The sequence below is a fragment of the Mustela lutreola genome, chromosome 9 (assembly GCF_030435805.1).
Source record: "Mustela lutreola isolate mMusLut2 chromosome 9, mMusLut2.pri, whole genome shotgun sequence".
In the NCBI taxonomy this organism is placed as follows: Eukaryota; Metazoa; Chordata; class Mammalia; order Carnivora; family Mustelidae; genus Mustela; species Mustela lutreola.
The window spans coordinates 26,455,083-26,595,565 of NC_081298.1; the positions used below are offsets into that span (position 1 = coordinate 26,455,083).

General features: G+C 49.8%; 5 protein-coding genes across 16 annotated transcripts; 1 reads left to right on the forward strand and 4 right to left on the reverse strand.

Moving 5' to 3' along the window:
- Positions 1–367: 367 nt before the first annotated feature.
- Positions 368–1,601, reverse strand: ID1 (inhibitor of DNA binding 1). The gene is made up of 2 exons (XM_059133761.1): positions 1,061–1,601; positions 368–837 (listed from the first exon to the last, which is right to left on the reverse strand). The coding sequence occupies exons 1-2, from the start codon at positions 1,481–1,483 to the stop codon at positions 796–798; spliced, it is 465 nt and encodes a 154-aa protein (XP_058989744.1). The 5' UTR covers positions 1,484–1,601; the 3' UTR covers positions 368–795.
- A 19,961-nt stretch (positions 1,602–21,562) lies between these two features.
- Positions 21,563–70,814, reverse strand: HM13 (histocompatibility minor 13). Of its 11 annotated transcripts, none has more exons than XM_059133628.1 (15): positions 70,510–70,813; positions 60,667–60,765; positions 60,186–60,314; positions 55,706–55,788; positions 49,662–49,750; positions 47,876–48,015; positions 47,653–47,778; positions 46,149–46,206; positions 42,930–43,013; positions 39,909–39,945; positions 37,970–38,072; positions 32,844–32,929; positions 30,985–31,131; positions 30,198–30,374; positions 29,624–30,079 (listed from the first exon to the last, which is right to left on the reverse strand). In XM_059133628.1, exons 1-15 carry the CDS (start codon positions 70,690–70,692, stop codon positions 29,977–29,979), a joined length of 1,644 nt encoding a protein of 547 aa, XP_058989611.1. In that variant the 5' UTR covers positions 70,693–70,813; the 3' UTR covers positions 29,624–29,976. The 11 variants fall into 11 exon arrangements, 9 of the variants coding, with proteins under 9 accessions (XP_058989619.1, XP_058989611.1, XP_058989612.1 ...); XM_059133629.1 differs by having other exon boundaries at positions 47,876–47,961; positions 70,510–70,812; XR_009344614.1 differs by lacking the exon at positions 30,198–30,374 and having other exon boundaries at positions 30,929–31,131; positions 70,510–70,812.
- Positions 70,815–96,048: 25,234 nt separating this feature from the next.
- REM1 (RRAD and GEM like GTPase 1) lies at positions 96,049–105,001 on the reverse strand. Of its 2 annotated transcripts, XM_059133639.1 has the most exons (6): positions 104,885–105,000; positions 104,207–104,342; positions 103,463–103,841; positions 102,288–102,370; positions 97,927–98,128; positions 96,049–96,650 (listed from the first exon to the last, which is right to left on the reverse strand). In XM_059133639.1, exons 3-6 carry the CDS (start codon positions 103,800–103,802, stop codon positions 96,379–96,381), a joined length of 897 nt encoding a protein of 298 aa, XP_058989622.1. In that variant the 5' UTR covers positions 103,803–103,841; positions 104,207–104,342; positions 104,885–105,000; the 3' UTR covers positions 96,049–96,378. The 2 variants fall into 2 exon arrangements, with proteins under 2 accessions (XP_058989622.1, XP_058989621.1); XM_059133638.1 differs by lacking the exon at positions 104,207–104,342 and having other exon boundaries at positions 104,885–105,001.
- A 1,004-nt stretch (positions 105,002–106,005) lies between these two features.
- Positions 106,006–110,079, forward strand: DEFB124 (defensin beta 124). The gene is made up of 2 exons (XM_059133918.1): positions 106,006–106,479; positions 109,873–110,079. The coding sequence occupies exons 1-2, from the start codon at positions 106,422–106,424 to the stop codon at positions 110,016–110,018; spliced, it is 204 nt and encodes a 67-aa protein (XP_058989901.1). The 5' UTR covers positions 106,006–106,421; the 3' UTR covers positions 110,019–110,079.
- An 8,324-nt stretch (positions 110,080–118,403) lies between these two features.
- On the reverse strand, positions 118,404–126,207 carry DEFB123 (defensin beta 123). Its single transcript, XM_059133511.1, has 2 exons — positions 125,950–126,207; positions 118,404–118,652 (listed from the first exon to the last, which is right to left on the reverse strand). The coding sequence occupies exons 1-2, from the start codon at positions 126,005–126,007 to the stop codon at positions 118,507–118,509; spliced, it is 204 nt and encodes a 67-aa protein (XP_058989494.1). The 5' UTR covers positions 126,008–126,207; the 3' UTR covers positions 118,404–118,506.
- Positions 126,208–140,483: the final 14,276 nt, after the last annotated feature.

Here is a 140,483-nt window from a genome sequence, read left to right on the forward strand (position 1 = left end):
AGGTGGCCCAGTGACCAGGTTCTCGGACTTCAATGGCCTGTGGAATACTCAACCGACAGGGGTACTTGGCAAGTTGATTTTTTTTTTTTAACAACCTCCCCAGGTGACCCAGATGGCCCAAGACCACTTGGAGAACCCTAGAGGTCTAGAGGATTTAATTTTATGACACCAGGGAGCAGGAAAATGGCTAGTGGTGGGAAAAGAATGGACTTTAAAGACACCGGAAAACACTCAGTTCAGGTTGGTAAAAGCGACAGTCCAGATGTGGCCTTCTAGTTCCCTCCCTCCCCCCAGCACCAGCTGTGAAAAGGGTCAGGGGTCACCGGCATCCCAAGGCCCTCCCCTCAGTCCAAGAAATCACTGCAACTTTACCGCAGTCTAAAGTATTTGTTTAATAACAACAACAACAACAACAAAAAAAAACCACCCCACAGAACTATTGTAAAACAATATTCTTGGTGATCATTGTAATATACAATACAAAGCAATTAATTTCCTCAGAAATCTGAGAAGCACCAAACGTGACCATTTTTTAAAATGTCTGCTTTTCAAAAAATAGAAACACACTGGGGGTCCCCCAAGTCTCTGGTGGCTGGTAGGTGCAGAGGGAGGGTCAGCCTGCCTGCTCTCCTCAGTCCCCTGGCCCTGGGCTGGATCCAGCAAGCGCCCCACAGTCGCTGATCTCAATCTTGTGCCTCCCCAGCTCTGGCAAAGGCGCTCTGCAGGATCAAAAGAGCATGGATTCTTCTCGCCCCCCTGGAGGGCTGGGGTCCGCCAATCCAGGAGAGAGGCGCTTCAGCGACATAAGATGCGATCGTCCGCCGGGACACATGCCGCCTGTGAAAAAGAGGGAGAAGTGAGACAGTCGGAGGGGACAAGGCTGCAAGCCCTTCCCCAGCGGGCACTTTAAGTGAGCGTGTTTTCTGATCTCCGTGGCATAGCCAGGTGCCCGAAAGGATGGGGCCGACGTGGAGCCAAATACCCACCCCTCGCCTCTCTCTGGGCCTCAGTTTACCCTCCATAGAAAGAAAACGCTCGCGTTCTCCAGTTCGGATCTCACCTCGGCCGCCAGGGCGCTGATCTCGCCGTTGAGGGTACTGAGCGGAGCCCGGGCAGGGAGACCCCGGCCTCCGGGGGTCCCGACTTGGGATTCTGAGTTCAGCTCCAACTCCAGGTCCCAGATGTAGTCGATGACGTGCTGGAGGATCTCCACCCGGCTCACCTTGCGGTTCTGGGGCAGGGTGGGCACCAGCTCCTTGAGGCGCGAGTAGCAGCCATTCATGTCGTAGAGCAGGACGTTCACCTGCTGCTCGTCGAGCAGGGCCGGCAGGCGCGCCCCAGCGCCCCCAGCGCAGCGCGAGATGGCCACGCTCTGCTCGGACAGACAGCGCATCACCTCGCCCGCGCCGCCCGCCGTCTTGCCGGCCTTCAGCGCGCAACTGGGGCCCGCGGCGGCCGCGGCACTGCCACTGGCGACCTTCATGATTCTGGCGTCGGAGTAAGAGGAGGGAGGCGAAGCGCACGGAGGAGGCGGACGCCACGCGAAAGCTAAGAGCGAGAAGTTGGGAAAAGACGGTTGTAGAAGGCGAGGGCTGAAGCCGGGAGCCGTCTTTATAGAGGCGCCGCGGCTCGCCCGCCCCACTTGCCCCCACCGCCAGAGGCGGGCTCAGAGGTTCAAAAGCAACCAATGGGCGGTCTAGAGGCGAGGCCTCCGGTGCCTCTGGGTCCCGCCTCCTGCTCCACTCGTGCACCCTCACGGCCTTGGAAAGGGAACCCAAGTCTCAGGAACAGAGAGTGTGAAGGCTCGGGGCGGGGTGGCTAGTGGAGGCGAGAGCTACTTTGGTCTTCTCGTAAAGGAAGCATTGCCGACAATAAAAAGACTTCAAGAATCACTTTTCTGAGGTTCATCTTCTCAACTCTCCAGCTCCATTTTACAGATGAGAGAAACTGAGGCCCGGATGGGGAAGCGGCTAGCTCTGGGTTATCTAGAGAGCCCAAGACTACAGTCCGGGCTTCTGGGAGCCTGACCTCCCGGCTCTTTGGACCGAAACTTAAAGCGGGCCCTCCTTTACACTCTGCCCCCCAGAGCTGGTCTCTCTTACCCAATTCCCAGAGAAAGTTGCTGGTTAATATTCCTAGAACCAGGAAGGCTTTACCCAGGCCCCTCGGGGTGGGAGCAACTAATTCGAAAAAGTCTTCCTCTGGGATTGGGGGCCCATCCTCTGGGACATGAACTGGATAGAAGGCGACCAGAGGGGGGCTGCAAGGCCTGATTCTATCCTAAATTTGCATCCCCTGCAAAAATGCCCGAAATCTGCATCAACTAGTGATTTTAGAATTTTTCTCCCTTTTTTGGCTGTTTCCTGTCCCTCTCTCCCCCCCTCCTCCTTCCAAAGACCTCCGATCAGGGTCTCCCTCCCACGGCGCGGCAGCTGCGGAGCTCGAGTGCTCCCCCCACCTCCCGGGCGGGTCTGTGTCAGCGTCTGAACAAGCGGCTCAGACCGTTAGACGCCAGGCCCGTGACGTCACCCATTCATAAAACCGGGACGGGCTGTCAGGCTGGCGCCGCGCGGGCGGTCGCCATGGAGACGGCAAACCCAGCTAGAGCGCTCCCCCACTGCGCCGCGCTCGGCCAGTCACCTGCGGACCTCTGGCGGGAAGCTGGGAATGCGCTCCTCGCGGGCGCGGTCGCTGGGCAAGGGTCACCTTACCTCCCCGGCTCCACACCTGGGACTCGCCCCCCAGGCTCACACCTCAGACCTCTGGGAAGTTTCTTCACCTCCTCCTCCGCACCCCTAGCTTCCCCCTCCCGCCGGGGGAGATTTGATCCCAACTCTGCAGCTGAGTGAAAAGTTAGTTGTCTCCGGCCCTTTCTGATTCCTAATAGAGTATTTGCCCGGTATTTGGATAATGACAGAAACGGCTTATTGAACTCTTAGTTCGTGCAAGGCCCTGTGTACTTCAGTGTGTGCAGCCTTTGCTTTTATCAACTTCTGTAATCCTGGCCACAACTCTAGAGGGGTCTCTTTGGTTTCTTTATGCAAAGGAGGAAACTGAGGCTCAAAAAGCCTCCCAAGAACAATCGCTGTTGTAATGGCTGCATTATTATAACTGCGGCACTGTGGTGTAATGCGATTTCTTCCTGCCAGGGTAGGCAGTCTGGCTCCGGAGTCCTAGACTGTCCAGAAACGGGGGACATCGAAGTTTAGAATATCCACCCAAGGGCACACAGCTTTAGCAGGACTAAAATACTGTACCCACCAAGGAGAGAGTCGGTATTATGTTTATGGCCCCTCCTCCTCCTCCCCACCCCCCAGCAATTAATTCACTGGGTATAGCAGGTTTCCTTTTCCCACAGAAGTCTGGGGGAGGGGCCAGTGAACCTGGCTTCTGCCTCCACATGGGGGACCCAGGAAAACTGATCAGTGAGACCAGCTTCAAAGGAGAGAGACATTACTAATTAATTAATCAGATTCCTCATCCCCTTTACCACACCCCCCAAACTCTCCAAACTGCTTAAGCCTTGTTTAGCAATCTTCTGATGACTGAAGGGAACATTTTGCTGTGCAAAACAATTGCTAAAGACTTGGAAAGACAATGACCAGCCAGAGGAAATTAGAGTATTAATTCATTACCCAGTGTTTATTAATTGACCCAGCAATTCTACTTGCAGGCATCAATTCCAGAGAAACCTACACACACAGACACAAAGATGTCTGCCCAAGGATGTTCACTGAGGTGCTGTTTTCAAGAGGGGAGGTTGAAGTAACCTAAATGTCCATTAACAGGGGTATTACATCAATGCTGTGGAAGGTCTGTGCAGCAGGTGGGAAGTGGGGCTGAGAGATATCTAGATTCCACTGTTGGAGGTGAGACCAAGTATTAGACTGGGGGTCAAGGTAGAACCTCTTACATGTGAAAAAACAAACATACTGCTCCCAAGTGCAAGCATATCTGGAAATGAATTTTTTAATTTAAAAAAATTTTTTGAGAAATTAATTTTTTAAAAACAGGCAATCAAGCTGTGGGAAAAATTTCAAACACAGTACTATGTAATGTCTCCTATATGAAGTTCTAGAACAGGCACAACTAATCTTTGGTGAAAGAAATCAGAATGGTGGTTGCTTCTGGGGGTGGAGGGTGGGAGTTGCCACAGAAGGGGTGTGAGGGAACTTTCTAGAATGATGAAAATGTTCTATATGATGATGAGGCTAGTGGTACACAGTGCATGAATTACTCAAAACACACTGGATTGTATACGTTTGTGCATTTCATAGAATTTAAATTTCAGGGGCACCTGGGTGGCTCAGTGGGTTAAAGCCTCTGCCTTGGGCTCAGGTCATGATCTCAGGGTGCTGGGATGGAGTCCCACATCTGGCTCTCTGCTCGGTGGGGAGCCAGCTTCCCCCTCTCTCTCTGCCTGCCTCTCTGCCTACCTGTGATCTCTGTCTGTCAAATAAATAATTAAAAAAACAAAAAGAATTTAAATTTCACCTCAACAGGGGCCCCCCTGGCTGGCTTAGTCAGTGGAGCATGAGACTCTTAATCTAAGGATTGTGAGTTCAAACACCAAGTTGGGGGTAGAGATTACTTTTAAAAAATTAAAATAGGGGCACCTGAGTGGCTCAGTGGTTTAGGCCTTTGCCTTCGGCTCAGGTCATTATCTCAGGGTCCTTGGATGGAGGCTCTCTGCTCCATGGGGAGCCTCCCACGCACCACCTGCTGCCCATCTCTCTTCCTGCCTCTCTGCTTACTTGTGATCTCTGTCTGGCAAATAAATAAATAAAAACATAAATAAATAAATAAATTTTATTCGACGGAAAAAAAAAAGATGAACAAACATAAAACTTGATGTCCCTCAGTGAAGACTGAGGGAAGGAGAACAATATAAAGACCTTCACTCTTATTCACATAGACATTTCATTCTTATATTTTTTTCCTGAGACAGTGTTATTGAAGTGTAATTGATGCACATTAACTGCATATATTTAAGGTGTACATTTTGATAACTTTTGACATGCATATATACCCATGAACCATCACCACAATTGAGAATATTAACATATACTTCCTCAGCTTTATTTATTTTTTTTTTAAAGATTTTATTTATTTATTTGACAGAGAGAAATCACAAGTAGATGGAGAGGCAGGCAGAGAGAGAGAGAGGGAAGCAGGCTCCCCGCTGAGCAGAGAGCCCGATGCGGGACTTGATCCCAGGACCCTGAGATCATGACCTGAGCCGAAGGCAGCGGCTTAACCCACTGAGCCACCCAGGCGCCCCTACTTCCTCAGCTTTAAAAGCTTTCCTCTGGGGGCGGCTGGGTGGCTCAGTGGGTTAAAGCCTCTGCTTTTGGCTCAGATCACGATCCCAGCGTCCTGGGATGGAGCCCCACATCACATCTGGCCCTCTGCTTAGCAGGGAGCCCGCTTCCTCCTCTCTCTCTGCCTCTCTGCCTACTTGTGATCTCTGTCAAATAAATAAAATCTTTAAAAAAATAAAAAATAAAAGCTTTCCTCTGTCTCTCCTAATGCCTCCCTGCCTCCTGCTTCCACCCAGTGTCCACACAACCATTCATCTTTCTCTATAGATTAGTTTGCATTTTCTAGAATTGTATATGATTGGAATAGAGTATTTACTATATATATATATTTTTTCTTTCCTATCAAAAAATAGCTTTTCAGCCTAGTTTCTTTCTTTCTTTTTTTTTTACTTTTTTTTTTTTTTTTAATTTGACAGAGAGACATCACAAGTAGGCAGAGAGGCAGGCAGAGGGGTAGGGGGAAGCAGGCTCCCCTCAGAGCGGAGAACCTGATGTGGGGCTTGATCCCAGGACACTGAACTGAAGGCAGAGGCTTAGCTCGCCGTGATTGTATAGTGGTTAGTACTCTGTGTTGTGAAGGCAGAGGCTTAACCCACTGAGCCACCCAGGCGCCCCTCAGCCTAGTTTCTTTAACTCCACATAATTATTTTGAGATCCATCTGTGTCCATTCCTTGTTATTGCTGAGTAGTAGTGGTATATGGATATGCCAGGGTTTGCTATCCACTCACTTGTCCAGGACGTTTGGGTTGTTTGTGGTTTGAGGATAGGACAAATAAAACTGCTATCATCATTTGTGAACAAGTGTTTCTGTGAATCTATGCTTCTCTTTCTCTTCCGCAAATACTTAGTAGTGAAATGACTGGGTCACAAACTATTTATGTAACTTTTTTTTTTTTTTAAGATTTATTTATTTATTTATTTGACAGAGAGAAATCACAAGTAGTCGGAGAGGCAGGCAGAGAGAGAGAGAGAGGGAAGCAGGCTCCCTGCTGAGCAGAGAGCCCGATGCGGGACTCGATCCCAGGACCCTGAGATCATGACCTGAGCCGAAGGCAGCGGCTTAACCCACTGAGCCACCCAGGCACCCTTTATGTAACTTTATAAGAAAACGCTAACTTGTTTTCCCAAGTGGGTATTCCATGTACATTTCACTCTCCCTTTTTTTTTTTTTTTTTTTTTTTTTTTTTAAGATTTTACTTATTTATTTGTCCGGGTGAAAGAGAGAGCACAAGCAGGAGGGGGGAGAAGCAAGCTCCCCACTGAGCAGGGAGCCCGATGTGGGACTCGATCCCAGGACCGTGGAATCATGCCCTGAGCCAACGTCAGATGCCAGCTGACTGAGCCACCCAGGCGTCTCTCCATGTCCACTCCAATCAGCAACACTGAGGGTCCAGTTCCTCCACAGCCTCTCGAAGTGTTGGTATGATCAGTCTTTTTCGGCCATTCTGATAGAAGGGTTAAGGTATCACACTGCGGCTTTAATCTGCATTTCCCTAAAGACTAAAGATGTTGATCATCTTTTCGTGTGTTTATATGTCACCCATACATCATCATCTTAGGTGAAGGGTCATTCACTTGTTCCTTAAAAAAAAATTAGGTAATTGTAGACTCACATGTCGTCACAAGAAATAACACAGAGAGATCCCTTATAGCCTTCACCCAGTTTCCCTGAGGTAGCATCTGGCAATACAATACCCCAGCTGCATTTCTCCAGCTTTACGCGCACTTGCTTGTGTGCGTGTGTTTAGTTCTATGCGATGTTATCCCACATGCAGATCCGCACGACCACTGCCATAATGAAGACCCAGAATGGTTCCATCACAGAGGTCCCCCGTGCTACCTGTCAATCTTTTGGCCATTTCTTTTCATTTGTTTGTCTTCTTCTTATTGAGTCATAAGAGTTCTTTATATATTTCGGACACAAATCCCCAGACATATGATTTGCAACTATTTCCTGTGTCTGTTCTTTGCATCCTCTTTACAGTATCTTTTGAAGAACAGAAGTTTTAAATTTTGTTGAAATCCAGTGTATCAATTTTTTTTTAATTTTATAGATCACACTTTTCTTATCATATCTAAGAAATCTCTGCCTCATTCAAGATCACAAAGATTTTCTCCTCCTATATTTTCTAGATGTTTCATAGTGTTAGGTTTTACATTTCAGTCTGTGATCCATTACACATGGTTACTTCCTGAATATATATATGTGTGTGTGTATTTAAATTTTATTTATTTGAGAGAGAGAGAGAGAGCAAGCAGGAACAGTGGAAAGGGGCAGAGAGAGGGATAAGCAGACTCCCCGCTGAGCAGGGAGCCTAATGTGGAGCTCGATCCCAGGACCCAGGGATCATGACCTGAGCCTAAGGCAGAAAGTTAACCAACTGAGCCACCAAGGTGCCCCTCTTGAATATATTTTTATACAAAGATGTATTCATGTACTACTTTGTGTCATAAAAAGTCAGCTCCAAATGTTTAGTGTACCTCCCTCTGGCCTGACTCCTAGTCAGGTTGAGATTGAATGTCAATGACACTCTGCAGACAAACAGAAGAGAAAGTCAAGGGACAGTTAGGACCCCCAATAGTTAAGTGTACTTAACAGTCACAAACACCCACCTCCTGCAGGTCCTGTGCTGGCCTCGGGGCCATAGAAAGGAATTATTCTCACATTGAGACTATATTGAGAAATTTCCCACTAGGTGCCTTAGAAACACAAAGAAAGGAAGACATCTATCTTGGAGGAAATCAGAATGGCTTCCTAGAGGAGGTGACTTATCCTCTGGGCATTCTATGTAGGAAAGGCACAAGAAGAAATGGCCTGAATGAAGACAGGTGGGGCCACTGGTGTCTGGACAAACTTTGAGAATTTGAAGAGAAATAGCTGACTGTGGAAAATTGGAAAGGGCTAGAGTTCATGGTCCGACAGCTCAGGCTTCAAATCCTTATTATACTGTATCTGAAGGAACACCCTTCACCTCTCTGAGCCCCTGCTTCCCCACTGGCAAAATGACAGAAGTTCCCACTTCCCTAGGTTACTGTGGGGAGTCATTGAGATTAGGCTGGTAAAGTGCCTGCCACGGTCTTGGTACATAGTAGATGCTCACTAAACAGTGGATGGGCATAGCAACTGGCCAATTCCAGGCCAGACCGCTGGGACCCATTGGGTTACTTCCAGGAGTTTTTAGGGAACTCTGTGGGTTTTGAGGGAGCTCTGTGAGATGGGCTTCCAGATCCTCTGAAATGTTCTCTTCTCTGTGCTTGCTTCAGGCTTCCCAACTGAAATAGTTAGACCCTCCTATACTCAAACCCGTCCCAGGCACACGGGGGAAAGTTGGCTTCATTCCTTTCCAGAAAATGTTTGGTACTCCCAGACATCGGTTATCATCTCTTACATTTTTAAGGCCTGACAAGGAGTTTGAATAAAGACTGTCTGTTTATCTGGTTGCCAAATGGGCATTTTGCGTGCCCTCTCCCTCAGGGTGTGCCCTGAGCGGAGGGGGGGGGGGTGGATGTGGGTGGGGGGGCAGTCCTCTCCTGGTCCTACATACCAGGTCAGCTGAGGAAAACAGACTCCTCTTTCAGTGGCCAGGAAATTTGAAGGACTCATTAAAAGAACCCTCGTGGTCCCAGCCCAGGGTTCGTGCCTGGGGTCTCTTTGGAAGCCCTTCACACATCCTTGGCACCGTCTGATTTCCCCAGCTCCTCCCTGGGGCTGGCAGTGGCTGTATTACTATCACGTGCCATTTCACAGATGAGAATACTGGGGCCAGAGAGGAAGAGGGACCACGGCCCCTTTATACCTTCAAATCCTGGCTCCTCTACCAGGAGCCAGCTGTACCTGTTTCCTCATCTGTGAAGTGGAGATAATGCTTAGCCCTTTTGGTACCGTGGCTGGGGGAGTGAATAAGCTATGCCAAGAGGTGACATTATTTCTCTGTCTCCACATCTCCCTTTCTGCCTTCAAGTACCCTCCTGTGGCCTCCAGGGCTCAGGGACTCCCATTTTTTAAGTGCTCATACTGCATCAGGCATGGTTACAAGTTTTAACCAAAGACAGTGAGCTCAGGAGGGGCAGGGACCACACAGTCCTCTTCCCCGCTGTAATCCGGGGCTCAGTGCAGTGTCTGGCACCCAGGAGACACCCAGGGAATATTTATCCAACGAAGAAAAACAACCCATGACCTAAGGAGTAATGTTATGTTCCCTTTCCCACCGAGGCCACTGAGGCCCAGAGAAGTTGAGTGATTTGCTGCAGATCACACAGCTGGGATGTGGCATTGAATCTAGGGGGTCTGGCTCCCCGGGGCAGTGGCTGTGTGGGGCTAAGGGACTTGCGTGCATGCGCGTCTCCACTGCAGAGTGCATCCTTTTTGATGCGGGTTCATGTCCGGCCTGTTCACCACTGCCCCTCCCGAGTCTTGGCCTTGTAGGCTCCAGGGCGGGCCTGCCTGGGCCACGTGACCCGCTCTGTCCCTGGCCCGGCAGCTGTTCCCCAGATGTGCCCACAGCATGGTCTTCCAGCCGCCAGGCCGGCGCCTCTGGGCTGGGACTGCTGGAGCTGCGGGGGAGAGACCTTTGGCTCTGACTATCCCCGCCCCCTCCCTTGTAACAGGAGACGACAAGGCCCCCTTCTCCCCCCAAAACACAAACACACTCTACCCCCAGAACCCTGTCTCTGCCAACACTGCCTCTCTGCCCATCACACTGAGAATAAAATCCAAACCCCTCCCAGCCTGCCGCCCCTGCCCACAGCTACAGACCTCACCACTTGCCCTGCCCTTTCTCTCCCAGGCCACGGGTCTCCTTTCCTACAGGACCAGGAGCAGATCCTACCTTAGGGCGCCTCTGCCCTTGCTGTTGCCTCTCCCTAGAACACTCATCCCTATTGTCATAAGACTTCTTCAAGTCTCAGGTTAAATGCCACCTCCTCAGAGGCCTTCCTAGAACCTGCCTTGGGTATTCACTTTCATGCACATTTTCCTGGTCTTAATTATTCATAGAATTTATCTCCACCTGAAATGATGGATGTTTTCTTGGGCATTGTTCATCTTCCTCCACCCCACGCTCTCCCTGGGCTGTGAGCTCTAGGAAGGCAGGAACTGTGGCTCCTTTGGTCACTGCTATGTCCCTGGAGCGAAGCACAGGACCTAGCCCAGAGAGGGTAAGGGACTTGCTCAAAATCACACAGCACAGGAGGTGCCCAGCTGGCTCAGTTGGTAGAGCATGCAATTCTTGATCTCAGGGTTGTGAATTTGAGACCCGCATTGGGCAGAGAGACCACTTAAAAAACAAAAAAAGAAAAACAGTTGTTGTGAAATTGCATTAATTATCAGTGATGTCAAAGTCACACAGCATGGTACCTAGAAGAGAGTAATATTTAGAGTAATATCTGTTGAATCAATGAATTAGTACCGTATGGCCCTCGGTCTCCTCATGTACAAAATGGGGACAACATTTCAACTTAACCTACGGTTATGACACTGCGTCAGTCCCCGGCACATGGTAAGTACTCAGAAATGGGAACTGGAACACAGATGTGTGTTTTTCCAGGGGTTTCATTTCTTTGTCCCCCAAACCCCACGGGGCCCTGGATGGGCACATGAGGGTGTGGAAGCTTCAAGTTCTCTGTCCTTAACAGCTGTGAACCCTCTCCCAAACCCCTTTCTCATGCTGGACCTCAGTTTCCCCATCTGCAGCTAACCCTCCTTCCCAGGGGTTCTTTGCTGGACTCCCGGGTCATTTCAGGGAGGACAGGGGTCCAGGCTCAGGTCCACCTTTTGCCTCTCATCCTGTTTTCCAAAGAGGCCCCAGCACAATGGCCAGGGAGGCTGGAGCCCGCCAGTCTGGGCCCCTCCCTGGGTCCCCTGCAGATGGAGGGGGGTGGGGACTTCCTGTGGCCTGACAAAGGACCACTGCTGTCCTGGGGTCTCAGGGGCTAAGAGGAAGGGCAGTCAGGGCCCAGGGATCTCCCATCTCAGGTCACTCAGCACAGTCCTGACCTGCGGGGCTGCACAAACACAAGCTGCCCACACCCACAGAGCGACACAGAGGGGCACTTCTACGCAGCCTACAGAGCGCATGTGCGCAAACCGCCAAGTCCACGGACAGCCACACCTCCCTACACACACCCACCACAGCAGCCCTTTGACGCACACGACGCAGCTACGCACCGTGCGTACAAGCAGCACGCTGACGTCACAGCGCACTATCCAAGGCTATACCACCAAGACACCCATGAATGTACAGGGACCAAGGAGGCAACACATCACAACGCCCTAAGATCACACCTGACAGAGCCAGGCTAAGGCAGCACACCACCATGACACCCTCCACGTACACGGCACACAGATGCACATACCCTGCTTGGTTTCGCCAAACACAACACACGCTCGCACCAAGGTGCTGACAAGCCGTGCCCACGTCCTTGCAGAAGACAGCCCAAGGCAAATCGACAGAGCAGCGTCTGCAGCACACAGCAGACCCACGCCCACCTTCCCCAGTTCAAGTTCCCATACTGCCTTCTCCCACCTTAGGCTTCTTAGGTATAGACATTGCCTCCCCCAACACACACACACACACACACACACACACACACACACACACAAATTCAGAATCCTGCAGAAACCCCGAGGACACACACCACACACCACTTGACCATATGCATCCAGACCCCAGGAACTCAGGCCAGACAATGCAGACCTGAGCCTTGTCCAGGCCAGAGGTGTGGGACCTGCAAGCCACAGGCTAACGCCACGCCACTAGCCAGACTACCACGCCACCAGCCAAAAGTGCCCCAAGTTGGGGCCCTGCCCCTGCCACGAGGCTCATGCAGGGCTAGAAGTGGAATCGGGGAGACTGGGTAGGAGGACTGGGAGCGGTTTCAGTGGCTTCCCACCATGACCTCCCTGGGAGAGAGGATGGACAGGAGGCCCCAGAGGGCCCCTCCCAGAAGTAACATCTCTCCTACCTCTCCTGCCTGGTGCCCGGCCAAGCCTGCCCCTGACTCACCTGCCTTCCACGCATCAGGCTCCTCCTCCTGCCAGAGGGCCCGGAACCTGGAACCTGGGGAGGGTGTGCCTCTCAGGACCAGCCCTGTTCCCTGCTGGCCCAGAAGAGCCTGGAGCAGTCCCCACCCTCTCAGCTCACCCCAACCCTAAGTACCCTGTCACTAGGGGGTGGCACCTCCAGCTGCGCCCTTGCCTCAGGTCGCAGGAGTGCCTATACTCCTCAAATACTATGACTCATGATGATAGCTCAAGTCTTTAAAAAGGCTTATTACTTTTTGCTGATGAAAAAGCAGAACTTTCTGGTTGAAAGGAAGTGACGTTTCAGAAACACGTAAGGAAGAAAGGGACCCTTTCCTAGAAGACTGCAGTGTGGGGTCTCTCAGAGAGCCAAAGAGCCCAGGGTGACATTCTGCCACCGCTGCTGAGCTGTGAGACCACAAGTCACTTCTTGTCCTCCTGTCTCAGGGTCCCCATCTGTGACCATGAGGGTGGTATGGGTTCCCGTATCTATGAGGCTTAAATAAGTTAAGTCATGTCAAGAGCTCAGAACAGTCCTTGGCAAAGTCCACGTTCAATAGATTCTGGTCGGGGCACCTGGGTGGCTCAGTGGGTTGGGCCTCTGCCTTCGGCTCAGGTCGTGATCTCAGGGTCCTGGGATCGAGCCCCGCATCGGGCTCTCTGCTCGGCGGGGAGCCTGCTTCCCTCTCTCTCTCTCTCTGCCTGCCTCTCTGTCTACTTGTGATCTCTCTGTCAAATAAATGAATAAAATCTTTAAAAAAAAAAAAAAAATAGATTCTGGTCATGATTATTGCCCTACCCACCCCCCTTTTTAAAGTAGGCTCCTGGCCCAACATGGGGCTTGAACTCATGACCCTGAGATTAAGCGTCACAGGCTCCACCAACTCTGGTTGTTATTAGTGCGGTGACTCTTCCACCTCTCCTCCAGGTAACCCCTGTTAAGCAACTAGGTATATGCTCCACCACAGAATTACAAAACTTAAGGACCATTAAGTGCCAACCATTCATTCCATAAACCATTAGCGCGCACTACTCTGTGCTAGGCATAACAGTGAAAGAACAAGATGTGGGTTCATGCTTTTCAGGGAGCTGTGTTCATTTGGGAGTGACCGAGTGGAAGTGAACAGTGCTGGCCAGGTGGTTCATTCCTGGAAGCTGTGTCCACACGCTGAGGACCCGGTTGCCACCGAAATATGAGCTGTTGCCGCCCCAAGGGGGTGCTTTGTAGGACTTAGAGAAGCTCTTTATTTTGAGATGATGAAGCCTTCCTGAGGACACGTTCTGTAACCCCTTCACCCCTTTGTGCTCCACAAAACAGGCAGCCTGCCTAGTGGCCCTGCAAACCTGGGCCTGCCTGGGGAGTTCCCAGTCTGGCGGGGGAGCAGGTCTCTTGCCAATGCTCAGTGCCCTGATGGGGTTGCACAAGGGGCTGGGAAAACATGGCCCAGGAGGGACCTCAGATCGCCAAGAGAGGTCAGGGAGGGCCTTCTTGGAGGAGGAGGCGATAGCCCTGTCCGGCTGAGAAGAAAAAAGGGGAGAAAGGGCTAGGCAGATGCCCCTGAATCCTAGCATTTGCACATCTGGGATGCACAAGGGACCCAGCTGCCACATCAAACTGCAAAAGCCTGGAAGTCTGATAATATGCAATGTGGTAAGGATGTGGGAAAACTACCCTCATCCCCTACGGGTGAGTGTGTAAACTGGTATGATCACTTCCGAGCTCAATTTGGCAATATTGAGTAAAAGTGAACATTGGAGTACCCTCTGACCCAGCAGTTCACTCCCACGGACATTCCCCTTGAAGTCCTGCACACAAGACACCAAAGACATGGGCATGACCATGGCTGCTGTGCCCAAAGCAGCAGCAAATGGAAAACTCTCTACGTGTACCCCCCACAGAATGGCCAAAGAAAACAGGGGTGCCTCCACCGACAGACAGCAGTTCATGGGAATGAATGATCACCATGTGTATTCTGCTGGATACACGCAAAATCTGATGTTGCTTATGGAACCTGCAGAATGATTCTTTAAAAAGCATAAACACAAGGGCACTTGGGTGGCTCAGTCAGTTAAGCGGTTAAGCAGCTTCCTTCCGCTCGGGTCATGATCCAATCCTAGGGTCCTGGGATGGAGCCCTGGAGAGCCCCCACCCCCACCCAAGGCTCTCTGCTCAGTGAGAAGCCTGCTTCTACCTCTCCCTACCGCTCTGCCTGCTTGTGCTATCTATCTCTCTGTCGAATAAATAAAATCTTAAAATTAAAAAAAAAAAAAAAAGCATAAACAGAAATACACACAAGCAATGCTACCACATTTATGTGTAGTAGAAGTATGAGGAAACGTGTCCTGTCATGGTGCCAGTTGGGGAGGAGGTGGCAAAAAGTCTCGGAGAAAGGGTCAGGGGCCCTGGTTACAAGGTCAGCGCCATCTCCAGAGTTTTATTTTTTTTAACGAAGATGACAGGGGACCAAATACAGCGAATGCCCACAATCGCTAGCTCTGGGCGGTGGGAACCAGGGGTTAGGAACACAAATCGCTGTTATCGGTAATTTTTACATTTCACAAAACATATTAGACGAGCAACGAGAGACAGGGGCATCTCCCGGCAGCGGGGCCCCGCAGATGCGGACCTGGGGGCTGGAGGCGGAGGGGTGCGCAAGAGCACCGGGACCGGCGGGTGCGGACTGCAGAGGTGGTGGGGGCGGGAGGCAGGCAGGTCTGCCGGTGGGCCGGGCGGGAAGAGCAGGAGGCGGTGGGGGGGGGGGGGCGGAGAGAGCCGGCGGCCGCCCTTTGGACTGGCAGCCTGGGGCGGGGACGGCGGGCCCAGCCGGGCAGGAGAGGCTTTGTTCGGGGCGCGCACCCGCCTGAAAGGCATTCTTGGGCTCGGCGCCCCGCCCCTTGGGGACGCCTGGCGGCTGGATCTGCCGCGCGGGGCAGATGGGACGCCCGGCTTCCCGCGCTCGACCCGTGGGAACCGAGCCTAGCGGGCGGGGGCGGGGGCTTCGGGAACCGCCCCGGGGGGAGGGGGCGCGTGCAGATGGGGCGGGGGCCGTGGGCGCCGGCAGATGGGTGCGAGGCCGGCCTGGGGCCCGGCGACAAAGGCTCGGGGCAGATGTTCGGGGCCAGATGTTCGCGGGATGGGGGGAGCCTGGGAAAACCCAGCTTGCTCTCCCGCCGCCCTCCCCCTGCGGCGGCCGAGGGCGTGCGGCGAGCAAGGTGCGGCTGGGGTGTCCACCGCCGAGGAACGACCGGGAAGGGGGAGACGAGGCGGGGTCTGAGGGCTTCTCTGGGGCAAGTTGTGTACCTCTCGGCCCGCCCCCACCCGTCCCACTTTCGGGCTGTAAAGTACGGGAGAGGAATCTGGGCGGAGCTCCCTGTCCCCTGCCCTCCCCCCGCCAGCCTCCGGTATTCGTGCGGCAGCCGGCAGGTGGATAGGTGGGCCTGTCAGTGCGCACCCCCGGAGGTACACCGCCGCCGCCGCCGCCGCCGCCGCCGCCGTCATCATAGCACCAATACTGGCGGACATTTACTAAGCATTTATCGAGCTTTAAGTAATTTCCTTATTTAAGTTGTCACAGCCTCCTCTCCCCCCGCCCCACCCCACTCTGCGCAGAAGTTGCGCTAAGTACCGCTTCCAGTTGAGGAAGGAAGAGCCTGGCGGGTCTGAAGTACATAAGGGACTCGGGGAAGGTCGGGGAAGGTGACGACAATTTAGTGGCAGGGCTAGGGTTGGGGTTCAGGATTCTCATAGCGTGTGGGTTCCTGAATACCGCACCTGTTTTCTCTTCCTGTGGGCTAAGTGCTTTAGGAACCTTCTTTTACTTCATCGACCAGTATCTGTGGAGCGCCTGTCTCGCACCGGGCTCTTGGCACGAACACAGCAGGCAGGAGTCCCTGTCCTGGGGAGTTTGTGTTTGGGAGAGGGAGGCACACAATGGACAGGGTCAGTGCAATATATATTATCCTAAAGGGTGATAAATATTATGTAGAAAAAATAAGTCAAGAAAGGAGGGGCTAGGGAAGCTGGGATTTGGCAGGGAATGGGGGGGGGGGTGTCAGCAAAGTCCTCTCTGAGAAGGTGATATTTCAGTGAAGAACTTGTTTTCTCACATCCTTCTGCTATCAAGGGAAAAACATTCCATGCAGAAGTCACAACCAGTGCAAAGGTCCTGAGGCTAAGACTAGGTGTTGAGCCTGGTGTGCTCAACAAGCCAGTGTGACTTTAGCCTGCGGAGCAAGGAGGAGGGTGCTAGGAAGTGAAGTCAGGGAGATATGGGGGAGGGGGGGTTGGGCATAGCTGCTGTCATGTAGACCACAGTGAGGACCCCTGTTTACTCTCGGTGAGGCAGGAGCCATGGGAAGGTTTTTTTGTTTTTTTTTGTTTTTTGTTTTAAGATTTTATTTATTTATTTGACAGAGAGAGAGATCACAAATAGGCAGAGAGACAGACAGAGAGAGAGATGAGGAGAAGCAGGCTCCCTGCTGAGCAGAGAGCCCCATGCGGGACTCGATCCCAGGCCCCTGGGATCATGACCCTAGCTGAAGGCAGAGGCTTAACTCACTGAGCCACCCAGGCGCCCCTTTTTGTTTTGTTTTAAAGATTTTATTTATTTATTTGACAGAGAGAGAGACACAGTGAGAGAGGGAACAGAAGCAGGGGGAGTGGGAGAGGGAGAAGCAGGCTTCCCAACAAGCAGAGATCCAGATGTGGGGTTCCATCCTAGGATTCTGGATCATGACCTGAGCCGAAGGCAGATACCCAATGACTGAACCACCCAGGCACCCCATATGGAAAGGTTCTGAGCAGAGAGGACTGAACTGACTCTGCAGAATCTCAACAACTCTGTTGCTACCTCTGCCAGTTTACTGCCCCCCTGTGTGAGGCGTGGCCCTGCCCACCCAGGCATTATGTTTCTCCATTTGAATAATGACAGCCCTTGGTTTATTTTTTTATTTTTTTTTTAAATATTTTATTTATTTATTTGACAGACAGAGATCACAAGTAGGCAGAGAGGCAGGCAGAGAGAGAAGTGGAAGCAGGCTCCCCGCTGAGCAGAGAGCCCGATGCGGGGCTCGATCCCAGGACCCTGGGATCATGACCCAAGCCGAAAGCAGAGGATTTAACCCACTGAGCCACCCAGGCGCCCCGACAGCCCTTGGTTTAGATTAGAGTTTGCTTCTGGGTAGGTTTCAAAGGTAGGTGAGTTTGGTGCTTTTTTTTTTCTTTTTTTATTTTTTTTGGTGGTGGTGGTGGAGGGAAGGATCCACAGCTTCTAACACATTACCAAAGGGGTCTGGGAGGGATGTATAAAGTGTTCACAGCAGATTTGTTCATAAGAGCAACCAATTGGAAACGATTTAAGTGTTCATCAAAAGGAGAATGGTTAAATAAACTATGAAATACCATGTGGCCCCAGGAAATCATGAGACAGCACTTTCACTTTCAGGAATTTATACTAAGGACACACTCTGATGTGGGAAATGATGTACCTACAGGAAGAACAGACAATTGGAAAAAACCCATATGCTCATCACTAGGGGACTACTTGAATGAAGAATGTTCTCTTCATATAATGGACTGCAAGCTGCTGTAAAAGAGAAGAAACCGCCTGCTATCCGCATTTGCTAAGATCTCCAAGGTACATTGTTAAGTGGAAATAAACCCCACACGAAGTGAGTTGTACGGTATGCGTAGACTGTCACCACTTACATTTTATTTATTTATTTATTAAAATATTTTATTTATTTGGCAGAGAGAGAGAGAGAGAAAGATTACAAGTAGGCAGAGAGGCAGGCAGAGAGAGAGGGGGAAGCAGGCTCCCCGCTGAGCAGAGAGCCCAATGCAGGGCTGGATCCCAGGACCCTGGAATCATGACCTGAGCCAAGCCACTGAGCCACCCAGGCGCCCCACTACTTACATTTTAAAAAGAAAAAAAATTTTTTTTTTAATTCAAAGAAGGGCACCTGGGTGGCTCAGTCGGTTGAGCGGTTAAATGTCTGCCTTCTGTTCAAGTCATGATCCTGGGGTTCTGGGGTTGAGTGAGCCATATATCAGGCTCCCTGCTCAGGGGGGAGTCGGCTTGTCTCTCTCCCTCTGCCTCTTGCCTTGCTTGTGTGGTCTCTCTCTCAAACAAATGAATAAAATCTTTAAAAAAAAATAAATAATGAATTAATTAAAAGACAAAAAAGAAAAGAGAAGAAACAAGATCATACACCTGTTTCGAGTTTGCTTATATCTCACTTTGAGACTGATCACCGTCTTTGCCTCTGAAGAGGATAAGTGAGATGTCCACACTCTCAAAATATTATGCTGTAGGAGCGCCTGGGTGGCTCAGTGGGTTAAAGCCTCTGCCTTTGGCTCAGGTCATGGTCCCAGGGTCCTGGGATCGAGCCCCGCATCGGGCTCTCTGCTCAGCAGGGAGCCTGCTTCCTCCTCTCTCTCTGCCTGCCTCTCTGCCTACTTGTGATCTCTGTCTGTCAAATAAATAAATAAAATCTTAAAAAAAAAATTATGCTGTGAGCATGTATTATGTATTCAAAAATGAAATGAAAATGTAAAGGGGAGAGGTCTAGACCAAAACAAGATGAAGGGGGAGGGCTGTATCCCAGGAGGGACTGTGTGGTTTGGAGACCCCGGTGGACGCTGAGTCTGAGAACTGCACCTGAGAATCGGAACCATCTGGAAGTGGGACCCAGAAGGGGGTGGCCCTTGGAGGTAGTGAATGCCAGCCCTCCCCTGCCCCCCGCCTGGCAAGGGGCTCAGAGACAAGGGTCTCTCTAGAATTTCCTTTCCTTTTTTTTTTCTTTTTTTCCCCTTTAACAGCTTTATTGAGTTACAATTCACATATTATACAATGCACCCATTTGAAGTGTACAACTCAGTGGTTCTCAGTCCATCCTGGACCTGTACAACCTGTAGGACATTTTCATCAAAATGTTCTAAAGGAAGAGAAGTCCTGCTCGTTTTAGCAGTCATGCTCCATTTGCCCAACCTCTCAGCCCCTGGCCACTAACTTAGTATCTACTTTCTGCCTCTAGATTTGCCTATTCTGGATACTTCATATGAGCAGGGGCCTCAGACTGAAGGCGGACCTTCCCTTTTCATTGTATGTACTTTTGTATGATCTGCTTTTTCATAACAAGCTATTTTTTTTTTTTTGTATAAAATCTGATTAAAATGATAACAATCATTGTAGAGAGTTTGGAAATATAGATCAGCTCTAAACAAAATTAAAATCATTCTTAATCCTATCCCTGCCCCCATGAATGCAGAGGAAACCTCTGAATATTCAAATGTGTGTCAGGGGTGCTGGATTTGGGCAAGCTGCAGGAAGGCAATTTCTGCACCAGAGAGCAGCAGGGATGGTGGGGGCAGAATCTAGTGATTTCCATGGCTCTGTTTATTTATTATTTATTTATTTGAATAGATAATGCCTTTATTTATTCGTTTATTTACTTATTTAGATCAGCTCTTCCCCCAGTGTGGGCTTGAACTCAGGATCCTGAGACCAAAAGTGGCATGCTTGAGGGACTGAGCCAGCCAGGCGCCCCCAAGACTCCATTTAAAGAGGCAGTGAGGGGGCGCCTGGGTGGCTCAGTGGGTTAAAGCCTCTGCCTTCCGCTCAGGTCATGATCCCAGGGTCTAGGCATGGAGCCCCGCATCAGAGTAAGCAGTGCGGAGACAGTTTGAAACCAGGCAGGGCCCAGGGCCTGGCACGCACGAGATGCTCAGCAGAGTTTAAGAGATGAGGAAGCCGACTCCACTACCCAGAGAATAAAGACGGGTGCTTTGATTCTCAGTTACCTCCCCTGCTCAGTCCTCCGTTATTAGGCCCCTACTGTATGCCAGGCTGTCTGGCCAAGTCCTGGGGAGATAGAGATGAGTAACAGGTAGGCCTTCTTCCCTTCCTAGCTCCTTTAAGAACTTTCTGTAACCTTTTCCAGGGTCATTATCTCACTCAGTAATTGTGATGGTGATAATGATGGTGGTACAGATCTAATATGGTTAAGACTTCAGGCTCTGGGGTGAGGCAGAACTGGATTCCAGTCGTGACTCTGTTGCTCCGAGGGACGGTGGTGCATGGGGCACTCTGTCCATCTTCCCCGGGCCTCTGCGTCCTCTCCTGCAAATGGGATCCTAGAGGCCACACTCCAAAGGGCTGTGGTGGGGACACACTGTGACAAGGAGCTCCCTCATCATGATGACTGACAGTTTGTCATCTGGCAGGCTCATTGCTGCCCACAGCCCATGCTTCCCGGAGCCTGACGCTTAGCGCCATTCCCCAGGACATCATTCCAGCCACACCGGGACCCAAGTACTATCGCCTCCATTTTGCAGATGAGGAAACTGAGAGCTTAGACTGCTGTAGGGGGGAGCAGTTGAAGACATGGGTGCCCTCTCCATCTGACTCCCAGGACCGGGGGGGCAAATGGGGCTGGGGGCTGGGAGGAAGGGGCTCTTCTCCACCCTCTCCCTCCCTTCCCTGGGAAAGTCCAACAGGTGGCAGGCTAAGGCACTGGGGGCCATTGTGCAGGGGGCCTGGGAGGGTCGGAAGGCCCAGTGTGTGTCTGGGGGAAGATGGATGCCTTCATTACCATGTGAATCCTGGGAAACCACGCTGAGGCTGGGTGGTGGGTGGGCGTGGGCCCCAGGGCGGGGGGCTTGGCGTTCTCAGGCCTGGACCACACAGCAGCTGGGAAGGGGGGGGTCCCCGTGGAATCCTAAGGGGCCCATTAAAAAAACCTAGATAATGGGATTTCCCCTCTTGTTTAATTTCTTATTTTAGGACATCTCCATCCTGTGGGTCTTGAGAGAGACACCGACTGAAAACAAAAAGATTTTTTTCAAGGACACCCCCCCCCCCCCCACTTTTCCCCCTCTCAGTTGATAGTGTGCACATTTGGGCCTGAACAGTTTAAGTCAATTTAAGTCAGAGCCTTGCTCTGCTTGGGATCAGCCGCTCTGTGGGGGCATTTTCCTGGCTGTTCCTTGAATGGCTCTTTCATTCTTGTAAAATCTGTCCTAGGTAAACCCAGGGGGATTAGCCAAGAGTCGGTGAGCAAATTGGGAAAAGCAGGTTTTAAGCTTAGAGACAAAGATATCATCAATTTGACAGGAGCAGAAAGGCCGGAGCCAGTGTTTGGAGGGGAGGCAGGTGGTGGGGAGAGTAGGAGTGATCAGAACGACAACGATGTCCAGTGCCGTTTCCGTGTCTCACAGATGAGAGAACCGAGGCTTCAGAGTGACCTGTGCAGAGGGGAGCAGGGACCAGAGAATGAGACCTGGAACACGGATTTACACACAGGAGGGCAGGAGGAAGGTTGTAGAAGCTCCTCAGGGCTGAGCCTTTCCAAAAACCTTTTCACAAGCCCAGAGGCTCTCCCAAGTCACACACGATCCTGCTCTCTCTCTCTCTCTCACACGCACACACACCAGTGCAGGCATTTGCTAACAAATGTTCTCACAGACACACACTCTTTTTTTCTTTTCTTTTCTTTAAAGATTTTATGTATTTATTTGAGGAAGAGCGAATGAGAGACACCGCAAGCAGGGGGAGCGGCAGACAGAGGGAGATGCAGACTCCCAGGGCAGGGCTCCGTCCCATGACCCTGGGATCATGACCTGAGAGGAAGGTAGACCCCTAACTGACTGAGCTACCCACGTGCCCAGGCACACACTTAAAATACACAATACACGTCCACGCAACCAGGCAGGGAAACGTCCACAACACCATCCACAGAAGACCTCAGCACCCTCACGCTTCTGCACACTTGTGCAGACCTGGACACACAGGGATTCTCCCAAGAATATATTCATTCTCCCTCCACGTGCGCGCGCGCGCGCACACACACACACACACACTCACACACACACTTCCAGAGAAGCCCGGAGGATCCCTCCTGCAGAAAGGACTGGTGGGGGAGAGGCTGGACTCCGGCCCCAACTGCCCCAACTCCACACTTTGGCAGCTGGCTTCCCAGCCTTAGCTCTGGGGGTTTCTCTACTTCCCGCCCCCCATGTATGATGCGAGTGTTCCGTGCACCTCCACCTCTCCCCCATTCCAGGGCCCTCACTGGACCCTGGGGGAGCCGGAGAAACGGTGGGCACCCAACTCTTAGCAGCAAGGGTGGGCACCTTGCCTGCGAGGGACAGGAACGTGGAGGCCTTGTCTGCAGAGCCAAGGGGCTCGTTCTTCTCTGGGTCCTGCCCCACCCCCAACCCCCACCCGCCGGGCAGGGCTGTTCCCCGGAGGGTGCAGGGCCTGGCTCCTCAAGTCTCCCAACTCCGGGGCGGGCGGGGCACAGAGGGGAGTGAGGAAGGGCTCACCGCGGAGCCCAGCGGGCCTCATCCGCCTCGCGGGGGTCTGTCTTCACATGCAGATAGCCTGTTTGTCTCACCTGGTCCACCTTTAAATAACAAAAAAGGTTGGAAGCAGTCAGGGTATTAGATGAGAGTCCCACTGACCAAAATGGGAAGGGGAAAGTCGTTAACAGTGGAAACAAACTAGATGTCAAAATAGATGCCCAGTAGATACAATTTGCCTTACAAAAAAGACATAATAAGCATCAGAAAAAAAGAAAACCAACAACACTGAAATCTATGTTGAAGTGTCAACAGCGATGATCTCTGGGTGGCAGGAATATACTGCTTTATTTTCCCTTTTAAAAAATATATATATATTGTAATTTTCTCCAAGGCATGGATATAAGCTTCTGGATAATAAAAGGTTTTTGTAAATGATTATTTAATGACAGAAAAAAACAATTATAAGGGGTGGTGGCCACATGTGAGCCCAGAGCTTGGGCACGCCATTGGATCGCTGTCTGTGCAGGTCCCTTTTATCCCTTCGGTCCTGTCTGTATAATGAAGACTTGCCACGTGGAGGGTGAGGTGAGGTTTAAGAATCTAACTCATGTAAAATGGTTGGCACACAGTAAGTGCTCAATAAAGATAGCTCCTTTTTTTTTTTTTTTTTTTAGAATTTTATTGATTTATTTGAGAGAGCAAGAGCACGAGAGGGAGCAGGTGGGCAGAGGGAGAAGGAGAAGTAGACTCCCCGCTGAGCAGGGAGCCTGACATAGGGGTCAATCCCAGGACCGCAGGAACGGGACCTGAGTGGAAGCAGAAACACTTAACTAACTGAGCCACCAGGCACCCCAAGTAGCTGCTCCTTTTCTTCTAGTGCAGGTTTCTCTTTACATTGCCCAGTAGGGATCGGACACCTCCTGGGTGCCTGCAGGGAAGGGTGTGCTCCAGGCCCCTAGGCTAACTGCATGCGCAGGCTCACACACTCCCCCAAAGTGTGGAGCATCAGCTACATGCCAAGCACATGCAAACAGGAGCCAGGCCTTTGGCCCAGAGCCTCTTGGTAGGAGGTGCTGACACCATCTCTGCTCTCCACCCTGCTCAGCACTCTGGTCCTGAGCCCCTTCAACTCAAAGATGCTGGAAATCTAGGCTTTTTTTTTTTTTTTTTTTTTTTTAAGATTTTATTTATTTGACACACAGAGAGAGATCACAAGCAGGCAGAGAGAGGAGGAAGCAGGCTCCCCACTGAGCAAAGAGCCCAATGTGGGGGCTAGATTCCAGGACCCTGAGATCATGACCTGAGCTGAAGGCAGAGGCTTTAACCCACTGAGCCACGCAGGCACCCCTAGGCTTTTTTTTTAAGATTCTATTTATTTATCATTTGAGAGAGAGAGAGGGAGAGAGAGAAGGAGAGAGATTGGGAGAATGAGTGGGAGGAGGGGCAGAGGGAGAAGCTGACTCCCAGTGGAGCAGGGAGCCTGGGACTCCATCCCAGGACCCTGGGATCATGACCTGAGCTGAAGACAGACGCTTAACCAACTGAGCCACCCAGGCGCCTGGAAACCTAGGATTTTCCTAGCATTTCATTGAGGCCCAGGATTGCTTCACGGGTCTTAGGACATTTTTAAGGTTGAGAGTGGTGTGGGTTGAATACCCTTCAGGGGAAAGGACATTGATAAGGGGAGTTGGGACACCTGGGTTTGTGGCTCTGCCTTGCTGTGGAGGGACATGTGGATGGATGTGGGTCCATCGTTGGCTGGCTTTGAGTTCCCAGTCTCTCTTTTCCATTCATGTCCATGGCCCTTGTCCTTTTATCACTCAGAGCATCATCATCTGGGGCCTGCAGCCCCACTCCTGGCTTCCTGACCTCCATTTCTAAAGCTCAGAAAGGACTATGTCACTCTGCTTAGAATCCTTCCTTGGCTCCCCACTGCCTCCCCACTGCTTAGCCTGGCTACGCTCCTTGGCCTGGCCTATTGGACTTGCTCACCTTTTCCTCTTTCTCTCGCTTTTTCTCACTCTGCTGGCCTTTCCCCTCTACTCAGCCTGGGATCACTCCTGGAAGCAGTGATCCCTCCTCTCTGTATTTAATTTGGAGTCCAACAAACTGCCATTCAAATTGCATCTTTGCCATTTCCTAGTCCGTTGTGATCCTGTGCAGCTTCAGACCCTCTCTGATTTTTAGATGCTTCCTTTGTCACATGGAAGTAATAGTTAATATTTCATTCTGCTAGGGCTGGATTTCTTTTTATTCTCAGTTATATCTGTATTGTTTCAATTGTATTTGTTTTTGAAAACTATGTTCACCTGGCTCAAAATTTAAAAAAAATACAAAATATACAGGGGCGCCTGTGTGGCTCAGTCCGTTAAGTTTCTGCCTTCAGCTCAGGTCATGATCCCAGGATCCTGGGATCCATGGAACCTTTCATTAAGCTCCCTGCTTACTGGGGAGCCAGCTTCTGTCTCTCCCACTCCCCCTGCTTATGTTCTCTCTGACAAATAAGTAAATAAAATCTTAAAAGAAAATAGAAAATATACAAAAGACTACATATACAAGGGAAATTTCCTCCCAAATTGCCCTCACATTTACCTGAATAGTATCTCTTTTTACACATCTGGTGGATACTTCCATAGATACCATCTATTGAGGACCTGGACCTGCTATGTGAGCTTCCCATGATTATCTCACTTAATCCTCATAGCCACGTACCAGGCATATGGGGAAACAGGCTCAGAGACAAGAAGATACTAGCTTGCATCTATATGACTGGTGAGCGGTAGACCCAAGATAACGTGTGTTCGTTTATGAAGTGCCTGCTATCAGTTAGGTCCCTGGGATTGTTCAATACTTGGGACTTTCAACGAATACTGAGTGCCCTCATGTTTTGGTCACTGGGCCAGGCCCTAGGTTACAACAGTAGGGAGGACAGCTCAGCTCTCCCAGAGCTGGTATTCCAGTGGAAAAGGCTCCTCCTGGTCACCCCATTTCCCGGGTAAGGAAACCAAGGAACAGAAGAGCAAGAAACTGCTTACAGTCACAGGGCGGTAAGAGAAGAGGTGGGAGGGGCTACGGGATGCTTCCATAAGTTAGGCATGTGAATTTTTTTTTTTAAGATTTTATTTATTTGACAGACGGAAATCACAAGTAGGCAGAGAGGCAGGCAGAGAGAGTGAAGGAAGCAGGCTCCCTGCTGAGCAGAGAGCCCCATGCGGGGCTGGATCTTACTACCCTGGGATCACGACCTGAGCTGAAGGCAGAGGCTTTAACCCACTGAGCCACCCTGGCGCCCCGGCATGTAATTCTTGATATGGGCTCAGGTCATGCTCTCAGGGTCCTGGGATGGAGCTCCATATGGGCTTCCTGCCCACCGGGGAGTCTGCTAGTCTCCTTCTCCCTCTTCCCCTCCCCCTGCTCACTCTCTCTAAAACAAGTAATTGTCTTTAAAAAAAAAAAGAAGAAGAAGAAGAAGAAGAAGAAAAGAGCTAGGATAAACAGACCCGTCTCACTGGTGGGGAAACTGGGGGACACAGAAGGGGAGGACCTTGGCCAAGGGAACCCAGCTAGCGGTGGCGGATCCGGGAGTCCGGGCTCTCACGGTTAGACGGCCCCTCCCCTCAGGGGGCGGTCCCAGGGCGGACCCCGCCCCCGGCGCTCGCGGCCGCATCCCTGGCAGGCCCAGCGGCCGTTTCCTGCCCGCGTCGCTGGGCGGGCGGCCGGCCCATCTGGCGGCCCCCGCGGGGCGGCGCGGGGAGGCGGCCCAGACTCGCTGGAGCCAGGCGCCGGCCCGCGCCCCCCGCCCGCCGGGGGAGCCCAGGTGTGGCCGCGGCGGGGGTGGGGGTGGTGCCTTCCTTCCCGCTCGGCCCTTCCTGACGCACCCGGGCAGGATGCAGCCTCCGCCTCCCAAGACCCGGCCTGGAGTCGCTGAGGGAATCCCAGCGGTGGGAAAGCCTGACGGGTCTGAGCAGCCCCCGGGATCCACTCGTTGTGAGACTTTTGGGGAGGGTGGTGGTGGGGGGAAGTGCTCAGTCTTCCCATTTGTGCAAGGACGCATGAGTTCTGACCTCCTGGATCTCGCAAGCTTTCGCCTTGCCTCTCGGGTACCCCAGACAAGACTGGGGAAACCGGAAGCACCACTCCCGTCCCAAGTGTTGACTTGACATTTTTCACTTGTTCAGCCACTTTTCTTTTCTTTTTAAAAAATTTAAAGGTTATTTATTTGGCAGAGAGAGAGAGAGCTCTCAAGTAGGCAGAGAAGCAGGCAGAGAGGGAGGGGGAAGCAGGCTCCCTGCCGAGCAAAGAGCCTGATGCGGGGCTCGATCCTAGGACCCTGAGATCATCACCGGAGTTGAAGGCAGAGGCTTAATCCACTGAGCCACCCAGGCGTCCCTGTTCAGCCATTTCAAGTCTGTTTCAGCGCTTGACATTGTGTTCCCTGCTGTGCCCAGCTTCTTGACCAGTGCCCAACTCATTCCTGGTGTTTAGGCCTGAAAGGGTATTTCGAGGCTTTACCCCCAGAAGTTGGAGTCGCGCTGGGAGGCTCCCATTTCACAGCTGAGGAAACGGGACAGAGTGGGCAGGCCCCTCCAGTCAGCGTGGCAAGCCAGCCCTGCTCCGCCAAGACGCTGACCCTCTTCTCCAACGCTGCTCCCAAGAAAGGGAACCCGGAATCCAGCAGCCTGATTTATGTCAAACAGCACCTGTGGTGAACATCATGGTCTTCGAAGCCAGGCATCCTGGGTTCAAATCCCCCCTGGGTACTTAATTCTCTCTGCTGCAGTTTATCTGTAAAAATGATGGTACTACCTTATGGGGTTGTTGTAACGACTAAATATTTCAAAAATATGTAACATATTGCTAGAAACATGTTAAGTACAAATAAAATTGTATTAGGGCTCTCAGCAGGGCTGGTCTTCTCCCTTGGAGTCCCTTTCCACCTCCTGTGGCCAGAGGGGAACACCTAACAAATCAGGGACAGGACTTGGGGATTTTGGAGCAGTTTCCCAAGAATCCACTCCCACCCGGGGTGAGGCTGGCACTAGGCCCATCCAGAACCCTACCCAGCCACCCACCCCCACCTCTCCAGCGTGCAGGCTCAATCCATGCCCGGCCTGGTGCCATTTTTCCATGGGACTCTGGCGGTGGCGGTTCACATCTGGAGTCTAGACTCGGAGGCTCTGCGGGCCGGGCCTACCGCCCGGGCTGGGCCACCGCTGCCCGCTGTTTGCTCAGCTGAAGCTGGTTAATTGGAATTAGAGTGGCCTCTGTGGTGCCGGCTGGCCGGGCGGGCCCTGGATGGCCGCTGCCGAGGTCTGTGGAACATCTGGCCAGGCCGGGCCGGTCATTAGGTGGCAGGCGCCCGGCGCCACTGCCACCTCAGCCTCCGCCGGGGGCCGGCGGTGACTCAATAAGGCCTTTGTAGGCCCTGGGCCGCAGAGCCAACCATGCTGTGTGCCTGGGCTGCCTGCCCCATCTGTTGCCCTCAGAGGGGCCTTGTTCCAGGACCACACGGCCTCCCCTCCAGAGGTGGCAGGGGTCGGCCGGGATCCGAGAAGCCCCTGAAAGGGACCCCTGGCTGGGAGAAACCTTTGGGATCTCCTAGCCTTCCTTTCTGTCTCTATAGGCCCAGAGAAGTGGGGCAGCTATCTCAAAGGTGTCCAGAACACTAGCCAGGGACTCGGGCCCAGGGTCCTAGAGGGGAGCTGCACAGTCCTTAGGAATTCGGGAATTCAACATGGACTGCTTGAGGTCAAGTGCAAATCTGTGGTAATCCACCTCAATGGTCTCATCTGCACAGTGGGGCTCATACTAGTGCCTGGAGCCCAAGACTGAAAGGAGGTGAAATCTTCGAGTGAGGTGCTTGGGAACAATTTAATACACGGATACTTCCCATTCTCTGCTCATACCTGTCTTTTGGCCACCCCCGAACTGTCTGGAAACCAGTTATTTTCAGCCTTTGAACCTGAAGCTTGGGCATGAGCGAGCCCTGTGTTGGGAGCTGGAGGTCCGAGTCCTGGGCTGGTGGTCACCCCCTTCCACCTGTTTTCTCCACCCAGTGACCCCACAGCAGGCAGGTGGATAAGGGCTGGGCCCACCCCTTGCCTGGTCCACTGGGGATTCTTGCAGGCCATGGCTCCTTGCTGTCTTCAGCAAACTTTCACTGGGCCCCATTCCTTCCCATTCCAGCCTCTCAGGGGCCCTGGCCCTGTGCTGTGACTGGCCTCAGTGTGCGGAGCGGGTGGCTTCTAGCATCAGCATCCTTCTGGCCTTGCATAGTCATTTTGGGAAGAATGCTGGGAATGAGCAGAATAGGAATGATGGGGCCGTGATCTCCAGGGCGATCTAGAGTCCATGTGCTCTCCAGCTGAAGCCATAAAGACCTGGCTCCTGCCAGCCTGGGAATAAAATCTAAATTCTTCCCTGGGATCCATGAGGCCCTGCCCATTTCTCTAGCTTTGCAGATACTGGTCCTCTTGCTGAATCAGGTCAGCTTTTTGGTACCCTCCCTTGTTGTCTCACCAGGGTAGGTGGGTGATACATGGAGCACCTAACAGCCTCACTGCACCCAAGTGTTGTGAAGAATGTGAAGAAAACTAAACGAGGGGGTGGGGGTGGTTATGAAGGAGGGCTCGTGGGCCCCCTCTGGTGGCAGGAGGCATCCCTGGCGTGCTGAGCTAGCTAGGCACTAGGCGGGCATCCATGAAGATGGAAGGACCTGGAGGTCAGGGTCTCTCCCTGAGGTTGTGAGTTCCTAGTTCCCAGGAAGGGGCTTCCAGGCAAGTTTCTGAGTGGCAGGGTGAGCGCTAGTAAAGGCAAGATGCTGGATGCAGAGAATCCCTCCAGGGGCACAGTGGCCTATCTGAGCAATGGGATGACATTTTTTTTTAAGTGGGCTCCACACTGGGCATGGAGCTCAAGCCCCAACCATAGGGCTTGAACTCACAACCCCGAGATCAAGAGTTGGACACTTAACCGACTGAGCTACCCAGGGGATCCTGGGATGAATTTTTAATGTAAGGCAAAGTCAGTCCACAATACAAAAATCTAAAAATCAGACCCACTTTTCCCGCCTGGCATCTGGGAGGGTGGGGGAGTTGGGGCTTCTTTTGCCTGCAGGGGATGAGAAGGGGCAGAGGAAGGCCAGAGAAGGGGGATGAGGGAACCAGGCCATGGGAGTCCCCGCAGGAGGGATCCTGTTGCCCCCGCCCCTCTGCTGGAGCTGCCCAGCCTCCCGCACCCTCGGCCTCCGGCGTCCTCTGCCCGTGCAGGCCTGTACTGGCCTGCCTCCGCCTGCCTGGCCTGGCCCTCAGAGCGTCAGGCCCCAGCTGTATCATTTCTCCTTCTTCTCCAGCCCCTTCGATGCTGAGGCCTCTGTTCCCTCTTTGGATCCCTCTGTCACTGCTGCTGCATCCTTAGGATTTGACTCCTCATAACTGACCAAAAAAACAAAACAATAAGAACAACACCTTTAGAGGAGGGGGAGTGCAGAACTTCCAGGCCCCACCTCGCCACCATCCCAGGAAAATCCCTGGGCACACAAGGAACACCAGCCTGGCATTCACGGCCCAGCATCTTCCAGGCTTGGCCCCGGCCCCACCGTATGCCCTTCTCAGACAGGTTGCTCTCCTTTTTCTGTGCCTGGTGGTGCCAAGAGGTAGTGGAGGGCAGCGGCAGATGGAGGAGAGGTTGGGCTTGGGTGGATTAACTTTAAGCTTCTTGGACCTTCCACTGGAGAGAGTAGGGAAAAAAATGGGGCAGCCAGGATGAGGCCATGGGAGGGGGAGCTGCTTCCCAGGGTGCGTGGCAGGTGTCAAACAACTCAGCCCCAGGACGCAGGCAGGCAGGGGGCTGCTCTTCTGGGAAGTGGCAAGGTGCCACTCTCGAAGGTTGCCACCCTGGCTCAGGTCTTGCTATGGGCCCCATTTATTGAGCAACTGAGTTCACGCCAAGGACAGTACCTGTATCTCTTCCCCAGGTCAACCCCAGGAGGCAGGAATGTGCCCACTTAGATGAACAGAGAGAGGTTCTGGAAGAGGAAAGTGACCTGCCCAGGGTTTCTTATAGAGGCCAACAATAAGAGCATCTATTCCTGAATGATGAGGGCCGTTGCTCTCTGCTCTCTCACATGAAGCCCACACCACTGGCGAGGACAATGAGGTTCTAGAGCCCAGCTCCGGCCCTGAGGCTGGGTATGGTGACTGCCTGGTGACAGTGGAGGACTTGCTGCCTACCCCTAGCAATGCTCCCGGCCCCATCCACTGGAGCTGGGGTGTCTGCCCTACCTTGGGCCCCGGGGCAGTGGGGGGAAGCGGGCAGGTGGGCACCTGCCGGGCATTACATGGCGCTGGGATTCTGCGGGCGCCGGCGGCGAGGGCCAGCTAGCTTCTGCTGCATGGAGTCGGCCAGGCTGGCGGGGGAGCCCGAGACTGTGGGGAAGTGGGTGAGCCTCGGGGTGTGAGGCAGGATTTCCGCCGAGGACTCGTAGCTGTGTGAGAGACAGAGAGACAGAAAAAAAGAGATGGAGAGGAAAAGACTAGGGGAGGAAGGGAAGGGGACAGAGACTTCTCTTGGAAGGAGCAGGGAGCAGAGCTGTCTTATTTTTATCTTCCTCTGCATTTTCAGACTCAGTGCGAAAGCAGCTGGACTTACTAGGTGTATAGAAAAAAGATGCACCCATACAAAGGGACACCATGCAGCTGTGCAAAAGAGCAAGGATGTTCGAGATGTGCAGGTGCTGCTGCAGAAACACCTCTGAGACCTGCTGTTTGTGTGAAAAATCCAGATGCAGAACACTCCAAAGGTGCTTCCATCCATGCAGGAACGCGCATGCGTGCTGTGGTGTCTGTGAGACAGCGCTCTGGGGTGGCTGCGGCGCGAGGGGGTTTTCCCTCTCCTGGCCATGACATTTTGAGCCATGTGAGTGTGTGAACTAAGTGAATTAAAGAAAAAGAGCATCTCTCAAGGGTGAAGTAAAACAAAAGATAAGGTGGAGAATTAGGAAGAGAGCTGGAGAAAGAGAGAGACAACCCGCTCTTTCACCTTAACCCGAGAACCTCCTGGGGGCAGGGGCAGAGGGGCAGAGTGCCCATGTGGCAGAACAGTTACGGAAAGCAAGCACTGAGCAGGTGCCCTCGCTCTGGGAGTTTAGAGCTTGACCCTATGTGGACACAACAGGACTGGGACTGATGGGGGGATGGTGACCGCAAGGCAGGGATGTGGCTGAGAATGGACGAGCCAGAGGGTGAGGGTAGGTGCTGAGCTCAGGGATCAGATCCCATCCGTCCCCACATCTGCCTCCAAGGTCACCCCCCAGCCTGGCCTCAGAGTCCACAGGGCTTTGCCAGCCAGGAGATATGGGCAGGCAGCTTGGGAGCCTGGGGCTTCTAGGCAAGACAGGGAGGGCAGAGGCAGGTACGGAGGAGGGGTGAGTCACAGGTTCCCTTGCAGGCAGCCAGGTGCACAGATGGCCCTGGCAGGCACTCGAGGGACAACTTGGAGGCCAGGCAGGTGGAGCTGGGCGGAAGGCCCCCGAGTGGGCAGCTTCAATTGCAGTTGGCAGCTATTTCTGGGTCCCTGGCAGGCGGGGTCAGTGGTGCTGGGGAGCAGACACCTGTTGGAGTCACGCAGGCCGTGGGCTATGGGTGGGGCTGTGCACAGGGTGTGGCAGAAGTGCATATGGCCACGGGGAAGGGGTATGAGTGCAAGTGAGACACTCGCTGAGACAGAGCTATGGGTGAGAGCCACTGAGGCGGCTCAACAGGGACTGACACCTGATTTCCAATCTGGGGCACCTCCTACCACACTAGGATCCTCCCTATTACTCACATGGGAAAGCTGAGGCTGGGAAAGGGAAAGACTTGCCTGAAGTCACATGGTGCCACAGGCAGGCTGGGAACCTGGGGCTTCTGACAGTGGGGCAGCCTGGGGCGGGAGGGAACTACACCAGCCAGTCCCTTCTGAAGACCCAGCAGGCATCTGGATGTGGGGGCTGCCCTCCCCTGGCTCCCAGCCCCGCAGAAAGGTTCCCACTGGTGCCACAGGCCAGGCACCCACGTGCTGGCAGAAAGGACAAGGGGTGGGGCCGGTGGCAGGAACAATGTTCCCCTGGAGACGTGTACAAGCAGCCCCAGCAGGCTCCACGAATTGCTTGCGAGTGCACCTGTGCCATGCAGGTGTCTGCCCCCCGCCCTGCCTTACCTGAACATCTCCGTCACTTCCCCCTTCGCCAGTGCCACCAGGACAGGAAAGCCAATGCAGGCGGGGACCAGGTACAAGAGGGCAGGCTGTGAGAGAACAGAGCTGGTGACCAACTGCTGGGTGGCACACCTGCTCAGGGCCATGACCATCATTCCAACCTTCTCCGGGGAATGACTGCTCAGGTTCCTAGAGCTAGTCAGTGGGTGCCTGGGCCTACACCTGGAGCTCCTGACCGCCTGAGCAGAGCTGCTCGTTCCTGGGAGGGAATGCAAGGAACCCAGGAAAGTCAAGCATGCAGGGCTTTAAAGGTACCCAGGCGTCTGGCTGGCAGTATCTTAATGTCCTGGGATATCAGGTTCAGTCAAGCAACCTCCTGAGTCCACCCTACTCCCAGGGATTCTGCTTCCCTCATCTGGGGGTGGAAGTTTGCTCCAGGAGATGCTGTCAGAGGCCGTTACAGTAAGACAAGCTAGGCAGTCCGGCTCTAGAGCCTGTGCGGAGAGTCCTGGTGAAGCTGGGTTTAGAGGACAGGACGGAGAGCCTGTGGTGTACACTAGCCTGAGCTCAGCCTCCTGAGGAACATTTCAGTCCATCTCCACATCCCCTATGACCACCCTCCTTGTTCATACGAGGAAGGCTGATGCTTTGGGAGGATAGGGGACAGTACAGACCTCAGATATCTAAATGGTCAACGGGGGACTGGACCTCAGGCATATTGGATTCTAAAGCTATTCCTTTCCCTGTAGCCCCTGAAAGCTGAACACTACTTTTCAACCCTCTGTGACCTCTAGTGCTCCCAGTGGCCTAAAGTCGCCCGTGAGATGTGACCCTGCTTCCTTCTCCAATATTACTTGATTGGCTCTACTCTGGTGAAAATGACCTTTTTTTTAAAAAAAAAAAAAAAAAGATTATTTATTTATTTATTTGACACAGAGAGATAGCACAAATAGGCAGAGCGGCAGGCAGAGGGATAAGGAGAAGCAGGCTCTCCACCAATCAGGAAGCCTGATATGGGGCTTGATCCCAGAACCCTGGGATCATGGCCTGAGCTGAAGGCAGATGCTTAACCGACTGAGCCACCCAGGCACCCCACAATGACCATGTTTTGGTCCTTCTTGTCACCTCTAGCCACAGGACCTCTGCACATGCAGTTTCTGCTGCTTGTGACGCTCTTCCCACTTCTGCCTAGACTCTTCCTCCTTCAGGCTTCTGCTTCCCTCCTACTTTCGTGGGGAAGCCCTCCCTGGCAGGGAGCCAGGCCCTCTTGTTGCCTACCCTCCAGGCCCCTTGCCATTCCCTGCAGCATTCTCTGGCAGTCCAGAGCGGGACATCGCTCTGCCATTACAGACCTCAGTCTCTCTGCTGCTAGGCTGTCACCTTCATGAGGGCAGAGTCCCCGACTGTCTTGGTCACTGCTCTATTCCTGGCGTTCAGAAGAGGGCCTGGTAAGTACTAAGCAAATGGCTTCCTCATGGGTGCTCACGAAGTTAAGAGGGTGTTCTGGAGATGACTGGGGTAAGGGTGAGGAGACCCCACTCTTAAGGCAAGTGAGGTCAGAGAACAGGGCTCTAGAGCCCACCAAGCCTGACCTTCAGACCATTTCTTGGCACCTGCTATGTGTGGCCTGTGAGCCACACTACTTCATACGTACTACCCTTGGAGCTAAAAACATAATCTGAGGCTTAGATAGGGATAAGGACTTGTCCAAGGTCACATGAGGTATGTAAAAGTGGCAGAGCTTCTCCCACTGTATCGGGGATTTGCTATGAGTTAGGCTTTGCATAGGTCAGGTTTTAGGCCTTTTGGATGGCAACAGAATGACAATGACAAAAGTCTACACCAAAGTATGTGAGAGGCAGCCAAAGGAGTACTCAGATGGAGATTTATAACATAACTCTAAGTGCATTTATTAGAAAATAAGACTTGAAATAATTTTAGATTTCAAGTTAAGAAGCCAAAAAAAGAGGGGCACATGGGTGGCTCAGTCAGTTAAGCTTCAACCTTTGGTTCACACTCTGGATCCAAGGGTCCTGGGATCAAGCCCTGCATCAGGCTCCCTGCTCAGAGGGGAGCCTGCTTCTCCCTCTGTGTGTGGTCTCTCATCTCCCTCTCTCAAATAAACAAAATCTTAAAAAAAAAAAGGGAAAGAAAAAAAAAAAAAGCCAGGAAAAGAATAAGACACCAAAAAGCAGAAAGAAAATAATGATGGTAAAAGCCCAAATGGGGCGCCTGGGTGGCTCAGTTGGTTAAGTGACTGCCTTCGGCTCAGGTCATGATCCCAGGATCCTGGGATCAAGCCCCACACCAGGATCCTTGCTCAGCAGGGAGACTGCTTCTCCCTCTGCCACTCCCCCTACTTATGTTCCCTCTACCACTGTCTCTGTCAAATAAATAAATAAAATCTTAAAAAGAAAAAAAAAGCCCAAATGGATGGAACAGAACATAAAGCAAATATAAACTTATCAGAATTTAATTTCTCAAAAGGCCTCCTCACACCCACTTTGCAGACAATGAGACAGAGAATCAGAAGAGGGAACTCCTCACACAGTTGGCCAGGATGTGGCTTTAAGTACCTCTCCGTCTCTAAGTCTTCATCAAGGCCAGGCCAGGCAAAGTAGAGGGCTTCCATGGGAGGCGGGGTAGGGGAGAGGTGGTATAAGTTTAGCTTCCCCGAGGCCCTGAGAGCCAGGAGCCACTGAAGGGCTGCTGTGGGAGGTGGTGAGGTTGCTATTCTCAAGGCACCAGGGGCCTGCTCCAAGGTCAGTGCTGAGCAGAGGCTGGGATGTACAGCTCCAGACAGCAACTGGGTGGTAGGGCTCTTGACATTCCACCCGGTGTCGGCTCTGCCGTGTGACCCCGACTAAACTGCTTCCCTCTCTGTACAATGAAGACACCCGATCATCTTGAAGGGCCTTTCTAGGTGGCTGCCAGACCCCTGGCTTGGAGTGGGATTTAAAAAAAAAAGATTTATTTGAGAGAGAGAGAGAGAGAGTGCACGCATGTGAGCACAAGCACATGGAGGGGCAGAAGGAGAGGAAGTCTTAAGCAGACTCTACATTGAACATGCAACCTGATGCCAAGGCTCGATCTCAGCACCCTAAGATCATGACCTGAGACGAAACCAAGAGTAGGACACTTAACTGACTGTGCCTCCTAGGCACCCCTGGAGTAGGTTTTTGATAGAGGCAACAAGGGCTGAAGACATGGGCAGTGGTGACTCCCACCTAGGGAATTGCTGGCACTGGGGCTGCATGTGTCTTAGAAAGGAAGAGGGTCCTCAATAAACAGGTCCCCTTGTGTCCTGGATCTTCTTTCCAAGATTTCCAGGGAGATGCCGAGGTGGATGATGGGACAATGGCTAGGCTGCTGCTGGGGCGTAGCACAGGCCTGGGGCCAGGGTTAGGAGTCCAGGGCTCCAGCTGGGGGCCTAGCTCGACTTGCTGTGTGACCCAGGAAGTCTCGTCTTCTCTCTGGGCTACAGCATGCCCACACAGAGGACCTCTCCAGCCAGGGTGGGAGTGCCCAATGGGGGCCGGAGGCGGGGGCGGGGGGCGGGGCGGGCCGGCTCAGAGTCTAACCAGGTAGAAGGCAAGGCTGCCACCTGGTGGCCACCGGGGGAATGGCGCTCAGATTGGAACAGATGGGGCTGGGAGCGGAGACTTCCCAGAGGCCTCTAAGCTAGTCCCCCCAAGCCACGACCAATAACTCGGTGACCTCCTCGTTGAGTGTCACTCTTGGCTGACACAGCTCTCCAGGCTATTTGGAGTAGAAATGAATGAGAGGTGGTTTCTCACTGAGTCTTGGTTTCTCCACCTATAGGCTAGGGGGGACCCTGGACCTTGGACCTTCTGTAGAATGAGAGAATACTATCTACTTTGTAAGTATCACGGATACTATAGAGAGTAAGTGAGTTAATGAGCAAAAGAGTTTAGCATAGTGCCTGCCACACAGTAACTGCTCAACGAACAGCTACCGTGATGAATTCAAAGGTGGTTTCTCAGTGGCTGGTGGCCTTGGGAAGGGGGGAGACCAGAGGGAGTGGAGGATGGAGGGGACAGTGCCAACAATGACAGCGAATACGACCTGGGCCAGGCAAAATTCTGAGCACTCTCCTTATACTAACTCATTCCTAAAAAAGCCCCAGGCTGGCTACTATTACTATCCTGATTTTTAAAAAAATTAATCACCGAGGGAAATCAAGTATAACTTCAGCAAGCTGCCCAGAGCCCTGCAGGGAACAGATGGAGGAATGTGGACTTCCTCCCACCTGTGTCCCTTCAGCCCTCATTCCACCCAGCCTCTCCCACCGCCAGGGGTCCAGAGCCTGGGTTTGGATGCCACGTGACACAGGTTTGGATCCAGGCTCTACCACGTGCTGGCCGTGTAGCACATAACCTTCATCCACTCATGAGGGCCCCCATGAAGAACTCGGCAGAGCCTGGCACATGGGACGTGCTCTGATTTCCAGTAGACGGTAATCTTGTCTGCTGGCTGTCCCCTCTCAGTCTTACCCTCTTCGGGCCACAATGACCACTCTCAGCCTTCATCCTGCTCTGATTCACTCTAGGGCAGCTCACTACCCAACGTGCTGGGAGGAGGGTGCAGAGGCTGGCCTGCCTGGGGAACCAGAGGAGAGGGCCCCTGACACCTCATCACTCATCTGGTAAGGTAGGCACTGGGCCAGAACACCCAACATCCACCCCAATACTGTTACGTCTGCCCCACTACAGAGGTGCAGAAGCCAGAGCCCCTCTTTCCTAGACTCCTTGCGGTGGGGGCCACAGGACACTGATCTGGCCCGTGAGATGAGAGCAGCAATCTGCCAGGAGGGTTCTGGAAGGTTCTGTCTTCCTGATGAAGGCAACAAGCATAGCTGGTATTTGTGCTCCTCCCCCTTGCCACTCACGTGCCTGTGCTACCTGGAGCAGCTACTGGCATCCTGCAATGGCCGCAGGTGAAAGGCCACGGGTCACAGACATGCCCCCGCTGACACTGCTGGGGAGCACCTACCCCTGGACTGCTTGTGCATGTCACAACAAACAAGCCCTACATACGGAAGTCCCTGCTAGCCACAGTGGGAGCACTCACCACGCATCCCCCCCAGCACGCAGTACAGCTCCACTCACCTGGGCATGCTTGAAGATGTGCATGATGAAGATGGTGAGGCCCAGGCCAAAGATGTAGGCTGCAAAGCTGGTGTAGAAGTAGGTGTGAGTGTTCTTCTTTAAGCTTCAGGAAGGTGTGGAGAGAAAGAGGAGGAGGGTTAGTTGCAGGCATGGGAGGAGCGCCATCTCTTCGGAAGGGGGAGCTGGGGAAGACCCTGGAGGTGTGCGATGGCTGAAAGGCTGGCACTGGGCATGCATCCCGGGACTGTCCCAGCTATAGGTCTTTGGACAAGTCACTTTCCTTCCTTAGGCCTCCATTTATTCATCTGCAAAATGGGAAAACCATGATCCATCTGCTCAGTGACTGTGAATATCAAGGGCCATAACCTAAAACAGTGGCTTTAAGACCTTAGCTACCATACAAATCACCTAGAGAGCTTATTAAAAACCCCCCAAAACAAAAAATCCCAGGTCCAATTCCCCGGGGAGTCTGACTGATTAAGTCTGGGGCAAAGTCCAGGAATCTGCATTTTGAGAAGCCACCCTGGTGAAGCTACAAGTCACACTTTGGGCGACACTGATGCAGAAGCTGCACCGCTGACTTCCTCCTTTCCAGAGCAGTGGCCATAACAGATCAGGGAACCTGTCGCACATGCTAAGTAGCTGCTGACCATGTGGATAAAGTACCAGGGGCTTCCGGGAGGCGAGCCATCTGAGAGGACTGAATCGCACTGCCGTTACCGGACTCCCCTTCACGACCTCATCTCTGTGACCTCTGCGTGTCCCTGGCACCCAGCACAATCCCCTCGGCACCCCCCGACCCCGACCCCAGCTACTGCTGAGCCCGGAGTTGCGGGCACACTGGGGGTTCTGCTGTCATGGAGCCTGGGTGAAGCCGACCACTGTGGGCATGCGGCACAGATTCCAGAACGAGCTCGGAAAGGCTGGCAATCCTGCCCATCCAGGCTAGGAATGAGGTTCTGCTTCTGAGGGTGCTGGCAGCCAAACATGACTTTGTGTCGCTAGTCAGTGGCCCAGGGACGCTTGTGGGTTCTCTTTGCGTCACCTCTGCACAGCCAGAAGTACAGCTGGCTGGCACAGACGTGCCTCTATTTACTGACTGGCCAGGTCCCTCCCAAAGGCCATGGATGTAAGCAGAGGCAAGTTTCACAGACAAACCCGATTTCAGAGACACTGGTACAGTTTCTTGTTACCACTGTCAACACTATTACTGCTTTTGCAATTATGAGGCACAAGGAGATTAATAATAAAGTTCACAAACCACCTTGAAATTCGGTGCACATACTGAGAACCTTCCACTGGGAAGACCGCGCCACCTACTGGTGGCACGCCCAACTGCATTAACAGTGGAACCTTTCCTGTTGGAAATGGTGACTGGAGTTGGCCCCTTCCCGCTCCTTGCTCAGTTTCCACAATGGACTCCAAAAATCTGAGTGAGGGGAGCACGCAGGGAGCAGCCGGAGAAGCTGGGACACAGTGACCTGAGCCTGGGCTGATAATGCATGATGACGACTGGACTGCAGCTGAGTCTCCCTGTGGCCCTGTGCTCAGCGCTCCCTCCAGGTTTTCCTGGTAATGCCAAGGTCTGAGCTCTTGTTTACCACAAAAGTTAAGAATGAGAAACCTTAGCCCAGAAAGGTCAGATCACTTGCCAAGGTCACGCAGTGAGAAAGCACTATGAGTACCACTAGGACCTTCTGGGTTTAAATCCATTGGGAGTATGATCCTTTTTTTCTTTTTGGCCACACGGTCTTTGAACACTCAGTACTTCAAAGTGCAGATAAATCAGAATCGCATCGGCCACTGCGGCGGCGGAAGGTCTGATCAGAGGTCACCTCTTCTAGGCTTCTGAAAGCCACCAAGGATCCTCTGGGGTACCCTGCCTAGGGAAGACCCCCCACTCATGGAGCTTGAGAGCTAGAGTTTCAAAGTAGCTTACCTGATGTCAAACCGTAGCAGCAAGGCAATGAAGATCCCTGCGGGCAGAGAGCCAGGGTTAGTGGCAGGGAAGCCAGTACCTTGGGAAGGCCTGGGGGATGGAGTCTCCTGCCTGGGATGGGGAGGAGGGGGAGGAGTGGGGTAGTGAACGAACACTCAACCTGGTGTTCCCAGTCATGGAGCAGTCACTGGGGCCAACACTGCCGACCGCCAGCAGAAATCCTGTCTCTCTACCATCAGGCCTCCTCAGAATAAGAAGGTCCCAGGAGTTAGCTTTGGTCTAGGACTACACTGACATCACATAGCACCCTACTGTGTCACACTGGGCCCATCTACCCAAATGTTTATGGAGACCTTCTAAGTACCAGGCCCTGTAGACAACAGGAAGCAAAATCAATGTACCCACAGAACTCAACCAACGTGACAGGAGGTGGACATGGCGATCAAACAGGAACAAAATTCACTCGGAGATCCTAACTGTGAAAGAGTGCTTTCTATGTCATGGGTAGGTATATCTGGGGATATGCCAGGCGAGGGGTCATGGGTGGAAGAGGAAGAAGGGCTTCTTTAAGGAAGTGAGGCTTGCCAGGGAGAGGGAACAGCACATGCAAAGGTCCTGAGGGAAGAGGGGTTAGGGTGTGGCATGGGCCAAGGAGCCAGGAAGGCTGCGGCCCGGAGCAGGAGATGCAGGGGATGGACCAGCCAAGTGGGGCTGTGGGGCACAAGGAGGAACTGGGTCTCTTCCCTGAGTGAGGGAACACATGGAAGAATTCCGAGTAGGGGAACAACCTAAACAGATTCTGGGAACAGACCTCGTGGCAACTTTTAGTTGGAGGGTAGAGGAGGGGAGGCTCTGCGGGAGGGCGGGGGAGAATGACTCACTCTGCCCACCCACTGCACCCCTACTGGCACTTCCAACCCCAGCCCAGACACCCCAAAAGCCCAAGACTCTACAAGACACAGCCAGCCGGGCCAGCCTCTGTATGCTACTCACATACGACGACCATCTGTGTCTGTCTCCCTGCTGGTCTCAGGGCTCAGACAGGGCAAGGGCTGAGCTGATCAGAAGCACTGACTAGCAGCATAGGACTTACTTTATTTTATTATTTATTTATTTTGAAAGATTCTATCCTTAAGCAAGCTCTACCCGATGTGGAGCTCGAACCTACAACCATGAGATCAGGAGTTACACGCTCCACCGAGCCAGCCAGGTGCCTCAGCAGATGACTGATGTTTAATCGGGAAGTGAGGGAGTCTCCCCAGAGACCTGGGGACTGTGTGTGAGGAGGAAGTGGGTAGCTGGAGAGGGGACAAATGCCACCTTTCTGGAAACAAAGCTGGGGACTCAGCATCCCCCCGGCGGACGAATTCTACAACTGTTCTCCAACTCAGAGCCTTTACCGCCTGTCAGGCACCTGGTCCTCACAGCAGTGCTCTACGGCAGCCAATGCTTTGAGGGATGTCACTGGGGCGCTGCGAGGGTGCAGTTGACTTTCAGCTACTGAAATCACCAGAAGACTTAGATATGTAGGTACACGCAGGGGTGTCCTGTGCACACCCCAAGTCCAGAACCATGACCACCCAGGATATTGGGGAAGCTGTGGGGTGCCTGGCGCAGCCCACGCCCTGCACAGCGAGCTGGCTGCTTTCCAGGACTCAACTTCTTCTGCCCGATGGAGCTGCCCCCCCCCCCCCCCCCCCGCCCCGGCCTCACAGCCCTGTGAGTTATGGAGAGTCTGGGGTTCAAGACCATCCCCCTCACATGCCCAAGAACTCGAGCAAGTCTTTTTGAGTCTCGATTAGCTCATCTGTAAAATTGAAATACCTTTACCTCACTGGGCCTCGAGGAGCAGCAAATCAACAATGTAGGAGAAGCAGCTCGCCCGGGGGCAGGTGCCCAGCAGATGCCCGAGAGCCACAGTGGCTGGGGCGATCACCTGCCTACTGCTGCCATTGCTGTTACAGGCCATTTCTGACAGGGGAGGCTTTTTCTGCAGATGGGTGACCTGGGGTGGGGGCTTGCTAGTGCATGAAGCTATGAAAGTCCCTTTACTTTCAGGCCTCAGTTTCCTTGCTGTAAAGAGATCACCTCTCCTTCACGGCCACACAACACCAAAGTGTCGCAAGGGAAGTGGCTGTGCCACCATCCCAGAATATTAGAACTGCCATCGTTTCTTAGAGTGAAACACAGGCTGGCTTTTCATTTGCTCTGTACTTTCTTCTTTTAAGCAAGCACCAGGGGTGCTTCTCGTCCTTGGACTCTGAGCCTCTGGACTACAGGAACAAGTGTGCCCTTCGGATACCTGCCACCAGGCCCAGATCTGCAGAGACACACATCAGCCATGGCAGTGGCTCGCAGAGCAGCAGCTGGGCTTTGCCCCAAGGCTTTGGGATGGTAGCTGAGGCTGCCCCAGGGTCAGGCCATGCTGCGGGGCCCCAGGGCTGTGTGCCCGGAGCCCAGGTGCACAGATGAGCACCCACATGTGGACGGCTCTGTGATCTGCTCCCATAAACAAGCCCTTTGCCAAGAGGACAGGAGTGCCCGCTCATGGTGCCCCGCGTCCGTGCATGCAGGCACGCTGTCCCTGGGACCGGGGGAGGAGGACCCTGGGGACGGTGGCAGTCCCAGTGGATAGGTCCTACTGGGAAACACTGGCAAGGAGCAGGCACGCGCGTGAAGGCTCATGAGATGTGCTTCTCACACAGACTTCAGTCTGTCACAGACACTTCTTTTAGCTGTTCTGCAGTAAGGACTATTCATTCAGTCAGACCAGAAGCTCTGTGAGGACGGTCTTGCTCACTGCTGTCCTCCCGCACCCCCGCCACCCACGGCCCCGTCCCAGCTGCCCGGCTCAGCACCTGGCATGTGACTGGTGCTCGACCCTGGGCTGACACGGGCTGGGTGTCTGCAATCTCCGTCCCTTCCCCACTCCCAGTGGTGATGCTGCATCGCAGTACTCCTCTCCCCCCACCCCAGGTCCCTCCAGCACTCGCACCGGGGCCCCCACCCCGGCCCGCTCACCCGGAATGACGATATCTCCGAGTCCCAGCATGGCAAAGTTGTCCGCTTCGAGGCCCTTCTCCAGCAGGTCCTGGGGAAACACCACTGTGGGGGGAGGCAGGGATGCGAGGAACGGGTGAGAGGCGAATTCCAACTGTCTATCCCCCACCTCTGTTGCATGAAACGCACACACCTGCATTTAAAGATGGGCGAGCGTGGAGGCAAGAGGACGGGGACAGGCTGAAGGGCAAAGTCTCCACCTGGAACCACAGTAGGTTAGAGGGGGAGGAATCTAGGGTCACCTAGATCAAATGCTGCCTGCCTTCATGGAGCTAGAACTCACACAACACACCATTCCAGTGCTCTTTGGTAGCTATGGAAGCCTCTGGGGATGTGGGATTGACCCTAAAGCCACACAGATGAAAGGGACCAAAGAGCCCACACAGTGCTGACATCTACTTGGCTTTTCATCTCGCTCTGGCGAGGGTGGGGACAGGTGGTGGCCTTGCTCTGCGGCAAAGGGAAGCCTGGGCTGGAGGCCCTTCCTGGATGTGCCAAACTCCTACAGACTCCCTACGTAGAGCCCCTCACTCAGAGATCAAGCTGGCCCACTTGTTTAGACAGTCAGTCACGGATGGACAGAGACGCCTCCTCTGTGCCCGGTTAATGGCAAGAGGTGGCAGAACTGGATCTCATCCATAGTGCCTTGCTGTTTTTTTCTTTTTAATCTTTATTTGAGAAAGAGAGCTAGAGAGCACAAGGGAGAGCAGGGAGGTGGAGGGAGAGGGCAAGGCAGGCTCCCTGAGATCGTGGCCTGAGCCGACGGAGCCATCCAGGTGCCCCTCCATAGCTCCTGTGAGCAGAAGAGCACTTAGGTGCAGGCTCCGAGGTGAGACTGCATGGGTCTGAATCTTGGCTCTGCTCTGTGACTTTGCACAGGTTACTTAGCTGCTCTGTGCCTCAGTTTTCTTACCTGTGAATAGGTACAAGAGACCTGACCCCACAGAATTGTGAAAATCGAGATGATTTGCACACATTGTTTAACTGTCACCCCGTATCTTCTTTATCAACCCAGTTCTGACTTGGGGTGCAGCAGCCTTCCCAGGGGATGGATCCAGTGGCACAAGACTGGGGCAATCTGGACAACCCCGGCCCCTGAATTCCCAATTTCCCTTCCAGCTAGGGGTGGCCACATGACCCAGCTCCGGCCAAGGATACGTAAGCAGAGGTACGCCAGGGTTTCTAGGTGAGCCTGTGCCTCCCTAACGAACACACAGATGCCCTTCCCCATCTACTTCTTTCCGCCCTGAGTGCTCAGTCACTGTGACTTACAGATCCCCGCATTCGATCTTTCCAGTCCTGGTACCATTCAATTCTAAGAGGCGGATGTGAAAACCAGGGCCCAGAGAGGTGAATGAAGATCTTCCCAAAGGCCACCCAACCAGCTAGTGTCATATCTGAGATTCCAATCCAGGCAGCCCAGCTTAAGCACTCTGCTATCCTGCTTGAGCACCACGCCTAGCAGTTGAGGGCAATGGGCCTTCTCCCCACGCTAGAACCCAAGTTTGACAGTGTCACTGCCCTCTTCAGAGCCTTCCAATGGCTCATTCACTGCCCCCTGGGCAGTCCAGGCTTCCTGGAATGATACTCTTGGCTTCCCAAATGCGGCCACTTTTCTGCTGCTCTCCTAAACTCAGCCACGTTCCCTCCCCAATCTCTCTCTGCTCCCAGGGCCCTCCATGCATTTCCCTGCCTCTGCCCTTCGCTGAAGCCCTGTTCTCTCTTTCAAAGGCCTGCCCTGCCCCTGCCTCCTTGGTGAACACGTGTTCTTTATCCTTCATGAAAGCTTTCCTGGCACCTGGGCTGGCTTCATCTATCATGGCACGTGGGGACCGGGGCCGCCCTGGCTGGCTCAGCACCTGTTCTCCTGCCACAGAACAGCCTTGCTTTTACACCCCCGGTTCTGGGGGGCTGCCAACTCAAAAACTCTGCTCCCAGACACTGAGGAGGGCCATGACCCAGGCCCGTCCACTGTGATCCTCCGTCTCCCCAGCAGGAGGGCCTGGCTCAAGGGCCCATTGGTTTATTCAAACCAAAGCTGGCTGAAACTTGTTTCACTCCAGTCACTGAGCTGGGACCATCGCACCAGGGAGCAGTGTGCATCCAGGAGTGTCTGTCCCGGATGTCCTTGGTGAACAGCTCACGGAAGCCCATCTGCAGCAGCAGCAAGACTTTGAGGACAATAGCTCTTTCTCGATCCTCTGAGGCCAGCTTCACTCTGGCTGCCCAGTGCCCACGGTGCTCACTTCCCAAGACCAAAGCCTTGCCAACAAGACTCTCCCCTTATTTCTTGCTATCAGCCTGACTCATTCCATCCTCTTCTTTGGGTCTCGTCATCCCAGGAGGGGACCCTTGAGTGGTCTGAGCCTTAAACTTAAACCTGATCATGACTCCTCCCCCACCACCCCCAAAACCAGTTTGGGTTTGGGTCTGTGCGGGGAAGAACTCCTTCTCTACTGAGGCATGAAGTTCCTTCTCTCTGCCTCTGGGCATGGCTGAGTGAGGAGTCAGTACTAGGAGCTGTGGCAGCTAGCTTGGGACCACGAGGCCATGAGCTGCAGGGACAGGTGGCCGCGCTGAAGACGGTGGGGTAGACACTGAAGCCAGCCGGCTCTCGGTGACGGCACTCGGTGAGGGCCGGTAATGCATGGCCAAGCCGAAATGCTGTGCCGCGGGCCCGCTGCAGAGAGGGACGACACTCCTGTGCGGCTTACTGATGCCTACATGCCCATCACTGGATTTTCTCATCTTTATAAACAATGGGTAGCTACATGGAAGAACAAAACCTGAGCCGTGTGAGGGGTGCAGGACAGACCATGCAGGCTAGCGTGCCCAGTGAGAGGCTTTGGGCCTTAGTGTGGAACCTCCTTTCCTGGAGAGCCCCCGCGGGCCCCGCTGCAGGCCCTGTTAGACAGCCCCGCTGTCTCCTCCTATCACACACTACACTGGGGCCAAGCGGCAGGACGCCAGGGCCTGGGCAGAGCGTGGCTGCATGTGAACAAAGCCAGATGAATCAAAGAGGGGACGGAAACCAGGCTGGAGACACAGGACAGCGTGGAGAAGGAAGAGATGCGTGTGGAAGAGCCAAGGGAGAGGTATGGACCAAAACAGGGACCACGAGGGGAGAAGGGCCATGAGGTGGAAAGAGAGGGGCTCCCCACAGTGGATTTAGTCACTTACATTTTATTGGTGCCTCAAAGGACTTGGCCACTGTCACCATCACGTTGGTGCCAAATACCTAGGAGGAGAAGACAGGAGTATGGAGGGAGGCGAGGGCCAGATGGGAAAGGAACACTGTCCTAGGAACTCCTTTTATTTATTTTTTTATCTTATTTTTTAAAAGATTTTTATTTATTTATTTGACAGAGAGAGATCACAAGTAGGCAGAGAGGCAGGCAGAGAGAGGGGAAAGCAGGCTCCCTGCTGAGCAGAGAGCCTGATGCGGGGCTCCATCCCAGAACCCTGAGACCATGACCTGAGCTGAAGGGAGAGGCTTAACCCACTGAGCCACCCAGGCGCCCCCCTCTCTCTCTTTCTTTTTTTTAAAAAGACTTATTTTAGAGAACGAGAGAGGGAGAGCACGGCGGGATGGGCGGAGGGAGGGAGGGAGAGAGAGAAACTCCAGGAGACTCCTTTCTCAGCTCAGAGCCTGATGTAGGGCTCGATCTCAAGGCCCTGAGATTATGACCTGAGCCGAAACTAAGAGTCAGATGGTTAACTGACTGAGCCACCCATGTGCCCCCGTCCTGACACAATGCTGCCTGAGACCCACAGGGCAAGGGGCAGGGAGTGATGAGGTGCTCCAGATTAGATGTGAAGCCGAGATTAGGTGGCTATTGATTTTGGTCATAGGGATACCTCGTGGGACTCCTGGTTCTGGGCAATAAACAGGGCAATTTGAAGGAGCTGGGAAAGGGCCTTTGATGGTCCAGGCTAGGTCTCCTGTATGTTCAGGGCTCTGCTCCTCCAAGGAGATGAAATCCTCCAGCACCATGAAGTCCTCCAGCACTACCCACTTAGGGGGTAAGAGGCTGCCTGAGGCCAGGGAAAGGTGCCGAAGTCAGGCTGCCCTTGATCCCTCAGTGATGGCTGTTGGGAGTGAGCATGGTACGTGAGGGGCCAGTGTGTGCCAGAATGTGCTGCCCCCCAGCAGCCTCTGTCCTCAGACTGGTGCCCGCACTGGGCCCATTCACCAGTATTAACCTCCTCTGCCTCAACTTCTCTGGGTCCCAACTTGCTTGCCAGAAAGAAAGAGGAAAGGAACAGCTCTGCCAGGACCACTGGGTGAAGAAGTGAGGGTGGCTAGAAGGCCTGGGGCACAGGGTGGGCTCTCAGCCACGTGGGGAATCTGTTCTTTCATTTGTTTCACAGACGAGGGCAAGTGGGCCCAGAGAAGACCTGCTCTGGGGTCTTAATTTCCAGGCTGAGGCAACCGCCTTCTATCAGATGACTGCTGCAAGACAGGGACAGAGGAGGCAAGCAAACCCCCTTAAAAAAAATTACTTATTTATTTGAGAGAGGGAGAGAGAACACAGAGGAAGAAGACTCCCCACTGAGCAGGGAGCCTGATGTGGGGCTCGATCCCAGGACTCTGAGATCATGAAGCAGGCCGAAGGCAGATGCTTAACCAACTGAGCCACCCAGGCGCCTGGCAAGGGGCCCTTTGTGCCCCAGCCCCACTCACCCAGAAGACATCGTAGATGAAGAGTCCACCCAGCAGGATGCAGCCGGTGCTCACGTTGTTCAGGTGCAAGAGCTCCACCCCGTTAAGGGAGAAGGCCAGGCCAAAGAGATTGTTGGCAATCCAGTGCTGGGGAAAGGCGGGAGTGAGATCGGCTGTCTGTCTACCCTGCCCCCGCATCCTCTCTCACGCTCCCCTCATCCTGCCCCAGGCCCTGGCTCCTTACCTTCCTCAGCAGGTACCAGACGCCAACGATGCTGCTCAGGCCCAGGCATACCAGGTCCTTGGCGTCAAATTCATAATTGATGATCTCTGGGCAGAGAGGCCGGGTAAGTCCACTCCCCGGGGCGGGGCTGCCCCTCCCACCTGTCAGCCCCTGGACGGAGGAGGGCATGGCTGTGGGCACTGTCAGAGCCTCCCCAGCACCCCCTCCCTGCCCCGATTTCCTAGAGGAGGGCCTGGAGGCCCAGAGAGAACACAGGCCTGGTGCAGGGTCAGTGGGAGGTGGTCCGTGGTGTCAGAAGCACGGACTCTGCATTTGTAGCTGGGTGACCTTGGGGGAGGCAGTTCCCTCTCTGAGCTTCAGTCTCCTCCTCTGTAAAAAGGGGACTGTGGCACCTCCCCCACAGGGCTGCTCTGGGGAGCAAGGGAAGTGGTCCTCACGAAACACTCAGCACAGTGCCTGGCAAACAGTGGGTGCTCGGTCAATGCCAACTGCTACCCAGGTCTTTAGCTAGGTCCCAGTCCATTCGGGAATCTTCCTACTTTGCCATCAAAGGAAAGCAAGAAGGTTGCTGGCAGCCCTACATCACCAGCAAAAGAGGAAGAGGAAGAGGAAGAAGGGGACAGCGGGAGCCCTGGAGAAAGGAGGAGGGAGCCCCTGTGTTCTCCTGAGGGGGGCCCTGAGGCAGACATTCCCTATCACTTCCAAGTTTCCCAGTGAGGAAGCCCAGGAAGGTGGTGGGGCTTGCCCGGGGTGAGAGAGTGCAGCCATTTCTTTCAGATTCAAGTGGAATGGACTGCTGGTTGGCCCCAATTTTTGTTCTCTCCTCTCTGGTGATGGCATCCTGGGGAATTTTTCTTGGTTTTTAATTCAAGTTAGTTAACATAGTATAGTATTATTTTCAGGAAGCACCTTGGTGATTTTTAACTGGATGTGAAGCCAGTCGGCTCAGGGCCACATCCTCTGACGTGCCCTATAGCCAAACGGACCCATGATATGGTGACAGTACCCCACTCTGGGCCCAAGAGTCACCCGAATGTGACAAAGCACAAGACAGATGGAGCCTTGGACCTCAAAGACTCTGTGGTGCAAGCTTAGCTTTTTTTTAAGTTCAACAATCATCTCTTAGGCACAGATGCATTTGAAATGCGAAAAGGAATGACTTAAACTCACCCCTCTCTGGGAATAAGGCAGAATGCGTCAGGCACCCGTAAGACAGAGTGACATTCCCAAGCTCAGACTTTGATGCAAGAAATACTTTTCATTTGGTCAAGCCCTCGCCAATCGTGTTACAGCACCAGTACTCCTATCTGAACCAACCCACAAAGCCCAGGCTTCTCCCAAGGTCCCAGAGTTTTCTTTTCTTTTCTTTTTTTTTTTTAAACAAAGACGCCCTGTTCCAGGTCTCAGGTGGGAGAGTCATCACATTACATACAGGTATGATACAAGAAGCTATGCCGGCCAACATCACCGCGTGCTGCCGCGGGCCAGGCCATGTGCTGAGTGCGCCCCTCATCACTGACCCCCAGTCCTAACAACATGCTGTGAGGGAGGTACCAGATGTATCGTTTTCATTTTACAGCTGGAACAAACACAATGACTCGGAGAGGTAAAGGCATTCACCCAGAGCCCCCCGTGTAGGCAGCAGCAGAGCTGGGTTCCCACCCAGGCAATGTGACTGCAGAGCCCACCTTTTCCATCCCTTGCTCTAGTGGAGAACCCTGATACTGGAGACAAGGGGAAGACAGGTGAGAGAACCCCAAGGCCAGGAAAAGCAGGCGGCACTGACCTTCCTTGTTCTCCCCAGAGCCCTGTGTGAAGAGCAGCTGGTACTGTCGATTTGGAAAGTTGGCTGGAAAAAACTTATTCATGAAGGGGCTGGAAGGAAAGACAAAGCAGGTCGGCAAACAGGACCCCCATGGGCTACCGCAGCCCCAACACCATCCCAGAAGTGCCCATTCACATGTCCTTCCTCCCGGCACCCTCGAAGCTGCCCTGACGGCGAGTCCTCTTGACGGGGAGGAGTTCCCAGCCCTATTTCACAGATGGAAATGGAAGCCCTGAGAGAGTAAGGGACTGCCCAGGGCTGACTCCCCATCTGAGCAGGGACTCAAACACAGGTCTCTGGAATCCTAGTGCTTCCGCGCTGCCTCTTGGTTCTCGTCCAAGAAACACAAAGCTGGGCCAGACTTCCATGTAAAATACAGCTTTAGAACAGGAATGGATGCCAGAGTCTGGTCCGTGCACGCTCTGTGAGTCCCTTGTCAAGAATGCATATTCCTTGACTCTTCCACACCTATCAAGTCAGATGATCTGACGGTTACTGCCTACCCCCCACTCCATGACTCTTTGTCAGGCCTGAGTGTTTTATAAACTCAGCTGGACTCAATCAGCTCGATGAATCACAGCCCCGAGGTGGAGGGGGGAGGAGCACCTCACGTTCACTCCTTCCAAGAGACCTCCGCTGCTCAGGATGGGCTAGCCTCATCTCTGGAAAATGGTCTCAGATCACCCAGTGTACTCTGTGCCTTGGCCAGGCAGGGAACAGAAACTTTCTTTTCTGGATCACCTTCAGACAAAGATTAACAAATCAGGGCCTCCTGGCCCAGCCTGGCCCTGGGGGCAGCTCAGCCCAGAAGACTACCCTGCCATATGCTAGCAGTGTGGCTGTGGGCGAGTCACCGCAGTGGCTCATCTCCTTAGCTCTACGTGGGAGTAACAATACCACCTGTCTCAAACCGTTGCTGTGAAGTGAGCGAGAAGGCAGGGGAGAGAGGCTTAGCCCAACTCTGGACCCACAACAGGGATGTAAATAAGAACTGTGAGCGTCTGTCAATGCTGGCACTTGTCCAGAGCCTGAGCTCAAAAGCATTTGGTGACACTGGATCAGCCTGACAGTGACTGATGAGGTGGGCAAATCCAGAATGGTGCTCCCACCTGGTAGGTAAACAGAGGCAGGCCAAGAGGTACCCAGGGCACAGCAGAAAGGCAGGGAAAGAGAGCTCCCTTTCTAAGACCCTGGTGGTTGGAGAAAGAAGATGTGGAGTTAAGAACTATTTCAGGGCCTGTTTCCCCACTTATCAAACAGGTTCCCCATCTGCAGGGCTGTGGCACAAACAAGAGAGCCCTCTGAACCCAATGTGGCAGGCACAAGTATGCAACCAGGAGTGGGCTTCCACAGGAGGGCTCTGAGAAGTGGGGGGCAGAAGCTGGGAGAGATGAGGCTGGAAGCTACCTTCAGCTCAGTTCGCTGAATCATGTCTGGGAGATCGTGAAGCCAGAGCGTGTGGGCAGAAACAGAGAAATGGCCCGAGGAGCTAAGGCCTTCACTGCAGACCTGCCTCTTCCTTAGGAGCTTGATGTTTCACTTCTGAAACAGCAGAGCGCAGTGGCTCTGGAGCCAGACTTCGTGGATTCAAATCCTGACTCTGCCACTGATTAGCTGTGTGATCTTCGGAAAGTTACTTAACTGTTCTGTGTAACTGTTTCCTCATTTGGAGCACTAAAATAAGATCTTTCTCTTAGTTATTAAGATGATTAAATGAATGCTTGGCAGCCTGTAACCTTTTTTTTTTTTTTAAAATTTTATTTATTTTTATTTTTTTTAAAGATTTTTATTTATTTGACAGACAGACCACAAGTAGGCAGAGAGGCAGGCAGAAAGAGAGAGGAGGAGGAGGCAGGCTCCCTGCGGAGCAGAGAGCCCGATGTGAGGCTCGATCCCAGGACCCTGGGATCATGACCTGAGCCGAAGGCAGAGGCTTTAACTACTGAGCCACCCAGGCGCCCCGGCAGCCTGTAACCTTAACTGCCGCTTTGACTTCAGGTAAGAACTCTCCAGACTGATGACTTGGTTATCCTGAGCAAAGAAGGGTCGCTGGATAATGTAGGGCAAGAGTCAAGCAACCTGGCCGGTGAGCCTGAACTTGAGAGTGGGGGCCTGTCTCACCACCTACCCCTACCTACGGCAGGCCTGGGGCCTGGGTGGCAGCTGGTAAATGCTCACTGAGCGCCTCTGAAGGCAGACCTCTGCAGCAGGTAGAGACTTTCTCCAGCTTTCATGGCTCACATCAAACCTAAAGGTCACTGCTTCCTGCTGGGAAACCACATCCTGGTGTCCTTCTCCCCTGGGAGTGGAAAGCAAGGGTCAATAAAACTGACTTTTTTTTTGGGGGGCGCCTGGGTGGCTCAGTGGGTTAAAGCCTCTGCCTTCGGCTCAGGCCATGATCCCAGGGTCCTGGGATCGAGCCCCGCATCGGGCTCTCTGCTCCGCAGAGAGCCTGCTTCCTCCCCTCTCTCTCTGCCTGCCTCTCTGCCTGCTTGTGATCTCTGTCTGTCAAATAAATAAATAAAATCTTTAAAAAAAAAAAACAAAAAAAACCTGACTTTTTCTTCCTAGGGTGGTAGATTTTGACCTTATAGGTCCTTTTCCCTCTAAAGGTCAGCTGGATAGGGTATGAGCTCAGAGATGATAAAAATAAGCTGAGGTTCCCTTGGCAGGAAGGCTTCTGGCGTGGGCTTGTAAATCTTGGTGGCTGCACAAGGTGAAGGCAGGCGGCAGGCTGGGGGGTGGCAGCAGGGGTGGAAAGATCCACGAGAATCCCCACCCGGGGCTGACTCGGCTCGGGGCCAGGCTCTTCCAGTCCCTTGTCAGGTCTGTTCCCCCAGTCCTCTGGGGACCGAAGGACTGCTGGGAAGCAGTGGCCAGCCCACCCTCTATAATCTGTTTCCCCCTCACTCCTGCCAAACTGGGAAGAATACGGGCCTCGAAGTCAGACAGACCTGGGCTCAAACCCCCTGCCTCTACCAGCCACGAATCCTGGTGGTTACACAACCCTGGTTACACAACCCCTCAGGGCCTCGCCTTCCCTGAACCACACCTTCGGACCCTCTGGTTTGGATCCTGACAGAGGTCTGCCTCCAAGTCTGTGAATATCAACAGCTTATGGAAATTCTAACTACACTGTAGACTTTCGTTGAGAAAGTATTTCAGAAAACGCAATCTGACTGAAAAAGAAAAATAGTTTTTGGCTCAGCTTTCCATATAACATGATTAAATTATGCTTTCCTCCCTTTTTGCTCAAATTATGTGCATCTGATTCAGTTTTTCTCCATATAAATTTTTCAAAACAATTTCTCTCATCCCACCGTTTTTGGTCCGTATGAAATTTTTCACAGGACAGCTCTGATGCTGTGTGGTGAGCACCTCTCCTGCCCACGGTTACCTGTTGTGTTTATGAGGTCTGATTTTGCCAGGTCAAATATTGTGCTATAAATTTCATCAAGAAGATGATTCTTCTGGTAAGTTTTAGTCACTAATCTATTTTACCATATGCAGTTTCAGTTGCTATTGGTTCTCTGTCAATAATTTCTACCAGTCGGGACGCCTGGGTGGCTCAGTGGGTTAAAGCCTCTGCCTTCAGCTCAGGTTGTGATCTCACGGTCTTGGGATCAAGCCCCGAATCAGACTCTCTGCTCTGTGGGAAGCCTGCTTCTCTCTCTCTCTCTCTCTGTCTGCCTCTCTGCCTACTTGTAATCTCTGTCAAATAAATAAATAAAATCTTAAAAAAAAATTTAAATAAAAAAATAATTTCTACTAGTCAAAATTATGAATTAGTTAAAAAAGACAGATAAAATACACCGGGTTCTCTGAAGTGGTGGTTGGGTCACGGGGAGGCCCGGGAATGTCAAGCCTCTCACAGATGAAGGGGTAGGATGGATGAGAATTAGGGGGACCCTAATCAGCATGGGGAAGGAGGGGGCCCAGTGCTTGGAAGCGACTGCCCCCACCGTCCCCCAGATCCATCAGAGAGCTCTGCCCTGTGAGGTTGGGTCTGCCACGGTTTTGTAAGGTCCAAGTCACTCAAGTAGGTTCTCTAGGCCTTCATTTTTTAGGACGGGGGCTGGATTAAAATTCTTATCAGATGGCCAGAACAAAACTGCATGGGGAAAGGGCAGGTAAAGTTGAAGACAACACTGAACTCAGTCAAAAGACCAGAATTCCAGTCCCAGCTGTATGATCTTGGACCAGAAGCACAACTCATGGCGCACTTGGTACGGTACTTGAGCCATGTTATAGTCGTGGCTCATCTGATCCTTCCCACGCCCCAGTGAGGAGGTGCTCGCAGTGTCTACGTTTCTTTCTTTCTTTTTTTTTTTTTAAGTGTCTCCGTTTTATAGGAACTGATACTCAGAGGGCTTGAGAAGCTTATACAAATTATCGAGCTGGCAGAGCTAGGCCTCGGTTCGAGGGCCAACATCTCCTGAACCCACGCTCTTGAGTACCACAATGTCTTGCCAGTGTGCCTAGGGAAACAAGGCCAAACCCAACTGGCTTTTGATGCCTTTTGTGAACAGGCCCTGCGCTTCCTCTCTGACAACTGCAGAAAGATCCCAAATGCGTTTTCACTGCACACAGATCTTCTACTCCTTGCTTTCCCCTCTCCTTTGTGCCTCTTCCAGGTTTCCCACCCTTCAAGGCTGACTTTTAGCTGCGTTCCTTCCTTCTGGGAACCTCCATAGTCTACAGGCCACCTTATGGTCAGTGGTTCTCAACCCGACACTGTATCCAGCTGAAGGGACCAGATGGAAACAGGCGGGGAAACTTTTGGAGTCACAAGCTAGGGGGCAGACTGGGGACATAACTCTCATTTAGGAAACAGGGCTAGGGAATGCCAAATGTTTACAACACACGGAGAATTGGCCTGTCCATGACATGAAGAGCAGCACCCCTTCAGGGTCCCGGCCTAGGTCCTTCATCCCCACTGGACAAACACAGCACGTGCCTGTCTGAGCAGGTGGCAATGGGAACACGACTCTGGGGCCACTCAGACCTGGGTTTGAATCTTGGCTCTGCTGCTTATCCATTGTGCGATCTTGGCAAATTCCTAATCTCTTTGTGCTTCAGTTTCCAAAGATAACAGAAGATTTAAAGCAAAAAGCTAAAGGCGCCTGGGTGGCTCAGTCATTAAGTGTCTGCCTTCGGCTGGGGTCATAATCCCGGGGTCCTGGGATTGAGCCCTGCATTGGGCTCCTTGCTCAGCAGGAAATCGCTTCTCTTTCTCACACTCCCCCTGCTTGTGTTCCCTCTCCTGCCGTCTGTCTCTGTCTCTCTCAAATAAATAAATAAATAAATAAATAAAAGCAAAAGCTAACCTTGTAAGTTACTTGGCAGGTTAGCACAGGAAGTAATAGTAACGACAACAGTTAACAGTTATTGGACACATTAGGTGTCAGATACTGGGCTAAAAGCTTTCCCATGACCCATAAGGAAGGTTCAGTTATTTTCCTCCACATTCGGCTGAGGAAATTGAGGCCAGAGAGATTAAGTGACTTGCCCCAAGTCACAGGGCTATTAAGTAGCAGAGTCTGGATTCAAATTCAGGTAATCAAATTCCAGAGGCTGTACTCTTAACTTCTCACTCTACTGCCCCTCTCTCAGCAGGAAACAAGATCACGTGTGAGAAGCCAGGCTTACCACGAGGTGCCAGCAGCCTAAAACACCTGGCAGGTGGTGCTGCTATTACCCGTCTCAGCACTGTGACAAGTGACATCCTGGTACTACAATGTGATTAACCTTCCCAACGATGGTGGTGGTGGGAAACACCCCCTGGATACTCTTGTCAGTCCCTGGGAGGGGACTGTGCCACAGAGGTTACTTTACAGGTCTTGTTCTAGCTCACCCACGCTGTACCGCAGGGGAAAGAAGCCCTTGGATTGTACAGCCAGGATTCAAACCTGGCTCTGAATGACGCCAAAGGTCATGTTCTCATCCAGGACCCTGTATTGGCTCCTGAGAAAGCTGCTTCAAATGTTGAAGAGATGCCTTCTGACCTGATGGTGTGGGACAGGGCCAGGATCCCCAGCACGAAGAAATACATGGACAGCAAGAGGTTGATGTACTCCTGGGAGAATATCTGAGGCAGAAATAAAAAAAGAAACAGGAAGTCAGGGTTGCTCGTGGCTATGGGGAAATCAGAGTCCCCGCTTCTCTTCTGGAGGTTGGTCTCATCCCTCTGGAGCTAGGGAACGGTGGGAGGAAGAATCTCAGAGAGTGCTAGGGGCCTTCTAGCTTCTGTGGCTACAGAAGAAAAGGGAGCAACCTCAGGCCCCCGGAGGGACACCCAATGGAGTAAGTGTGTGCCTGGTAGCTCCATTATCTGGAGACAGGCAATACTAGGTCTGTGCTCAGAGTCCTGGCATGGAATCATGGGGGAGGACAGTCCTGAGTGCAACCCCCCAAGGGAGCCTCAGAATGCACTCTTCCAAGTTTCCTTCTCCCTGCTCAAAAATCTAGGGAGCCCCCTATGGTGGCTACCAAGGCCCCAAGCACGCTACTTGTAAGTCGCTTGTGCCCTGCCCCATCGTCTACCTGATGGTCTTCTGGAGGACTTGTCCCATGGTGATGGCTAGAAACTGTGACAGGAGACCCTGCCTGCTGCTGCTTCTCAGTCTTACTGTCAAGTGGAACTGGGATATGTTCTCTTTTGTGATACTCCAAAGCTGCCTGTCACTGCTGGGAATCCTGGACTCTGGGGAAGGCTCTGCATCTCCTTCCGTAGTCATCCTCTCCTTCCTGAGTTTGCTCTCCTGAGGGTCTCTGGCTGGGGGGGATTCATGTGCTGTGGTATGGGGCACAGGGGCACCGGGTGCTCTCAAGGAAGCCGTTACAGAATCTGTTTAAAGCCTGTCTGCCCACACTCCTCCCCTGCTTAAAGCCTTGCCTTCACAAGCTCAAGGCCCACACCCTACCCGGGCCTCAGCCCCTGCGATGGCCACCGCAGACCTTCTCAGCTGTGGCTCACAGCACACTGGGGTCACACCAGCCTTTCTGAGGGCCCTGTCTGTGCCACAGCCCCACCACTAGGCAGCTGGCCTGTGCACACACTCTTCTGTTGCCCTGGACATTCTCCCCACCCTTCTTTCTTCGACTCTCAGCTCGGAGCAACCTTCCTTGATACAACCACCCCTCATTAACTCAGCTCACGTGTACTGACTGTCTACCATGTTAACGGGGTCGTGTGAACTCTGGGGACACAGCAAGAAATGAGGCATCAAAGTCCCTGCCCCCATGGAGTTTATGTGCCCGCAGGAGAGAAAGAATCTCAAAAGATACACGTATGTAATATATTGTCAAGTGGTGATGGGTCCTCAGAAGAAAAGCAGAGCAGGGCAAACAGAGAGAAGAGAGGAGAGCTGCTCTTTTAGACTGGTAGTCAGTGAAAGTTTCTCAACGGGAAGATACTCACCTTGTTCAGGAATAGAACCTTAACAAAGCGAGGGAGCCACTGTGAGGGTATTTGAGGTGGAAAGCATTTGGGGCAGAGAGAAAGGTGAGTGCAAAGGTCCTGAGGTGGGTATGTTGCTTATGTACGTGGCGAAGAGTCAGGGCCTGTGAGCCTAGAGCTGAGAGAGTAAGGGTCCGGTGTGAGATGAGGCTGGGACTGCTGAGGGGCAGAGAGACCCTACAGTGCCGTGAGAAAATCTAGATTCCTCTGGGTGAGTGAGTCATGCCAGTACTGGAGACCAAGGGCAGGGCGGTGACATGACTGGATGTCCTGAGAGGATTCCTGTGCTGCTGTGTGGGAGACAGACTTCCCAGGGCACGGGTGGAAGTGAGGGTACTGCAGACTCTGACAGACAGAAGACGGTGCCCTTGACTGCAAGTGCAGGGAGGACGGCTCCCCGGGTTTGCGGCCGGCTGAGCAGTGAGGTAGGTGAAGGTGCTGCTGCTGGAGGTGGGAGTGGGGCAGGGGCAGAGGTTCATGCTAGCTGCGGGGCTCTTCTGTGCTTTCTTGTTGCTACGCCTTGCTTCTGCAGCACCTCCCAGGACTGTAGCTTCACATTTATCAATGTGACTGACTGGTGTCCATCTCCACCAATTAACAAGAGACTCCTGGAGGGCAGGGATGGTCAGTTTTTCTCACTTGGGGCCTTGGATACAGCAGGCACCCAGTTAATGTTTGCAGAACGGATGGATGAATGTGACTACCGTAAGAAAAAGCCCTAAGAACATACTTCATAGGCACATGGGCCATGTTTTATGACGATGTGGTTGGTCTACCTCTCAGTAGTGTTCCTTTTGCCTGGGCCCTTAGGAAAATCTCTCTGGCTGCAACTTAGAGCGAGTTGGCTGGACTGTGTGGCCTATGGACTGTGCACCCAGTCTCACCAAGCCTGGCTTTCTCTGTGTTTTAGCTGCTAGAGGCGCAGAGCGACACCAGTATCAGAGGCACTCTTGACAAAAGTACGGCCTGGGTTCAGGGTATGGTCCTCACCCAAGGCTTTGTTTTATCCTATTTTAATTTGCTCTTTCACTCCAATTTCTTCCTTTACTTTTTTATGCTTATGCTGCTGGGTATAATTTTTGTATGCTGCCTCAGAGCAATCAGTTTTAAATGAGGTGGAATCAGATACATTTTATAATGTTGAGAAACATCCCAACCAGCGTGGTGGCGGGGAGGAAAGGGGCCGAGGGATCCCACCACTCGGAAAACCAATTCACAAGCCGCCAGCCTGGAGTTTGGGAGGAATCTGTTGGCTGTGTTGTCCAGATGGCCACCTCTCAGAAATCCCAGTGTGGACCCTCTAAAGACATGAATAAGAGGTATGCTGTGTCCTCTGGCGCACGGCAGGTTGGGGCTTACCCGCCTGCAGTGGGGGACAGGCAGAGCATACAGTGGCTTAAAGAAAAATGCTCCTACCCTCCACTGCCAGAAATTTCTTTCTGAGGGAACCTAGCTAAAGGAAAGAATCCTAAGTACTAAAAATGTCAGAGGGTCTTGAGGCAATGGGCCAGATGTGCAGATGGCCTCAGAGGGATCTCAAAAGTACAGGGGAGAGAAAAGGCAAACAGAGGGAGATACACCGCACAGCTCTGTTTATGGAAGCTGGACTCTCAGTAGACACAGACAGACCGACACCATACGTTTTATAAGGAGACACACATCTGAAGACAAAGCAAACGCATCAGAGCAGGTGTTTCTTGTGGACAGGGACATGGAGGTGGGACATGGAGGCGGGCACTAGGGGTGGAGGGGCGCCTGGCATGGACTGAGGACGGGATGCTATGAACCGAAGCATGGAGTAAATCCAACTCTTCACCCAAGGTCCAGGAAAAAAAAAAAAAAATCCATGAATACCTAATATTACTTGATGCACGCTGGTTTGTAAGAGTAAAAACTGGAATGACTTCTTTTGTTTAAAGTGGGGTGCGGGGGATGCTGGAGGTGAGTTGTGGTCAACCTGCCTGTGGGGGGATTCTGAAACCATTAAGCAGCATAGTTCTGATCCAACAACGAGGGAACGATGGGACAGGAAGCAGGTGTTAAATATTACATCGTGGACTCACTCACAGACTGGCAAAGATGAGGAATTCTGATGCCACCCCATGCTGGTGAGAGTCAAGGCAGCCAGCCCACTATTCCCCATCAGGGGAAACGAAAAAGGGCGCCATCTTTTTTGGGGATTTGGAACTATCTGTTCAACCTACAAATGGAGATGCTACATGACCTGTTCCTCCTACTGCAAATACACTTGAACACACGTGCCCAGGCCGAGATCCTGTACCCCGGGGCTGGCGCTCGCAGCAGCACCTCTGTGACATCCCAGCACCAGACATCCCTCAGAGGCGCAGCCGTAAAACAGAGCCACAGGCAGGTGTTAAGATTAACGAGGCAGACGTGACTGCACAGATTGAAAAATATCTCTACAGTAAACACCCTGTATCTCATACATATATTTGTTTTTAAATTTTAAGATAAACGTAGATCTACGCGGAAGATCCAGGAAAAACTACACTGGGGAGAAGATTATGGCTCATTTACATCTTCCCTTAGACCGAAAATGGTTTTTTTCGCCATCTACCTGTGTTTTTAACACGTTAATTAAAAGTCGTCCTTGAGAGCTTTTCAGTGACCAGGGAAAAAGCACTTGTGAGGCACGACTGCAAAAACACAGGACACAACACTACAGCTAGGATAGGATCATACTTAAGTGAAAAGCATGCTTATTAAAAGCCTGAAAGGAGACATGCCCAAACGTTAATAGGGACTGTTACCTCTACGTATTTTTCCCCCGCTCTTTAAAAAGTTTTCTGCATATCTTACTTCCATAATCAGAAAATAGTATGTGTTATAGTAAAAAAAAAAAAAAAAGAAGAAAAAGAAAAGCTTCAGAAGAGTTTGCAGTTAACATGAGAGAATGCTTATGATGTTATTCATGGGGAGTGAAAGCAGCAGCTACAAAACTGAGTACGCCACGTGGCCACAGCTACGGAGAAACCATGCACCGGGAAAACAGCGCAAGGACACACCTCCAAAGGGAATCTGTGATTGTCTCTGGTAGTGGGGTTTTGGATGACTGCTGTTTTCCCCTTTTTACTTTTCTGTGTTTTCCACGTTTTCAACACTGAGCCTGTGTAACTTTTATTTGGAAAATAAACCTCGGTAAATTAAAGAAAAAAAAGGCAATTAGTATGGTAAAGGTGCATTGGAGACACAAGCTATACCCCGTCCCAGCATAAACAGTACAGTGCAAACCAAAATGGTATCATGAAAACAAAACAAAAAAGCCACACAGAGAAAAGAAATAATGACTATGGGAAAGACTCCTAAATGCCATCGGTGGTTATCTCTGTGTTGGCAGTTGGTCTAGAGGTGAATTATTAGGACTTTTTTTTTCCCCCTTGTTTCTTTATTTTCTACATATGAACATGCATATCTCCTGTGATGGGAAAAACAAAACAAAACAAAGTTATTTAAACCAAATAACACAACGGGTGGTAAAGGACTTACTTTGAAAAAGAGATAGAGCCCCAAGAGTGTGCAGCTGGCGATGATGGGGAAGCGGGCAGCGTCCCGGCTGGTGATAGTCTCCGGCATGTCCGAGGCGTTCTAGAGCAGTCAAGAAAGGTGCCTGTGAGTCGGGGGTGCAGTTTTGGCCTCTGGGGCTGCGGCTCATTCACCTTCCCACCACATTGTTCCGACCCCAGGCTTTGGCAATGCGGTTCCCTCTGCCCACCCTGGGGCAAGATACTTCACCCTGCTATTTTGCACGAGGGCCATCTGGGCCCCAGCAGGGCAAGTGTGGCATATCTGGGGACAAGAGTGATGGCAGAGGCAGTTATGGCATGAAATAATTGAGAGAAAACCCTGGATACTGGATACTGTGACAACAGAGCAGTCCTAGACCTCATGAGAACTATTCCCGGTTTCCTTATGGATTAGCTACCAGGTAAACACGATGAATTTGTTATTCAATAGGTCTGAGTAGAAACAACCCAACAACTGATAAAACTGACAGCAATTGAAACTGCACACAGCAGACGCCAACTGCAAGGAGAAGCAAATCTTGACAAAACTTACACTTAAGAAATTTGACTGGGGAAACTGAATCTGGTAAGAGTAAAAGCCACAATTAAATCCATAATGGCAGATGCTACTGTTGGCGACAATGTGCTTTGGGTAAAGACACAACAGAGGATAAATATTTACATGAAAAAACCTGGATGTAGTCAAAATAATTTCAGTACTTTAAAAAAGGAAAAAAATGGGAGTGGAGCAACAGCACAGAATAGGGATTTTATCAACTTCATAGAATTCCAGCCAGAAAACTTTTTTTTTTTAAGGATTTTATTTATTTATTTGACAGAGAGACACAGCGAGAGAGGGAACACAAGCAGGGGGAGTGGGAGAGGGGGAAGCAGGCTTCCTGCCAAGCAGGGAGCCCGATGCGGGGCTCGATCCCAGGACCCCGAGACCATGACCTGAGCCAAAGGCAGACACTTAACCAACTGAGCCACCCAGGCACCCGCCAGAAAACTTTCTAATGAGAATCCACCAGTGGCAGTATAATTCTGGTTTAAATTCATACTAAAAAACACAAAGTTGAAAGCTTTCAAGACCATCATGCTCTCTCAGCTAAGCAGAATCCTCAGTCATCAAGGACCTTGCCAATGTCGCTGCCATGAAGCATTTCCAGATTTCCCACTGGCTAAGCTTCCTCTCCCACTGCAATTCTCCCTGCACTTTGTATGGCTATTCCACTTTATATCCTAGCTACCAGAGGTCCTAGTAATGACAGATGAGACTTCTGCTCAAGTCAAAGTCAAGTTCTCTCTCCGCAGGCTCATCTCAATGCCTAAGATTCCACCATCACCATGTCTATCCGGTGAATAAGGCACCAGCACTGGGGACAAGGGATCATGTTCAACTGCAGAGTCTCATTAATTTTTTTGGCTCACGGCTGCCTTCTAAAAACCAACAGGACAAAACATGCTCAAGGGGAAGCTGCCTGGAGAGGGCAGATTTCGGGTCAGGCAGACCTTCTGCCCAACAATGGAAGGAAAACTGCAGAAAGGGAAGGAGACAGGGCAGAGAGCAGTAAGCCCATGCAATGGCCTCGAAATGGAGCTGGGATGTGCATACACTGTTGGTTATAGTGCAAAATGGTCCAGCCTTTTGGGGAGGGCAACTCAGCAGATGCACCAAACTGCAATTTACATGTGCCCAAGGGCACCGAGAAGGTTCACAGAGCAGGAACCACAAAAAGTTCTTATTCACAGGAAAAAATGTTATCCTCACTCTTTTTTTTTTTTTCTTTCTTTCTTTCCACCCTCACTCTTAATAAGAGAAGCTCGAAGTGAAGTGCACTGAGATTCCAGTTTTCATCTGTCAGAATGGCGGAAGTCCCCACTGCGTAACAGACTGAGCTGGTGAGGCTACAGGGAAATAGGTGCTGACCCTTGGTACCTTCAGGAGGGTAAAATCGGTTCCTGCAGAGAGCACACTGTCAGTATCTGTCAAAATCACAAGCGCATACACCTTTGACCAAGCACTTCCACTTCAGGGAATTTTTCCTACAGATAAAATTCACACACATGCAAACAATACACATAAAGTATGATAAAGGCATTCAGTGCTCTAGTAAACGGCTTGCTGGGTGACTGAGGCACATCCCTGGCTCTCAGAGTCTCAGTTTACTCCTCTGTCAAATAGGATCATAGTCTCTAGTTTTATTTACCTCTAAAAGGGCCGAGAGATGGGGCACCTGGGTGGCTCAGCAGGTTAAAGCCTCTGCCTTCGGCTCAGGTCATGATCCCGGGGTCCTGGGATCGAGCCCCGCATCGGGCTCTCTGCTCGGCAGGGAGCCTCTTTTGTCCTCTCTCTCTGCCTGCCTCTCTGCCTACTTGTGATCTCTCTCTGTCAAATAAATAAATAAAATCTTAAAAAAATAAAATAAAAAAAGGGCCGAGAGATTTCAACTAAATGAGATATGGGATGCAGAACAGCCTGGCAAAGTATAAAGTGCTGTAACTGTGTATGAGGAGCTGGGACTGTCAGGGAGAGGGGGAGGAGGGAGGCGTTTCCCCAAACCCCAGCATGTGCCTGACTGAGGTGGCCGGGAGGGAGACCGACCTTTCTAGAGCACCCAGGGGAAGCTCTGCTGGGAGGAAGGGGTGGGGTGGGTGAGCAGTACTGACTCCCTCCATTTCCCCCAGCCCTGGGTGTCTGCTTTTGGCAACAGGGTGCTGTGGGGCTGGGGAAAATTTCCCCACCCCTCTGTATACCTCCACAAGCTCAACGTATGTCCCTCTAGGAGGAGCAGAGGCCCAGACGTAAATTAGACAGTTATTCATCTCAGAGTCCACAGGCAGGCAGGCCAAGACCCTGACATGCAGAGAGAACACCACGATACAGTGTGACATGTGACAAAACAAGACATACACTGCTGCGATATCCAGCCTGAGTGCCAAATGGATGGGAGAGGGCTCTGATGCCAGAAAGTGACTTCCAGCTCTGCCTCTTTCCAGCTGTGGGGCCCAGGAATGTTATTTCTCTCTCTCAGAGCCTCAATCTCCTCAGCTGTATGGTGAATTTCGGCATTCTATGACTTTTTTTTTTTTAAGATTTTTATTTATTTGTTTGAGAGAGAGAGAGAGTATATGTGCACAAGCCAGGGTGAGACAGAGGGAGAGGGAGAAGCAGACTCAACATTGAGGAGGGAGTCCAATGCGGGGCTTGATCCCAGGATGTTGAGACCATGACCTGAGCTTAGGGCAGACACTTAACCAACTGAGTCACTCAGGTGCCCCAGGATTCTATGAATTTTGCACTGGAAATACTTAGTATTGTGCCTTGAGCTGTCACATGAGCTGTCTAGACTCTGTACTATTATAAGTAGTAGTAGTAGTAGTAGTGGTATATAAAGAATCACAAGAAAGCAGATGGCACTTAGGCAAAGCCTTGAAGGTCAAGCAAGGGTTCTGGTAGGGTGTAGGAGCCAAATATATACAGAGTTGAGGAATCTGCTTTGTGTACAAGTCAGGGAGGCAGAGGGAACTACAGTTGCAGAGCACAGGGGATTCTGGTCTCACCTACAAACGAGCGTTAGGGCTCATTTCCACATATTCCTCCTCCCCCCTCCCCCCCCCCCGCCGCTTTTTAAAAAGATTTTATTTATCCAGGGGCGTCTGGCTGGCTTAGTGGGTTAAAACCTCTGCCTTCAGCTCAGGTCATGATCCCAGGGTCCTGGGATCAAGCCCCACATCGACTCTGCTCAGCGGAGAGCCTGTTTCCCTTCCTCTCTCTGCCTACTTGTGATCTCTGTCTGACAAATAAATAAATAAAATCTGTAAGAAAAAGATTTTATTTATTCATTTGTCAGAGAGAGGGAAAGAGCGAGCAAGCACAAGCAGGAGGAGCAGCAGGCAGAGGGAGAAGCAGACTCCCCAACTGAGCAGGGAGCCCGATGTGGGACTTGACCCCAGGATCCTGGGATCATGACCTGAGCCGAAGGAAGATGCTTAACCAAATGAGCCACCCAGGAGTCCTCCACATAATCCTTTCAATTCAGCCCTGTATCCTGGGTGGAAAGAAGCTTAAAATTACTTGATGACAAGCCAAGGTTGGACACACATCCCACTACACAAAGGACTCTGGCTCATCCATGGTGACTGTGTAAATATCCAAGCCGCCATGCTGAGTCAGAATGTGAGATTGGAAATCTGACAGTAACAGTAATAAAGGTAACACTTAGGAGAGTGTTTTATGTGCGAAGCCCTGCTCTAGGTGCTATATGTGATTTCATCCTCACAAAAACTCTGTGAAGCAGGTATTTTTAAAAGCTCCCCTTTACAGATGAGGAAACTGAAGCTCAGGGAGGTAAAGTAACTTGCTTAAGGTCACACAGCTGGTGAGTGGTGGAGCCTGAATCCAAACACAGGCAGTCTGGGTCCAGTGTCCCTTTTTTTTTTTTTTTTTTTTTTAAAGATTTTGTTTATTTATTTGACAGATCACAAGTAGGCAGAGAGGCAGGCAGAGAGAGAGGAGGAAGCAGGCTCCCCACTGAGCAGAGAGCCTGATGCAGGGCTCGATCCCAGGACCCTGAGATCATGCATGACCTGAGCTGAAGACAGAGGCTTTAACCCACAGAGCCACCCAGGTGTCCCCCAGTGTCCCAACTCTTAGCCACTACTTCCTAGATGACCTCTACCTTTCCTACCTGGAAATTTGTGCTAGCAAGTTGTGACAAGATTCTCAGGGAGCTTGTGACAATGTAACAATCAACCTTTGGGGTGCCTGGGTGGCTCAGTTGGTTAAGCATCTGACTCTTGATTTTGGCTCAGGTCATGACCCGAGATGGAGCCCCATGTTGGGCTCTGCACTGGGCATGGAGCCTGTTTAAGAATCTCTCTCCCTCTGCTCCTCCCCTCACAAACACCCCCCCCAACAGTTAACCTTTGTTGTTACAAAAGCATAAAAAGTTGTTAGGATTCTCTACCAATTCGATGTGGGTTTTTAAGCCAGATGCTCTTAAGCAAATGCAAGAGCTCCCAAAACACAAAACGTAATTAGTGAGAGAGAAAGAATGTGTGAGTGAGTGTGTGTGTGTGTGTGTGTGTGTGTGTGTGTGAGAGAGAGAGAGAGAGAGAGAGAGAGAGAAGCTGACACAAATAGCCGAAATAAATTTAGCTTCCAGTGACATTGTGGATGTTCAGCTATCAGGGCGGAAGCAAAAGCATCAAGGGAAGACAGATGCCCGGCTTCGAGTCATTGGCTCAGTCCGAGCTCTGGGAGTGCTGCTTCCAGGCCATGTCCTAGAAATGATCTGGGACTTGTGGACCATTCTGTTCATTTCACCCCAGCTGGAGACCCCAGGGTCTCCTCCTCTTTACACCACATTCACTCATTCACCTCACTCTGCTTCCTAAGCATTTCTAGAACTCAAACTGGCATCCCCCCCCAACCAAATCCTGTGCCCCACTGCAGTCTTCACGGTGACCACATCACCAGCCTCCTTCCTGTTCTCCCTCCCGCCCATCACTGACTCTACCAGGAACTCTTTGTGAAGCCTAGACCTGAATGGATCCCCCAGTCTGGCTCAGAAAGCCCTGGGACTGGACTGCTGCGCAGCCATCACACAGGAACTGAGGTCACTGCTGGTGGGTGTATAAACTTATACAACCTCTAGGGTGCGTAATTTGGTAAGATCCATCTAAATCAAACATGCACATGGCCCTTGACCCCGCAAATCAATTAAAAAAAAAAAAAAAATCCGGGCGCCTGGGTGGCTCAGTGGGTTAAGCCGCTGCCTTCGGATCGGGTCATGATCTCAGGGTCCTGGGATCGAGTCCCGCATAGGGCTCTCTGCTCAGCAGGGAGCCTGCTTCCCTCTCTCTCTCTCTCTGCCTGCCTGTCTACTTGTGATTTCTGTCAAATAAATAAATAAAATCTTTAACAACAACCACCAAAAAAATCCTACAAATACAAACAAGTGTGACATAACAAACATATAAGGAGATGAATTTCAGCATGGCTTGTCATAGCAAAAGACTGACACTCATCTGAACAACCCGTGGAGAACTCTAAATCAGAGGTTCTCACATGAACACCCAGAAGAATTGTCAGGAGGGGTTGTGAAAACAGACTGCCAGGCCCACAGTGAGTCTCTAACTCAAAATCTGCATTTCGAACCAGCTCCCAGGTGAGGCTGTGGCCGCTGCTGCTGGTCTAGCAATCATACTCTGAGACCAGTGCTCTAAACAAATTGTGGGACACTGGCTGGATCCCACAGAGCTGTCGAAGAACATGACCACTCCGTACGCACAGATATACTGATCTCCAACATATACCTGGTGAAAAGAGCCAGGTGCCAAAAAGTGGATTTATAACAAAATGTAAGTTATACTGCAAAAATGCGGAGAAAGCATATGCTTATTTGTTTGTAAAGGCACAGAACTTCTTGGATATCCAAGAAACAGGTAACAGGGGGTGCCTCTGGGAAGGGAAGCTGAGTAGCTGGGTGGGACGGAGGCTTTCAAGATGCCCTCTGCACCTCTGGAATTTTATACCACAGGCATGTGTTACTTACCCTCCCTGACATAAAATAATGAGGCAGATCTGCAGATATGGACAGGAAAATGACCATGACACAGTGTTAAAAACAAAAACAACAAAAAAACCATGTCAAGTTACAGAGCAGTATGTAATATAAAAACCCACTGCTATAAAAATAAATTTACATCTGTGTATACACACAGGCACACACACATTTATATATACATAGAAAAGTTCTGGGAAATTACACACCAAAGAGCTAAATAGGTTCCTTCAAAAAGTGGTACTGAGGAGGCTTTTCCTTTATACTTCTGCATGGCTTGGATTTTTTTTTTTTTTTTACAAGTGTGTAGTCATTTTGTAGCTATGAAGATGAACTACTGTGTGGCTTTCAGGATTCTATCATGCAGAAAGGCTGCAGGCTGCCTGAACATCTTTCTGTTATGGCCTCCAGGGCCCTGCCCCGGGGGCTTTCATCGCACTGCTCGCTGCCCCTCTGAATGCACCCTGCAAAGCAATGCCTCCCTCTCTCCTGCTCTGCCTGCTGAACTTTCGCCCATCTTTGCAAAGGCAGCTGCGGCCTCCTCTGGAAGGCGTATCAGGATTCGGTTTAGTTGGCAGCTTACACATCTGTTTCTCCGTGGGGCACTGAGCTCTGGGAAGACAAGGCCTGGCATTTGTTGTCCCAGCACCCCTGGTACCCAGCCCAGGGCCTGGCACAGAGCAGAAGCCCAGTCCAGTTGGCTGAGGGGCTCTCCTCTGAGTTACAGGCCAAGGGCCTTTGAAGTAATCTGATCCCCAGCTATTGCTTGGGTTGGGATTTGCTCCCTTCTGGGAACACAGGTCTCTGAGAGGGATGGGCACCCCTCTAAGACTGCTCCTCCCACGGCTACTTCTTCCCAACACACTCCTGGATGCTCCACCTTCTTCTCTCCATGATTTCACAATTTGCCCTGCCTGTTATGGACAACTTGGCTCCAGAGATAATTCTGTCCTCACATGCCCTCTCTCAGCTGGCTTTAAGGTCTAACATTGGTGGGAAATCAAAACTCCTGGGCCCCCACACTAACTTTTCTCTCTCCTTGCCACATGACTGGGAAACATGACTCAGGGTAGAAAAAGGGAGTTGCTGGCCTTTTTCCCCCCAGGCCCAAATGCCACTTGTGTGGGTCTTTAGAGGCACATATATCAAGGACAGCCTTGGACTAGGTTTAGCAACACCTAGTTCTGCCCCTTATTGGCAGAGGGATCAAGAGTAGTCATTTCTTTGATCCTCAGTTTCTTTCTCCATAAGACAGGTAAAATAAAACTGGTTCCATCTGTAACATTCAGTTGCTGGGAGAACCAAAGACGGTGAAGGCTTTGTAAATTTCAGAACATCCTGGTTATTGGTGGTGGGTCTGGCTGTCTGCAATTTCACGCAGCTTGCAGGAGATGGTGGGCAAGGTATTCTAGAGGCCATGGTGGATGGAGAGCTCTCTTCTATGCACACCCTCTGTTCCCACCACACCAGAGCTTTGACCAACTCTTTAGCTGTCTTTTTTCTTTAAAGATTTATTTATTTGAGGGGCGCCTGGGTGGCTCAATCATTAAGCGTCTGCCTTTGGTTCAGGTTATGATCACAGGTTCCTGGGATTGAGCCCCACATCGGGTTCCCTGCTCCACGGGAAGCCTGTTTCTCCGTCTCCCGTTTCCTCTGCTTGTATTCCCTTTCTGTCTCTCTCACTCTGTGTCAAATAAATAAATAAAATCTTTTAAAAAAGATTTTAGAGTGAAAGAGAGGAAGAGAGAAAGTGCACAAGCATGAGCAGGAGGGGCAGAGAGGGAGAGAACCACAAGCAGAGAACCCCAACCTCATCGCAAAGATGGACGCAGGGCTTAATCTCACAAGATCGAGATCACGATCTCAGCAGAAAGTAAAAGTCAGACGCCTGAACCCTGCTTAGAAGAGGCAGAATGGAAAGGCAAATAGAGCCATCTAAGCCCTATTTCCCTTTGTGTCTGCCCAAAGAAGGACCCAACAGAGAGTTCTCGGATCTTGGGTAAGGAAGGTGGCAGACCTCAAGTTGTGTAATGGTTTGAAAACCCGCACTTGAGCAGTTTCAAAAGTGGCAGCTGCCTTGCGGACCTGCCCTCTTTGGGTAAGACAGCTTCCGCTTAGGTTCAGCTTCAGGTTTTGGTGGGGGAGGAGCTACAGATTAGGAGGGGAGAGGGTGCCAGGAAGTGAGAAGCAATCGGTTCAAGGGGCTGGAGAAGGCTTAATAGGGAAGAAGATGGAGAGAGGGGGAAATGATGGGGCCTTCTAGGTGTCCAATGGGACATATGTTGAGAACCATCAGGAATAGGTCTGGCCTGGTCTCATAAGGGAGCCCAACAGCAGCTCAGTAGGTGAGCTCAATTTGGTGGAGGGACTGTCTTAGGGAGCACAGAGAGAAATGCTACTTCAAGGTAGGGTTAGGGTCTGGGGGGTGGGAACAGGGTGAGGAGTTAGGAACAGGGTCTGGGCTCAGGCTAGGACAGGTCCAAGACTGGGAGTGTCTACCAGTCAGGAAGACCAAACCAGCAAAAGAAGGGGTCTATGCTTGGTTAAAAAGAGAGGCACTGTGGTGCCAGGTTCTGAGGGGCTGGTTGAGTGAAACTGGTCTGAGAAGTGAAGCCAAAAACTGGTGCCTGAGCTGCAGCTATATCCTTGGCTTAATTTTTTTGAGGTGGCTCAAGGGCCTGATCTGGAGGTTTTAGAAGAGTACACTATGGGTCACAGATTCCAGCTAGACAGGTGTCACAGTTTCAGGATGCCAGAATTTGCCCTAGGGTGGATGAGGCAGGGTTCCGAATGGAGGAATGACAGGGGACTGTACCACTCAGTTGTCAGGACCAGCGCCCCATCAGGTACAGACGGGGGTTGACCCAGAACCCAAGAAGAGGTGTCCCATATGGGATAAGCAGCCAGAGCAGAGGGTGGGGCCGGCCTCGCTGGGTCCAGTAGGCTCAGAATAATACACTGCCCGAATCCCGGTGTGAGGCTGACAGTGTTTGCTGCATGACGGACAGAGGCAGGGATGTGCCAGGGTCCGAGTGGGGGCAGAAGCAGGTCCCTGTGAGGGGATGTGTCAGATCCCGGAGCACCCAGGGCCAGCTCCCGGATATGGTCTCGGGATGGGGAAGCGGTGGCGATCCATGCCGTGAAGGGTGTCTGGGGAGAAGAGGTGTCTGTTCCGCCAAGGGCGGGAGGGAGGGTCCGTGTCAGTCGTGTCCCAGCTGGGAGATGGAAAGCGCGCGCGGTTTTGCCTCCGACCCTACCTTGCCGCGGGCGCAGCGCACCGAGCGCAGGGCACCGAAGAAGATGGGCAGCAGCGCCATGAGCAGAAGACTGCCGTAGGCCAGCGCGATGCCCTCGGGCGTGGAAGGCGGCCGCGTCGTGCCGTTGGCTGCGCCGCCTGCCTCCGCGCTGCCGTTGTGCGGGTCGCTGAGGGCCGAGTCCATGGCGACGCTGCGCTCGGGGTCCGACTCCAGCTCCGGCCGCCGCAGCGGAGACGCAGACGCGAAGACAGGCGCTGCGGGGAAAAGCCACGTTCCCTTAAAGAAACAGGAAGTGACGTGCTGCCCTCGCCGGTCCGCGCCGCGCACGCGTGCGCGTTCACGTCTCCCCGCCCGCGCGCCCTCTAATGGTAGCGGAGGGCCGGGCGACCAGTTGCTAAGCAACTCGCGATGGGTCCGGAAAGGAACTCTGAGACCGCTGTGCGCGGCGTCCATCCCGAGGGAGTCCTGAGGATCCCATACCCCGGTCCCAGACGACTTCCTCAATCGCCTTTTCCTCTCCCCACAAGACCTCATCCTGATAACTCAGAATTTGTTCACTCATGCATGATTCATCCGATATTTAATTGTTCGTTCGCTCTTTAAATATTTGAGTATCCCATTATATGTCAGACGCTGCCCCAGGCTCTGGGGACACAGAGAGGAACAATACAGGCAAAAGTCCGTCCCTATAGCGCGGTGGTAAGGGAAGGGGTTGGGAAAACAATAAAATGAAGAAAATAAATAAAAATATGGAGTCTGTAGGATATTGGTATGTACTTATGTATTCTATAGTATGTTAATGGACATAAATAATTCAGACAGACCTCCCTCTCTAGGAATCTAGTTCACTTCTGCATTTAGCTTGGGCCAGGGGACAAAAATCAGGGGGTTGGCTATGCAGATGGGAAGTCCTGAGGAGTTTCCAGTGTATAGGTGTGTAGGGCTGAGGAGAAGGTGTGGGCAGGAGTAACCTGAATTTGGGCACAGACCCATGCTGTCTGGGGCTCCTGGCTATGCAACTGCTACCCTAGTTACAAGCTGGAGGAAGTATGCGGCCGGCAAACTGAGAAATTTGCACCATGCAGACACCAGGCACTGGAGAAATTTGGGGCCAAGTAGTGGAGAAAAAATCATGCTCTCCAGGAACTGAGGAAGTAAGCCAACCTGAAACCTGGAAAGGAAGGTCCATTCCCCCTCCAATGTCCCTTTAGTACCCTGTAGTGAAAAAGCTTAACTATGTGAGCTGGAAAAGGAGAATTGCTTAGAAGGCCCAGCTCCATTAATACAGAGTGGCAAAAAGAGTGGATTTAGAGCTGAGACGCAATGAGTTGATAAATGACACAGATGGTATAAAATCACATGTCCTGGTCCAAGCTTGATAGGCGGTGAGGTGGGGTTGGAGCATGGGAGTCATGGTGAGGGCAGACAAAGATGAGTCAGACTACAGGAGTTCTGTTTTGTTTTTGTTTTTAGAGGGCAGGGATGGAGGGAGAGGGAGAAAGAGCACCTTTTTATTTTTTTAAGATTTTATTTATTTATTTGATGGAGAGAGACACAGGAGATGGGGAACACTCACAGACAGGGGGAGTGGGAGAGGGAGAAGCAGGCTTCCTGCTGAGCAGGGAGACCAATGTGGGGCTCTATCCTAGGACCACATGATCATGACCTGAGCTGTAGCCAGGTGCTTAACAGGCGCCCTGAGAGAGAACATTTTAAGTGGATTCCACAGCCAACAAGACCAAGGGAGGCCTCCATGTGTGGTTCAATCTTACAATCCTGGGATCATGACCTTGGCCGAAATCAAGAGTCAAGTCACTTAAGTGACTGAGCCACCCAGGTGCCCCAGACTATAAGGGTTTGAATAATAGGTTGTTTGGGGTCACCTGGATGGCTCAGTTGGTTAAGCGTCTGACTCTTAATCTCAGCTCAGCTTTCAATCTCAGGGTTGTGAGTTCAAGCCGCACATTGAGCTCCATGTTGGGCATGGAGCCTACATTTTTTTTTTTTTTTAATTTGACAGACAGAGATCACAAGTAGGCAGAGAAGCAGGCAGAGAGAGAGGAGGAAGCAGACTCCCCTCGGAGCAGAGAGCCTGACTTGGGGCTCCATCCTGGGACCTTGGGATCATGACCTGAGCCGAAGGCAGACACTTTAACCCACTGGGCCACCCCGGTGCCCCTGGAGCCTACATTAAAAAATAAAAAAAGGGGGCGCCTGGGTGGCTCAGTGGGTTAAACCTCTGCCTTCGGCTCAGGTCATGATCTCAGGGTCCTGGGATCCAGCCCCACGTCGGGCTCTCTGCTCGGCGGGGAGCCTGCCTCCCTCTCTCTGCCTGCTGCTCTGCTTACTTGTGATCTATATCTCTCTGTCAAATAAATAAAATAAAATCTTAAAAAAAGAAAGAGTTGTTTGCCTAGTATGTGCCAGACACTGAACTAGTAACTTCATGTGTGTGTAGGGGTGTGTGTGTGTGTGTGTGTGTGTGTTTTATCTCCATAACATTAGTAAGAGATGACTGGTCCCATTTTACAGATGAGGAAACTGAGCCTCACAGAAGTAAGCTAAACTAGCCAGCCCAGGTTACACAGCCAGAAGTGGAACAGGAGCCTCTTGAACTCAGGTCTGTGGGACTCCAAAGCCTTTGCTCTTTGCAACCTTCCAGCTACGTGGGAAGCTAAGGAGTATGGATCAGAATAACTTAGTTCTGGGCAGATGGTGTCCAGCTTCAGGCTGTGTTTTTCAATAAGCTGGACATGACTGGAATGAATGGATGAAGGCAGTGTGCCTGATGAATTCGCCCATCAATAATTCAAGCCACAGGATTTGCCCAGCAACCAGGCCTCACGGCTCTGTGCTTTCTTACCGGAGAGGACAGGATTGGAAACTGGAGATAGTCCTGCTTCCCCCATGGCTAAGCATTTGATTTAGTTTGTTCTGGGGCAGATCCAGCCATTACTCTTTACATTGTAGAGTGGGAGATTGTAAAAATGACCCAGAGAACTAAGGGCGTGACCCAAGTTCAGAAAGATCCTCTGGGGGCTTGGATTTTTGGCTTGGAGCAGACCCGTCTTTTTTTTTTTTCTTAATGTTATCTATGGGGCACCTGGGTGACTCAGTGGGTTAAGTCTCTGCCTTCGGTTCAGGTCATGAGCTCAGGGTCCTGGGATGGAGTCCCGCATTGGGCTCTTTGCTGGGCGGGGAGGCTTCCTTGCCCACCCTGCCCCCGCCTGCCTCTCTGCCTATTCGTGATCTCTCTCTGCCAAATAAATAAATAAAATCTTTAAAAAAAAGTTATCTTTTTTTTTAAGAAAAAGATTTTATTTATTTATTTGACAGACAGAGATCGCAAGTAGGCAGAAAGGCAGGCAGAGAGAGAGAGGAGGAAGCAGGCTCCCCGCAGAGCAGAGAGCCTGATGCGGGGCTCTATCCCAGGACCCTGGGATCATGACCTGAGCCGAAGGCAGAGGCTTAACCCACTGAGCCACCCAGGTGCCCCATGTTATCTTTTTTTTTTTAAAAAAAGATTTTATTTTTTATTTGAGAGAGAGAGAGAATGAAAGGGGGAAGGGCAGAGGGAGAAGCAGACCCTCTGCTAAGCAGGGAGCCTCATGCGGGTCTTGATCCTGGAACTCCAGGATCATGACCTGAGCTGAAGGCGGTTGCTCAACCAACTGAGCCACCCAGATGCCCCGACCTGTCTTTATCTTTCTTTCTTTCTTTTTTTTTTTTTTTTAAGATTTTATTTATTTACTTGACAGAGAGAGAGAGAGAGATCACAAGTAGGCAGAGAGAAAGGCAGAGAGAGTGGGGAAGCAGCTCCTGCCCCTGCCCCCACCAAGCAGAGAGCCTGATGTGGGGCTGGATCCCAGGACCCTGGGATTATGACGGGAGCTGAAGGCAGAGGCTTTAGCCCACTTAGCCCACTCAGCCCACTCAGCCACCCAGGCACCTCCCCAGACCTGTCTTGATATTGTTTGAAAACAGGAATGAGATTGCCAGCAGGTGGGTGTCCTTTGGCTTTAACTACTGGAGCCTCCTATATGGGGTTACTTTCCCAGAGGATGTCTGAACTGAGGTCAAGAATGGAGCTTGTTTAGAGCCTGGGATAGTTAAATTACCAAATACTTGTTCCAGAGAAGGATGGGTCCCTACTCTCCTATTCACTTGTTCCTGTATCCGGTCACTGAATGGATTTCAGATTTTCCAACCTTTTCCCCATATATGCTCACACACATACTCACCCACACTTACACATACTATTAAATGTTTAATTATTTCTGAAAATAACAAGCAAAGATCATGAACGGATGCTGAAACTGTTATAAGGTTGAGGAACATGACTGCCATACAGGCTTAGAGCGTCACGCCACGGATTACCTGCTAATTACAAAAGGAAGAAATTTCCTTTATGATGGAGCGACAAAACAGGAAAGGATGGGTTGGGACAAAATGACAAGCTGTGCGACGATGTGCGGGACACGTCATCTGTGCGGTCTTCTTGCCAAACATGTTTGACCCACACCTACTCAGGAAGGAGCATCCAAAAAAAGTCAGAAAAAAATACAGACTGTCAAACAGTCTACAAGACAACTAGCCCGGTCTCTTCAAAAAACGTCAACTCCTCAGGAAAAAAAAAAAAAAAAATCCCCATGGGGATTGTTGCGGATGAAAGGAGACAAGCGTAAGGTACCATCTGTGATTGGATCTTGGGTCACAACATTTTAAAATAGGCTGTAAAAAATTTTTTTCAGATGAATGGGGAAATTTGAATACGGGTTGTTTGGGTATCATTGTATCATGATTGTAGGATCTTGCTAATCAATGTGTGGTGCCCAGGTTCCCCTCCCCCCCAACAGCATCCCTTGGGAGCCTGGAAGCAACGCAGGATCTCCACTCCACCCAGGACCTTCTGGAACTCCAGCAGATCCACACGCACACTTGGTTTCGGAAATGCTGGTGTAGGAGAAGCTCCTTATTTATTTATTTTTTAAAGAAGATTTAATTTATTTATTTGACAGAGGTGACAAGTAGGCAGAGAGGCAGGCAGAGAGAGAGAGAGAGGAGGAAGCAGGCTCCCCACCGAGCAGAGAGCCTGACATGGGGCTCGATCCCAGGACCCTGGAATCATGACCTGAGCCGAAGGCAGAAGCTTTAAACTCGATGAGCCACCGAGGCACCGGGAGAAGCTCCTTATTCGTGGGTGATCCATGTCTGCCTCAGGGCCCAGGTTAGTCCCATGTTCTTGATCCAGGTGAGAGAATGGGCAGGCAAGTCACAAAACTATGAGCCTGATTACTGTTCTTATTACCTCCTGAAGTCACAGGGCCGTCTTTCTAGGTGCGCAGCTAGTATTTGTATGTGAATGAGTGAATATATTGTTCTCTCCACCCAACCTTCACTTTCTCACCTCACGAGCCCTCCCAGCTTGAGTCATATGTCAGCTCGGTGTCGGGTTCCAATGTCAGGGAACCCCAAAGAACCCCTGTATTTCTATCAGGGTGGAGCTGGCATGAGTGCCCCAGGGATTTTACTAAGATCAAAGAAACAGGGACGAACACTTATTTTCAGACTGGAATCCTCATTTGGGAAAATCTTTTTGGAGACCCAAATGGCTCCCGTGAATTACTTTCAGCTCCATGATCCTAGAGAAACTCTTGCGCAGGTCGATTAGGGGACATATCCAGGGATTTCCAGGAATGTTTGTTATTTTTCTTGGTAGCAGGAAGTTAGAGCAAACCTAGGTGTGTGTCGCTGTGAACGGATTGATAAGATGTGCTGGATATACGCGATGGGTTGCTGGCAGCACCAAGAAGCAACTGTCTCTGAGCACACTCAGTGAGGTGGTGCTGCCTCCTCGTTTGGGGAGGATGGCCATGCTAGATGACCTGTACCCTGGCCCAACGATTAATAGAATCCCTTGCACTCTCACATGGGTACTGGGTGGGATGATCATGTATGGTCACTTTCATGGGTCAAGGAGAAGCAGAGCCTGAGATGAGGATTCTTGTTTAAGTGATTCTGAGGGGGAGTGCTCTTGGGAGGAAGGGTATGAAGGAATGCAGGAGATACAAGGCTAAATGAGGAGCAGGTCTTGCCTAGAGATCCCTTTCACTTTGACCCCAAGGAGAGCTCTGGGGCACCGACTTCCCCACAGAATTTTCCTGCTTTGAGGCCAGGCCTCCTGTACCCTGTACCTGTCAGTCACTGGCCACGGTCTAGGGGTCCAGAAGCGAGGTGTCCTGGATAGTTGGCTCCTGTGTGACCAAGGGCAATTCTCCTGAGAAGGTGGCCATGGTGAGTGGTTTTCAGTTAACACTCTCAACATCTGGGGGTTGTGCAACTATGCCTGGCAAAAGGGATGTGGGTGGGGCACCAAATGCCTTCCTTATGATCCCCCTAACTTTCAACAACATGATAGAACTTTAAAATGTGGAGCTGAGCATTAAAAAGTGTGTGAGATGATTCACATAAGTTGAAAGTACAGATCACATAGCAACATTGAAAATCTAACAAGAATATTTACATATTAAATAATATACATCAGGCACATTAGAATGGCTCCTTATAGAGGGATGGGAATGAGAGTGGGAACTGGTGATTAAAACAGCCGGGGCTTGCTCAGTTGGAGGAAAATTGACTTTTGATCTTGGGGGCATGAGTTCGAGGCCCACGTTGGGTGCAGAGATTACTAAAAAGAAATAAACTTTAAACAACAACAATGATGACAAAATGTACATAAGTAAAACAAAACAGGGGCTTTGCCAGAAAATGGTGAAGATAGTCTTCCCTGAAGGAATGAGTCTGATGAACTCATCCCTCTGCTTCTGAGATTCAAAATAAAATACATGGGTCACCTGGCTGCCTCAGTCGGTGGAGCATGGGACTCTTGATCTCTGGGTCATGAGTTCGAGCCCACATTGGGCATGGAGCCTACTGAAAAGAGAAAAAAAAAAAAAGAACAGAAAATACAAGATCTTTGAAGCCTTTAAGAAAAAACTGTCATTTCAGAGTTCCCTTTGTTCTTTGTTGAGCTGGGGGCAGAGGCTGGATTTACAAAAGGAATGACAAGTGTCCTTCTGACAGTGGGTCAGGTTCTATGGTTTGCAAGAGCTGAAAGCCCAGCTGGAGAGCATTTTAGGCAAAGGTGGGACTGTTAGGCTCTTGAACTCCAAGGATGTTGTAAATAACCAAACCACTGGACAACTGGATGGGACCTGCAGGGACAGAGTGACCTCAGTGACCCTCAGCCACCAGGGCCTCTATGCTGCTGGATTTTCTCTCTGTTCGTCTCTGCCTTTATTCTCTTTTACAGCAAACCCGTGTGCTACAAATGGCACCCCTATGAGCTGACTTAACAGGTAATGATTTGCCTCCAGAACCCAGAGGCTCCTGGATTCATAAACCCTCTTGGTTCAGCGTGGTCATGATGTCCAGCTCCACTGTCAAAAGGCTTCTGGGGTGGGTGAGACTTCCAATACAACGATCTTGAGTCGGGGGTCAGTGGGGATTTCCATAATCACCAGCCACGCTGTAGCATGTTGGAGTGATAAAATGTTGAGCCACAGGATGTTAACATCACAATGTGCTCAGGGTGCAAATGTCACCGTCTTGGCACTGGTACTTTTCTAGGGAGGGCAGGGTGTATATGTTGAGTGTGGGAAGATATCTGGACAATCTGCGTGATCTGAATGGGAGAATCTAAGAACCCTGGATAGCAAGCATGTGGAAGAAACAGAAATGGCAAATTTGCTCCGCTTTAGAAATGAACAGGATGGAGAGGAAGAGATAAGCAGAAATGAAGGAGCAAGTGGAGGAAGGAGAGGAGCCAGTGAAATGGCCTGAGTCTGAGACACTACGTGGAGAGAGGGGAAAATACCCAGAGGAGGCACGATGGGCTCCACACTGAATGGAGTGACGGGCTACCAACTGGGGAGAAAGAATTTTGGAATCAGAGGATAACAGGAGAGCTCTGGCTGCTGAGTGGGAAATGGATTGCCCAGAACAAGAGAAATAGACCAAAGAAGAGATGGTAGTGGCTTTGGCTAGGCTGGGCTGGTGGGGATGGAGACAAGTGGGTGTGATTAAGATACACTCAGGAAATTCCTTCCTTCCTTCCTTTCTTTTAAAGATTTTACTTATTTATTTAACAGACAAAGATCACAAGTAGGCAGAGATGCAGGCAGAGAGAGAGAGGAGGAAGCAGGCTCCCCATGGAGCAGAGAGCCTCATGTGGGGCTCGATCCCAGGACCCTGGGACCATGACCTGAGCTGAAGGCAGAGGTTTTAATACACTGAGCCACCCAGGCGCCCCAGGAAATTTCTTAATTAGGATTTTATTTAGAAAATATAATCAGAAAGACTCCCTGATGGGGTGTAAGGGAGGAGGGGAAACTGAATCCTCAATTTCTTTTCTTTTTTTAAGATTTTATTTATTTATCAAAGAGAGAGGGCGAGAGCAAGCACAGGCAGACAGAGTGGCAGGCAGAGGCAGAGGGAGAAGCAGGCTCCCTGCCGAGCAAGGAGCCCGATGCGGGACTCGATCCTAGGATGCTGGCATCATGACCTGAGCCGAAGGCAGCTGCTTACCCAACTGAGCCACCCAGGCGTCCCGAATCCTCAATTTCTAAACTGAGCTACTGGATGACAAAGATGCCATTAATGGAGAGAGGGAAGATGGGGGTGGAGGGGGTGCCAGGTGTTTTCCATCCTTCTCTTTCAATCTGGTATTGTTTCCTTGGGAGACGGCGGCTTCCCTTGCGCTAATGTCCTCTTCTGCCAGCAGAGGGCAGCCTAGGTCAATGAACGGACACAGAGTTGGTGGTACCAGGATAACCCAGATGGTCTTAGGGACACTGGCTACAGGAATGAGGTTGCCTGACTTATGGAAAAACATTAGGTCTGCTCTGAGGCTTAAATCCAGCCTTTGACTTTGAGGCCAGTCCAGAAACAGAAATCCGAGGGCTGTCCCTGTCCAAGGCTCCTGGACAATCCAGGCCACGTTATCTCTTCTGGGCTATTTCAATAGCTTTCTAATCCATCTCTTGGAGACCCCTCTGCATCTTGTCTCTTTGCTTGAAACCTTTCAATGCTCTCTCTGCCCTCATGGTCATCTCATGCTTCTTACCATGGCCTTCAAGGCCTTGCATGCACGCCTCCCGCCAAGATGTTTAGCTCATCCATTATTGCTCCCCTCTTGCATCTAGCTCTTTTCTGCCTCAGGTCCTTTGCATAGGCTGTTCCTCCCTTCCTGGTCTTCTCTTTCTCCAATTTTCTTTTTCTCCCCTCTGCTCCCTACGTTTTTTAAAGTAGGCTCCCTGCCCAGCACAGAGTCCAACACAGGCCTTGAACTCAGGACCCTAAGATCAAGTTCTGAACTGAGATCAAGAGTTGAATGCTTACTGGACTGAGCCACCCAGGCACCCCTCTCTCCTGGATTTTTTTAGCTCCTTCTCATGAGTCTTAGCTTAAATAGTAACTTAAAGTCTTTATTTCAGCGTCTTAAAAAAATCCTCATAGCACAGACACGGCAGTGGGCAATATGCTAGGTACCAGGATAATTTGATAAATCAACTTGTATTTTTTGTCTCTATTTTCTCCTTCCCTTTCTGTATTTCTTGCCTAGGGAAGGTTTGTGTTCAAAGCAGAAGTTGCTCCAAGACTCTTTCTTTTCTGGCTTCCATTCTCTATACATTTAAACAAGGGGGAACAGATAGGGAAACTGTGGGCTCCCTAGGTCCAGTCCTGCTCACAGATGTGTTTTGTGTGAACTTTACCTTCACAGGCTCAACAACTGTTTTCGCTCTGTGGCCAAAGTTAAAACAGAGCAATTTCAAAACAAAAATTTGGACATTTGGCTTCTCTTGGACATTCATCTCGGCTATCTCAGGCTTGCATTTCCATGGGATGGGCACTAATATTTACTGACTACCTACTGATGCCAGGCCCTACCTACTGATGCCAGCGCTTTCTTCCATGAGGTTGTCATTCAACCAGGGACAAGTATTATTCTTTTTTGTGGCTACAGAAGTGGGCAGTGTGGTTAAGTGGCTTGCCTAAGAACTCACAGGCAGTTAACAGCCGCACCACCAGAAGTGAACCCAGAGAGCAAAACTGTAGAATGTGGTCTCCTAACCATTAGACCATGCTGCCTGATAAGCACTTTCGTGGGTTGAACTGAGCTCCTCGCTCTAGGTAGGGCATGTGTTTTCTAGTTACCAAGCTTCACACTTTTTTTTTGTTGTTGTTGTTGTTGAGTTTGTAAATTCTTGTTGTAGAGAGTGTAGCTCATTTCTTCCGAGGGCAAGGACAGCGGGAGACACAAAGGAACTCTAGGAGCTCTAGGAGGAAAGGAAGGTAATTTAATTTGTTTGTTTAAAGATTTTATGTATTTATTTGAGGAAGATGTATTTATTTACTTACTTTATTTATATTGCGAGAGAGAGAAAGAGAGAGCGAGAGCACAAGCGGGGGGAGTGGCGGAGGGAGAGGGAGCTGAGCTGTGAGCCTGACATGGGGCTTGATCCTACGACCCTGGGATCATGACCTGAGCCTACTGCAGCCGCTTAACCAACTGAACCACGCAGATTCCCCTCCTAACTTCTTCTTCCCCCCCTTCCTCCTTCCCCTCTTCTTCTCCTTCTTTTCCTCCTCCTCCTCCTTTTAAGTAATCTATACCCCCAAAGGGGCTAAAAAACTCAAGACCCCGAGATCAAGAGTCGCATAGTTTTCCAACTATGCCAGCCAGGCACCCTGAAATTAATTCAGTTTTTGAGAAAATAAAGAAATGAGTATTTCTTGCACACCTCAGTTTGGGGGTTGAAATTTAGATATGATGCAACAATCTGTAATTTTTAAAAAAAAATTCTGCTTTTATGAAGTTTTCTTTTTTGGTGTGTGTTTTGCATTAGACTGGGAGCCCCTTGATGGCAGAATGACGTACTGAGTTCACCAGCATTCGCTCCGCACCTTTACTGTCTAGACAGCACCGGCCATAGAGCAGAAGCTCAATCATCATCCTGGTTATTATAGCGCACATGGTGGAGAGCACTTACTTCCCATGTATGGGGCCTGACATTTGTGGAAATAACTAGCCCCTTTGATCCTCACATCGCCCCCTGGGGGCAGGCATCTTCATGGTCCTCATTTACATTGAGGAATCTGAGGTACAGAAAAGCTAAGTCATTTGCCCAAGTTCCCATAGCCTGGTTCTTGCCTAATAAATATTCATGAGCGAATGCCTGAGGGTCTGATTTCTGGAATATTCTTGCTGGCCTTCAGGCTTTCCCTCATCCTACACGGCTGTGTCCCACAAGGTCGGAAGTACATGGGTCAGACCCAGGCAGGGGACTGTGTCAGAGAGTCCCTGAGGCCATGTCCTCACCTTAGAATGGTGATTGACCATCTTTTGTCACATCTGGCCTCTCCTTCTAGCCTCTTCTCTCTTCATCCCCAGAATCATCCTACACTTCAACATACCAGTGACGCTAGGCTGCTAGATTCTTTCAGCTTCCCTGCTTTGGCTCAAACTCTTCCCCGAGCTGGCACCGTCTTCCCAATCCTGAGATTCCATTCTTCTACAAGGAGGAACTGGGAAGGGAGGCCACGTCTGTAAGCCACGTCATTCCCGGGTAATACTAAAACACTGGATTGCGTCTGGTCTCCAGCAGCCTTACGATGGTGGTGGTGCAGAAGGAGGCTGGAAGAATAGTAGTGTCCTCGTGCCTATCTCTCTGCTGGGGATGCAGAGTCCCAGAGAGAAGAAGGGACTTGGTAAAAGCAAAGCAGGGGATCAGATTCAGAAGTGTGCTAGATTCTGGGCTCCTGGCCTCCCAGTCCAGAGCCCTTTCCACCGTGGGGCAGCAACTCTGTTCAGTGTTACGCAGAGAACAGGGCCTGACACACACCCCTCCAAAGAAAGCTCCTCAATTCTAATAGTGCCTGAAATTCTGTCATTGGAGATCACTTCCTTTGGGGGGCAAGGGGTGTTGAAGACTTTTTGGTCTCTAGGGGGCCCCAACTAATGATGAAAAGCCCCGTGAGGAGTCCTACACTAAGCTGATGTCGGCCTGTTCCCAGGAGGACGATCTGGCTGACAGGCAGCCAAGGGTGAGATGCCGTGGGAAGGAGATCCTGACTGAGGCCTGGAGGAATGTGGGAAGCACCAAGGCAGGCAGAAAAATGGGTCAGGGGTGGGGGGGTGGGGTTGTCAGCCAAAGGGCGTGGCAGCTGTGAGAGCCTTGGCCTGGGGACTCAGGAAGCTTAGCTTCCCCCTCAACGTGCTGTGTGATGTTGGGCAAGTCTCTTTCCTCCTTGGAGCTCTGATCTGGATCATTGCGCTGGAGAAGAGTTGCTTCTGGTTTATCTTAAAGCTCTTGGTGTCAGGGAGTTGGGGCCCTGGGTGGTGGTTGCTGTGACAACTATCTCTGTGGAGACAGTGACCAAGGACACGGTCGCCATGACTATGGTCACGAGATCCAAGAGCCAACTGACTGGTTATCAGTTCTGCCTTGAGACAGCTTCCTCCCCGTCACTCCTTCCATCTCCCCTAAAATGCAGCATCTGTGGGGCTAGAGAGGCGTCAGGATCCAGGGACCTGCATCTCAGTGCTTTGTTTTCTACTGATGAGCCGTGTAACCTCAACTAAGACTTTGCTTCTCTCTGGGCCTTTTTCCACATCTGGAAAATGAAGAGGTTGCCCAAGGGCCCTCTCACTCTAGATTCCTATCAATTTGCCTTTATGTGGGAGAAAAAGTTTCAAGCCAAAGTGTTGTTTCCAGGAATGATCTGAAAAGTTCTAACAACTGTTCTGACCGTCACTCCCTGACCTGCCCACCCAGGCCGGGACTGCCCCTCTAGGCAGGGGTTACCCGTTTAGTGGCCAGAGGTGGGGAGGGCAGGCGAGTCCCGGAGGACAGTCCAGAGGGGCTGGCATGCTTGAGGGGTACCTGGAGGACACCCAGGGCAGGGGCTATGAACAATGAGGAGAAAAATAACCAAAATATTTTGGCGACTGGTATGGCTGTCACTTCCCATACTGGCTGAACACGAGCCTCTGCTATATCTATAATGGTGGAATTACAGGCACGGTGAGTAGCGAAGGTTGGTGTTCTGAGCGGAGGGACCACACTGATGTCCACATGATCAAGCCATGGAGGAAGTCTGTGGCTCTCAAATGCTGCCCTCATCTGAGAGCAGGAACAAAATCCTTCTTCCTGGTCTCCGAACCTTCTCATTGGGTTGTGCACGCTCCCTAGAGGGTCAGAGTTGCCAGTGTCTCGATTCCAGGATGGCTGGTGCCCAGACCAGTGGGGAGGGCACAGCAGGAACTGGCAGAGCAGAGGAATCTAAGGAGGAAGCAGAGAGCTCAGGGGACGCGTGCTCCTCCTCTCCCAGGAGACCAGGCCCCGGGCCGATGCCAAACCCTTGGCCTCCGGGATCTGTTCCTTTCCACGCACTCCTAGCCCGCTTGTCTCTCTCAGCAGGACTTTGCAAACAGCGTCTCTGGATGGACGGAAGGACGCGGCTGCTGCCTCCTCCCTGCACACTTTCTATTCCCAGCCCCGAGCCTCGGCCAGGGTTCCTCAGGAAAATTGGCTGAAAGAGACATTTTCCATACTCTTGACTCCTCTGCTGGGTAGCTGTCCCTGCCTCCTCTCTCTCCAGCTTCTCCTCCATCTGGTCACCGGGACCTAGAAGGAGGGGAGATACTTGGTCTGCTGGATGCTACTTCCTGACCCCTTAATTTTGTATGCCATTTTATCTTCTTGGGCCTCAGTTTCTTAATCTATGAAAAGGGGTAGCTACCCTGAGAAGCAGGCTTGGGAGTCAGTCATTTAAAAAATATATATTTTATTCTTTTTTTTTTTTTTAAATTTTATTTATTTGACAGAGAGAGGGATCACAAGTAAGCAGAGGGGCAGGCAGAGGAGGGCGGGGAGCAGGCTCCCTGCTGAGTAGAGAGCCTGATGTGGGGCTCGATCCCAGAACCCTGAGATCAAGACCTGACCTGAAGGCAAAGGCTAAACCCCCTGAGCCACCCAGGTGTCCCTAATATTTTATTCTTAAGTAAACTGTACACCCAACATGGGGCTGGAGCCTGGAGATCAAGAATTGCATGCTCTACCAATGGAGCCAGCCAGGCATTCCGGGAGTCAGACATTCTTTGATTTAATCCTTAGCTCAGCTGGTAACTTAACTGTGTGACTTTGGACAAGATACTCAATACCTCGGAGCCTCAGTTTTCCCCATCTGTAAATGCTGTTGTCTCTTAACTGTTGTGGGTGTTAATGCAATAAGCTGCAGAAAGTGCCCTGCACATGGCAAGTCTCAATGAAGACCTGTTTTTTTTTCTTTTTTTTTTTAAGATTTTATTTATTTATTTGACAGATGGAGATTACAAGTAGGCAGAGAGGTAGGCGGGGCCGGGGAAACAGACTCCCTGCTGAGCAGAGAGCCCGATGCGATGCCGGGCTCGATCCCAGGACCCTGAGATCATGACCTGAGCTGAAGGCAGAGGCTTAACCCACTGAGCCACCCAGGTGCCCCGAAGACGTGTTTTTTAAAATTAATTGTTATCGGAGCCTTCTTGGTACCAGATGTCAGGGGCTTTACGTACCTGATTCCTAAGCCATATAACACCTGTGCAAAGTGTTTGTCATGCCCTTTGTAAAGCTGAGGGTCCAAAGGTTCAGAGAAGCTAAATAACGTGTCGCAGATATCAAATGGCTGAGCAGAGGGATTCAAACTCAGATCTGATTCCAGATTTCCTTCTCTAACCAAGGCTCTGATAACTGGAAGAAAGGACACCTATTTGCTTCAGGGAGATAATGAAAATGAGAATGGGTTTGGCTGAGATTTTAATCCAGCCCTTCAAGCTGTAATTTCAAAGTTTCAGCTGGGGTTTTCGGCATCTAAGGGGCACAGCCATTGAGAGGAATATTGCTAAACTTTGTTACAGACTAAGCAATGAGACATCTTCATTTCCAACCTTCCTTCTGCCTGTGCCCAAGAAAATGTCAAATGAGAAAAAACTAGTTATATGTAGTGTGGTCATGGTGTGAGGAATTGGGCACTGTTGGTCTGAATATACAAAAAAAGCAGCCCTTTTTTGGAGGGCAATTTGGCAGTGTCTGATAAAATATAAAATATACTTTTTCTTTGACCTAGTAGATTTGCATTTGGTAATTTTCCCTCTTTGTCCAAAAATAGTCACTGCCACACTGTTTGCAAGGGCAAAACATTTACGGTAACATAATGTTCTTCAAAGGGTACACTGTGTACATCCATAATGTGGAATATTTTATACCCATGAAAAAGAACAAGGTTAAAAAAAAACCAAGACAGTGGGCGCACCTGGGTGGCTCAGTGGGTTAAAGCCCCTGCCTTGGGCTCAGGTCTTGATCCCGGGGTCCTGAGATCTAGCCCTGCATCGGGCTCTCTGCCCAGTGAGGAGCCTGCTTCCCTTCTTCTCTCTCTGCCTGCCTCTCTGCCTACTTGTGATGTCTCTCTGTCAAATAAATAAATAAAATCTTTTTTTTTAAAGATTTTATTTATTTATTTGTCAGAGAGAGAGCGAGAGCGAGCACAGGCAGACAGAGTAGAAAGCAGAGTCAGAGTCTCCGCGGAGCAAGGAGCCCGATGTGGGACTCGATTCCAGGACGCTGGGACCATGACCCGAGCCGAAGGCAGCTGCTCAACCAACCGAGCCACCCAGGCGTCCCAATAAAATCTTAAAAAAAAAAAACAACAAAAAAAACAAGACAGACAGAAATCAGAATAGATACAATACGATTATAATCAGAGATTTCAACGTGCCTTTCTCAGCAATTGGTGAAACAGTTGGAATAAGCACATGGAATATTTGAACATCATTGGTAATTACCTTGACCTAATTGACAGTTTATAACACTACATCCAGTAATGGCAGAATGAATACTCTTTTTTTTTTTTTTTTAAAGATTTTATTTATTTATTTGACAGACAGAGATCACAAGTAGGCAGAGAGGCAGGCAGAGAGGGAGGGGGAAGCAGGTTCCCCGCTGAGCAGAGAGCCCGATGGAGGGCTCGATCCCAGAACCCTGAGATCATGACCTGAGCCAAAGGCAGAGGCTTAACCCACTGAGACAACCAGGTGCCCCCAGAATGAATATTATTTTCAAGTACACTAGGGAACATGGATTGTGGTAGGCCAGATGGTGAGCTATAAAACAAGCCTCAAATTGAATTAGAAATAATGACCATGAAGATAGGTAGAGCCCCCCCCCCCCATATTTGGGCATTAAACAACATACTTCTGAATAACCTATGGGAAGAAGAAATCACAGAGGCTATTTTGAACTGAACGATTGTGAAAACGCAACAATCCAAAATTCTGGGCTGCACCTACAGCAGTGCATAGAGGGAAATTTACAGCTTTATATAAATTATATAGCTTTTTTTCTAAAATAGCTTTAAAGGCTCATATTAGAAGAGAGAGTTATCAAATAAATGATGTAATTTCCTATTTTAAGAAGCTGGTAAAAAGGGGTCCTTGGGTGGCTCAGTTAGTTAAGCATCTTTCTTGATGCTTAACCTGATCATGGGTACCTGATCAGCAGACAGCCTACTTTTCCCTTTCCCACTCCTCCTGCTTGTGCTCTCTCTCTCTCTCTGTCAAATGAATAACATCTTTAAAAAAAGGAAGCTAGAAAAAGAAAAAAATAAACCTCAAAATTGCAAGGTAAATTTTTAATTTATTTTATTTTATCTTTTTAAAGATTTTATTTATTTGACACAGAGAGAGAGAGGAAGAGAGAGAAAGCATAAGCAGGAGGAACAGCAGACAACAGAGAAGCAGGCTCCCCGCTGAGCAAGGAGTCCTATGTGGGGCTCCATCCCAGGATCCTGGGATCATGACCTGAGCTGAAGGCAGATGCTCAACCCACTGAGCCACCCAGGTGCTCCACAAGGTAAATTTATATGTACCAGCTTCAATAGAAAGCCAGGGCACATTGAATGAAAAAAGCAAATTATATGTAATATATAGATATCATGGCAGAAATTGCTTGTTGCCTCTCAATGTCCATCCTCCCATTCTTTAAACAACGAATCCCTGATTTTGAGCTGACACGTGACTATTCAAGATAAAATACATTTCCTAGACCCCTTTGCAATCAACTGTGGAGATGTGACTGAGCACTGGCCAATGAGATGTAATCAGAAGTCAGGTGCGTGCGTACCTTCTGAGAGGCTGTGCCCCTCCCTCCCTTCTTGTTCCCTCCCACTTCCTGCTGGCGGGGTTGTGGACGTGACTGTTAAAGCTTGAGCAGCCTTACTGACTTAAGACGTGGAACCACAAGATAGAAGCAGTCGTCGTCCCTGCCACACCAGCTTTGGGCTGCCTGCTTCTGAACTTCCTTTACAACGATGGAGAAATATATTTCCATCACTGCTATTTTAGGTTTCATTTCTTGCCAATGAACTTAGTGCCCACACTTATAACTATGATTCCATTTATGTGAAAAATAGCAAGCAAACCTATATATATAGATCAAATAGATGATTTTGACTTTGGTACAGAAACCCCCAAGATAATTTGCTTCTGGACCGAAGACATATTATCTTACATAACAATAAGTCCAGAGGTGGAGCAGCTTGATTCAGTGATGGGTAATTCAGTGACTTGACTTCATCATGAAGGATCTTTCTAGCTTGCCGTCCTCTTGATTAGATCCTGTTGCAACTGGGAACTGGGGCTACAGTTCCAGGCATTACATTGATAAATTACAATGACCAAGAGAAGGAAAAGGATGGTTTCTTCCTGATGTAGCTCTGTTTATTTTCCAGCTCTTTTTTAAGAGAAAATAAACTTTTTTCTAAAACCTTCCTGCAAAACTTCCTTCACATCTTATTGGCCATAGCTGGGTTGTAAGTCCATCTTTAAACCAGTCTCTGGTTTACAGCAATTGAGATTTATTTTTGATCCCTTCAAAAAGAGAATAACCAAGCAAAATCGTGGCTCTTACAGTGTGAAAGAAAAGAAAAATGGCCAAATGTCTGCTATATATGTATATGGGCTGAAAAATCCATAAGGAGCCCTGAACTTTTCATGGTGGGAACCCCCGGGGGAGAGAAGTGGGACTGGGGGAGAAAGGAATTCAGTGGCAAATCCTAACGTTGCCTCTTCAGCGATCTTCCCCACTTCTCCTTTCTTCACAAAAGCCATTTTGTCAGGACAGCAAAGGGATGACTCATGACTGGCGCAAACCCACTGTGGCAACCTCTTTCCACAGAGTCTCTCTCTCCACTCCGCTACAGCTAGCGGTGGTCAGGAGACACAGTTTGGCCAGTGAGATATGAAGGGAAACCGCTGGGAGAATGAATTCCCCTTCGGTAAAAAAAAAAAAACAACAACCCTCTTTCTGACCTTTCCCCTTCCATTCTTGCTTGGGATACAGGTGTGAAGATGTAATGTTTGGAGTTGTTGCAGCCATATGGTAACCATGAAAGAAATGCTGAGATAATTATGGAGATGCAGACCCCGTGTCCTGGCATTTTTAAGGCCTCCAGACATCTTGTTAGAAAATATCCTTATAAGGAGTTCTGTCCTGGGTAGCAGAGGGCAGCTTAGCAGATAAATGCATCTTTACTTTTTACCATATATTTTCTGTTGTTTTGATTTATTCTTATTATTAAGAGGCATTATGTTTGTAACTCAAAGTTCACTTTAAAAAATATACTACTTGGCATTGGGCACCTTTGGTATCCCAATAGGCTTGAAGAGTCACTCTTGGAAAGGAGGGGCGGGAGGAGTTAAACAAAGGGAACAAGCTGTTCCTTATAATTAAGTACGAGCTTCATGGTCTGAGAGTTGACCTTGCAGATGGGGGGAATGGCTGAGAATACATTTCTCTATCACTATTTGGGTTTAGACCAGAGGTTACAAACTGTGGGCCTCTGGTCAGAATCTGGTTGGTGGACATGTTTTGCTTATACTACCCAGGATTTCTAAAAATTAAAATTAGCAATTAGAGGCGCCTGGGTGCCTCAGTCGTTAAGTGTCTGCTTTCAGCTCAGGTCATGATCCCAGGGTTCTGGGATCGAGCCCCTCATCAGGCTCCCTGCTCAGAGGGAAGCCTGGAGACTCAATCAGTATTTAAGAATTAGGATACTTCACATACCTATCTGGCTTGCTGGCTTTCTTGGAAAAACTGAAGTTTCAGGCAATGCTGGGTTCATTTTCAAGCCGCAGTAATTGCCAGCTTTGATCTGTCGCTCCCTTTACACAAGGCAGGTGCTCCCCACAGACCACAGACCTTGGTGCTCCCTAATGTCTGCTTCTCCAGTCTATTTCACTGATGTATATTACCTAGCTGACTCTGTGAGCATTTGTGCTAGTGACCCCTGGGTTTGGGGTTTAGAATTAAGGCACAATATGTAGTATGTAAGATTCAACAATTGCTTCCTAGGCAACTGGCCATGTACAAGGTATGTATCCTCATTCACATAGGTGGGCACATCTTGCAGAAGGCTGGATTTGGAGAAGGCTGTTCTCTAGGCTGTTCTGTAAAACTAGAAGAGCTAAGGGCACCCTTAACTGCCCTGCTGTGTCACTTGGGGTCCTAACCCAGACTTCTGAAGATGCAGTGCTGGGGAAGAGGGGTAATTCTGAGGCAAGACCGCCATCTGTGGCTAAAGAGTAAGGTTTTCTGAAAAGTAGATGGAGATTTGCCCAGTGGAGGTCTGAAGAAGCTGGTATTCCTGGAAAGAAGCATGAGCCCGAGGAAGGGAGGCGAGGTCAGATTCTAGGAATGGTATTCTACTGCCCCCAACACCTCCTTAGGAGGGAAGCCCTTCAGGTTACAGTTTTCTCTATTTATTCACTGGACCAAGACTGAGTGTGTGTAATATGTGTGTGTTGGGGGAGAGCGCAGACCCAACCACTACCTTGCTACATCCTCCATTCTATCCTGCTGCGATAGACAAAAAACCAGTTCCCCAAAACGTCCATATCCTATTCCCTGGAACCTATGAATATGTTATGTTACATAGCAAAAGGGAATTAAGGTCACAGATAGAATTATTTGCTAATATGCTGACTTTATTATTTTTTAATTTAAAAAAGATTTGATTTATTTGACACAGAGAGAGACAACAGCAAGAGAGAGAACATAAGCAGGGGGAGCGGGGAGAGGGAATGCAGGGCTCCATGCCTGGACCCTGGGATCATGATCTGAGCCAAAGGCAGACGCTTAACCAACTGAGCCATCCAGGTGTCCCCCACACTGACTTTAAAATAGGAAGTTATCCTGGTAAGTTTGCAGATAGAATTGTTTGCTAATCTGCTGACTTTAATCCAGGGAAGTTATCCTGGATTATCAAGGTGATCTGAATGTGATCACAAGGGTGGGGAGGGAGGCCGACGAGGGAGAATCAGAGGGATGGAACTAAGAGATGGACTTGGCCTGAAAGTTGTCGGCTTTGATGATGGAGGGAGGGTCATGAGTCAAGGAAAGTGGTCAGCTTCTAGAAGCTGGGGAGGCCAGGAAACAGATTCTCCTCTAGAGCCTCCAGAGAAGAATGCAGCCTTGCTGACACCTTGATTTTAGCCCAGTGAGACCCGCGTTGGACTTCTACCATAAAGAACCGTAAGAAGATAGATTTGTGCTGTGTTAGGACACTGCGTTTGCGGGGATTTCCTTACAGTAACAACAGGAAGTAAAGATACCGGGCCACTTGGAGGGGCCACGGGGAGGTGAGATCCCAGCTCAACCTCCAGACTTGCGAGGTGATTCCAGTCACTCCAGTCTTCAAGTTTCCCAGCTGCGGCCCCCAGAAAGGGGCTGAACCCGCTCGGTCCTGCCCGAATTCCTGACTCACAAAACCTAGAAGCATAATAAAATGATTGTTTTTATGCCACTAAGCTTTGGGCTGGTTCGTTAGGCAGCCTAGTAACTGGAACGGCGACCTATCCTAACCTTGAACTTGAACCACATGGAACTGGGGAAAATTGCACACATTGCTGAGCCCAGAACTCCCATCCCATCATTAGTATTATTTTTAACTGAACCCTGGTCCGAACAGAAGGGAACACTGCTGAAATTGAAACTGAACAAGTATATTTTTTCAAGCTGTTGAACCAGATAGAATATTCAAATATTCTTGAGACAGACAGAGTCACGTAGAGAATTCTACCCTAATGCCTTCAACTCTGTATATTTTGATTTGCTTAAAGCCACATGGTCATGGCAGAATTGAGAGATTTTTAGTGTTTATAAAGCCGCCGGTTCTGGGACGCCTGGGTGGCTCAGTTGGTTAAGCGGCTGCCTTCGGCTCAGGTCATGATCCCAGCATCCTGGGATCGAGTCCCACATCGGGCTCCTTGCTCCGCGGGGAGCCTGCTTCTCCCTCTGACTCTGCCTTCCACTCTGTCTGCCTGTGCTCGCTCTCATTCACTCTCTCTCTGACAAATAAATAAATAAAAATCTTAAAAAAAAATAAAATAAAATAAAGCCGCCGGTTCTGACACTCTTGACTCTCTTACCCTCCTTCAGAGCGCGCACCCTTTTCGAAGTTTGCCGAATTAAGGAGGCTTGAACCGCCCCTGGAAGATGGGAATTTCCCACCATCCAAGGACAAGCAGTGTCAGCCTGAACTTGATTACTTGGCTGGGGCGGGAGGGAAGAGACATGGATGGGGGAGGAGGGTCCCCGAGTGGAAGCTTCGTGCCCTTTTGGCTGGGAAACTGGAACTTTCCATCAAGGCCAGTGATCCTCGGTATTCAAGCAGCCTGTCTGGGGTGTGTCAGGTTCCAGGTGGCCCTCATCTCATCTGGATCCGGCTGACACACTTTGTGGCCCTCTCCCCCTGCAAGGAGAGGAGGGACTCTGAAGAGACTGGGGGCCCCTCGGGAGACATTCATCTTTCTAGAGCTTTATCATTTTTTCCATAACAGTACTCTCCCTTCAAGGTGGAAAGTCCCAGCTGGCGGCTGAGGATACTGTCAATGCGCTTTTGTTTTCTGCCCTGTCCCCAGTCCAGGCAGTGGGGTGCTGGGCAAAGCCACCTCCTCTTTTATCCCAGCCTGCTCTGGACTTGCTGTCCTGACAGCCGGTGGAATGTAGGCAAGCCTTTAACAAACCACAGACCTCTAGACGTCCCTGGTTCAATCCCTGACTCTGCTATTTGCTAACTGTGCAGCCTTGGTGGGGTCCTGCACATTTCTGTGTTACGGTTCTCTATCCGAAAACTGGCAATGACCACTCTTGAGGATTTAATGTCTGAAGAGCACTTGGGACAGCACCCAATACACCAGAAGAGTGATGTAATTGCTTTGCTGTTATTACATGCCTTTGGACAATTCATCTCCTTTCTCTGGGCCTCAGTTTCCCCAACTGTACAATGAAGAAAGCAGTTGCAACCTGACCCGAGTACAAGTCCTGAGAAACCTTTCTCGGACAAATTTCTTGGTTTTCCTAGCTTCGATCTGTTAATCGGCTCATCTGTTAAATGACACTTATTAAGTAGATGGGTGTGGTGATAATTAGATGAGAAAATGTGTACCAAGCATGTAGCAAGGGGCCTAGCACATAGAAAGAGCTAAAACAGCATTTTTTTTTTTTTTTTAATGGATGAGAAAGAGCTTTCTGAACTCTAATGGGCCATGTCCCTGGGAGGACTATTGTGGTTTTGTCAAATGTTTTTCTAGCCATGCCTTAGTCATAGACTCCTGGCATTAGAGAGGTCAGGATTGGGAGGGCCACTTTACAGATCAGTTCATCAATCCATTCAACAGATATTTACTGATTGATTACCTACTATGAGCCAGGCACTGTTGTTGGTGCTGGGGAGAGAGCAGCACTGAGGGCCCTACCTTCATGGGGCTTTTATTCCTATGGGGGAGACAGGCAGTAAATGGGTGAGTTCATGAACATAGGATACAAGTTTACATTCAATCCCTTTATTTTACAGATGGAAAAACTGAGGCCCAAGAGGGGAAGAGATTTTCCTAAAGTCCTCTGGTGTCATAGCAGGGCAAAGACTTCTAAGCAAGTGTTCTCAGTCCCAGAATATCCTACCCTTAACAAGGCCTGGTTTCCCCAAGGTCTTAAGATACGCTAGTGGGAATCAATATGTACTGAATCTTTCTAGACACAGGAACTGTTTTAAGTAGTTTACACATCTTAAGTCGTTTTTATTTTTAATTTTTAAAAGATTTTATTTATCCGAGAGAGAAAGAGAATGCACGTGAGGGGAGGGGCAGAGGGAGAGGGAGAAGTAGACTCCCCACTAAGCAGGGAACCAGACACGGGGCTTGATCCCAGGTCCTTGGGATCATGACCTGAGCAGAAGGCAGATGACCAAACAACTGAGCCACCCAGGTGCCCCTTATTTTTATTTTTTAAAAGTTTTTATTTATTTATGAGAGAGCAAGCTAGCACAGGGAGAGAGGCAGGAAGGGTGAGAGGGAAGGGGAGAAGCAGACTCCCCACTAAGCAGGGACTCCAACCTGGGGCTAGATCCAAGGACCCTGAGATTATGACCTGAGCCAAAGGGGCAGACACCTAAACTGACTGAGCCACGCAGGTGCCCAACATTTTAAGTCATTTAATCCTCACACTGACCCTGAGGGAGGGAATTGCCGTGAATCCTGTCTTATAGATGGTAAAGCTAAGAAACAGAGAGATGGAGCACTGAGCACAGACCCTCTGGTTCAGGGCCCATGACCTGCCTCAATCTCTGAGCTGTCCTGCCGTCCTGGCTGCATTGCTCTTCCTTGCCCTTGACCCTGGTCTGCACTTTTTCCTTCTTTCTTTCCTCCCCTGCTACCCCCAGTCCTGGTCTCAAGGACTTCTTCCACACTCTGAGTGGCCTGGGGTAAGTGCCCCCACCCCGGCTTTCAGTTTCTCCATTTGCAGACGTTGAGGATTGCACTGGATTATCCTCTGGCCCTTCAACGACTACGCTGATTTTCAGCCCCTTTATCAGCTTGTAATTATTTTATTCATTTGTTCCCCAGTCTGCTTTCCCCACCAGATTGGGGGATGGGTGGCCCCAGGGAGAGCATCCTACTGCTTCCATTCCCATCCGTCTCCCTGGAGCCTGGCACTGTGCCCTGCACTTAGTAGGCCCTCAATAAATATTTGTGGATGAGGAAAGGAAGGGATGACAGCAATTACTTGCAGTTTTCTCCAAACCAGCTCCTGTGCTCTCTCCCTGGCCCCTCTTCCTTTCTCAGCCTGTGGGGCCCCTTCCCTCCCTGCCTCCCTCCCTCTCACCTCCCAGGGCCGACTCAGGCCCTCATCCGGCCTGCATTTTTCCGGGTTTGATATCATTTTTTCCACTCCCGGGCTGCTGCTGGCTGCCTCTGCCAACTTTCCATAACTATAGCCCCTCCCCCACGACTGCAGGCCAGGGACAGCTTGGGGTGGGGGAAGACCTCCCCTCCTCCTCCCTTCCCCAAACTGGAGTTAGGATGGGTAAATAATGCCAGCAGTGCCCAGGTGGCAAGACTGGGGGCTTGAGGACAGAGGGTATGGCCCATCTGCCCAGGCTCCCGTCTTCTTTGGCACCGTGGTCCTGGTGGCTGAGGCATGTGGGCGGACAGCTGGTTGGGGGCAGGGGTGTCAGGCCTCAGGGACATGATGGTCCAAACCATTTGCATCTTGTTCTCTCAAAGCAGTGACACCCCTTTTCCCCTTCAGCTGGAAACTCCTGACCTGACCCCTAAGGCCCAGCCCTAGCCTCACAGCCCCAGCCAGGCCAGATGCCTCACTACCTCGTACTTCCTGCACAGACAAAGGAGGAGGCTGGGCCCTGGGGTCCAGTCCTCACCCTCTCTGGCTGGGTGACCGTGGGATGCTCACTTCCCTTCGATGGGCTTCAGTTTCCATATCAGAAAAATGAGTGAGATGGATGAAATGGGCTGGCTGTCTTGGAGATTAGTCGATTGAGTTTCACGGGGCTAGCATTCCCCTCTGTTTTAAATTACAAGCAAACCTGTGTTTGAAAGTTCATTTCCCTGGAATGCTATAGCTTTTGGTCACATTCTCCGAGAGGACTGTGGATAGGGCACAGACTCCAGCCTGACAAGCCGGGGCTGGAATCCTGACAACTTCCCTTATAGTAGCTCTATGATCTTTGAGTATGAACCGTCACCATCCTGTGCCTCTAATTTTCTAATTAGTACACAGGGTTTGTGAAGACTAGTTACTAGTTGTGACAGCTTAAACCACAGCTCCTAAAAAACAAGAGCTACTCTATTGTGAGGATGAATGCTGAGATTCCTTCCAAATAAGATTTTATGAACTTATAATCTAAGAAATGGGTTGATGAATTGTGGTTGTCTGTGCACCACTGGGTCTCCCACAAAGACCGGCGCCAGGGGCCATGCCCAGTGGTTGGGAGAAAGGCCTGAACATGCAACCCGTCCAGTGATTTGATTGACTGACCTTGAATCCAGGTCAGCAGGCTAACCCAGTCTGCAGCCAGTGTAGATGGGACAGTGGGATGTGGAGATGCCTGGAAGAGCCCAAAAGAAGAGGTCTGGGCATTCAGACTGGATACCCTTCTGGTCTGGTTTATTAAGGGGAGTTGGCCAGAGCCCAGGGACAAAGATTTTTACAAAAAGGCTTGCGGCGCATAAAAACAAAAACAAAAACCTACTCTGTGTCCACTTTGAGGCTTCGGTCCCATAGTCTGTCTACTGCTTCCCCGGGCGGAGGGGTGCCTGAAGCTGCGGCTCGGGGAGATGCTCCAGCCCTCGGGGCAGCGGGCAGGCACCGCCCACTGTGCAGACTCCAGGCAACTACGTCGTGGCCTCTCGATGGCATCGGTGGAGCTCAGATTGCGGCCCAGTGTTCCGCTAGCCCTGGGGGCGAGGGGCACGCGGCTTCAGAGCACCGCCAGGTTGTGGCAAGACTTGGAGCGGGCCTTGAGTGCCCGACGGCTGGCGCTGCGGGCCGTCAGGCGGGCCAGGAAGCGACGAGCCCGCTGGCCCAGGCTCGCCCGCCTTCTGGGGGCTGATGTCTCGGGGGCCGCGCTGTCCCGGCGGCGCAAGCGCAATTGGCGCACCACGCCCTCGAAGAGCTCGGCCACGTTGTGCTGCAGCGTGGCCGATGTCTCGATGAATTTGCAGTCGAACACCACTGCGCAGGCGCGGCCCTCTGAGGGGCGGGGTCAGGCGGGCCAGGTAGAGGGGGACATAAAGGTAGGAAGAGTTGTGTTTAGTCTCAAGCTAAGCGCTTTTTCTTTTGGTCCTACCTTGTGCTGGGTACCAGGGGAGTCGGAGGTAAATGAGACCTGGCTCTGAGGAGTTAGTTCACAGGCTAGTGACTGATACTGGGAGCAGAATGAGGCTGGGAAGACAGGCTGGGAAGGGGCTTGAAGGCCAGGTAAGGGGTCTGAGTTGTGCATCAGGGTTATCTGGGGGAGCTTGTTAAAATGCAGATTCCTGAACCCACCGGCAAGATCTGATTCGGTAGGTTTGGGATGAGGTCGGTGAACCAGAGTTTTACAAAATCTCCTGGGGATTATGCTGGGGAGTATGGGGCTGTCTGCTCACAAAGCATATGGTCTTCCATCTTCAGAAAGCCATTAGGCAGGGAGACAGGGGCCTGGGTTCTAGTCCTTAGATGCTGGTGACCCCGTGGAACTGGCTTATACGCTCTGGCTCTCAGTTTCCTTCATTTTTAGATTTTGCCCCGCAAGAAGGGCTATTTTGAGATCTTTCTGGGGTCCCATACGATATTATGAAACATATTGAAATATTCCCTACCCCACTTTGAGTACAAATTATCTGTAACTAAACGTTTTGGTTTGTAGTTGTCAGCTGCCACAATATTGTATATTGTAGATGATTAAAGTTTTGTGAAATTTTAATTTGCAACTTTCTCATGGTGTTTTGGAGCTAATAATTGTTTCAGAACCCAGATGTAAGCCTTTGGAGAGCTTATAGGCACCGGGCCTCTCATGCCTGGTGGATAGTATCTCTGACTAAGGGCATGGGAGAACCATAGGGGGATTTTTTTCCCCCCATAGGGGAATTTTTAAGCAAATTAGTGACTAAAGCAAAGGAGTGACAATGTCAGATATGGTTTTAGAAAACTCTTGACAGCTGGTAAGGAGAAAGGATTGAACGGGGAGAGAGAAGTACAGGGGCTGACCCAGGCTAAGGTGGAGATGCCAGGATGGGGCAGAGATTGTGAGCACAGGGGGAAGGGAACGAGGGGTTAAGGGCGGTGGACCTGACAGGATTTGGAGGCTGGTTTGGAGGAGTGGGAGAGGAAGCAAGAATAGTTCCTAGCTTTCAGGCTTAGGCATGTAGATGCGTGATGGGGGCGAGGGTGGGGTGACAATCCCTGAGATGGAGGGCACAGGAGGAGGAGCAGTGACAGCAGATTGAGAGGAAGCTGGGGAAGGAGGGTGGAGTGGAGGGCTCACCTTCCACGGAGACTTCCCGGCAGCGTGCCAGGTCAGCCTTGTTGCCCACCAGGATGATAGGCACGTGGTCTGCTTGATGTGTGCGCCGCAGCTGAATGCGGAGCTCAGAGGCACTCTCGAAGCTGCCTCTGTCCGCGATGGAGTACACAATGACATAGGCGCTGCCCACCTCCAGGCACGAATCCTGGCTCCAGTTTTCATCCTGCAACAGAGCGACCCCAGGCCCATTCTCCAAGGGTACCTACCTCTCAGCCAGAGGGCCCTGGCTGAGAAAGGTGGGGCTGGAATGGTCTGATGGGGGCGCTGGGGCTGAGGTTTTACTCTGGACAGGTGGGGGACAAATTCTGCCATTATTCTGTGTCACCTTGGGTAAACCACTAGTCCTCTCTGAGCCTTGGTTTCTCTGTATGGAAAGCTGGGCTAATAATACCTCACTACATTTTCTCATTCATTGATTGCTTCTGGAGGCCGGGCACTGGAGTCAAAAGATTTCTTGGTTTCCCCTTCCCGCTAAGGAGGGTTCAGCTCTTCTGTCTGGTTTCTGAGAAGGGTTCAGCCTTGCTAGACAGTTCTTGTGGCCTTCTGCAGTCCAATTAAGAGACAAAGTGGGGGTGCCTGGGTGGCTCGGTGGGTTAAGCATCTGACTCTTGATTTTGGCTCAGGTCATGGTTTCGGGGTTATGGGATCAAGGCACACATTAGGCTTCATGCTCAATGCGGAGTCTGCTAGAGATTCTTCCTCCCTTTCCCTTTGCCCCTCCCCCACTAACTACGTCTCTAAATGAATAAACACATAAATAACCAAACAAAATCTTTTACTACACAGGCGCTTTAACCAACTAAGCCACAGAGCCTCACCCAAACAAAATCTTTTAAAAAGAGAGGCAAAAGGAAGGGGGAGAAGTGAGAAGGGAGGCTGATTTCAAGGGGAGGCATTTTCCAGGCCAGTGTTGAAGAGAGAAGTGGAGGAGCAACTGTGGAATGTAAGGGAAGGGGTGGGAGAGGCGGGTATTTTTTTTTTTTTTCTGTTAAGATTTTATTTATTTATTTGACACAGAGAGAGGCAGCGAAAGCAGGAACATAAGCAGGGGGAGGGGAAGACAGAGAAGCAGGTTTCCCAATGAGCAGGGACTTAATCCCAGGACACTGGGATCATGACCTGAGCCAAAGGCAGGCACTTAATGACTGAGCCACCCAGGTGCCCCAAGGTGGAGTATTTAAGAAGCAGAGTCCTTGCAAGTTCTTTGACAAGGAAGGGGAGAACTGGAGCAATTTTGATATGCTGTTTTGGGTGGCAGTCTTTTGTCAGGGACAGCATGCTGAGACTGGACCAGCTGGGTGACAACTTTACAAGTGTTTAGTAAGACACCGTTCCTATCTTCCAAAAGCTCATGGGCTGGAAGGGAGGCCCTCGAAGTCAAGAATTTTGATGCCCTGTGATAAGTAGCATTAAGAGTCAGAAGCACGTGGCTGGAGGAGCCATGGGGGATGAGGGGAGGAGATCAGAAAAAATCAACCTGGTACAGTGTGGGGAGGGCATAAGAGCGGACCTGGGGAGTAGGGTTTGAGGGAATGAACAGGAGAGGACAGTAGACCAGGGGTAGGAAATACTGAGTGTGGCAGAGGCACTGTTTTTGAGGGGGCAAGAAGCCAGAAGAATTTTCTGATAACCCAGTAAGATGGTTGAGTAGGAAAGCATCAGATCAATGGTCAACACACTGTCAAAGAGATTAAGTTCTCCACAGCCTGGCTGACCCTTCCCCAGGCCAAATAACCATGGGCTGAGTCAGATGGATGTTGAGTTCTTTATCTTACTAGGTGAGTAAGATGTGAGTTCTTATCTTACTATCTTACAGGTTCCTTCCTCCCTCTGGGTCTTTTTCCCTATCTGTAGTTTCCCTATCTGTAGGGTTTCCCTATCTGTATAGTTTCCCTATCTGTAGAAAGAAAGTGTGTGGCTTAAGGATTCATTGATTCATTGCACAGATGTTTATGAAGGATTTGCTATGAGTTAGGATCACAGAAGCCCATTGGAACATGGATCTGTGGGTAGAACTCGGGGGGGGGGTGTGTGATTAGAAATATAGGTTACAGGACCCCATTTTTGTAGGTTCTTATTCATTAGGTCTGGGGGTGAGACCTGAGAATTTAATTTTTTAAAAAGGTTATTTATTTATTTATTTGAGAGAGAAAGTGAGAGAGCATGTGAGTTGGGGGGAGGAGGAGCACAGGGAGAGGGAGAGAAAGAATCTCAAGCAGACTCCCCGCTGAGCCTGAAGCCCTATGGGGCTCCATCTCACATCCCATGAGATCGTGACCTGAGCCAAAATCAAGAGTCTGGCGCTTAACTGACTGAGTCACCCAGGTGCCCCAGATATTTGATTTTTTTATATTCTCCAGGTGACCCTGATGGTCAGGCCAGCTAGGGCACTACTGCAGATCCTGACTCTCTCTCTCTCTTTTTTTAAGATTTTATTTATTTATTTGACAGAGAGAGAGAGCGAGAGAGGGAACATAAGCAGGGGGAGTGGGAGAGGGAGAATCAGGCTTTCCACTGAGCAGGGAGCCCGATGTGGGGCTTGATCCCAGGACCCTGGGATCATGATCTGAGCCGAAGGCAGACGCTTAACGACTGAGTCACCAGGCACCTCAAGATCCTGCCTCTCTGACCAAAGGGGCCCATCTATCGAAAGGATGGATGCTTATTCTGGTGGCACCGCTACTGCACGGACCCTCTACGGAAATTACCTCCACCATCACCAGTCAGGGAAATTGGTTCAGTTTCCCCATTTTGCTTGTAGGAAGTCCAAGGGCCAAAGGAGAAGAGAAAACATTCTCAAGTCCATAAAGCCAGCTGGGCACAGAATTCCAGTTCCAGTACTCTTCCTCCCTGGTCTCCCAAATCGTACTCCCAGGCTGATGACTTTCCTTAATTCACTGGACTCTGCCCACTGTATTTTCAACTGCATTCAAAAAGTGACCCCCTCACTCCTCACCAGCCTGTGACCTCCATGAGGCCAAGCGACATGTCTGTCCTACTCACTGCTGGGTCTTCAGTGTCCTGGCCCATGATTCATACTCAGCCAGTGTTTCTTGGTGAATGAATGAGTGAAGGACTAAAACCCTAGCTGAAGGCTCAGAAGGTGATGTACCCAGAGGGGATGGAAAGGGACAGTCCTGGTGCATAAGAGTACAGGATCGGGGGCATATAGATCTGGGTTCGAATCTCACTTGCTCTCTGAGCTTTGATTTCCTTGTCAGCAGGAGGGGATCAGAATACTCACCTATTGTATTTGTTTTGACTGAACGTCTTAATACATATATCCAGCGCTTAGCACAGGGGCTGACACTTGAAGGGTACTCCATAAATGTCACCGGCTGCTAGGAGGACCATCATCATCGTTATCATGCTCATTTGGAGCTGGGTGTCCTTTTATCCTCGTGGAAAGGAATCAGACTCTTAGCATCTTTCCTACCCTTCCCGCCTATCACTGGAGCTCTCAGCCATTCTTGTCAATCACAGAACAGTGCCCTCCTAAGCCCCACCCTATAGGCGTGGCCTCCCAGCATGTTAGGGGCGGGGCCTACCCTTTATGGAGATAGGCTCCCAGGTGATTTTTATATCTTTCTCTCTGCTTGGTTGTATTTCTTCAAAGTTCTACAATGAGCATGTATTATCTGCATAGCAAGACAAAGGAAAACTCAAACAAGGTAAGAAAAGAGTAACAAGGGGCATATCCCTCCCTGCCTGTTGTTTTCTTCCTACTCTGGAACCCGGTAGGGGAGGACATCCTTTGGTTTCCTTCCTTACTAGCTACCAAGTTATGAGGAATAAGAATGATCATAATTTACATTTCTTCACCTATGTTCAGCATTGCTGCATGCTCCAAACTGTGGTCACCGCTGTGAAATTGGTTAAGAACTTTTAAAAAAAAACCAGCTGGTAAGGAAGGCAGGAATGATTAACCCATTTATCAGGTGGGAAAACAGGGTGATGAGTCAGTTGCACAAAGTCACACGACTGGTAAGGAAGAGAAAGGTGTGGGGGGTTACCTTCAGGCACTTTGGTGCTAAACGCAGTGTTCCTCTGCACTGTGCGTGTAGGGGGGCAGTGGGATGAGGGTGCTGAAGATGAGGTGGAGGTGTTTGCACATCCTGGAATGGCTGCAGAGGGGATCAGTGGAGTGAGAAAAGGACTTGGGGTCATGAGGTTCTTCTGCCTTTGCTGCAAAGGCCGCTTGGAAGCTGTGGGTTTTGGGGGCTGCTGAGGATGGCCTCGCCCTGTTCCTGCTGTTTCGTGTCCTAGGAGGGGACAGGAGTCTAGTACCAAGCTCAGCATCCCTCCCCCCAAGTCCTGCTTACCCGTTTCTCAGCCTCCCAGGTGTCCATGACCACGAGTGTGGTATCCTCTCCATCCACCGTGAGGGTCCTCTCGTACACATCTTCTGCAATCGAGGAAAGAGCCAGATCTCAGGGAGGAGGGGCAGGCGTGGGGAAGGTGTGGCCCCTCTAGTTCGCTTTCTGGTTACAGTGCCCCCCCCCCGCCGCCCCACTTGTGCTCCACACTTGATTGCTCCACACTTGTCTCTCCTGATAGGTCAAGAAGCTCCACGAGGAGCCCATGTTTCCCCAGCTCCCAGCATCATATCTGGCGTGTAGTAGGGGCTGAGAAAGCTTTTGCCAGTTTGGTTGATTGATGAGCATGGGATGGTGGGGTTAAAGCTGGGCTGGGAATTCTCCCAGTCTCTCTCTGTCCCTAACTTAGTGTATGCTTTGGGCAGGTCACATTACCCTCTTCGGGCCTCAGTCTCCCCATTTGTCACACCTACAAGTAAATATGTACACCTCTCATCTAGGGCTCTCACACTCAGAGGGGTCAAGGCTAGAGAAGGGGCCTGGCCAGAGTGTCCCCACTTTCTTTTTGCCTTTAACCAACCTCCCTCTGCTCTCAGCCTGTGTCCTCTCAGCCGGTCCTGTAGGAACCCTTTTTCATTTCTTCTGTCCTGTCTCTGTCTCCCGTCATCCTGGGGTCCCTGACCCTCTCTGCTCACTGCATCTCTTGGGAATAAGGGAACCTGGGGAGTCTTCATTTGGGGCAGGATCTTAGTTTTGCTGTAGGTTGTGGTAGCCTTGGATGGTTGTCTGTGGGGCTAGGAAGATCTGCGAGTCAGTGGAAGTTAGGGCTGGGAGTTTCCGAGTGGGGTGCAAGCCTGCCATTTCTTTCCATCTGAGATTCATGGAACTCAGAATTGCTTCCCTTATGACATGGAAATTAATCATATACCTCATCCATGAGAAATGGGCAACCTTCTGACTATTCAAGGCATTTCCCTCCTATGGACCATTGTGCGGACTGTGCACTGCACTGTCTTGTGGGGGTGTGTGTAGGGACCATTCACTTCATAGTCTTTGTGAATGATGCCCTTTCAAGTTGAGCTGTGCGTGAGTTGCACAACTCTTCTCGGCAGCCCTGTGCCCCTGACGACAGGCCTTTCACTCCTTTGGCCACATCCCAACCCGGCCCACAGGGTCCCTACCTCCCAGCTGTTCATGGAGGTCCCGCTCTTGCTTCCCGGCAAAGAGGCTGGCCAGGCTGGTCTTCCCTACACCAGGGTCTCCAAGCAGTACCACGCGGTAGAGGGCCTCCCAGGAGCCTTCGGAGTCACTGGATTCAGAGGACCAACCATTGGGGGCAGGCGAAGGTTGTCGGGTGGGGGGATTGAGGGAGGCTGACTGGCCCAGCCGGGGATGCTGGGATTTTGTGGAAGGTTCTGCACACAGGAGGCCAGGCTGGTGGCCCCGGGGGGACAGGGTCAGTGGCGTGCTGGCTCGCCGACGCAGGGGGGTCTTTGTGTCTTGCTGGGTGTTTAGTGTCATCCTTGGGTGGGAGGGGCTTTGTTCCTTCCTTCCTTCCTTCTGTAAGCAAGAAGCAAGAATGGTAGTGAACCAGGCACTGCAGGGTCCAGATGAGCTCCCAAAGAGGACTTCCTCCAAACCTTCTCTTGTTCAAATGACAGGAGGAGGAGCCTCAGCTCCTTGGGGTGGGGGCTTCCTGGCTTTGGGGCCAGAGTAAACCTGGGTCAGGCTGGGACATGTGAGTGTGCAAGCTACGAGCACACGCTTGCACACCCACAGGTCACTTCCTACGCCTTGAGGATGACCCCAAGCCCCAGGACACACAGACGGAGACAGACAGAGGGGCAGCAGCGAGGTGGCATGCCCACACAAGCACGCACACACCTGTGTACACAGACATGCCCCTCTCATTTGGAACATGGGACCTATGTTCCGAAAGTCGCTTTAATTGCCCGGTCCTCCCCTTCCCCACAGTTCTCTTCTCCAAGGTTCAGATCGGGGTTGGAGGGTTGAGGGCCCCTGGGGGGTTCCCTTCCGCTGCTCCATCTCCTGAGGGCTGAGCTGAGGAAGAGGCAGGATGGAGTGGGTTGGTATTCCGAAGGGCAAAGGGCGAGGGGAGTCTGGGGGTTCCCTCGGCTGTAACCCGAGCGCCCTGGTGCCATGGGAACGGTGTGTTCGGCCCGCCCCCTACGTGAAAAATTCAGGAGAGGCTGGCGCGACGGCCTCCAGCGGCTGTTGGGGGGTGGGGGTTTCGAGGCTGCGGGGACCCAGTTTCGGTGATAGGACAGGGTCCTGGAGAGAGGCGGGGAAGGGACCCTACAGGGCCCAGGGGCGCATGTGCCATTCCTGGAGTCTGAGTCCGAGCTTCCCCTGCTCCGGGTCCTGGGTGTGAGTCCCCTGATCCCGGGAGGGCTCCTTGTCCGAGGCTCTCCAACCCACCAGGCCCCAGGCCGGAGGACCCTTACCCCGGGACGTGGGTTCGAGGCCTCCCTCGCCCCTGACTGCGCCGCAGAGCCTGCCCCCGCCCACCGCCCCCCAGTCAGACGCCTGGCGAACTCCGCTCCAACTTGACTAAGTTGGCGGCGGGCTGCGCGGGCCTTTACCTCGCGTGGGGAGGGGTCCAGGGTCCCCGGCTGCCGCAGCTGCCGGGTGCTGCCGGCTGCACCACCGCCTCAGCGCGCAGCCCCTCGGGCCGGTCCCGCCCAGCCGCCGGGGCCGGAGGAGGAGCCGCGACCCCGCCCCGTCCAGCCCCGCCCCGTCAGGGCAGCCCTGGGGTCCCCGCCCCGAGGCCTCCGCCGCCCAACGACTTCTCGACTTTACGCAGAGCTCAGTTGACCCACTGCTGCAAAGCTTTCTCCTGGGGTGGTGGTGGCAGGGTCGGGCTGGGGGGCGAGAGAGAGGAAAGAAGGGATTTCTAAATTCCTGGGTGTGGACCCCCTCTGTATCCACGCCAGCGACGGGGCGCGCCAACTTTACCCCTCGCAGAATCTACCTGGGGAGCTTGTTGAATGTTGATTCTGAGGTCTCACCCTTCAGGAGCGGCGGATTCAGCCCGTTCTGGGGGGAATCTGCATATTAAACAATTGCATATTCAGGAATCTGCTTATTAAACAAATACCCAGTGATCTTGCAGAGTTCATGGACCCCACTTTGAGAAACTCAGCTCTGGATGGAGAATTAATCTGGGGAGGTGGCTTCAGGGGAGGAGGGAGCCTAGGAAGTCTGCACTGAAGACTTCTAGATATCTGATTTTGGCATTCCATTCGTTCATTCACCAAGTTCTAGGTTAAGCACTCTTTATGCAAGAGGCGGTCCTGTGCCTGGAAGAAAGCCTGTCCCCTCCCTGATGAATATTAACTGGACATTTGGGCTGTGACTGGTATGATTTGAGCACTTTGCCTCGATTATTACCTCATTTAATTCCTGCACAACACTAGAAGGATGATTACACTGAAGCTTATCTGGGCTGGCCGTTCAGGATTCTGCCTCTCAGCCGACTGTCCCTTTCCATCACCACCCATGGCTTTAAAAATAATTCTTCTTAGGCACTTGGAGGAGGAGAGACACATTGTGATAGAGTAGGGCAGTTGGCTGTAGGGAACTGGTGATTCTGGCCATCTGAGGGACCAGGATCCAGGCTCTTTGAGCAGGGTGCTTCCTTTGAGGTCTCGAAGGACTGGGGCGGGCTTGTATGTGGGCCCTTGCAGACCAGGCTGTACCTGTGCGTGGGGTTCATTGTCATGGCTGAGGGGATCCAGGTGTCCAGCTCAGAGCAACTCCCAGAGCAGGCCTGTAGATTAGCTCAGCCCCCGCAGGGCTCGGGGCAGACACTGTACCCCCTCACGTCTGGCCTCCTTCTGTGGTTTGGCCTTCTGAGCATCCCTTTCCTCCAAGATGGACTGTGACTGGTGTCTTATCGGGCAACTTAGCTTCTAGTTCCAGCTCGGCCGCTTGGCCGCTCATTCACCATGTGGCTGAGCAGTTTGCCGCAGAGCTGGCTGAGATCCAGCTACATCCTTGGGCTCACAGAGCCTCAGCCTCCCACTCAGGCCTCCGGTGGCCCACACTCCAGCCTGATAAAGGCTGGGCCGCAGGCAGCAGTGCTCAGGATGCCTGGTTCCTCTGGTGTTCTCTGTGGTCATGACACAGCTGCTGCTGCTCATTGTGGCTCTCCTGGCCCTGAGTCATCTGCCTCCAGGTAAGTGTGTGTGTGTGTGTGTGTGTGTGTGTAATAGCCTCCAAGGTTCTGGGGGATAGAGGAGGCCTAGACCAGTGTTTGTGTTCTGGTCCCACCTCTTACCTGCTGGGCCCCTTAGGGCAACTTCCTAAATCAGTCTGCACCTCAGTTTCTTAATCCTTAAAGTGGGGTTCACGCAACAAATATTTTTTGAAGAATATTTACTTTGGGTTGACACCATGACAGCTGTTTGGGATCTGTCAGGGAAAGAAAACAAGGTCTTTGCTTTCATGGTGCTGGTATTTTAGACAGAAAAGAACCAAATAAACACATGATATATCAGGTGGTGATAAGTGTTCAGAATAGAAGCAGAGCCAGGGGTCAGTGTGGTGTATGCTTGGGGTGGGGGGAGGTATGGATGGGAGAGCCGATGGGGATGGTCAAGGGAGGCCCTGTGTATTTTTTATTCTGAGCAACTTGAAATTTACATGAATGTAGAGAGATTAATATAAAGAACAAGGTGAGTCTTTTTAAAATGCAAATGTAGAGAATAATGTAATGGTATTATTTATTTATTTATTTTTAAAAGGTTTTATTTATTTGTCAGATAGAGATCACAAGTAGGCAGACAGAGAGAGAGGAGGAAGCAGGCTCCCCGCTGAGCAGAGAGTCTGATGTGGGGCTTGATTCCAGGCCCCTGGGATCATGACTGGAGCCAAAGGAGAGGCTTTAACCCACTGAGCCACCCAGGCGCCCCTGTAATGGTATTTTTATTTTATTATTTTTTTGAAAGATTTTACTTATTTGTTCGACAGAGAGAGAGATCACAGGTAGGCAGAGAGTCAGACAGAGAGAGAGGGGAAAGCAGGATCCCCGACAAGCAGAGAGCCCGATGCGGGGTTTGATTCCAGGATTCTGAGATCATGACCTGAGCTGAAGGCAGTGGCTTAATCCACTGAGCTATCCAGGTGCCCCTGTAATGGTATTTTTTTTTTTTAAAGATTTTATTTATTTACCTGACAGACAGAAATCACAAGTAGGCAGAGAGGCAGGCAGAGAGAAAGGGGAGGAAGCAGGCTCCCTGCCGAGCAGAGAGCCCGATGCGGGGCTCGATCCCAGGACCCTGAGATTATGACCTGAGCTGAAGGCAGCGGCTTAACTCACTGAGCCACCCAGGCGCCCTGTAAGGTCATTTTTGAGCAGAGATTTGACTGCGGTGAGAATATTAAGATCTTCTCAGGCACCAGGAGGCAGGAGGGTGCCTGATGTGCCTGAGGAGCCTTGAGGAGACCCATATGGCTGGAGTGGGAGTACACCGGGAGAGAAGACGAAGTCAAAGAGATGAGCAGGGCAGGAGATACAGATCATGTAGGAGAAAATAGCAACTCTGGGTCTCCGGGTCATCAGAAGGTCGAAATGTGATGATGTGTTAAGGGTAGTTATAGGAACTGCCCTCACCTGGGAGTCAGAGTCTTGGGTTCTGGAACCCCCCCACTGACTGGCTGGGAAATGCTGGGTAACTCGCTTCCTGTCCTGACCTAGCAAGGAGAGGCTTGATGGCGAATGGGCTGCAGTTGCTCCGCCCTCTACACTGTCATTCTGATAATCTCGCTTGCCATGTGTGGGGTGTTTACAATGGGCCAGGCACTGTGCTAGAATGATGAAAGTCCGTAGAGCTGCCCCTGAAAGGGGGGAAGTTCCACAGAGGAGGGATCTGAGGCCAAGGTCACTCAGTGGGGAACTGGCAGAGCTGGGATTTGGATCTGAGCTGGATTCACGCCGTCCGCTAACCGCTATACTGTAGTGGTTAGGTTCTTCAGAGGGTGGATCCTCTACCTTGTAGAGATTTTGAGGCCAGGTCCATCTCATTCTAAGATTCTCTACCTTGGCAGAATGGAAGGATGGCTGGACAATGGGGCAGAATAACACCCATGGGTTGGTCCATTGGGAGGGTTCTGTGGGATCTCTCTCTCTCTCTCTCTCTTTCTCTCTGTAAGAAATTATTTATTTGAGAGAGAAAGAGAGAGAGACAGAGAGAGATAACATGGTGGGGAAAGGTAGAGAGAGAGAGGCAGAGAGAGAACCCCAAGTGGACTCCCCACTGAGTCCAAAGCCCAATGCAGGGATCATGACCGGAGCTAAAATCAAGAGTTAGACGCCCAACTGACTGAGCTCCCCAGGTGCCGCCATGGGATCTCTTTTAATAGAGGAAGAGAGAGGGAAGCCTTTCCCCTCCAGCTCCTGCTCAGCCCAGTTCTTCAGAGCTGCTCTCTGCCCACCTGGGTCACATGCCTAGAAATACTGCTGGACAGAAAGGTCTGCCTGAGCCTGCCTCTCTCCTCACATTTGCACACCTGTCCTAACTGGTCATCACCACATCCTGATGGTTTCCTTCAGGATGCTTTCCACAGTTCTAGTGATTGTATTTATTCGCTAGGGTATTAATTGCCTTTCCTTCTAGAAGCTCCTTGAGGGCATGGACCTTGGCCCATCTTGTTCATTGTGGTATTCCCAATGTCCCAGGTTTGTTGAATGAATAAACAAAGGCGATGCCTCAGGCTGTGACCAAAGACCCTTAGAGGGGGTACAGGAGGACCTGTTCCTCCAAAACTTTACCTTTTCCATGGCCCGTGGCTAGAAATTCCTCCACTAATATTTAACAGGTTCCTATGTGTGTGAGGGAGTTTATGTCATGATTAGGAGTGTGGACTTTAGAGCCTGATTATCTGGGTTTGAATCGTGGTTCTGCTCCTCATGTCTCTGTAATATTGGACAAGTTTGTTAACTTTCCTGTGCCTCAGTTTCCTTACCTTGTATTACAGAGATCATAATAAGACCAACTGTAATTGCATAGTGTTGTGATGAAAAGTGCTTAGAGTGTACCTGAGCAGGGGGTGGGTGTGTGAGGTCGAGCCCCATGTCAGGCTGCAAACTCAATGCAGAGTCTGCTTGAGAGTCTCTCTCCATCTCCCTCTGCCCCTCCCCTCACTTGCTCTCTAAGTAAAAAAAAAAAAGGAAATCAGTTTTTAACTTATAACTAGTGGTCTAACTTGTGACCTATGGGCTAACCTGGACTGAAATCTGAGGGCTCATTTGTAACTAGTTGTCTCACCTGTGACTAGGAGTCTAATCTGTTCCATCTAATCTAACCCCTTGACCTGTGGTCAGAGTTTGTGTCCTGTGGCCTAAGTTATGACCTGTGGGCTGTTGTGTAAACAGTCACCCAACACAATGACCGGAGAGCTAACAAAAGACCAGACTTGTGATCTAATGTGGGTCCCGTGCTTTAGCTTGTGGTTAGGGGTTTTATCTGTGACCTGTGGCTTAACCCCTGATGTATGGTCAATGCTGTGCACAGCAGTCTAACCTGCAATGCCTGGACTGCCCTGTGACCTGTGGTCTTCCTCTGCCTAGGGAGAAGTGAATTTAAGCGGTGCTGGAAGGGCCAGGGGGCCTGCCGGACTTACTGTACAAGGCAAGAAACCTACATGCACATGTGCCCAGATGCCTCCCTGTGCTGCCTCCCCTATGGATTCAGGCCTCTGGCCTTTAAGCCTTAATATGTGGAGCTGGTTCTGGGGCTGGCACCCTTGCTCTCCAATAAACACCTGCTGCTGGCTGTCTCCTTTGCTGCTTGCTCACCACCAGGCCACCCCGTGCTGGGGGTACGGGGGTGCACGAGGTCCTGGTATGGCCGGGATGGAGGGTTGGTTGGTGAAGGGAGGCGAGGCGCCCGGGGCCAGTGGGTATTAATGACCTCGGTAAATGGTTTCACGTCTGCCTATAAGATCCCTTCTGCTCTCTTCAACTCTGGAAAAATTACCCAATCTCCACAAGCATCCTGAGTCTTGTCATCCGTACAGTGGGGATAAATGATAATACCAGGAGAATTGGACCTTATAGAAGGAATGCAAAAAGGAGGTTAGAGTTAATAGTAACAATGTGAGCTAGTAATAATAATGAGTTAATTCCAGAAAGAATGAATAATGGTAGAGTTAATATCCTTTGGCATTTTAAAAGGCAGGCCCTCAAGAACGAAAGGATTTCTCTAGGTTCCTTTATCTCCTATTTTGGTATTGCAAGGGCCTGGCCAGGTGGAAAAGACCACAGGCTTTTAGGACAACAGTTTTCACTTATGCAGGGTAAGCAGAGAGGGGAGAAGCAGGCCTCAGCCAGACCCAGGGAACCGTGGACACGGGAAGGCCGGAAGGCCGGGAGAAAACGGGAGCAGTCTAGGAGGTAGGCTGACAGAGTCACATGCCAGTTACCCTGCATCAGGAAGACATCTGGCTGAAAAATAGGTATCTCAACTTGCAGGGGCTTTATCTGGAGTTAGGCAGAAACCACATCGGGCGAGCATCCTGTTGGGTCCCCTATGGCCTCCAAAACTTCAGCGCCACGTCATTGTTTAAAGCAGGAAGCAGGGGGAGGGTTGAACTGAGCAAGTTTCTCACTTTTACCAGGAAAGCAAACGCTGTCCCTGGAACTATCCGCAGCAGACTTCTGCCTCCTTCTCAGGGGCTAGAGCTGTGTCACATGGCTATGGGCCGGCAGCTTCCGGTGTCAGGGAGGCTGGGAAGAATGTATTTGCCTGGATAGTAGACAGGACCTGGGGGTGGGGGAAGGGAGCTGGAGAAGACCTCCCATTGACCCACCTTTTCCTGGGGTGGAGCCCAGAAAGGGGCAGGCATGTTCAATAAGGTGAAGGGAAGGCCAAGGACAGAAGGGCTGTCACCCACTGTCCTTTGAGACTTTTCAGAGGAGTTCAGGGTAGTCTTGGAGTAGGAGAAAGGCCCCTGCTTGGTCTGGCTAAGAAGAGTGGTGCTATTCAAAATACCATCAGGAGAGCTGAGTCTCAGGCCTAGAGCTGAGTCTTGGAGGCCAGCTGCTGTGTTAACCCTTTAGTTGCTGGTATGAAAGGGACGGGGTTAGGTGCCAGAGGCAGCTGGACTGCAGGAGCAGGGAGGGGATATGGAAGGATCTTGGGCAACCGCTTTTTACCAACCAGGGGGAAAGTACTGAATTATTTTAATAACGAAGCATGCTTCCTGAGTATCAGCCTTGTATCCCCCTCAGTTTCTGGATGACCTAGACATTGAACCGATGGCCTCTGGGCCTGTTTTAGGACCCAGTGTTGTGGGGTGGAGTGGGCTTTGTGTTGGGAGCCTAGAAGGAGAACCAGATAAAAACCCCAGAGCCGGCCACAGAACTACAGCAAGCCAATGTGAGGTGGCCTTAGCCAGTATCACCAGTAGGTCTTGATGAGTCAGCAGGGGGCCTGAGCACAGTTCACCAGCAACCAGTTGCCACTGGAAAGCCAGTGGATGTTTTCAGCAACATCCAGATTCCAGCAGATGCCGGTCACTGAAACTCCTCATCCCCAGCACAGTTGTCCTATTTGGAAGAAGCAGGGGAGGAAAGGAAGAATCAGGAAGCCTGAGCAATTATACCAAAGAGACCGAGTCTCTCCGAAGTCAAGAAACCTCAAGAGAATATATAAGTTGTTGAATCAGACCAAGTTTTATCCTGGAGTGAACTAAGTTTAGTTCTGCCCTCTGACCCCTCCCCTCTGTGTTATTCTACAAAGAGTGGAGAAGCTATGTTTTCTTTGCTCAGTCTCAGACATGGTGCAGGGAGTCTGTGACCTTGTTGCAGTGAAGATGGTGATGAGTTTGAGGTGTGAGGAGTCAGATTCAAGTTCATACGCCAGCTCTGCCACGTCCAGGCCTTGGGCTGTGAGCGCAGGGCAAGTCCCTTCCTGCATCTGATGTCAGAATCCTCCCCGGCAAAACGGGCGTCCTAGCTTTGAATGGGGTGGCTGTGGGGTCAGATGAGATTCTCCCGTACTCTGTCAGGGCTCCGTAAAACTGTCTCTTCTCCAGAGCCAGAGGCACGCCGCTGGCCTTCTTCTCCACACATTTCAGACTTCAGAAAATCTGCAAGAACAATGCGAGGAATTCCCATAGATCCTTCACCCAGTTTTCCCAAAATTAACATTTTATCACTTTTACCTTATCATTTCTTCTCTCTCTCTATACGTGTATGTAAAAAATATAAATATATGTGTGTGTATTTATCTGTATGTCAGACATGAGCTTCTTTAGGCCTAAATACTTCAGTGGTTTTTCCTAAAAACAAAGGCATTTTTTAAATATAACCGCAGTACAATGACAAAACTCGGGACATTCACATTGACAAAATTCTATGGTCTAATCTTCAGATCTTGTTCAGCTTTTACCAGCTTTTCCAAAAAAGTCCTGTATAGCCCAACAAAACCTCTGGATCACATAGTGCAAGCAGCTGTCAATTTCTTTGACCTCCTTTAACCTGGAGCCGTTCTTCAGTGTTTCGTGACACTGATGTCTTGGAGGAGGTCAGGCCAGTTATTTTGTGGAACGTCCCTCAGTTTGAGTTTGTCTGATGTGTCCTCATGACTGAATTCAGTTTTTGCATTTTTGGCAGCAATATTCCAGAAGCAATGCTGTGTTTCTCTCAGAGCATCATGTTGAAGGCAGCCATCACCCTTCTAGGGACTGAACTGAGACCCAACAGTCTAGATAGTTTTTTTTGGAAGCTCACACCTCACACGTGCAGGACAGTTTCCCACCCAGCACCCTAACAGACCATCGTCTAAGCCTACACCCCACCGCCTAGGTCATACGGACGCACCTAACAGGCCAAGGAGATGAGGCAATTCTAGGGTGGAAGGTTCTTCAAGATACTTCACAGATGAAGCTCCCAAGCTCAGAGACGGGGAGTGACTTGTCTAAAGCCACACAGCTCCTGAGGCGCAGAGCTGGGATGTGGACTTAAATCTTTGAACTTCAGGTCAAGGTTTCTTCCCAGATAAACAGTAGCCACACAGGGGTAGGACAGGCCATTGTGAAGGGGAAGGTTTGGGAGCAAGAGCGCTCCTTGGCCCTGGAGATATGCAAGGTGAGCCAGGGGGGTGGACGGTGCTACAGAAGGGATTTGTGCTGTGTATTGGCATTCAGCAGCACTAGGTCAGAGCACAAACATTCCCCAGGGAGTCATCGAATGGCTGAGCTAGTGATAACAATACTATCACTGGGTCATTATTAGTAAGGACCCAGGGCTTTACACACCTCATCTCATTTAATTATCATAGTCATGGTACTATTATCCCCTCCTTTTCTGGAAGGCAGCTGAAGCTTTTAGTGAAGTGTTGTCCAGGTCATACACCCCGTTAAATGGTGTTGCTGGGACTCCACACTGGCCCTCTGGCACTTGATTTTATCTTCCAGATTCACCCTTAACTTGTGTTTTTAAAAATTTACAAGTAATATATGTTCATTGGAGAGAACTTGGGAAACAGAAGCACAAATAAGAAAGCAAACATTATCAGTATTTTCACTACACATAAATACCCACAAATAAAATATATGTAAAATGGGATTTGCAAATAAAAAGGAATAAAACTGCACATACTTTTTGGTGTCCTGGTTTTTTTGTCTTTGTTTTGTTTTGGTTTTTTTTTTTTTTACTTACCAATGTCTCATGAGCATTTCCATATGTGCTTAGATAGTCTTCCAAAACAAGATTTTTAAAAAATGTTTTATTTATTTGACAGACACAGATCACAAGTAGTCAGAGAGGCAGGCAGAGAGAGGGGGAAGCAGGCTCCCTGCTGAGCAGAGAGCCCGATGTGGGGCTTGATCCCAGGACCCTGGGATCATGACTCGAGCGGAAGGCAGAGGCTTAACCCACTGAGCCACCCAGGCGCCCCTCTTCTCTCTTTTTTAAAGATTTTATTTATTTCTGACAGAGAGAGATAATGAGAGAGGGAACACAAGCAGGGGGAGTGGGAGAGGGAAAAGCAGGCTTCCTGCTGAGCAGGGAGCCCAATGCAGGGCTCAATCCCAGGACTCTGGGATCAGACCTGAGCTGAAGGCGGACGCTTAACAACTAAGACACCCAGGCACCCCTATAGCAGCTTTATTTCTAATATCCCGTAACTGGAAACAACCCAAATGTCCAGGAAGTGACTGGATAAATTGAATTATATCTATACAGTACAACACTAACAATAATAAACAATAAACAACAGTAACAATATACTCTGATATACACGACGTGAGTTAATCTCAAAAACATTATGTTAAGCAAAAGAAGCCATATACAAAGATGTACATACTGAATGACTCTATATACCACGTTCAGAAAGGCAAAACTAGGTTGATTTAAAAAGTAAGGGGAGGGGCGTGGTGCCTGGGGGCTGAGTTGCTTGTGTTTGGCTCAGGTCATGATCTCAGGGTCTTGAAATGAGCCCCTGTCAAGCTCGGAGCTCAACAGGGAGTCCTCTTGAAGATTATTTCCCTCTGCCCCTTTCCCTATATGCCCATGTGGTCTCTCTCTCAAATAAATAACCCCCCCCCCCCGCAAAAAATATTAAATAAAATAAAGGTAAGAAAAATTTTGGAAAAAAAACCCCACCCAAAATCTCATTTCTCCCTTTATCTTTTCTTTGGAGCACATTTAATTACATTGGGGTAAGTTATTCTAGCTTATGATGCAGCTGCATTTATTTTACAAACAGACCCACCAGACAGAAAGGACTCTGGTCATGGCAGATGGAAGATTCTCAATGGGAAGACACTGCCCTCTAGGGGTGATTTTTGAAAATTGCTGGTGGATTTTTGTTTTTGTTTTTGTTTTGTTTTTTTTCTTTTTGTAGTCAAAATTAATGGAGTCCTTTTTGGAATTTAGTGGGTGGAGGACCTGGGATGCAAGATGGCATGCTATGTGTGTGACTGACCTGGGAAATGAAGTATTGACCCATTTCCCAAACAAAATTCAGATCTCCTGCTAGACATTTATGTAGGTGAGAAACCCATTTATAATTCTCTGAGCCCACAATCTAAGGCTGTTTTGCAAGTTTTTGTTTTGTTTTGCTTTGTTTTTGTATATCGAATTTTTCTGGAATGAAACTACTGCATAAATCAAGGAATGATTATACTTTGTTTTGGTTAGAACTTTACCCAAGCTGTTTTCCGTTTTGGAAAGTCAGGATACGGAGAGCAAACACTTGGAGTAGTACTGGAATTGTGCATATGGACCCATGCATTTGAGTCTGCATTTGTAGCTCTTGCACTCATGCTATGTATAGGCGCAAGGTCTGACATATTTCATTATGTCTTTAAATGTATTTACATATCAAAATACATATTATTATGAAACAGTCTCTTTTCTCCTTTATATTATGGTTAGAGCTTATTTTGATTTTTTCCTTGCAATTATATGAGTAGATAGGTTACGGTATTTATGAATTTTATTTTGGGACAGAAAGGGGGCACTGCAAAATGTTTATTTATTTACCCATTCAAAATTAATTAATTAATTATTTAACTTGAAAGAGAGCAAGAGTGAGCGAGCATAAGCAGGGAGTGGGGGGACAGCAGCAGTGGGAGAGAGGGAGAAGCAGGTTCCTTGATGAGGAGCTCCTTGCCAGGACCCCAGGATCATGACCTGAGCCAAAGGCAAATGCTTAAGGGATGGAGCCACCCAGGTGTCCCTGCAAAATACTTATTATAAAAAGGAGCATTGGGTCTAATAGGACCCTGGGAACATCGAGCTCTCACTAATAGATTGGTGGGAACTCATGAGAGGATAGAGAGAGGGGCCACAGGTAACCTTCCTCAGAATTCCACCAGGAAGACCTGTGTTTCACTGATGCCTATTTCTCCTTAAGCTAGGGGCTCAGTGTTTCACGAAGACATATTCCTCCCTATAGGAGTTTATAGCAAGGATACACGGAAATGTGAATACATGGAACACAGCATGAACCATCCATATATGTTCTTGCACCCCTGCTCAGAGCCTTGACAGTCATATGCAGTGATAGTCATATGAAGTGACAGTCATATGCAGACCAGGAGACCACTCCCCCTGCCATCTGCATGCCGCAGACACAGGTGATGGGATAAGAGGTGGGGATCTCCCCAAGCCAGCGACCTACCAGGTGGCTTGGTACAAAATGATGAACTATATCAGGAAGATTCTATTCCAAGAATTTGGGAACATGGGGCACCTGGGTGGCTCAGAGGGTTAAAGCCTCCGCCTTCCGCTAGAGTCATGATCCCAGGGTCCTGGGGAACAGACTTGGGAAATGCAGAGAATAAGCAGTTTGTAATATGAGCGGAAGCTGAAAAGATGCCTTAGTAAAAGTCATGTTGGGGGCGCTTGGATGGCTCCATCCTTTAAGCATCTGCCTTTCACTCAGGTTATGATCTCCGAGTGCCAGGATTGAGCCCTGCCTGGGGCTCCCTGCTCAGCGAGGCCTCTGCTTGATGATTCTCTCTCTCCCTCTCCCTCTGTCCCTTCCCCTTTCCCTTTCCGATTAGTAAGAGTCTCTTGGGTTTTTTCCCTCTCTCCTTTTTTTCCTTCCCCCTTCCCATGTGTTCTCTGTTTTCTTTTTGAATTCCACATATGAGTGGGATCATATAGTGTTTGTCTTTCTCTGACTGACATATTTCACTTAGTGTAATACACTTAATCATAGGGAACAAAGTTGGGTTGCTGGTGGGGAGGTGATAGTGGGGGGGGGTGGGCAGTGAGGGGTAATGAGCTAAATGCATTGGGCTTTAAAGGGAGCACTTGTGGTGAGCACTGGGTATTATATATAAGTGATGAAACACTAAATTCTACTCCTGAAACCAATATTGCACTGTATGTTAACTAACTAAAATATAAGTTAAAAAGCAAATATTGCTTTGGTCAATGGGATTTAAGAAAGCATGATAATGGAAGTTTGAAAATGCTGCATATTGGGGCTTACCCTCTTAGACTTAATTATCCATGTGAGAAGCCAAGGTTAACTTCCTTGAAACAGAAAGGTCACATGGACAGAGATGCAGTCATACATATGGGTGACCCCAGCTGAGAATACAAGAAGAATCACTCAATTCACACACAGAAACCTGGGAATTAATGAATACTTGTTATTTTAACCTACTAGGTTTTAGAGTGATTTGTCATGTAGCAATAAAAAATGATATAGTATTTCTCTGTGTATTAGTTTAAATTATTCATCCTTTTAACCTTTCCCTCTAATTAGTTTAACATGTTTGTAATAGTTATTTTAAAGTTGTCTGTGAAGTCTAACACCTGTTCCATGTTTGGATTTGCTGCTATTGGCTATTTTTAGTCAGTTGGTTATGTTATGCATCTTATTTTCCTTCCTTTGTCAAGGTCTTTTAATATCTTTCAATTGTGTGCTAGAAATTGTATTTAAAGGAACTGTGGAGTGTAGAGTAAGTGTTGTTTTCACTCAGGGAGACTGTAGCTTCTGCAAACCAAGAGAGTGAAGTGTTCTCGGTTCTCCTCAGGTTTGCATACAGGTACAAAGGAACATTTTGGAATGTCAAAGTAATGATTTTTTAAAAGATTTTTATTTATTTATTTGAGAGAGATAGAGAGCATAAGCAGAGGGAGTAGCAGAGGGAGAGGGAGAGCTCCCCGCTGAGCAGGGAGCTGACCATATGGTTCGATCCCAGGACCCAGGACCCCAGGATCACAACCTGAGCCAAGGGCAGAGGGTTAGTGGACTGAGCCACCCAGGAGGCTCTTCAAAGTAATGATTTATTATTAGATGATCATGAGGTTACAGAGATTAATAATAACTAAAGATGGCTGTAAGAGCACAATAGAATTATCGAGAACAATCTGAGTTAATCTCTGAAAATGAACACCCTGCTACCTTAAAAAATTCTAGGAACGTCAGGATACATAAACACACTTTTCATCAACTCATGGAACAATGATATCATCATATGTCATATAGATTCCAGAAGATTCCACTGCACACTTGTGAGACAGCGAGACTGAAAAAGGCAAATACTCTTTTATTATTATTGTTATGAAAATATTTTGACTTCACCTGAAAGGGGATTTCCTGAGTACTGCTGGGGTAGACAAAGAGACGAACACAGAGATCAGCCACACGTGTTTATTGACAGAATTTAGGAATCCACTGCGGTCAGACTCAGGGCAGCTCCATCTGCGTTTTCATGGCTTGAGGCTTCAAAGAACTTAAAATGGCCATAGCTTTTCTCTTGGCTGGAACTTGGGCTTCACACAGCACAGTTTATTATTGGTACAGTAAACGTAGGCCCTTTCCCTCTTGGAGCATTTCTGGCGGCATCTGCCATGAAGATTCCAGCATTTTTGGGTGCCGCCTGACACAAAAAAGAAAGAAGAATGGAGACAGTGTCAGCCCTGAGAAGAAGTATTAAAGCAGGTCTTTAGTTTCCCTTGTCTTTGACCATTGGCCTCCTTTTTCTTTCTTTCCCTTTTTAAACATTGTGGTAAAATACAAAGAATGTAAAACTTATAGTGTAAGCATTGTTTTTTTTTTTAAGTTTGTTTATTTGTTTATTTATTTATGTAATCTCCACACTCAATGTGAGGCTCAAACCCATGACCCCGAGATCAAGATAGCATGCTCCTCCAACTGAGCCAGCCAGGTACCTATCAAACATTTCAAAGTGCATGGTTCAGGGGCATTAAGTATATTAACAGTGTTATGCAACCATCACCATCATCCAATTCCAGAACTTTCTAATCATCCCAAAGAGAAACCCTGCACGCCTCTCCCCAGCACTGGGCAATCACCAGTTTGCCCTCCACTCTGTTGATGGGCCTACTATGGACATTTTATGCCAACAGAATTATATACCACGTGGCCTTTTGTGTCTAGCTTCTTTCACTCAGTGTGTGTTCATGGGTCATCCATACTGGTTGTTTTTTGGCTTTGTTTTTGGCTAACATTCCAACACTTTCTTCATAATTTTATTTATTTATTTATTTATTTATTTATTTATTTATATTTTTTGCCAAAGTCTATCATTAAGAGGTGGCTGCACTTAGGTTTTTTCTCATTAATTACAGTTATGTACACATAATATAAAATTTGCCATCATAGCCATTTTAAAGCACACAGTTCAATGGTGTTAAATACATTGTGGGTAGCCATCATCGCCAGCCACCTGCATAACTCTTCATCTCATAAGACTGAAGTTCTTTTACTCATTCAACAGTAACCCCCATTTTCCCCTTCCCTGGAGCCCCTGGCAACAGCCCTTCCATATTTTGGGGGGGCCTTTCCTGTCCCAGGATCTTGCTCAATCAACAGATTGCAAGACTTGCCAAAACAGCTCCCGGAAAAAGTGTTCTGACAGTTTTGGGATGGGATGGCACCCATGACCTCAACCTAGAGGCACACGAATCTGGGACAGTTTTTCTATTCCAGCCACAGGTTTTGCAGCAGTTAAAGGTGAAATCCTTTGCTTGAACCAAATGAGGACCTATACACCCTTCTCTGTTCTGAAAAGCCCCACGCCTGCTCTGACTCTGTTTTCAGGGGCTCTGGCAGCTGAACGAAGCCTGGGACCTCCAGTTGTGTCTGTTAAGCCACTTTCTTCGGACAGTTAAAGCCCTGACTCTTCTCTGTTTCCTTCCTTTGTAGGTTAATTTTAAGTTTCATTAATTTGTAAATTTTATTATTTCCTTCTTCCTGCTGTAGGTTTTGACCAGGTGTATTTTGTAATCGGGAGTAAGCTTTCTTTGAGACGACCTTTTGAACAATACAGGGGAGAAAGTCTTGGGGGAAATCTGTGCTTCATTGAAAAAATGCATCGTCTGGGGCAGGGGTTCTCAGCTGGGGTGATTTTGCTCCCGAGGGGATGTTTGGAATGAACTGTGTGGAGACATTTTTAGTTGCTGCAACTGGCGAGAGGTGCTATTGGCAATTACTCAGTAGAGGCCAAGGATTCCACTAGATATCCTCTAATGGACAGCCACAACAAAGGACTATCTAGCCCAAAGTGCCAAAAGGTCAATAATGATCAATAGTGTCAATCATGCTTGGTCTAGGTAGATCACAGTCTTTAGGGTTATCTGATTTTGATTATGTGGGAATTATTTTACGACTCTATAAGCTGTTGATAAACAATAAAGGGCAAAAATAATTATTTCTCTAGGAGTGCCTGGGTGGCTCAGTGGGTTAAACCTCTACCTTCGGCTCAGGTCATGATCTCAGGGTCCTGGGATCAAGGCCCGCATGGGGCTCTCTGCTCCGCAAGCAAGGAGCCTGCTTCTCAGTCTCTCTCTGCCTGCCTGCCTCTCTGCCTACTGATCTCTGTCAAATAAATAAATAAAATCTTTAAAAAAATTATTTCTCTCTATTTTCTTTTTTTTTTTTAAGATTTTATTTATTTATTTGACAGAGAGAGATCACAAGTAGGCAGAGAGGCAGGCAGAGAGAGAGAGAGAGGGAAGCAGGCTCCCTGCTGAGCAGAGAGCCTGATGTGGGACTCGATCCCAGGACCCTGAGACCATGACCTGAGCTGAAGGCAGTGGCTTAACCCACTGAGCCACCCAGGTGCCCATATTTCTCTCTATTTTCAAGTATATTCTTTTGCATAGAGGTTCAGTGGATTCCCTCTCTTCCCCTGCACCATGGCGGGGTGGGGGACCAGTTTCTTTCTTTCTTTCTTTCTTTTTTTTTTAAAAGATTTTATTTATTTATTTGACAGACAGAAATCACAAGTAGGCAGAGAGGCAGGCAGAGAGAGAGGAGGAAGCAGGCTCCCTGCTGAGCAGAGAGCCCGATGCAGGGCTCGATCCCAGGACCCTGGGATCATGATCTGAGCCAAAGGCAGAGGCTTAACCCACTGAACCACGCAGGCGCCCAGGAAAACCAGTTCCTATTTATGCTTTGATCCAGTTATAAAATCTTCTTGTTCTCTCATTATGAGTTATATAAAATCTTTAACACGAGCTCATATGTACATATAAGTATACATACATATATATGAGCCAGGAATTGTTTTTTTCAAGGTTTTATTTATTTTATTATTTGAGAGAGAAAGAGAGACAGAAATAACGACAAAGAACATGAGTGGGGAGGAGAGGGAGAAGCAGGGAGCCCAACGTGGGGCTTGATCCCAGGACCCCGGGATTATGACCTGAGCTGAAGGCAGAAGCTTAACTGACAGAGCCACCCAGGCAACCCCAGTTTTTTTTTTTTTTAATTATCTTTTAAAACGCCTTTTGAACCCTGAGCAGACTACCATCACAAGAACTAGGTTCTGAAAAAATACACTGAGAGAAATCTGACGTGTGATGCAGACACTAAGATGGCTAACGGGTGCTTCTTTCCGGATTGTACGAAATGGAGCTTGGTGGAACATTTGACCCATCACAATAAAGAAAACCCATAGACTCTTGTTCTTCTTTTTTTAAAAGATTTTGTTTTTAAGTAATCTCTACACCTAACATGGGGCTTGAACCCAACCCCATCAGGAATCACGTGCTCCACTGACGGAGCCAGCTGCTGCCCCGGAAACTTGTTCTAAGACGACACTGGTGGAGAAGTTTGAACTGATCAGTGAGGGCAGCGCCAGTATATGTCCCTCTCTCCAGCTTAATAACCCCCAGAAAAACAGCAAAAGTGGGATAGGAAAAGGAACCACTGTCTCACGGACTCTGCATGGCTGCCTAAATCTCAAGTATTCGAATATGTACTCACTTCTGTCTGCCCTTTCTGTGGAGGACCAGAGGCTTTTCCTTGCCAGAAAGCAACAGTGTTTCCTGTGACTAAAAACAATTGTAGTTTGTCTTCCTATTTGGGAAAGCCTACCCACCTTTCCAGTGACTGAGGTGCTCTTTTTCCTGGGATATTAATTAAGGAAGGGCAGTTTTGCCAAAAATCATGCCGTCCTTATCATTCTCAACCCTCAGAAAAAATAGAAAGAACTTGCCGTATGTTGAAATTAAAACTTGCTAAACTGACACAAGGCCCCGAAGAGCCTAAGTGACTCATAATTTGTTCATGGGTCCAATGTTTACTGTTTGTCTCCCCCCCCCCCCGCAAATTGTAGAAGGTCATGATATCTTGCCCAGCTCCTTTTCCTTTCCTTGCAGTACAGTTGGATTAAGTTGGAACAATTTATTGCCTTTTTTTTTTTTTTAAAGATTTTATTTATTTATTTGTCAGAGAGAGAGAGAGCACAGACAGAGTGGCAGGCAGAGTCAGAGGGAGAGGCAGGCTCCCCGCGGGGCAAAGAGCCCGATGTGGGACTCGATCCCAGGACGCTGGGATCATGACCTGAGCCGAAGGCAGCTGCTTAACCAACTGAGCCACCCAGGCGTCCCAATTTATTATTGCCTTTTGATGTCAGGAATCAAACTCTCGCTCTTGAACTCAGTGGTTGGGGATGCGTATATTCTTCTGCAAAACACCTGTTCTCATGTGGTGATGAAAAGAATTGCGCGAAGAAGCTGAAGAACTTGAAATCAAGCTAGATGGGCTTACTAGCCCTGGAGATAGGTTTTATATGATGGCAATTTCTAGGGAAACAGTCTGGAGGGCACTGGAGAAGTTCAGGGCAGCACCCGAGTTTTCCACGTGCTCCTTTGTGAAGTCATCAGAGCGCTGACAGTGTCACTAAAAATACTACCATAGTCTTTTGACAATTCTAGGAGTTGCAGAAAGCCATTGTCCATCATCAGCTTGGATTAGACATCATCTTGCCATGTGAAGGAGACACATGTGGAATTGTTGGTAATGTCTGCTACACTCATATTTCCCAGAAAGCTTTCTTTCTTTCTTTCTTTCTTTTTTTGTTTAACTATTTATTTATTTATTTGATAGACAGAGATCACGAGTAGGCAGAGAGGCAGGCAGAGAGAGAGGAAGGGAAGCAGGCTCCCCGCAGAGCAGAGAGCCTCATGCAGAGCTCGATCTTAGGACCCTGGGATCATGACCTGAGCTGAAGGCAGAGGCTTTAACCCACTGAGTCACCCAGATGCCCCGCCAGAAAGCGTTCTGATGTGTGCGTGTGTGAGTGAAGGCATCCACGTAAGCAACCAAAGCCTTTGTTGAGTGAACCATATAGTCTGACTTCTAAGACTCATGAGTTTCTTTCCGGTGGCTTTTCCTGGATATTCCCAACAGGACTCTGGTCCCGGGTGCACACTTTTGTTAGTGATGCTTTTTCTCCTGATAGGAATAGCACTCATTGGGGCGCCTGGATGGCTCAATGGATTAAGCCTCTGCCTTCACTTCAGGTCATGATCCCACGGTCCTGGGATTGAGCCCTGCATTGGGCTCCATGGAGAGCCTGCTTCCTCCTCTTTCTCTGCCTGCTCTCTGCCTACTTGTGATCTCTCTCTCTCTCTCTGTCAAATAAATAAATAAATAAAATCTTTAAAAAAAAGGAATATTACTCATTAAGTGTGCCCTATCATGTCTAATCAAGGTCACTTTGAATAGGAAGTATTAATATGAATTCATGAGATATTTTATATGTATTCAATGTGTTGATTTTCCCACCCAGTTCTGTCTACTGAAAAGACATGGAATGAAAGACTAATTTAGTAGGATTGAATATCTTTAGCATCTAGATCACGGTTCTGAAGTACCACTTCCCTATTTAGAAAAACAACAACAACAACAACAAAAACCCCAGAGCTTCTTGAAGAAATGAGGATTTCAAGACCTCGGGCAGGAATTGTACAAGATGAGCCTAGAATGTCTTGTCACCCCAGGTAACCAGCTACAAACCAGTGAAACTGCTTTTGTCACTTAACAAAAGGACAAAGTCTCAAGTCACATCTTTCAGAAATTTTGTGTTTGAAATCATAGGGGCAGGACTGGAACATCACATTCTTTCCTGAGGAGCCATTCTCTCAAAACAGAAAAGTATCCTTGATTTCAGAGCCAAGAGCAGATTGTCCGAGAAGGGATTTTGGGATACAAAATTCCACATCTCTCTTCATTTTGTACTTTCCATGGAAATGAAACCCTGAATCCGTTTCTCAGTCTTGGCCTGGTGTTAAACCCTTGTCACATGAAGTCTATTAAACACTACTTCACAGAGAAAGACAAATGCCGTATGATTTCACTCATATGTGGAATTTAGGAAACAAGACAGATGAACATAGGGGAAAGAGAAAAAGAAGAGAGAGGGGAGCAAATCATAAGAGACTTTTGGCTATGGAAGACACACAGAGTTGCTGGACGGGCTTTTCGGGGGGGAATGGGCTAACTGGGTGATGAGCATTAAGGAGGGCTTAAGTGGTGGCTTAAGGAGTGGCTTAAGTGGCTTAAGTGGTGAGCACTGGGTGTTGTATGTAAGTGATGAATCACTAAATTCTACTCCTGTAGCCAATATTACACTGTAAGTTAACTACAGTTTAAATAAAAACTTGAAACAAAACAAAACACATAACTTCGTTTACATTTTACCCAAACTCCGTCCCTCTCTTTAATCCTATAAAAACCTTATTTATTCCGTCTTTTGTCCCACAGTTCCTTTATTGTGTATTTTCCTTTGCTGTGCCAAGTTAATATGTCTAACTACATCGGACTGCAAATGTGTTTCTTGTGGTGTCTCTAAGCTGGGTTTTCTCACAAGGAAACTATCACAAACCAGCAGGGATATATGTAATAAGGCTACCACAAGTCAAAGATGGGACAACTTGACTTTCTGCAGCAATAAAGATTGCAATGAATAAAAATTCATCAAAGATATTAAAAACGATTTTGTCACATTTGGGGGAAGCTTCAGCCAGCTGAACGGGAGGGGCGGATAGTGAGGCCAGAGGTAGGGTGGGGGATGGGCAAGTCTGAACATGACCCGAACCCGGTTAGTCTTCCCATGGCCCCCTCATCTGGTAGACAAGGCCCCTCCAGACCTGGACCTTGAATGTTTCCTCAGTTTCCCCCTCACCATGCCCCTTGCCCCAGTGGTGTGCCAGTTTTCTGAAGGCCCCATGCTCTCTTCCACAGCTGGATCTTTCTTTGCTTAAGCTGATTTCTGTCTGGGCCACCTTTCCTGCTTCCTTCTCTTCTCCGTCCCCTTCTAATCTCAGCATACTTTTCAGGACTCAGGGTATCCCGTCAGGAGGACTCTCCTGGCCCTCAGACCGGGCTGGTCCCTCCCATGTGCACCTCAGATCCCTAGACCCCCTCTGTCAGAGCTCATGCCATCCTGGGTCGTAAATGTCCTTCGTTGTCTCCCCCAGGGCCATTGTCATTTATCTCTGTGGCCCTAGGCTCCCACACAGGGTCTGGCACAGAGGCAGCAACAGTGTATGTGAGTTTTTCTCTCTGGTTGAGGTGGTTGTGATCTTTACAAAGCCGAGAACATTCTGGGGACTATTGCTAAAAGGTCCGCGGTTGCCCTCTTCTTCCTGCTTCTCCCGCGCACCCCTTCCATTCTTTCTCAGGTGCAAGACCCTGCACCTGTTTCCTGAGAGAGCACAGATGGATGGCACGGCTGGGCCAGAAGCTCTAGGTGTCGTGGTTGGCACCTAAGCTCTGCACCTGCTGTGGGCGAGGGCGCCTCCTCTCCGTGCTTCCAAAAGGCGAGCTCCCGAAACTGGGCAGCCCATCCTCCCGGGCCTGAGGATTCCTCGACCAGGTCTCAGTCTGCACACCCTGCCCCTCCCCAAGGGGGTCGAGGTTACCTGGCGTGAGCTGGGACAAGAGCAGCAGAACGGCCAGAGTCAGCAACAGGAGCTTCATGGCTGGAAGTGGCCCAAGGTGAGGCTGCAAGTCCGAGGGGATGGCAAAACGAATGGGGCAGGGCTCCGGTCTCTGGCTGGAGGTCCCTTTGTTCAGCGGGACCTATGTCACCCGAACGTGCCCTCAACCGCCCACGGCTTCAGCCCCCGCGCTCCCGGAGCCCAGGGTCTGCAGCCACACACTTTGAGCTGGCACGCCTCCTGCGGTCATTTGGTCAGTGGGGGTGGAGTGGACTAGGAGGGGGCGGGCAGGGGGGCTGGCAACCGCGTCCAAGGTCCTTCCACCGGCTCTATACCTCCTGCACGGAAGGACCGCCAGGGGGCGCCACGCACGCGGAACGCAGAGGGACTGGGGAGACCTCGCCCAGAGGGTGAGGGCACCTGCAGGTGAGCCCACCTGGAGTCCCAGGCAGAAGAAGTCGGCCCTGAGGCTTACGTTGGGGTTGAGAGTGAGAAACATGATGTGACCGGAGGGAAACCGGGAGAACGGTGAGAGATGAAGCTCCCAGCACCAGCCTGGCGGTGCCCTCCGCCATCCGAGGGCCAACCGCGCCGTGTGCCTTTTACCCTTGGGGGCAGGTCTTCTGGACCCGGGGCGGAGCCCTTCCCCAGAGATCCAGGAATCAGCTGTTGGGGTCCCTCCTCTGAACTCCCAGGTCCGGAAAGTCCCTTTGTCTCCCTTTCTTTCTGTAGTCACTCTCCTGTTTTCAGGGTTTCTTGTTCTTTCAGTGTTCCAACAACGTGTGACCAATTCCTGGAGTTAAACATCCTGTTGCCTTCCATTTCCTGACTAGATGCTACCCTCACTGGCGTCAAGGGTACAAAATCATATATAGGGTTTACAAGACAAAATGACTCCAAAACTATTTCCGTAGGGGCAACAGAATGAGGAGGTTGAAGACTGAAAAATAGAAATAATGAGGTCAGGAAGTATAAACAACTTTTTTTTTTTTTTTTAAAGATTATTTATTTTAGAGAGTGAGCTAGCGAGTGTGCTGGGGAGGGGCTGAGGGAGAGAGAGACAGTCCCAAGCAGACTCCTGGCTGAGTGCAGAGTCCAGTGTGGGACTGGATGACATGGGACATGATCCCAGAACCCCCATATCAGGACCAGAGGTCGCCACCTGAACGGAAACCAAGAGTTGGTGGCCCAACCAACTGTGTCACCCAGAACCCTCCAAACAACTCCTTCTGAAACCTTGATGATGAAGAGGAGTCAGTGGGGAGAAAGGGACACAGTGCCTACAGGCTAGAAACCAGCCACTATCGTGTTCACTTCCGTTAAGGAGGCTCATCTCTTTAAACAGTGTGTTCCTTGAGGTTCGATCTGGGAAGGAGCAGAACCATTATCAGTATTAGGGACCAAGGAATTTATTATAAGAATTAAACTTTATTCAGAGTTTATTTATTTACTTGATGGACAGAGATTATAAGTAGGCAGAGAGGCAGGCAGAGAGAGAGAGAGAGGGAAGCAGGCTCCCTGCCTAGCAGTGACCCCGATGTGGGGCTCGATCCCAGGACCCTGAGATAATGACCTGAGCCAAAGGCAGAGACTTAACCCACTGAGACACTCAGGCGTCCCAGAATTAAACTCTATTCAATTGCAGAAGGAGCTGGGAAAGTGAAGATCTGTTCAGGATGGTAGTGGGGTCCCCAAGGGAGCTGGTGTAGAAGTCTGAAAGACAATGGACAAAAATACGAATAGACAATTCCCCAAAAAGAATTAAAAGACTTGTGAACATGTGAAAAGATGTTCAATATTATTCAGAATAAGAATTTTAAAAAGCTGTCTATTGTGGATTGAATTGCACACACCCCCTGCCCCCGCCCCAGCCCCCAAAAGAGATTTTCAAATCCCAACCCTAAGCACCTGTGAATTGTGACTTATCAGGAAATAAGGTCTTTGCAGATGTAATTGCGTTAAAGTGAAGTTGTACTGGATCGGACTGGGCGGGGAAAGGAGGAAAATTTGGACAGAGACCCTCAGGGAGAAGCCATGTGACAATGGAAGCAGAGACTGGGGTGACACATATGTAGGCCAGGGGACACTAGGCAACCGTCAGAAGCTAGGAGAGAAGCACAGAACAGATTTTTCCCTTGGAGCCCCCAAGGAGGAAGTGATTCTGCCAACACTGGTTTTGAACTTCTAGTCTCCAGAAGTGTGAAAGAAGAAAATTCTGCTCTCTCTTTCTCTGAAATAAATAAATACTCTTTAAAAGGGGGGAGAAAAAAGGGAGGGGCACCTTGCAGAAAAAAAAGAGGGTGGCTCAGTCAGTTAAGTGTCTGCCTTTGGCTCAGGTCATGATCCCGGGGTCCTGGGATTGAGCCCCAAAATGGGGCTCCCAGCTCAGTGGAGAGTCTGCTTCTCCTTCTCTTTCTGCCCTTTCTCCACTCATGCTCTCTCTCTTTCAAATATATAAATTAAACATCTTAGAAAACAAATTTTATTCTTTTAAGTAACCCAGGTTGTGGTCCTTTGCAGTGGCAGTTCTGGGAGACAGATACATCATCATGTCAAGTTTATTATTACTAAGACATTAATGTATCTTTAGGTGTTTATGACAATGAACAAGGAACATTGTTGTTTCTGCCCAAATGGAAACATCTGTGCCCTTGTTCCTTCTTTTCTAAAGAAAAAAAAATGTGCTACAGGTCATTTAGGCATGCAAACTTTCTCTCTCTCTCTCTCTCTCTTTTTTTTAGCAAGAAGTTTGTTTAAACAACAGGATGCTTGACTTGAAGGGAAAATGATCTAGGATTCATTTCTTTTAGAGTAATTCATCCATGCTTAAAGACATTGCCTTACATATAACAGCTATGTGCAAAAAAGTTATAACATTGTCCTTGGTTTTATAATGATAAATGAAAACCATTAAAATTCTCCAATTGAACAAGGTATGCAAGGATTTTTATGTTGCTCTTTTTTTGTTGTTGTTGTTATACAGTGAGAGAAAAATAACTTACCAGAATAAAAAGATAAGAGCTGAATGAACATGCCACGAATAGAGAGAGGGGGTATTTTCACAGATGCAAAATACAGACAGAAAATACCCTATATTATGGGGTACTTTCCCGATCCCTTCTCTATTTGATGTCGATTAAAACACACCCTTGGCCATTTAGTTTAAGAAAATGCAATATGCTTGTGCATGTACATAGTCACCTCATGTACAATAAAGGAATGGGGAAGGGGACAATAAAAGAATCAAGAAAATGATACTAAGTCAGGATGTGGTGGAACCAAATCGCAGTTCTCTCATGGAGAATGTCTTCCTGGTCTGGAAGAACAGAGTTGAGTCTTCGAGTAAAATAGCAGGTTCCCTTCTTAGTAGACACCTGTCTGCTGCTGGAATACATCAGTTGTATCTTCATCCTCTGTTTCCAGCTGCGCATGGGTCTGCTTCATTGATTGGCTGCCCATCAAATTGGAACCTGATCTGCTGCATAGACAAACCCTGTCGTTGACAATGGGCTTTCACGAGTTTACTGAGTGGTGTAGCCTCTTAATCTTAAACTGCACCGTGAACCATCCTGCCTCACCACCGTCAAGTTAGTAGGACCGTTGTTTCTCAGTCTTGACTCCTTCTCTGGGCTTTTCGATGGTCATGGTGAGTGCCAGAGTCTCAGGTGTCACTTGACCAAAGAGGTGTCCCAAGTCCTCCCTGAGCGAGCACCCAAGCAGCACCAGAAGCGGGGGTTGGGGGGTTGGGGAGTGTGGGGAGAGTGCATGCGCGTTGGAGGCATGCAAGCTTTTAGTGTATTCACTTGCTTTCTTTGGGACGTTGAACTGACCTCTGAACACATGAAAAAGAAAGAAAAAAAAAAAAAAAGAAGGATCGCATTTTCTAGCCCATCTGCCCCCATCTCCAACTCCAGCCAAGGAAGTTGTTGAAAAAGAGGACATTTCTGTTTCATCTTTCAAGTCTTGAATAAATATGGAAATGAGAGGTGCTAAGGGTTAATGTTGGGAAATGCTCCAAGTGGGACCTCGGCACGCTTTGGGCTGCACAGAAGCCTCTAGGGCTGAATGCCACTGTGGTCTGGACAGCTCCAAGATTCCACGAAGCCGACTGCGAGAAGAGATCGTGGGTAGCTGTTGGTAGTGGTAATGAGGGGCTGTTTATAGATTTTCCAGAAAGATACTCAGGCTGGGGTGCCTCCCTTAAAACATTTGCCTGGGTCTCCAACACCACCTTGTTGGGGATGCCGGTGTTGTCAGAGGCAGCATCTGCCGGCGACCACAGGTGCACTGTGGGAGGAGCCTGGTAGCCCATGGGGCACCTTAAGGTGATGAAGAAACCACAAGTGTCAGGGGCAGGCAACCTGGTCTTTACACAAACACGGGAGCGCCAGCCTCGCTGGACTCCTCAAAATACGACCACTCTTCCCGTTCAGGGTACTGTTGATGACCCGTACTGTTTGTTCCAGACATTGCATTCCAGGCAAAAGTGAAAAGACAAGACCTCTGTTGGCAAAAACATGACGTTCAGCAGCATTCCATTCGCCCTGATTTTCAGCATCCAGAGAACAACGGAGTATGAGGACTGGCTTGATCCCTACAACCCAGCTCTTCCAATCTGCTCATCGGTGAGACTGAAGCCCGGAGAGGGAACCAGTGTCCCTCCCTGGGTCCCACTGCCGGTGAGCCAGCACTGGGAACTGAATATTTTCACTTCTCTCTCCCCCTCAATGCCCAAATCCTCCCTGACACAGAGCAGGGGATGGTGGGGCCACTTAGAGAGGAAAAAAATTTGATAGACATGTTCCTCCCAAGGTCTGAATGAATGTCTTTCCTTCTCTGCTCTTTTGCTCCCAAATTGGAAAACTACATCTGAAAAAAGGAGCTTACTTCATGTACATTCCAGCCGTGGTAATGGTGGAATTCTAGACTGGATAATGCAGGACTCTGGGGCCGTAGTAAATAAAGACTGTGTATGAGTGGAGTCTTGGAGGGTTTTAAGTTGAGTTATAAAGAGGGCTGACATATATTAAAACAATCCTTCTGGATGTTGTGGGATTTCTCCTTGCTGGTCTCTAAAAGGTGAAAGAGGATAGAGGGGGGCGTGTCAGCTCTGGGGTGTTGGTCCCACTGTGGGTGTGAGGTCAGGGTGATGACTGAGAGCTCTGAGGGACGCAGGCTGTTCCAGGACGGAGCACAACCTGGGAAACTGAGGCAGGTATAAATGGCGTGTGTTCCAGTTGATTAGAAGGAACTGAGAGTCCAGACCTCTCCTCCTTGGCTTGTCACTTCGTCCGACCAGAGACTGGTCTCTGAGCCTGAAGTGACGAAGCCCTTTTTTGCCAACTTTGGCTGTCCTGGTGCTCTTGTCCCAGGTCATTTCAGGTAACCCAGAGCTCTTCAGGGGAGGGATAGGGTAGAGAGTGGATCTCAGCCAGGGCACTCCGACGCCTGGGAGGAAGGGCTGGGGGGGTGGCAACGTGAAACACCGCTCATCTGGGAAAGAGGGAAGAGCCCCCAAATCCCGGGAGAGATCCTGCCCTACCATTTGTCAGCTCTGGGACATCCTCAGCAAACGATTTGGTTCCTCTGAATTTCAATGTCTCATTCTTTGGTTTAGAATAATAAATCAGGTTGAGGGCTCAACATGGAACAGTCTGAAATTTGATGCAACAAATGTAACCTCTTTATTTTCTAAGCCCTGATAAGAGGAGAGCTGGCACCCAGCCTTACGCGCCAAGGGTAAATTCCAGATTTTTCTGTCAGCCCCCACCCCCCCAAGACCTCCTCTCTTTGGTCAGCTCCAGGGGTCAGGGAAGGAGGTCTGGTGTGTGAGGAGAGTGGGGGAGGACAGAGAAAGCAAGAAACAAGGGAGGCAATAGCGACCTTTTCTCACACTAGTCCCTGAAATCACTTGGCTTTCACACCATTCATAGCTGCCTTAGGGAAGGCAGGATCTCACAACCACCATTGCCTGTCTGTGCCAGACCCTGTACCATAGCCTTGGAAAGGTTTTAAGTAGCGAAGAGTCCTTGTCAAACTCGCCCAGCCCAGGGTGCTAGCACCACGTCCTCTTTCCCGTCTGACAGAAGCTTCTACTCTTGCCACCCCCGGCATCACTCCAATCTTTCCACAGGGTCAGGGTCTGAATGGACGGCTTGTGTTTGCTCATGGTAGACACATGCATGAAACACCACTCACGTGGGGAAGAGGGAAGCACCTCCAAATCCCGAGTTAGACCTTGCTCCACCATTTATTAATTCTGTTCTAATTTACTCATTTCTTTTTTCCTTTTCTCTTTTAGAGAAAGGGAAAGTCAGGGTGGGGGATGGGCAGAGGATGAGAGAGAGAGAGAGAGAGACTCTTAAACAGACTCCACGCCCAGCACGGAGCCAGACACAAGGCTCAGTCTCACAACCCCGAGATCATGACCTGAGCTGAAATCAAGTGTCTGATGCTTAACTGACTGAGCCACCCAGGTGTCCCCAATTTACTCATTTCCTAATTTGAAATCCTATATTAGGTTGAGGGGTCAAGACTGAAATTCTGCTGTGCAACAAATGTAGCTTCTCTATTTTCTAGAACTCATCTGAATTTTCCAGGAACTTCCCTCCCACTGATGGGACAGTTGGAGGTTGACATGGCACTGGGTGGATGGGGGGGTACATAAACTCAGAAGATAATTATATCCATCTTTTCCAGTTTAAAGCAGCCCTTAGATGAATTTATTCTGCTTTGGGTAAATGTTTAGTCTTCCAGGGTCTCTCCTTTTACCTGTTCCCCTTCTCCTTCCCATGACTGCAGCTGAATTTTGGGGATAGTGAATATGCCTTTCTTTGGTTAAATAATTTATTTGTTCAATAAATACTGGGATAGGTGCCGCAGACAGAGCAGTGAACCACCCAACTAACCGGGCAATCCATCAACCAACCAACTAACTGCCAACCAACCAACTTATCCACCTACTAACCAATGAACCAACCACCAACCAACCAACCAACCAACCAGGCCTAATCTCTGTTCTCTTGGTTCTGTGGGGAAGGCGGTGAACAGAGTTAAGTAGGAAAGAGGCAGCAAATGCCAAGGGAGGCAGATTTGCAATTCAAAAAGGGATATTACTGGAATGTCTCCCTGAAAAGAGAACATCTGAACAGAGACTTGAAGGAAGGGAGGGGGTAGGCCATCCAAATGTGTAGGAAAGAGTATTCATTTATGAGCTGAACTCTTTTTTTCTTTAATTAATTTTTTATTTTTTTATAAACATATATGAGCTGAACTCTTTTTTTTTTAAAAGATTTTATTTATTTATTTGACAGAGAGAGAGAGATCACAAGTAGGCACAGAGGCAGACAGAGAGAGAGAGAGAGAGAAGGGGAAGCAGGCTCCCTGTTGAGCAGAGAGCCCTATGCGGGGTTCGATCCCAGGACCCTGGGATCATGACCTGAGCCGAAGGCAGAGGCTTAACCCACTGAGCCACCCAGGGGCCCCTATGAGATGAACTCTTAACAGAATAGAAACTTCCCCTGCATCTCCTATTTGGGTACGTTTGGATTTAGAGGTTCAGAGAGGAGAGGCAGGCTAAATGCTTGACTCTGTCTTCGCTTGTCAGCTCGCAAAATACTGAATTCATTTTCTGTCAGTCTCAGTTGGAGAAGTTAGTTTTTCCTAAATATCATCTTGGACTCCTGGTTCTAAGCTGTGAGTCCAATCTATTGTGACGATCTCTATTGAAATGGCCGTTGTCCTCTTCTTGACAGTGGGAACCTCTGTGTGAGTGGGAAACCGGGCAATCTGAAGCCCAGGTTCCAGCTAGATGTGTCGCAGAAGCAAAAAGATTCTCGAAGCCAGAGGGCACGAAAATGAAGAAAACCCTGCCCTGAGTCTGACCTCTGCAGATTCTTGAGCTTTATTAAAATGCCTTTGGCTGTTTTCTGTATTTGTCTCTTAGTACAGCTAATCAAACTCAGGTAGAAGAAGCTTGGGTAAGGAAGTACGTACAGGAGAGGAAATGGACTTACTATGTGCTGGGTGCACCTGTTCCCTTATCTATTCCTTTAGACCAACCTGAGAGGTAGTTATGGCTCTCACTTGTATTCCATGCATAGGGAAACTGAGACTCAGACAGGTGAAGTGATTCACCCAACGCCATTCACACAACTAACACGAGGAGATGCTAAGATTACCTGTTGGGCTGCACACAGGCTTGCAAATAGCTCCTTGCCTCCTGGACTGTCACTCATATGACTAGAAACACATATTGTATTTATGTATTATTATGTATGTATTTATCTCTCCAATAAAAAGCTGGCATAGACAATGTGACAAGGGGGTCCTATGTTCTGGGATTGTTATAGAAGCTGAAGAGTTAAGCAGAAAATTGTGTTTATTTCCAGGTCCAATTCTTAGTCCATTGTTTCTCTCCATGTATATTATTTTAGATTTTTAAAAAAGGATTTTATTTATTTATTTGGGAGCGAGAGAGAGGGAAAGAGAGAGAGTGAGTCAGAGGAGGGGTGAGAGGGATAGGGGTAAGCAGAATCCCTGCTGAGCACAGAGCCTGGCAGATGATGACGAATGCTTAACCAACTGAACTACCCAGGCGCCCCTTATTTTAATTTTTTAAAAGATTTTTATTTATTTATTTGACAGAGAGATCACAGGTAGGCAGAGAGGCAGGCAGAGAGAGAGGGGGAAGCAAGCTCCCCACTGAGCAGAGAGCCCAATGCTGGGCTCTATCCCAGGACCCTGAGATCACGACCTGAGCTGAAGGCAGAGGCTTTAACCCACTGAGCCCAGGCACCCCTAATTTTTATACTTAGTTGAAATTTTCATCAAACCCACACACCCAGATGCTTTTCAGAGTCAGCTTTGCATAAGAGACTTATTTCAGAGTCAGCTTTTGAATAAGAAAGTATATGTGCCTCACATCTCTCTTTCTCCATTTCTTGCTCTCCAAAGACAACCATGTTCATATCTTCTGGTTGTTTCTTTGGATGTCACTTCCATATCTATAAATAAGATGCTTACTTGCTATGGTTTTCTTTTTTTTTTTTTTTCAGTTTTAGGTATTACCCATTGAATTCCTGCTCTGAAAAAAGAGAATTTAGCTATCTGTCATCTCCTCTGAGTATGTCCAGACTCATTAGTATCTTATCAATTTTATCTGCCTGGAGACTTGGCCCCCAGATCCCTGCACCTACTCCTCATTGAGGTGGGTGCCTCCATGCCTGCTGACCTGGGGTCCTCCTGGGTCTCCATTTACATCACCCTGGAAGATTCTCTTTGATTTCCTCCTGAGAAGAACACCTGCTTTCTGGATCCAAGGCCTTTCCTAATCTAGTCCTTTACTTTTGGCAGAGCACCTCCTAATGGCTTCTGGAAACTGTCTGACCTTGGGGGACCAATCTCACACTTAGCTTATAGCATGGTAGCGCATTCCATATTGGAAATGATTTCCTCTCAAAAGGCCACTCCATGGCCTTCTTACAACTAGGATCATCACGGAGTAATTGGAGGCCCTTCTGAAGCTCATCTTTTGTATATAAACTGTACTTTCTCTCTGAAAGTTTTTATGATGTTCTCTTCACTATAGGGTATTGAAATTTCATGATGATGGTTCTAATATTTTTGTAGGATTATTTAATCAGTTCTGCTGAGCTCTCCCCATCAGTCTGGGAACATAGGCCCTTCAATTCTAGGACATTTTTTTCTTGACTTATGTCTTTGATGATTTCCTGCCCTTTGTGTTTCCTGATCCCAATTTCTGGAATTCTCTTTTTTCCAATGTGGGATTCCCTGACTAAGTCTCTCATTTTCTTCCATTTTCCCCTACTGTTTTTATCTCTCTCATTTAATCTAATATCTGGGAGTTTTATTTTTGTACTTTTATTCACTCAAGTTTTTTTTCTCATTCATTTTTTTCTTCTTTTTAAAAACAGTATCTTATTCTACTGTCATGGCCTTAATAGCTTCTCAAACCAGGAAGCCTAAAAGTTGAGACCCAATTGAGAAAGAGTTCAGGGGAGGCTGAGCAGAGTTTTGGTCTAGGAGAGAGTGTTTGCCACTTTGTGTAACTGACACAATGATTTTTTGCAATATATGCTATTGTTTTATTACTGATATTATTATCAGCAGTGATGGATGTTGCTGATGCTTTGACCAGACTCCTTCATGGCGCGGGGCACCCATTCCCCATGCTGCATTGGGTGTTGCTGTGAGGGTCCCAGCTGCCCCCTTTTCAGTGGAACTGCCCCTAGACAGATGGCATTGGGTGCTGCTTTGCCCTGAGGCTTCTAGCACCTTCCCCTCAGGGGCAGTGTGTCACCAAGACTGACTGATACAGAAATACATGAGGAGGGTCTCCTTGCCTCAAGGCAGGACCAGCTCTGGTACAATTCACACTGCAGGTTCCCTGTGAGGTTAGACTGAAGATGCTCTCCAGCTGGGATCACATCCTTCCTTAGCTCCTTCTCCTGTCCTGTCTTGTTCCCTCACTCTCCTTTTTCCTTAAGAAATCATGTGCACCCAAATCCCTCTTTCAGATTCAGCCTCCAGGGAAACTGGACCTAAAACAACCTATTTGATTGATAGAAAAATTTCAAGGAAGCTAAGTGATGTATGTATCACACACTTAATAGGGGGGCAGACCTAGGAGATTGCCCGGCTAGGTCTACTCTCAGTGCCTTGGCTCTTAACCACGACAGGATCCTACCTGATCTGACCTGTGCCTTGGTTTTCTTAGGTTCCTGGTTACTAGTGGGGGTTCACATCAAAGGACCACATAAGTTTTCTCCCAGACCCAGAATATATTCTCATTTGGAGGGAGGACTTGTATAAGCAAGCTACTGGGCCGTCTCCTTCTTTAAACATCTCCTTTATTAAATCCTCCAAGGATTTAATCCTCTCCAAGGATGAGAAGTATGTTGAGAGATCTCACCAGAAGAAGAGAGCATGCTGCCCTGCTTTCAGTGTGGAGAGAAGAAATTTGGGATGGTGAGCGGGGGAAGAAAAGACCCAAGAGACCCATGGTAGCTGTCTTCCAGTATTTGACACAGAGTTGTTTCTGCTTTCCTTCTCTGTAGCTGTTCAAGGGCAGAAATCGGGATGATGGGGAAACGTTGTGGAAGGTATATTCTGGTTCAGTGGAAACGACCTCTTAACATGACAGGAGTCCAGGGATGGAATGTGCTATGTTGCCATGTACTAATTTTCCCATCACTGGAAGTGTTTTGAGAGAGAAGATGAGGGCTGTTTAGAGTGAATTTTTGCTTTTGATACAGCACAGATGAGACAGCCTCTTAGTTCTGAATTTGAAGAATCTACGCTCAAACATGAAAAAAAAAAAGCTCCCTATTGTTGACAGCAAGACAGCAGAAAGTTTTTTTTTTTTTTTTTTAAGATTTTATTTGTTTATTTGACAGAGATCACAAGTAGGCAGAGAGGCAGGCAGAGAGAGAGGAGGAAGCAGGCTCCCCACTGAGCAGAGAGCCCGATGCAGGGCTTGATCCCAGGACCCTGGGATCATGACCTGAGCCAAAGGCAGAGGCTTTAACCCACTGAGCCACTGGGGTGGACCAGACAGCAGAATACTTTTTTAAAAACAAAAACTTGGGGCACCTGGGTGGCTCAGTGGGTTAAGCCGCTGCCTTCGGCTCAGGTCATGATCTCAGGGTCCTGGGATCAAGCCCCGCATCGGGCTCTCTGCTCAGCAGGGAGCCTACTTCCTTCTCTCTCTCTCTGCCTGCCTCTCTGCCTACTTGTGATCTTTGTCTGTCAAATAAATAAATAAAATCTTAAAAAACAAAAAAACAAAAACTTGCATGGAATTTCATGCATCAAACAGATCAAAGGAAAGACGCTCAGGTTAAAGCTGGAAGGGAGAAGGAAGGAGGGACCAGAGCCCTACCGTCTCAGCCTCCCTCAATTTTCTGATCTGGACCCCAGAACCAAGTCTAAGTTTCTTATATTTGCATTCAAGACTTTAAAATTCTTATGGCTATGCGATTCTGCAACATTATATGGTGAATGAACACCCAGCTATAGGCATGCAGTGTTTTTTCAGTTTCCAAACGGATCACAAGCATGCCAGCTGCCACTGCTCTGTTCCCACCACACCCCTACCTTCAGTATGCTCTCACAGCCTCCCCTCTGCCATATCTCTGAAACCTGTCTTCCTTCAAGGCTCCAGGAAGTTCCTCCACCAAGCTTTCTTTGCTGACCACCCTGGACTTTGTTCGTTGTCTATTATCTATTCTATTGGAATTTTCTTTTGTTTGTTCTTTGTTTTTTACTTTGATGCAGCACAGACAACTGTATTGTTTTTATTCTTGTGGCCATTCCTCCTGACCACTGTGATGATGTATTTCCTGCTTTCCGGACTCCAGGCCTGTGGTGGGATCGTACTTCTTGGCCCTCTAGTGGTTGGATGGGGCCATGTCACGGTTGTAACCCAGGGAGTTACACACGCTGCCTCTTACTTCCAAGGTCCAGGCATGTAAGGAGCAGTTCAGGACCCACCAGAGCTGTTTTTTCTCTGCCATGGTGATCAGTAACCATTGAGGAGCTATCCATCAGTCTGCGTTCCTGAGTGAGAAGATGCGGAGCAGGGTCTCCAGCCAGCTTGCAGTGAACACGCAGCACGAGTGGAAAATAAACCTTTGTTCTTCTAAGCCACCGAGAGTCTCCCCCCAGGCCTTCTTTCACCCCACCACTGTGTCATAACCTCCTTTACTCTAATGCAGTTCGCTATTAGGGGACAATATCTTACACGGTTTTGTATTTCTGATGCTCAACAGAGTACCCTGTTCATAGTAGATGCTCAGTCAAGCTCTGATTCATTTAGCAAACATTTCTGAAGTGTTTTTGGAAGTTCATCTAAAAATGATTGCTTTCCATTTTCCTGTAGAAGCTGTAAGCATTTTAGGGACAGGAACGCCCTTAGATAATTCCTCTGCCATTATGTCCCGAACACCAGTTCACAGGAAACTGAAAATGGCCTGCACAGGGGGGATAAGTTGTGGGGTGGGGGAAGTTAGAGAAAGATGTTCTAGAAGGGATGGAAACATGACCCAACCTGGAGACAGCGGTGGTCGATTCCTGGGAAAGAAGGCAAATGAAATGATGCATTGAGAGAAAGAGCAGCTTCTAGAAATGTCTGGGCCACAGTAAAGTAGCCAGTGAAGTCATCTTGGGAGGCCCAAGAGAGCTAGAAACAGGGATACCCTTGGAAGCATGCTCTGATGACTCTTTTCCCCTGAGCGAGAGCACGCCAAAGGAAAGATATACATTGTATATGCTTCAGACCCAGAAGACAGATCTGTCCTTGAGTCTGCATTCTGGGTAAATACTCTGGATCTTAGACTTGAAATTAGTTTAGGTAGTTTTGAAATTTTCAACCTTGATTTGAAAAAGCACAGGGGGCAGAGAGGTCTCAGGATCGCTGACAATCTTTGCCCCCTTTCTGGAACACTGACTTTGTTGACAAGAGAGGAGCCAGGAGAGCTGCAGGGAGGAAAGAGGTCAACCGTTAAACGCTCCAAGAAGTCAAGGCAGATGAGAATTCCTGGTAGATACTGACAGTGACCAGTCAGCAGGGCTCTTCTGTGTGCCAGACTCTTCTACTCTGTTCTAAGGGCTTAACAAATATTACCTTAATCATCTTCACAGCAAACCTCTGGGCTCAGCAGCGTTGTCTCTGTATTAGGAACGACAAACTGAGGTTCAAAGACATTAACTGATTTGTTCAAAGTCACGTGGATAGTGATATATATACATATATATGTGATATATATATATATAGATGAATATTACTCAGCCCTAAAGAATGAAATCTTGCCATTTGCAGATGTGGCTAGAGAGTGTAATGCGGGGTGCCTGGGTGGCTCAGTGGATTAAGCCTCTGCCTTTGGCTCAGGTCATGATTTCAGGGTCCTGGGATTGAGCCCCACGTTGCTCTGCAGGGAGCCTACTTGTGATCTCTCTCTCTCTGTCAAATAAATAAATAAAATCTTAAAAAAAAATAAAAGGGAGTGTAATGCTAGACCAAATAAGTCAGAGAAAGACACAAACCATATGATTTCACTTCTATGCGGTATTTAAGAAAAAATAATGCAGCAAAGAGGAAAAAAAGAGAGAGGCAAATGGAGAAACAGACTTAAGTCTAGAGAACAAACAGATGGTCACAGGGTGATGGGGGTTAGAGCACGCTCACCAGGATGAGCGAGGGGTGTTGTAAGGAAGTGCTGAATCACTGTATTATACATCTGAAACTAATATTACACTGTATGTTCACTAACGGAATTTAAATAAAAACTTTTAAGAAAGTCACATGGCTGGTAAGTGGTAAAGTGAGGATTTAAATCCAGATTTGTTTGGTTTCAAAGCATTCTTCTTCTTTTTTTTTTTTTAATTCCCACACACTGGCCCTGGTGATAGATGGTCACACATCATTTCAAGATACTTGAAGAAAAAGTGCCAGCATGACCACGGCCATCCCTAACCACACGTAGCACCAGGAGCCA

Bases quoted from the DNA above. Each gene is read 5' to 3' on its own strand.
- ID1 (XM_059133761.1), bottom strand. From the start codon at position 1,483: ATGAAGGTCGCCAGTGGCAGTGCCGCGGCCGCCGCGGGCCCCAGTTGC. The intron at 838-1,060 runs GTGAGATCCGAA...TCTTTTTCACAG, and splicing joins TCAGCGCCCTGGCGGCCGAG to GCGGCATGTGTCCCGGCGGA.
- DEFB123 (XM_059133511.1), bottom strand. From the start codon at position 126,007: ATGAAGCTCCTGTTGCTGACTCTGGCCGTTCTGCTGCTCTTGTCCCAG. The intron at 118,653-125,949 runs GTAACCTCGACC...TTTTTGTGTCAG, and splicing joins CTTGTCCCAGCTCACGCCAG to GCGGCACCCAAAAATGCTGG.
- HM13 (XM_059133628.1), bottom strand. From the start codon at position 70,692: ATGGACTCGGCCCTCAGCGACCCGCACAACGGCAGCGCGGAGGCAGGC. The intron at 60,315-60,666 runs GTAAGTCCTTTA...TAATTTACCGAG, and splicing joins GGCTCTATCTCTTTTTCAAA to GTTTATTTTCCAAATAAAAG. The intron at 49,751-55,705 runs GTCAGAAGGCAT...CTTTCCTTCCAG, and splicing joins GCCCTGTCCCACACCATCAG to CCCCTTCATGAATAAGTTTT.
- REM1 (XM_059133638.1), bottom strand. From the start codon at position 103,802: ATGACACTAAACACCCAGCAAGACACAAAGACCCCCCTGCGTCGGCGA. The intron at 98,129-102,287 runs GTAAGCAGGACT...GCTCTGTTGCAG, and splicing joins CCTGGGAGGCTGAGAAACGG to GATGAAAACTGGAGCCAGGA. The intron at 96,651-97,926 runs GTGAGCCCTCCA...CCCGCCCCTCAG, and splicing joins CCGGGAAGTCTCCGTGGAAG to AGGGCCGCGCCTGCGCAGTG.
- DEFB124 (XM_059133918.1), top strand. From the start codon at position 106,422: ATGACACAGCTGCTGCTGCTCATTGTGGCTCTCCTGGCCCTGAGTCAT. The intron at 106,480-109,872 runs GTAAGTGTGTGT...TCCTCTGCCTAG, and splicing joins CCTGAGTCATCTGCCTCCAG to GGAGAAGTGAATTTAAGCGG.